Consider the following 144179-nt stretch of genomic DNA (forward strand, 5'->3'; position numbering starts at 1 on the left):
ATACTTGCTTTATTCACATAGTTGGGAGGTATTTCCATAGAACATATCTCAGGGTTTTAATGACTAGCTTTGATGATTACACAGTAACTGAATCATAAATACAGTCTAGATTTTCCAGATCTTGGTTTAGTGGCCTGGCTCTAGACCAAAGAAATATACTTTGTCTTTAAGAAATATACCTTTGCATTTAAGAGTTCTATCAATTATTTCATGGACCACCTTTAGCTAACAGCAGCTTAAATAGCATTTCCCACTGTACTCACATCGAACTAACATCTGTTCTAAACAATATATGCTTAATTGTTGTTGCTTATTTTGCATTTGACTCAAAGGAGATCATTTAATATTGAATTTTTTAAATAATTTTGTGCTCTAAGGATCCATGCCATGAATTCAAAAAGGATAAATCGGCATATTATTTTTCAAGGAAATAAAACAGAAGCTTATGTTTTAATATGTAAACTATAATAAAACCGTTCTCAGATCATAATATCAGTATTGATTTATGGATTAGTTGTTGTAGATAATCAGCCAAAGAGCTCAGAGACCCCCAAATCATTCTATAGAAGGCAAACTGTCGGTTTCTTTAGAATCCACTTATTCGTGCCCAGCGGGAGACCATGCCCTAAATAGGGACAGAAAGCTTGCCTTAATAAACTCAATATTTCATATAATCCAAAGATGGGATTATTTAATTTAACAGAAAGCAAATATTACAAAAAATATAAGAAAGTGGCACATGCTTCCATATTGAGGGTATTACTGCTCATATTACTAAACAGAATTCTAGTCCACAGCAAACACAGCCAGCCTGGAATAGCAATGGCATAAATTTCAAACTGACATACCATGGAAGATGCCACTGCATGGGAAGTCGTACCCAGGTTAATTTCATCTGTCCTTGTGGGTTTTTACTTTTCTCTCTTGTCTGTAAACACAACTATTAGGACTTATCATCAAGAAGTTGGTTTACTAGCATTTGTGAGAAATCCACACAATATCAATAAAGTATATAAGCCCATCAAAGTTCTTGATGTGGGTAATTTATGTGGAAAGGAAGGAGCTATAATACCAGAATATTACTAGCATAGATGCAAGTTAGTTCGATGCTATCCTATTTTGCCTTCAGAGTGAATAATTTACTTTTTATTATTAGTGATTTTCTGCTTTAAAAGTCCACATCTTGTAAAGTTGTAATATGAATCAAAAAATGTGGCTACATAGGAACTGCCAGACATAGAAACTGCTTTTTCACATCTGTAATTTCAGAAAAATGGTCATAATTCAGCTTTGTTAGTAAATTAGCACGAAGATTCTACAATGCAGAAAGGAGTAGTGGTAGAAAAATAACATTGCCAGGCGGGGGGTGGGGGGGGGGTGATAGTAACACATACATAATGCACAAGATACTTAAAATGTCCTCTTCAAAAAGTCTTTCCAAATTAACCCTAACTCAGGTAGATTCTTACAGAATCTCGTCTATATTTATATATTGGTCTAGAAAGCTGTAATCATGGCAAAATGTCTAAACGTATGTTTTGTTTCTTTCTAAGGAAAACGCAAGGTTTTCATACGAGAAAGAACTGTGTGAATCCTGATTTGACTTCTAGTAAACTGTGTGATCTTGAACAACACTTTTTTGACGTCCAGTTTTCCTGTCTGTAAACAAGGATAATAATACCTGCTTTAGGGGCTTGTTGTATGGCTTATTTGGGATAACATAAAAATAACCTAGTGCTTGGTGGAAAATAAATACTTGATAAATGGTGATTTCCTCTCTTTTCCCTTCAGGCTAGGAATCAAGATTTCTATAACTTTTATGATTCCTCCACAATGTAAAGAATTCTGTGTATAAAGGACACTCAATAATTCTCAGTGATCTCATCAAAATATCTTAGTAAGACTGTGAATATGCAGGTTTTAATCACAACTACCTCCAAGTAGCCTGGATTTCTACAACATAATTACAACTATAGATCCACAAAAAGGATTCATAATCAAGTTAAGGAGCAGTAGATATTTATGGCTTATACTGAAATAAATTTTAATGGCTGTAGAAAAAAAAATCTTTGAATTGGTTATATGAGATCAAGTGCTCTCCCTCCTTCCTTTATATCTAAGTTAAATAATACCCAAATATACAAGCATACAGTAGACTAACAACAGAATTCAATATTGATTTCTTTTTCCAAAATACATAAAAAGCAAATCTTATAGAGAGCTTTCGGATGGTAATAGTTTGCCTAATCACATCATTTGGAATATAATACTTTTCTCTATTTTAAAATGAGTGTAAAAAAATCAATAATCCCCCCCAGACTATCTGTACAGTACAACTACATGATGCATTCATAATATTCGGACCATAATTTCAAATCAAAATAGCATCAAAGTGGCACCTATATTGGCTTTATTCGGACCTGCCATGAGATTACTGTTACAATATGAACTACATTTGCATACATTAAAATACAGCAGAAAAAGTAGCCACTGTGCATGCTAAATAGTTGTCGTTTCTAAACTTAAATATCTCAGGTGGCTCCCTTTTATGCTCCCAAACCTCTAAGGACATTTTTCTACATTAAGAATTGCCTGCATCCAGGCAATTATTTGCAAAAACTCTAATCAACAATACCTTTGCTTATTTGTGATATTGTCTCTATTTTTCTACATCTGGTTTCAAGCTGCAAGGCTACCATGAAAGCTGAATCTTTACAAGTTCATATTCTCCTGCTGTTTCTCTCTCACCTCAAGTCAGCCTCCCCTATTCAAAGGGCATGTGCTAATGATCCAAGTCACAAGTGAGTACATAAAAGAAAAAATGAAAAGGCTATAATCACATTAATGAAATGAACAAGGGAAGTTTTAGGCAGAAAGTCCACAAGGCTTTGAGGAGCAGCCCTGTTACCATTAGCATTACCTCTTCTACCTCCTATGCCAGTCTCCTACCTGCAGCCTGGTTGATCCAGTATCACAAGCTTGTAAATGCTGCTTGCCTGAAATATCACTGAAGCTCACATACAGAAATTGTTATTCATTAAATACACAGTTCTATTTTAAACCACATCTCTGACTGCAGGCTAGTGTTTGCCTGAAGGTAGGTCATTGAGAGTCAATGCAAATTAGGATAGTTTCCCAGCAGTTAAAAAAAATTAACTTAGGGAACTTTGTGGCCATAGGTCTTTCTCAAAGCAGCACCACTGATGCTCTTTAGGATATAGCCCCGTCACCCAGGTACTGAACCAAGGCCTCCAAACTGATTACTGACAGTGGAGGCTCTCCCAGTAGACCTCTCACATTGTGACTTCCACTGATTCTGGGGTGCCATCACTTTAAATGAAAATAACAAGGGTTATAATGGGAAACACCTGATATACTGTATACCATAATATGGTAATTACCTCATGTCACTCTTCTACCTTGAGTAACATTCATTAGAAAGTGTTAAGCACAAATCACAGTAGAAGAGATACTACCCCTAACTTATCCTACCTTACAAGCTCTTTAAAATCATGGGAAATATAGAGTTAAATAGCTGAGTCTCTGGGAAACCTAAGCTGGCTTCCAGCCAGGTTAGAGAAATCGCTCTTGCTCACAAACTCACTTGAAATTGGAGGTTAAAAAAAAAAGGATTCCTCCTGGAAGATTTCTCAGCTGACTCTAGATCACTGGTTCTCAAACTTGGCTGCACATTTGGAGTTATTTGGAGGAATTTCAAAAATTTTTAGACCTTGGGCTCTACCTTCAGAGGTTCTGGTTTACTTTGTTATGGGGTGCAGCCTAGGCAAAGACTTATTAGACAATTCAACTGCACAGAAAAGTTTAAGAGCCACTGCACTAGACCAGTGTCTTTCAAAATGTAATGTGCATGTGAATCACCTTGGGGTCTTGTTAAAATTCAGATTTGATTTGCTAGGTTTTAATAGGGGTCTGAGATTCCACATTTCTGACAAGCTCCCAAGCCCATGCTGTTGATCTGCAGACCAAGTTTTAAGTAGCAAGGCTTTAGACAAAACTGGTGATGTAGGCAATGAGATTTTAATTCCCCTTTATTGATAACCTGAATCCCTGCTTTTAATCATAGCAGAACCCATTCTGGTGAAGTACATAGTATATGCAAATAATATGGGTTTACTTTTTGCATGAAGTTAGAAAAAGATACTAGATTATAATTGGTAGCCACTAAATCTGACACTGGGATATCAACTGACCCTAAATATTGATTCTGTTCTACATCCAATCTAACATATAAAAATATTTTATTTATATCAGATAAATGTTTTGCCTTATAGGTCTGCTACATCAAACATTTAGACTGAACCCCCCCCCAAAATGCTACTGAGAGTAGTCATAAATACAAAGGTATTAATTAGGTGTTATATATCTACTATAGTACTTTTTGAATTCTTATTACTGTATTTATAAAATGGCAAATTCAATGGAATCACCAAACCCAAAATATATAAACTATTTTGTAAAAAATAATTTATATATTTTACCCACAACTGAGATCTAAAAGTGATAGTCTATGTTGGTAATTGGGGAGATTTTTCTGCTAAGTAAAAGATTAAAGAAGTTGGATTAAGAACAATAAATAGGCCAGGGGCAGTGGCTTACACCTGTAATCCTAGCACTCTGAGAGGCCGAGGCAGGAGGATCACTTGAGCCCAAGAGTTTGAGACCAGCCTGAGCAACAGCAAGACTCCATCACTACAAAAATAGAAAAATTAACCAGGCATGGTGGTGTGCACTTGTAGTTCCAGCCACTCAGGAGGCTGAGGCAGGAAGATCACTTGAGCTCAGGAATTCGAGACTGCAGTGAGCTATGATAACTCCCCTGCACTCTAGTCCAGGCAATAGAGTGAGACCCTGTCTCAAAAAATAATAATATAATAAATACCATGCTTCACTTCAAAAAATTATAGCTTATAATGTGCCATCCACTTACTTTAAACACTATATATTATATAGATCACTGTGTACAATGTAACAATTAATAGTGTTTACATATTCATATGTAAATGTTTATTATTATAAATATGTATTTGTTTATTCCTCTAAAAAGTTTTATCAGATAGGTATCTTTATCATCCCCATTTTATATCTGAAAAAACTGAGAAACAGAAAGATTAAGTAACTTACACAAGATCAAAGAATTAAAAAATGTTGGAGCTAGGATTTAAACTCACACTTTCAGGATCCAGATTTTGCTTTTACTCACTTTGTCATAATGCTTTTCAAGAAAAAGAGCAAACTTCTTTCTCTGAAAGATAGTTGGAAGATACCCTGATCACTCCTCCACTCTTTACCCCTTACTCAGGAAAGGTTCTGTAAAATCCAGAATTCTGAGGAGTCTTCTCTCTAGGCACAAATGATCCTTTTTGAGATAGTTAAATGGCTTACCTGCTTTCCTCCCTCCAGTTTTTCTATGTCCTTCAGGAATCTTCAATTTCAAGTAGATAAGAATCAGACAGGATTTAGTTGGCCACAGGATTTCTAAAACAACTGGTATCAGCAGGTAGATTGGCAGTGCGCAAAGGAGTAGCATTTGTTCCGTGAAAAGCAAGAGACTGGAATGGTTGTTCTGAGGGATTCCTAATCCAAGGGGAAAGAGTAAAAACAGGAGTATCTTGTTCTCAAGAGTTCTGCTGCATGATGGCAATAGTAGAAGCCTCTGATAATTGGGAAACTTTCATTTTCTCTGGAGCTTCTGATGAATACAGAGCTTTCAGCAGCTAAAGTCTGGATTGATTTTTGTGGTTGGGATGCACTGCTGAAGAGTATAAAACACCAGAGGGAGACTTCAAGGTAGTGGCTGCTGCCACAAAGAATCCTAAGCATATTTACAAAATTCAACTAAATGGTTTGAGGTCCCATCCTGGTATCTAGGTGTGAAGATTTATCAGAGTCAAAAATTAGGGCTATTTCCCTCACAGAAATACAAAATATCATCTGTGAATACTACAAAAACCTATACACACACAAACGAGAAAATGAGGAGAGAATGGATAAATTCCTAGAAACACACAAGAAGAAATAAAAATCCTGAACAGATGAATAATGAGCAGTGAGATTGAAGCAGTAATAAAAAATCGACCACCACCACCACCGACAACAAAACAATCCCAGACCAGATGTATTCACAGCCAAATTCTACCAGACCTACAAAGAAGAACTGGTACCTATCCTACAGAAATTATTCCAGAATATCAAGAAGGAGATAATCCTCCCTTACTCATTCTATGAAAGCAATACCATCTTGATGCCAAAGCCAGGAAAGCACACAACAAAAAAAAGCAAACTACAGACCAATGTCCCTCATGAACAGATGCAAAAATTGTCAAAAAAAAAAAAAAAAAATACTAGCAAATGGAATTCAACAGCACATCAAAAAGATAATAAACTATGATGAAGTGGGTTTCATCCCAGGGATGCAAGGATGGTTCAACATATGCAAATCAATAAATGTGATTTACCACATAAACAGAAGCAAAAACAAAGACCATGTGATTGTCTCAATAGATGCAGAAAAAGCATTTAATAAAATCCAGCACCCTTTCGTAAGGTTTCATAAAAACCCTCAACAAACTAGGCATAGAAGGAACATATCTCAAAATTATAAAAGCCATATATGACAAACCCACAGGCAACTTCATACTGAATGGGGAAAAATTGAAAGCATTCCCCCTAAGAACTGGAACAAGACAAGGATGCCCATGGTCACCACTTCTATTCAACGTAGTACTGGAAGTCCTAGCCAGAGTGACCAGGCAAGAGAAAGAGATAAAGGGCATCCAAATTGGAGGAGGTCAAACTATCACTCTTTGCTCAAGATAAGATGTTGTATCTAGAAAATCCTAAAGAGTAGACCAAAGGACTCCTAGAGTTGATAAATAAATTCAGCAAAGTCTCTTCTTACAATATCAATGTACCCAAATCAGTAGCATTTCTGTATACTACTAACAGTCACAGTTCAGGTGAGAATCAAATCAAGGACTCAATACCATTTACAATAGCCACAAAGAAAATAAAATTCCTAAGAATATACTTAACTAAGAAGGTGAAAGATGGTTACAAGGAGAACCACAAAACACTGATGAAAGAAATTATAGATAACACAAACAAATGGAAAAACCCATGCTCACAGATTGATAGAATCAACATCATTAAAATGTCCATACTGCCCAAAGTGATTTACAGATTCAATGTAATCTCTATCAAAATACCAACATCATATTTCACAGATTTAGAACAAATAATTCTAACCTTCATTTGGAACTGAAAAAGAGCCCAAATAGCCAAAGCAAATCTTAAGCAAAAGGAATCAATCTGGAGGCATCACATTACCTGACTTTAAATTATACTATAAGTCTATAGTAATCAAAACAGCATGGTACTGGTACAAAAGTAGAGACATAGACCAATGGAACAGAATAGACAATCCAGAAATAAAACCATCTACCTTCCACCAACTAATCTTTAACAAAGCAGACAGCATACACTGGGGAAAAGAAGCCCTATTCAATAATTGGTGCTGGGAAAACTGGATAGCCATATGCAGAAGAATAATACAGGATGCCAGTCTCTTGCCATATATAAAAATTAATTCAAGATGGATTAAAAAAAAAAGTTAAATGTATGTCAGGAAACCATAAAAATTCTAAAAGATAATGTATGAGAAACTCTTCTAGACATCGGCCTAGGCAAAGTATTTATGACTAAGACCTCAAAGGCAAATATAGCAACAACAAAAATAAATAAATTGGACTTAATTAAATTTAAAAGCTTCTGCACAGCAAAGGAAATAATCAACAGAGTAAATAGCCTACAAAAATGGTAGAAAATATTGACAAACCATACATCCAATAAAGGGCTAATATCCAGAATCTACAAAGAACTCAAACAAATCAGCCAGAAAAAAAAACTAACAACCCCATTGAAAAATGGGAAAAAGACATGAATAGAAGTTTTTCAAAAGAAGATAGACAAAAAAAACCCATAAAAAATTGCCAAATATCACTAATTATAAAGGAACTGCAAATTAAAACCCTATCACCTTACCCTTGTCAGAATGGATATTATTAAAAAGTCAAAAACCAATATATGCTGTCATGGATGTAGTGAGAAAGGAATGCTCATAACACTGTTTGTGGGACTGAAAATTAGTACAACCTCTGTCGAAAACAGTATGGAGTTTCATCAAAGAAATAAATGTAGACTTACTCTTTGATCAAGCAATCCCACTGCTAGATATCTACCCAAAGGAAAAGAAACCATTTTATCAAAAAGACAACTGCACTTGAATGTTTACTGCAGCACAATTCACAACTGAAAAGATAGGGAATCAACCTAAGTGCCCATCAGTTCATGAATAGATACAAATATGTAGTGTGTACACACACACACACACACACACACCATGAAGTACTACTCAGCCATAAAAAGGAATGAAATAATGTCTTTTGCAGCAACTTAGATGAAACTGGAGACCATTATCCTAAGAGAAGTATCTCAGGAATGGAAAAACAAACACCACATGTATTTACTAATAATACATGTTGATCAATATATTAACAATATTATCACTGGGTAGTGAGATTTTGGGTGATTTTTTTTTTTTTTATATCTTTTCCATCTTCTGAATGTTCTGTAAGCACATATTGCATGTAGAATTTAAATACAAAATAAATATGTACTCACTATTAAATTGGAACTAACTGATGAGCACACATGTGCATAGAGGGAAGTAAATCTCAATGGAAATCAAGCAGGGGGAGGAAGGAGGAGGAGATGGGTGAAAACATACCTAATGAGTACAATGAACACTATCTGGGTGATGGGCACACTTTTAACCCTGACTCAAGCATTACAAAATGACCCATGTAACCAAAAACATTTGTACCCCTGTAATACTTTGAAATAAAAAAAAAATGCTGAGTAATATTAAAAAAAAATATTACTCAAGGCTAGATCAATATTTGAAAATCAATGTAATTATCATATTGTCTTTTTTAAAAAAACACATACTTATATCAATTCGTGCACAAAAAGTATTTAACAAAATTCAACATCTCTTCTACTCCTTCCAGCAAACAAGGAGTAAAAGGGAACTTCCTTAACCTAATAAAAGGCATTTACAAAAACACTACAACTAGTATTAAACTTCATGGTGAAAGACTGAATGCTTTCCCCCTAAGTTTAGGAAAAAGAAAACTTAAGACTTCTACCATATTTGTTAACAAGAGACAGTGACCTTGCTATTCAAATTGTGGTCCACAGCCCAATAGCATGAGCATGCCTGAGAGCATGCTAGACATGCAGAATTTCAGGCTTTATCCTAAACCTAGTGAACCGGATCCTGCAGTTTACCAAGGTCCCTAGCTGGTCCAAATGCACATTCCAATTGGAGAATCCCTTGTGTAGAAGACCAGAATAAGCTGCGAAACTAGACAGCCCTGGGTTTCAATCTCCCTACTGTGTGGCTTTGGGCAAGTCATCTAACAATTTTGAGTCTCAGATTCCTTATCTATAAAACAGAGAAAATATCTTCCTGGCTAGGTTGCCATAAAGATAAATGAAGATAAGATACCTGGTGAAATCATGCTCCAAAATTGCTAGTGTCATTAAGGGTATTCTTCCAAGAAGCCTGAGACATAATGTCAGCCCTCCACAGGATTCAATCAACCACAGATAGAAAATATTTGGGGGGGAAAAATTTAAATAACAATGCAACATTGAAGAATAATACTAGTTAAAAGCAGTATAGTGTAACTATTTACATAGCATCTATATTATATTATGTGTTTTATATATAAGTAATCTAGGGAGGATTTAAACTATACAGGAGGATGTGTATAGGTTACATGCAAATACATGCATTTTATGTCAGGGACTTGAGCACTCACAGGGGCCCTGAAACCAATCCCCCATGGATGTTAAGGGATAACTGTATCTTCTACCTCCTTCATGATAACCACAGCTTGCTAGTAGATAACAAGGAAAGTGCAAAAGTGTAACTGTACGGAGAGAAAACTAACATTCCCAAAGAGAGAGAAAAAGCAAAAACAAGATCTCAGGTCTCCTGAGTGCCAGACTATCACACACTGTGTTTGACTTTGCTGGGCCTTTATCTGAAAACTCATACTCACCTCCACCCTCAACCCATTTTCTGAATTGCTGAGTTATATATTTCTTGACATAATATTGCTGTCATAGGTAGATTAGTATTAGTCTATGTGTCTATAGATATAGTAGTGCAGTTATTTCTAAAGGCCAACTGGAGACCTAGGTAGGACATCTCCCTCTCCAATATGCAGTATTTGTCTTTTGAAACTTTAACAAAAAAAGTTCCTTATTTCAATTTTGTAGATAGTTTGGAGAAGGAAATATAAAAAATATTTTATCACAGGGAAAAATGCAAGGTGGCAAGTAGAAAAAAACCTGCCCTAGAACTCAACTTCAGCTCTAAATAGCAATGAGAGGATCAGAAAAATGAACTCCACCATTCATATTGGTCAACAGCAAAGAATTAGTGAGGCTAAGGAGTCAGAATGGGGCTTCTTACTCTTAATTCCAATATTTCAAAAACCTTATATTTAATAGTTATCATGTGCTCCTTGTGTCTGACTTATTACCTCCCTGCTGCTATTTTAGTCGATGTCCCCTTTTTGTCCTTAATGAGGATGTAGGACATTTGGTTACCAGTCATTTTTGCAAAATGTTCTCATGTCCTTATTCAATCATTCTTCACCTTTTTTCTCATCAGCTTTGCTAAATTTTATCTTATGAACAAACCATTTTTCTTGTTGCCTTTCACTCAAACAGGATCCCAAATTCATCCCTTTCTCTTCATATTTTCCTTAAATCCCTTTCATCCTTTGTTGAGATTTGTTCTAGGTGTCTGTAAATGGTGTTTCTAGAAAGAGCTGTCTAGTTTCCATCTGCCACTCTAACCTTGTGTCTGTCTTCACAACACTGGGGTATGGCCTCCTGGAGAGCCTGATATCACATCCCAGCCAGTGCCAGTAGGTCTCTGGGCCCTCATCTCCACTCAGGACTGTACCAATCTGGGACTCATGCCCATCAGAAGCCATGCCCACTAGAAGGAGAAAAATAAGGGCATTGTAGTGAGTTTTCATAAAACTGTATTTATTTCCATAGAAACAAGTTGTCTTGTATTCTGAGATTGTATTTTTCTTACTTTTTCTGTTTCTAAAATGTCCTTTGTTTTTTTTGGATAGTATATTAAAATCACCCCCTTTTAAAAATTATCTTTCTTTGCAAAACTAAAATGCTTTCAATTCTTAGTCTCTTTATCTTTGCTGTTATTTCTTTTTTACTGCTCTGTGAAATTTCAGAGTCTGGGTATAGAGGTTAAGAGCACATACCTTGGCCTCAGTGGTCAGGGCTGCATTCAAATCCCTGCTCTGCTATTTATTGGTGAAGTAACCATAGACAAGTTCCTAAACTTCACTAAGTTTTTGTTTATTCATATTACAATGAAGATAACAGTACCTACATTGTGGGGTGGTCAAATAATATATGCAAAGTACACAGCATAATACCTGGCACAGAATAATGAATCAGCAAATAATTGTGATTATTATTATATTCCCTGGAGTGTTATTTGGCAAACATTTAAAATAACCTCCCATCTGTTATCAAGGTCCCACTACCCCTTCTGAGTGAAAGATCGACATCCAGTCAACCTCAAGATCTCACCTTTGATTGAAGTTCAGCCCTATAGAACTGAGCTTCATGATTGAAGCAGAGCCAATGCATTAGTTATGTTTTTCATTTTTTATACTTCATGATGCTTTGGCATTTGGGGGGCCTTGGAGACCTGAAAATAGACTGCCTCTCCCAGGGTTAGCTAATTCCTAGAGAATGCAAACAACCTGTCTACTAGCACACCTTTCAAATGCAAACCAACTCATCTAAACCCATACCCCCAATCACCTCCTTTTGCTAAGGTGGCAAGTCAATATTTCTCCTGCCCCAGGGCCAGGTACTGAACAGCTAAAGACTAACCTATAGCCCCAAGCCCACCAAAATTATTCAAACTCAAGGATCCCAAGATGTTTATCCTGCCCTGCCTTGCCTTTCCCATAGAAACCACAATAAAATCTTGTAACCATGCTTTCCCCTCATGCTTTTGCCTCCTGCCTGACCCAGGTGCTTCCTCATGTGACCCTCTTTCTCTGCTGTGTCTCCTGTTTTAAGGGTAAAAACTTCTTTCATGGCAGTCATCTCTTGATCTATTGGCCTCACCATACCTGATTAAAACAAATTCTAGATGCATTTTTTTTATTTCAGGATATTATGGGGGAACAAATATTTTGGTTACATGTTATAACTTTGCCACACCCAAACCATGATTTGAGGCGTGCCTTTTCCCCGCTACAACGCTCACCGTGTCCATTAGTTGTGAGTTTACCCACCTCCAACCCCCTAACCCCCAAAGAATATTACTACTGTGTGGGCACCTTAGTGTTGATCAGTCAGTGCCAATTTGATGATGAGTACATGTGGTGCCTATTCTTCCATTCTTGTGACACCTCATTTCAGAGGATGGGCTCAAGCTCCATCCAGGAAAATATAAGAGGTGCTAGATCATCTCCTCCAGGTACATTTTAATACAACCAGTATATCAAATCTGTCCCAGATTTTATTTTTTTGCTAAATCCCCCTTAAATTTACACCAACCAAGGTATCCCTATCAGAGTCCAAATGTATTCATTAATGACAAATTCCTTCCCACCTCCACTCCAAATCCACTTGGTACTAGATATGAATATACAGAATGACTAGAGAATTAACTTGGCTTCCCAAGGGTAACTTCCAAGACTGAATATCATCCTCATGGATTTAGATGCCACCCAGCCCTGAATTGGAGTTACAGGTATCGATTTCAGAGAATTTTTTAAAACCAGGCATTAGTTATCTTACAACCATCCCTTTATTTTCTTGGAGGTGTCAATAGCAATGCAGAACAAGCAGCACACAAAGAATTAAGAAGCAACTTGGCCAGTGTTTCAAATACAAGCCACAGTAGAGCAAAAATCATGTTTTGCTTGTTTACTGGGAAGAAATTAATTTATTAATTTACTTTCTGTGTTTTGATGATGTTAAAAATTTCTTTTGTTTTGTACAATATATGATTTCATGACTATCACCATTATTTTATTTTCTTATCACTTTTGATATAATTTGCTGAGATGCCATTGGGAGGTATGAATTGGTATTGATAACAGATGAGAACTGATCAAAATATGGGGTTTTGTTCCATACAAAAAGTAACCTTGTGAAGTTCAAAAACTCAGAATTGTGTTTCTTCCTATCCTATCGACTCCCCCCGAAAAAGCATTCCTGGCCAAACGAAAAGTTCCTTGCAATCGCCTAAGAAATTGTTCACTTTCCAGAGAGGCTTATACCCCACCTTGCATCCTTGAGGATGGTAAAATGAAGCACAGAATTTTAGTGACTCTGAATTCCTCACTTTCTTGATTCATTCTGGACATTGAACAGAATAACCTGCTGGGAGACCCCAATAAAAAGACTGCCTTAACAAACACTTTGCCTTTCCCTTCATTTATAATTGAGGTTGGGCTTGTCAATAAAGCTTTCCAAAGGCCATTCACCACAATACTCTTAGACAAGTATTTACATTCTTTCCTCCTCCCCTATCAAAAGCAAGACTATTTTTGTTACCTTTTAAAAAAAAAGAATAGTAGTAGCAGGCTATTGGAAGCAGACCTTAGCTTTTCTATCCTGGTATGGTTTTAAAAGATACCCTCTCTAACAGAAGTACATCATGGACAATGAGAACTTGTCCCACTTTTTTCTCCTACTGTAGCTCTTGTGATGTGGTCTAAAGGAATTTCTTAAATAAGATCCTGAAATCCTTTTGCTCCTTGCTTCTCCTGCTGTGGCTATTCTCTTGGGCATTCCTGGCTTTTTTTTTTTTTAAGTATATTTTTTCTTTGTAACAAATGAAATGAGAAATTACTGGACTTGGGCCCAGTTTTGTCCCCCACTCATTGTTATTGGGTTTTTATGCTTGTGCTCACATTTATGAAAATGATCCTTTGTAGACTACTATTAAGAAATGTTAAGTAAAACAGCAACACTAATGAGCTTATTCCATGTCTTCCTCTTGTCAGTCATCACCCACTTCCTGCACAATCACCAAGTGCTGAAAATGGCTTTTTTCCCTATTTGTAATGTTTACTTTACCTCAAAATTTATGCAAATAAAGATTAACTGTACCCTGACTATGTAGATCATTTTTTAATTAACAAAGTTCACCACACTTAGAGAATATGATGATTAAGTAGGACAGCAAAATGGCTAATCCATCATAAAATTTATAAGTTCCTTACCCCCAAACTTTCAACTTAAGATGCTTTTATTCATTTGAACAATTCAGCCTTGCAGTAAAAGACAAGAAGGCAACTAATGTGAGTGAAAGTCCGTATTTGCGTTAGCATCAGTCATATAGAAGAAAACAACGTAACCTATTTTTCATTAATATTCAAGGTGTTCATCCTATTAATCTGAAAATTAACCATGCAAAAATGAATTCCACTGGTGAAATATTACTTTCTAGTGTATTAGAAAAATAAATAAAATCACCCTGGATATAAAGCAACGTGTGGTGAACCCTTCTTACAAACTCACAATTTCCCAGAAAACCAAAACTCTGCCGATGTACAAACTAAAATGCAGATGTGGGCATTTCAAAGAACTAAATCCAGATTTCATTCCTAATGAGGCCAATTCATTATCAGACTTTTATGCACAATAACATGTTCCTCTAAATTGAAATTATAATGTGATTTCCTAAGCATGAACACTGATGCTGTTTGAAGATTAACATTTATTCAATCAAATTTGATTTTTAAATTCATATAATATCTGATCTCCATAGACTGGCAACTAGTGAACTACCAGGTAACCTTGTTATTTGGTACCTCTCCAGGGGCCCTGCTGAATCATCGCCTTACAGGTTGTGTGCCAACTCTGGAGCAAACACAAACGTGTATTTCCTCTCCAAATGCCCCCCTTCTGCCAAGAAACTAACAGATGCACCAACAAATGTTGCAAGTCTGCCTTTTAAACATGGAGCTCATTGAATTTCTATTGCATTTCTCCAGCACAAGTGCATTTGGAGCAAAGAAAGAAATTAAAATGAAGTCAGGTGTCATTCAAGAAAATTACAGTCCCACAGAGGATAGTTTTGAGTTGCAGCTTTGAGTTGCCATGCTGTGCCTTTCACAGCTGCCTACAGTTCTCGTCATTAATAATCAGTAAATAAGATCTGCAGGTGGGCCTGGAAGGCACCCCGAGCCAAGAAGACGGGAGTTAGGGCTTCTGTCTCTAAGATGGGTGGCCAGGCTCATTTGCACAACCCAGCTTATGTTTCCACACAAAAGTGCAACCCTACTTAGCATAGCTTCAGGGAAGCTGCCACAATATAGGGAATGCTAATTACTGTAACCAACTGGCAAGGATGCATCCAAAATTAAATGGCCTGTGACTGAGCAGATGAACAATTTTTATGGCCCAAAGATCAGGGAACAGGGATAGTTTGTTAAATTAACTGACAGCCTCTTTGGTCTAAGTAGGTGAGTTGAAGTCATTTGAAAGCTGTGTTTGCGTGCAGTTACATACCAGAGTCTCTCCAGCGTAAGTACGGTTCCCCCTGCAGTTTTATGTGGGAGTATGGCTACATTTAGTACATAAAATTCACAAAGTTCCCCAGTTCAGTACATAAATGACCAGGAGAAGCTATTCTGAATCCCTCTGGGATTGATTTTTCACATACAAAAGATTTGATCTTTTTAAATTCACCTGAAACTAATTCATAGAGTTGTGAAGAGAGGTTTTTAGTAAACCTACAGAACCCTTCATGAACAAAAGCTTTTAACCTCTAATTTTCAACATTGATCACACTTAGAAACCAGGCCATTTTACTAGCATATCAGAATTTGCTGTTATTACACGTTCATTCCCAACTGTTAATGCATATCTAAAAGTTTTCCTGAAATATAAATAATATAGAGATGAGAACATGTCCTCTAAAATTTCCAAAGCACTGCTTCTAGCAAACAACACTCTTTCATATCACAATTTAAGCCAGAATTTCTCAGCTTTGGCACTACTACTATTTTGGATGTATAATTTACTTGTTCTGGAGGGGTGGGGGCTGTCCTGTGCATTGCGAAATATTTAGCAGCATCCCTGATCTCTCCCATCCATATACCAGTAGCAATTCCTTCCTCCTCCCAGTTGTGACAACCAAAAATATCTGCAGGCACTGCCAGATGAACCTTGGGGGAAAAAAAAATCACTCCCGGTTGAGAATCACATTTACTGAGTGCCTATGATATACCAGACTCAGTGCAAGATGGGGGAGGGGTAAGGGTTAGATTGAGAAATAACAATCCAACCATGACACAGTTCTGCCCTGGAGGAGTGGGTAGTTTAACAAGGGAGACAGATATATGAACAGAGCATTTTAACACTGTATGATAAAGGCTGAAATAGAGTGTGTACAGGGTGCTCTGGAAATATAGAGGAGTGGCAACAACTCCTAAGGGTTCTGATGAGATTTCCTAGAGGAGATGCCTCTGAGCTGGGGCTTGAAGAATGAGTTAAAGTTGGCCAAGTAAAGAAAGATGAAAAGAGCATTGAGTATTCCAGTCAGAGGGAACTGCATGAGCAAAGGCCTGTGAAGGTGTGAAACAGCAGGGTATAGACAAGGTACTATATCCAGTTTTAAGCAATTCTATACATTGATACTACAACTTTTAAAAACACATCAAAAAATGCTATGAGGTTGGAGTGTATCATAGTTTTTGATGTTACAAGGAAGTTCTTCCTAATTATTAACTCAACAAATATTAATTTACCATCAACTAGGAATACGAAAATGTATATGAGACTCCTTGCCATCTAGATGCTTCAGCAGCTGGTGCTATATCAGAAGTACAGATATGACACAGGTATTGATTCGTTGCACATTAGAACTCTGTGTGTATTACTCCAGCCTCTAGAATCTTCTCTTCATATATCGAATTTCACCAGGAAACATTAGAATTGCCAGAGTTCTATGACAGATTTATATAGCTTGCTTATTTATTTATTTATTTATTTATCTACAGATAGAGTTTCGCTCAGTCACCTGGGCTAGAGTACTGTGGCATCAGCCTAGCTCACAGCAACCTCAAACTCCTGGGTTCAAGCAATCCTCCTGCCTCAGCCTCCTGAGTAGCTGGGATGACTGGCATGTGATACTGTGCCCAACTAATTTATCCTATTTTTAGTAGAGATAGGATCTCACTTTTGCTCAGACTGGTCTCAAACTCCTGACACCTCAAGTGATCCTCCCACTTCAGCCTCCCAGAGTGCTAGCATTACAGGTGTGAGCCACCACACCCAACTTATATGGCTTTATTATACGAAGAAGTTGAAGACTGCAGCCTACAAGAAAATTATACTTTAGTTGGAAAGATAACATTCATGAAAAAGAAAACAATACAAATTATGAAAAATGCCAAAGAAGAGTTACAGACTCAGAGTAGCAGAAGAGATGGAAATAATGGTGGACTTTCACGGTCAGGCAAGAACTTGAATAGGACATGGGATTTGTTCTGATCTTAAAATATTGATCATGTTAAAATAGTAGGAAAGAAGAAAACATTTTAGGCAATGGAAAATATGATAATTACAATCAAAAAGATGTTGGACAGTGCCTAGCATTTTGGGGACAGTAAGGAGTCACATGTGGGCAAAGCAATGAGTTTTTGCAGGAAGGGAATAGGAAGGAAGAGTTGAAAGTAGACAGTAGCAAGATGTGTGGAACCTTCAAGCTGGAGGATGGGCATGATGGGTGGGGGTGCAGTTAGACACTGTTTGGTATTTACATCTATCTTTGAGAGGTGAATAGAATGTTGCTAAGAGTTAGGGGAAAATACATGAAAAATAATAAGGAGGAGAGAGAGGACTGTGTATATCCAATATGGCTACAAAGTTCTATTGGCTTTGGGTGGTCTTACATGGTGGATGAAGGGCATGTTTTACTTGCCTGCAGTTTTTTGTATTTCCTGATAAATACCATTTCTTTTTTAGCATTGTCCTAACATACTGGTTATCATAAACAATTACGGGAAGGTTTTTGTTTTGTTAGGAAAAAAAAATAAAAACCCATTCTCGAACAGGCATTATGCCTCTGCAACCAAATGCAAACCTCTAAGAAACGACTTTTGCCATTCTCCTCCACTCCTAACTTCAATAAAATGACATTCACTTTTCTCAGCCCCACAGAACAGACAGTAAATAATGCCTCCCAACCACAGATGCCTCTTCCCCAGGTCCCTTAGGGACTCTGTTGCCTGCAGCCAATAGACTTAGGTGCATTCCTGCCTAGAGCAGGTAATAATCCAGCCCAGCTAGTTAGCATCCTGCAAGTTAACTCCTTCTCTCCCACAGGCAGGTGTGGGAATCTCTTCTTTTTCTTACACTTTCTTTGGAAGCACATAATTTTGATTGTAAAAGGTATTAGATTGAATATAAATTTTGCCTTCCTATGACCCTTTGGCCCCAGCACAGAGGCCATGATCCATGTTATATAACTGAACATACATGCAAGGAAAGATAATTCTGCACGGGGTTCTCAAATATGAGTATGCATAAAAATCACATGAAGATCTGCAGACTAGAAACTCTGATTCTGTAAGTATGGGGTAGGAAACAAATGTCTGTTTTTATTAATACCTAGATGATTCTGAAATAGCAAAGCATTTTGAGAAATGTGTCCTTTTTAAAGGAACACAAAGTATTGTTTTTTAAAAAAGGATATTCCAGACATGTCTCTGGAAATTAAAGCTTACCTTGACTTTCTCTCTAAATAAATAAACAAATGAAATGAAATGAGATAAAATGATATTAAATGATCAGTCAAAAAGCAAACTAGTTATCTTTGAAGCTTTTGGGTGATGACACAAATAGATCAGGAATATTCAATACTTTAAAATCACTTGAGGAGTCCTTCAAGGAAATCTACTAGCACAAGTCACAGGGCTCAGGCTCAAATCTTCCACAACTTTCTCCATAACTCGCATTTTGCAAGGGGGGATGCAAGGGACTCTAAGAAGACACTTGTAAGGGAATCTCCACCCATTTAATAGAAGAGAAAGAAATTCCCTCAAAATTTTGAAGTGGGATGAGTGCCAGTCTGGGGTGAACATAAGATCTGATAATAGTGTCCCTGAAGCCTCCACCTTAACTGCTACTCCTTCACTCTATGCCTTAATTCCTTGCCACAGAAACCAGGGAATCACATACATGTAGAAAGAGGGATGCCTTAACTAAACTAGGAACAATTTGACATGGCTCTGTCCAAACATCAGCCAAGGTGGGGCAAAAGAATCTACCTCACTCCTAGACTTGCAGGAATCAAAGAAATAAGGGAAGTAAAAAGCAACCAACTTCATCAAAATTAAACACTTTTGCTCTTCAAGATAGGCTGTTAAGAAAATGAGAAGACAAGCTACAAATGGGGAGATAATATTTGCAAAATACAACTCTGACAAACGACATGTATCTAGAATATAGAAAGAACTCTTACACCTGAAACAGAAGACAAACGTCTAATTAAAAAAATGAGCAAAAGCATTTGAGCTGTTACTTCATGAAAGAAGATACATAGATGACCAATGAGTACATAAAAAGAGATCCTATGGGGAAATGCAAATTAATACCATTATACACTTATTAAAATGGCTAAACTTATAAAATCCTGACTGTACTGATTGTTGGTAAAAATGTGGAACAACTAGAATTCCCATATACTACACTGCTAGTGGGACTGTAAAATGATAAACCACTTTGGACAACATTTTGGCAGTTTTTTAAAACACAAACACACTAAAAAACTAAAGTCTGTCAGTTGTAGGAGGGTTGCTGTGTACATAGCAATGGCGTATAAGACCTAAGAAATTCAAAATGGAGCCTCCCAATCTCCTTGTGAAAGCAAGAAAGATAGTCTGCTGATATTTTCCCCTTGCTGGGCAAGTGAACTACAATAAATCAACTAGCAGGAAGAGGCCTGCCTTCTTATGACTATCTCAGGCCTGGTTTGTGAAGCCTGGTGTCCCAGTGCTTAGCCTTGCAGATTCCATGTCACTTCTCTGGGTATGGAGCACGCCTGTCGCTAACAGCAGCATGCCAGCGGGGGCTGTCAGTTGCAGCTGTTTCCCAACTGTTTACAGCAGAGCTACATTGCTTCAGGCTGAGCTTCTGTACTTTGTCCAGCCACCTGGTCTGATTTCTTCCATCTATTTTCTGTAAATCTAATAATGATTAAGTTTCAATGCTATTGCGAGCATGACAAAGTCTGGTGTTCTCCTTAGAGTTGAGTCACATTTTTGTGTACCCCAGAGTGGTCATAGGTATTTCCTTTGGCCTGAACTTGCCCTCAGCTTAGGTCACACAGCCCAGGAGGCATGTCTGGCCCCTATCTCTGTATCCTGGGTTGATTCCAGATCTTTCTGAACCCTTGGATTCATGGGGGGGGGGGGGACATTCTTGTTTATTCACTTTGCTGTTCAAAGGGCATATGTCATTTTATTCCTAAAATGACTGGAGCCCTGATGGGAGTGAGTGGTATAATCTCACTCATCTTCATCCTCATTCTCACATCCCAAAACCTCCCCCTCAGCAAATCCAACCATTCTTCTATGCCTAGACCAAGTTATTCCTGCTGCAGGAAACCTTCCAATAGAAATCTATCTCTCTTATTCACGACTTATCATCACACTTACTGCTTAGTACATTCAATAAAATTTACTACATGCATCACATAGAATAATTTGCCTTTTTATTCCACAATCCAGTCTATTTTATACACTGTCGATAGGTTAGTTTTTTAGATGCGTACACTTCCTTGCTCAGAAATTTCCATTGGCTCCCAAGAGCTTACAAAGCAAAGTCCTGGGGACATTTACCACTGGCCTCAGCCCATCCCACTGGCCTCTCTGCTGCTGTCCTTTCCCCAGTTCATGCTCCAACTAAACTAAACCATGGATTGTCTCTTAACGTTGCACTATTTCCATAACTTGGCCTATGCTATCACCTCCACCTAGAATACCCTTTCATGTCTATATATAACCAGCTAAAATGATGTTTTTTTGTGAAGGCTACTTTTTTATGTACACTTAAAATAATCTCTCCCAGTTCTCAATTTCTATTTGAGTATCTCTTCATATTTGAATATCTCTTAAGATTCTTGCTTTCTCATTCCTTTTTAGGAGATACTTGTGTATAAGTTTTCCCCTCCTGCTAGACTGCAGGTGCCGTAAGAGTAGGTAGTGTCCGTATTTAATTTATCTTTGCTCATAGTATCTTGAATATAGTAAGAGCTTAGTAAAGAATTCTTTTCTAAAACAAGCTCAATCTTGTCATCCAGAGGCAGGTGGGTCAGAATTTGTGAAACGAGAAGAATTTGAGTTTTTGCCCTAATGTTTGTTAGCTCTACAGGGCAAGCCCCTTAGGCTCAGTTTCTTCAAATATAAAACTGGAATAAGAGCATCTTTCCAATCTATTTGTTAGGTCATTATGATGAGCTAATTAGATAATGTGTTAAAAGTGCTTTGAAAATTACAAAGTCTTACACAAGACTTATATTCCCCAAAGTCAGCATCTAGCACATGCTTTTGGAATATGTACATTTTTATACATTGCAACTAAAAATATTAGATACATAGAACCCTCACAAAGTTAGAGTAGTTCAGTGACATCTCACCTAGTATCTTCCAGAGAAGCCTGGGAACTTGCCCCTAAACATTAGCATCAGAGCTATAATGCCTGACTCTCAGTCTTGTGCTATTTCCATTAAGCCTTTTATAGTAAACACTCAAATACTTGCTGAGCCAAATAGATTCTGTGACATTTTGACTTAAAATTCAAAAGGCACTATATACTGAGGCTCCCTTTAGAACTTACCTGACTGAAAAAAAATACTACTGAAGCATAGTAATTAGTAGCATAGGCTCTCTGCCCCATCACACAATATCTACTCCATCCTGGGCAACATCTCAAACCCTCTCTGAGCCTCCATCAGAATGTAAAGTCTAGGAAGGTAGGGACCTTGTGTCTATTTTGTTCATTGATGTGCACCCAAAGCTAGATCAGTGCTTGGCACATGGTACAAGTTTAATATGTATTTGTTAAATAAATGAGTCTCAGTTTTCTCAAAAGTAAAATAGTGACAATTCCATAGGGTTGTGCTGTGAATTAAATAAACAGAATCACTTATTTAATAGCTCTTTACCATGACTGTGATCCGGCAAGTGGAATCCAGTAAGCTGGCCATTATTACTCTCCTGAAAACAAATCCCTTACCATTCCTTCGAACTGGGACTGCGTAGAGAAAGAGCTCCAAAAGGATGGGTTCTCTAACCTGAACACCCAATTGTGATTACTATGGATTGCAACTTTAGAGAGAATTAGAAAGCGCATTCTGGTCAATGTTAGTTACCCAAAGATGCCTCCACCAAATCAAGCATTATTACTGAAGATCAGAACTTGGACCAACTAAACAGAAAGAGCTCACTGATGCCATATGCCAACATCATATGTAGATTTTTTTCTTAAACCAAAGAAATATCTTTTTCCTACCAACTGTCTCAAAAATTAATGTAGAAGCAAACATATAAACAAGGCAGTAGTTGGTCATCTAAATAACAGTCCTTTTACATTGAAGGGATGTTTTATCAAATACATTTACATCCACAGCTGAATAGCAGTTATGAAATCAAATGTGAATGTTAAATTCTTTTTTCACAAATATTCACATATAGAAAATTAAAACATAGTTAATTAAATATTTAAGTCAAATGAGAAAAACAATGTATAACCCAGAATGATAACCAATATTCAAAGAATATAATAAAATATAACTAACAGTAATATTGACCTTCATATAATTTTTTTTTTTTCAGAGATGGGGATCTCACTCTGTTGCCCAGGCAGGAGTACTGTGGCACAGTCATAGCTCACAGCAGCCCCGAACTCCTGGGCTCAAACAACCCTCCCATCTCAACCTCCTAAGTATCTGGGACTATAGACACACACCACCATGCCTGACTAATGTTTCCATTTTTGTTGACACAGGGTCTGCTATGTTGCCCAGGCTGGTCTTGAACTCCTGGCCTCAAGAACTCTTACTGCCTCAGCCTCCCAAAGTGCTGTAATTATAGGCATGAGCCACCACACCTGGCTGGCATAATTTAATATACCCTAGAGAATGTCAGAGCCATCTCAAGATCCTTCAGAGTCATGGAATTATTAAGAATTCCATTGTAATTGTGTAGTATTGATACTGGTTATCTGAATTATGGATAACAGGTGTTTGTCATTAGGTATATGAAGGCAGGTTTGGGAGGCAATGTGGGTGCACATATATACATACAGCATGAATACAGTATAAATACAGAGTGCATACATTTCTTTCCTGCCTTGCTTTCCTTTTCTAGAACATTGCTTCCATTTTTTCCTAAAATACACAACATAGGCTAAATAAAAGATTTTCAAAAAGGACTCTAGGCAGCTTAAAATTTAAAAATGTTCCATTCAGCACATGCATTGAATCCTAGAGACCTGTGCTTTTGTACTTTTAAAAGTTTAATTTAGGCCAGGCACAGTGGCTCACGCCTGTAATCCTAGCACTCTAGGAGGCTGAGGTGGGAGGATCGCTCAAGGTCAGGAATTCGAGACCAGCCTGAGCAAGAGCGAGACCCCATCTCCACTAAAAATAGAAAGAAATGATCTGGACAGCTAAAAATATATATTAAAAAAAATTAGCTGGGCATGGTGGCGCATGCCTGCAGTCCCAGCTACTCAGGAGGCCGAGGCAGTAGGATCGCTTGAGCCCAGGAGTTTGAGGTGGCTGTGAGCTAGGCTGACACCACAGCACTCTAGCCCGGGCAACAGAGCGAGACTCTGTCTCAAAAAAAAAAAAAAAAAAAAAAAGTTTATTCTAAAACAATGATGGTTTATCCTTTACAGATCCATTCAAATAATGATTGAAATAACCAAAAAAAAAAAAAAAAAAAAAAGACAGAGCTAATTCAAACATCAATGAATTCAAAATGTATTTTTAATTATATCCTGTTGTCATTCAACTAGACTGCTGTATCTTCTGGTGATTACCTATCTATTATCCTCCTACTACATCAGTTTCTCATATCCACGTAAACACTCTAAAACTGAGCTTTCCTATTTCATTAATCTTTTAGGTTTAGCTTTTAAATCAAAAGACAAGAGTTCCCTTCACCGAAAAATTTGTATATCAAAGCACACCGTGTTGTATTCTGTTTTTCCAAAATAAATTCTTACAATAAAAAAACTGACCTTAATTCCATCAGCTTTTTCTACAATTTATTCATGACAAATATGAACCTCACAGTATGGAAAGTGTTAATTCTTTCAGGCAATGGGTATCCATGTGAAGGCCACAATATTGTCTTTTTTATTATTTGTTATATTTTTATTTTTTAATTGACAAATAATTATATATGTTTATGGGGTACAATGTTATGTTTTGATATATGTATATATTATGGAATGATTAAATCAAGCTAATTAACATAGCCATCACCTCACATACTTTTATTTGTGGAGTAAACATTTAAAATATACTCTCCTAGTAACTTTGACATATACACTGCGTTATTATTAACTGTACTCACCAAGCTGTGCAATAGATGCCAAAAACTCATTTTTCCTGTGAAACTTTGCATCCTTTGACCAACATTTCCCCATTTCCTTTCACCCTCAACCCCTGGTAACCACGGTTCTACTTTCCACTTCTATGAGCTTGACTCCTTTAGATTCCACATGTGAGATCATGCACCACAATACTGAACCTTGAGTAAATGTCAAAAATTCAGTTATTACCTATGTTCCACCCCCAACCTTGTTGTCCAAGATAAAAATCCTGGAATATTCCCAAGTCCCCTTCCCTTTAAAAAAAATCAGTTATTGCCTATGTTCCATCCCCCAACCTTGCTGTCCAAGATAAAAATCCTGGAATATTCCCAAGTCCCCTTCCCTTTAAAAAAAATTCAGTTATTGCCTATGTTCCATCCCCCAACCTTGCTGTCCAAGATAAAAATCCTGGAATATTCCGAAGTCCCCTTCCCTTTACACGCACCCCTGAGACAGAAGGCACTCTCTCACCCAGTCGGTTTCTCTGCACTCACAGTCCCTTCTGTTCTGAGGGCCTTGCTATCTGTGGTTGCTGCTGGATATTCTAACCATTCTTTCCCAGAGATGGAAAAGCTTACCTGAGCCCTACCCTGCTCAGGGTCCCCACAGCACTGTGCAAACCTAATGCCTGACCCAAAGTAAGTGCTCCCTAAATGGTGGCTGTTGTATATATATTATCTTACTACATTTGATCAAGTTTAAAAGTATCTACAGCTGTAGAGTGACTCAAACTTTTCGAGGGTAGACACCACGTCTCACTCAGTTTAATATTCTCCAGGTTTCCTAATACATGGTTTCTAGAACATAACACATCGTTGACGAAGGATTGTTGAATGACCAGCCACTGGAACATGAGCCAGAAAATCCATTAATGGCATTTAATAGCTATGCAGTTTTGCTACCTCTCTGAACCCCAATTCTCTGAACTATAAAGCAGGGAGAAAGACAAGCTATCTATCAGGTTTGTTGTAAGGAATACATAGTATACACTACAGGAATGTCTGCTGGGCTGAACTACTATTCTCATTGGGTTACTTTTTGAAGCACGGCAAGAATTATGTGTCTGAGAAAGAAATTACAATAAAAGTCAAACTTTTCTTTTGCTTCCACTCAGATTTTGCAATATCAAACAATGAAGTTGAGACTAATTTTTGAAAATATACAATATTTAACTTTATGCTTTGATGGAGGGGTAGAGGAGGGAATGAGGACAGGGGAGAAAAGAAATTCATCAAGGCACCTCTGGATTAGTAAAATATCTTTTTGCTTAGGATGGGTAGGTGGGGGAATATTAGAGGATTCATTTGGCCCAAGTCTTATATTTACCAGATGAAACAAGTTTTGACTTTTAGCATCATCTCAAAAAGAATATAAATACTTCATTGTAGAGACACACTGACAATATGGAAAAGAGACATTCATCATTCAGCCTAAACATGCATACTAAGATACTAATTCTCAAACTGTTTAGTATAAACCACAGTAAGAAATCTATTGTACATCAAAATCAGCACAGAACAATACATACCCTTACCACAGACAATGCACTGTGCATTTGTGCTCCATTCTTGGCTATGGAAAGTTTCCTAAAGTGTTGGTTGTAATCAGGACAGATGGGGATGAAGGGGAGGGGATGGGAAAAGTGGAGAAAGTCAGTATGAATTACTGAGGCCCTAAAGGCTAGACAGGGGTGGGGGGTGTTGTGCAAACACAAATCAACATGAAAATTTTTAGCCCATCCACCCTGGCTGGGTAGAGAAAGAGTGAAGGAGTTTTTTACACCTGCTCTTGGTTGTTCTGCTCTTCACCCTCTAATTGATTTCATGACCCACTGATGGGGATGTGACCCATGGATTGAAAATAAACAAAATTAAAAAAAACACTTTTATAAGACAACACTGTTTGTAGTGCCCCAGGACTTAATATTTTATAATGAATCCTATAATTATTCTGGGCAATATGAAAATAATTTTATTGCATTATATTTTTGTATTGAAGAAATGCATCTATTAAATGTAAATCTTCAATACCACCACAATATTTGTAATTGTGTATCTTTCATTTAAAAAAATATATTGAGGAGCTTAAAAAATAAATTAAAAACAAACAAAGTGGCCCATCCTCTTGCTCTCTGAAAAGTGCTACTTATACCTATAGTAGATAAGGAATTTCTCCCCAATGGCTTTCAACAAAGAAAGGTCTTTTTCTGAAACTTGAACTTGCACATCTAACATATCTACTGGAAGAGGACAGATGGTCCCCAAAGCCCAGAGGAGCAGAGGTTAGCCACAGATAATCGATACTAATGGCATATGGAGACAAGAAACAGGTCTCCTTAGCAGGAAAGTGGGAAGACACCGAGACACAGAAGCCTATCGGCAGTAGACGTGTGTCCAACCTGCTCCAGAAGAGACAGCCACTGATGACAAAGATCTGAGAGAATTTTCCTCAATGATATCTCTTTAGGATTCTCCATAGCCCAGAAATAGTGTACCCTCCAGACTCTGCACTTTCCTCTGCTCCAAAGTCATGGTCACCAAATGAAAGATGCAAGTCACGGGCCAGGGGTTTCCCTCTTCGTCAATTCACAGATTTGCATTCGTCTTTATGTATCTGTGCTGGCGAGTTTGATTAAAGTGAATCTGATAAGTGTCACAATTTCTGGACTTTCAAGGCTGAAAGCAAAACCTGAAGCAAGCTAAGTTCACCAAAATAAGGCCACCTATGAAGCACCATCCAGTGTTCCCCAGCACATCTATCCATTTCACAGATCTCTTGGGTGTCCCACTGGTCCATTGGAATTCCTCAGCTACTTATAGCCTCCCTAGAATATAAGGATTTCTGTAGTTGTTTTTATGCTATAATTAGATTTAGCAATTAGATTCAACGTTTTAGACTTTTCAGAAGACCTGAAAGACACTTTATTTTGCCCAATCTCCCTGATATGCTGCTGAGAGAACCAAGGCCCAGAGGTGCAGTGACTTGCCCTATGTCACACAGGCAGGTGAGGTGCAGTGCTAGGGTCACCTTCCAACTTCTCGATCCCCAGGGCAGTTGACATTGACATTACTATGAATCAAATGTGTAAGCAACAACCTCATGTAAAATGTTTAGGCTGTCCTAACGTGGAGGTCAGTGAGAGAATGTATAAAGAGGGGTAGGATGTTTCAGTGAAAATAAAAAGTGGGAAATAAAACCCTGGTGTCAAATACATCCATGCAGAATCTGGGACATGGGCAGAGAAAAGAACTTCAGGCTCGAAATGTCTCTCAGTTCTCTCTCAATCACTCTCTCTTCATATTTGTCTTTCTTCCTCTCTCCCTCCTTTCTTCCCTCCCTTTCTTCCTTTCTGTTGTTCTTAAACCCAATTATTTCTTCACAGAATAATAGGGATGTCCATGAAGCCTGGAATATATACACAGACAATTAAACAGACATGTTCACTCATGCACACATGAGCATGTGCATGCACACACATATACAGTCCCCCATACCACACACCAAGATCAAGATGTATTGTTGTAGATTGGGCTCTCTTAGAAGCCAACTCTGAGACAGAATTGGACATGCAGGAGGTTTGTCAGGAAGCATCCTTGTGACCAACACCAGTGGAAAGGAAGGGAAAGGAAGTAAGACTGGGCAAAAGAAGAAGTCAAGCTGGGATGCAGGCCCATCAACACCTCCTCTAGAACTAAACAACACATCAAAGTTGTCCCAAAATAGCCAGGCCTTTATATCCCTCCCTCCACTAGTCACCAGATGTGTGCCATCCCAGGAAGGACACGACCTTGACTGAGACAGTTCTTTGCAGCCGAGGCTCGTGAAGTGTGAGCATGGAAGAGATGTATGCTACTTCTACTCATATTTCATTGGCCAAAGAAAGCCACATGATGGAGCCCAACTTCACTGGCACTGTAAATATAATTGTCTCCTAGAAAGGGGAGGAGAAGCAGATTTTGGTAACCAGTAATACAATTTCCAACAGCTACACCGATCTCAAGGAACATTCTAGGCAGACTAAAATCAATTCTGCAAGTCACCATTTAAGTTCATAAAGTACAGAAATGGTGTGTGTTGTAACTGCAGAAAGAGAGGTAGGAGATTTGTGTGAGGCCCTTAAGTACAGCACCTATTAGAACTTCAGCTGGACACAGTAGGTCCTCAATATATCTTTATAAAATTGAATTGAATTTAGGTTTTCATGTGGATTTCCCTTGAATTTAGTTCACCATAAAGCTAACCGAGGTAGCACATCCACTAAAATATATGATACAAGGATGATGCTTTTAAGGTTTTTTTTTTTTTTTTTTAGTGTTAAAACTTTTGTGGTTATAAAAGTAATTTTTAGAACTTTAAGAAAATCAGAAAGTCAGAAATGAAAAATCATAAATAGTAAAAAGCATAAATAAGAAAAACATATAAATAAGTATGAATAAGAAAAAAAAAGTACCTTAGCTCAGGCTGCCATAATGAAATGCCATAGGATGGATGGCTTAAACAACTGGAATTTATTTTCTCACAGTTCTAGAGGCTGAAAGTCTGAGGTCAAATTGCCAGTGTGGTCAGTTTCTGGTGAGGGCTCTCTTCTCAGCTTGCAGACAGCTGTGTTCACCCTGTGTCCTCACGTGAAAGGGGGCGAGAGAAAGAGCTGCAGCTCTTTTTTCTTTCTTAAAAGGCCACAGACCTATCAGATGAGGGCCCCACCCTTCTGACCTCATTTATCGATTACTTCCTAAAGACTCTATCTTCAGATACAGTCACATTAGGGGTTAGGGCTTCAACATATGAATTTGGGAGGGGGGAAACACAATTTGAGTCCCTACCAAAAAGTATACAGGAAATAAAAATAAATCATATCCCCAAAAGTTATATCAGGAGAGTCTAGGCTATGCTATGGTAACACATCTTTGTCACTTATCATAATAAAGTTTAATTCTCATTCAGGCTATTTGCCTGTCAAGAGTCAGCTGGGGCCTCTGCTCCATGTCACTCCACTCTAGAACCCACACTGATGGAGCAGGAGCCATCTCAGACAGTATCAGTCACCATGGCAGAGGAAAAGAGAGCTCTCAACAATCTCAAATAGGCAATGAACTGCTCCAGCCAAAAAGAATGATGGTTTCAATAAATTAATATACATTCTTAAATGGTGGGATGGAAATAGATACGGAAAGAAACAGAGACACAGCACTAAAGAGGGGGAAAATTGCCAGTCAGTGATTGTTTGCTGAGACCCACAGTGTGCTCATCACTGTGCCATGCATGAATAATACTGGATTCCCATGCTCAAGGACCTTCAGTTTAGTTTGGGAGAGATTTTTCAAAAGTACAGAGACCAATAGAGGTGTATACACTTCTGTGTGTGGCTAAATTAGTGTGTACGCTCTCTCTACTCCTACAGGAATTAACTCACTGTATAAATGAGTGGTTGACTAATATATTTGCCTTCCTGTATTTAGATTGTAACCTACACCAGGACAAGGCTGGACCTGTCTTTCAACTTTTTAGCTTTAGCATTTAGCATAGCGCTTTGCCCATTGCAAATGGTAAATAGTGTTTGTAGAATACATGAGGTACAAAATTGATAGACATAAATCTTAAGTGACAAAGGATTTGGAAAGCAAGGGGTTTGTGAGGAGGCCAGAGCAGGCAGGAAAAATATTATAAAGTAGATGAAACTTGAGACTTGGTCGTAATGAATGGTATGAGAAGGAAAAGAAAGAAAAACCACAGATCAAAGAGTTGAGGATGGTAATCTGGGGAAATAAAGCCATACCTTAAATAACACTTGTAGCAAATGATTCAGCTGCTAAAACAATGTCTGGGAGCATTGAGTGTGTAACAGAGGTGCTGAGCCCTATTTCCAGGAAAAGCAACTTGGCAAGGCTCCAGACAGCTGCTAAGGACCCCATGGCCAGGTGCAGGATGCCTTTAAGAGAGAGGTGCCTTCGGAAAGAATGCGATTATTTGTAGAGTTCCCATAAATAGGATGATGAAAACATTACCTTTTTTAAAAGGGACCTGGCTTTGGGTTCCAATGGAGGAGCATCACCTTCAAACTTCTGCTCACACCTAAAAATAAGTGCAGGAAGAAAGTGAATGTGCTCTGATTGGAAACTTAAAGCAAAATTAAGTCAGTATCTCAGAGCTTGGTTCCCTATTCCACTACTTTGGCAAGTCCCACAATCTCTCAGCCTTGGTAATTCCTGTTACAATATACCCGAAGGCGATATTACCTTCATTTATTCTCTAACATTCAACAAACATTTGTGAAGCACCACTTAGCCTTAGGTGGAACTAAAATATTCTTTTTTATATGACCTAATTTAAAACAATCACCCAATTTGCAACATTTTAAAATATTTAAAATTATAACTTGCTGTGTCACAGTAGCCAGGGGCTAACCAATAATAAGAGCGTCCAGAAGAGAAATTACTGTAGAAATACACATTTTGTGATGGAATAGAAGTGTTGGGCTCAGTTGTTCCATTTATAAAGTGGCTCATTAACAGCACAGTGGCTGGCACATCATTAGTAGTAAATAAAATATTTGTTGAATGAATAAATTAACTCAAGGATCTTGTTTGTCTGATTCACAGCTGTATACCCAGCCCTTAGACCAGTACTTGGCACATAAAAATATTTAAATACTGGTAGATTGAACAAATAAATAACTATTTACATTTATTTATTTATTTATTCTGCAATCACTATATTGGGATTACATACAAACTTGATGTGTGGGTTCAGCATTACAACCTCAAATGCTACTCAAGAGGACAAGTTTAGTTCCAACCCAGTGCAGCATAATTTTCCCACTAGAATGTAAGCTCCATGAGACAGAACTTTGTCTAAGTTAGTTCTTCCTTAATGTTTTTAATAAAAATACATTAAATGAATGAATGCTAACTTTCATCAGTTTTGCAATAAATGTGGATATATCAATCTATTTGATTAAATAAAAAATAAAAACAAAACCCACTGTGCATGAGAAACTCAAATTCCTCTGCAGTAACAAGCATCTTTATTTCATGCCACTATCTTGAGAAATTTTAGCTGAGAATTCCCAGCCTGTGAGAGGATGGTACCATGCCCGACGTCCACGCAACTGGGCCAGCACCTCTGATTACTTTTAATAAAATTTTATGAGTTTTATCAGCGTTAATCGCAATCCAGATGGGGGTGTATAAATTTAAAACAAACAAAAAATAGTCTTTCAGGAATGGAGAACAAATGTAATTTAAAATCAATATTTATGAAGTTGTGATTAATTGACTGATGACCAAATGATTGCAAAATGTCTGTCTGAAACATCCACTCAAATTTATTAGCTTTGACCAAAAAAATTAAAAAACAATCTGAACTGGGTCAATGAAAGAATAATGCATTCCTAATCAATTTTTAATAGCACTTAAGATTTTATATTTTTTTAAACTTGCTTTTAAATAATTTATCATCAGAATGAATCTGATTTAAACATGGGGTAAAAGGTGTTCCATAGCTATTTGATGGTTTTCTTAGCAAATAATTCAATTATGACTGACTTTTTATTACTGAACTACTGTATTAATAATAATACATCTTGCACTTACACGGAGGCATTAGGCCAACAATCTCAAAGAGTCCATCAAGTATGATCTAGGATTTAGCTCCAATTCTACTATTATCTGGTGATTTACTTCCTATAGGCCTCAATTTCCTCATCTTTGAAAAGAAAGTCCTGCATAACAACACCTAAGAGCCTTCCTAGTTCTAAAAGTTTGTAATTCTAAGGATTTGGGAGGCTTTCCAGGTGTCATATGTAATAGAAATCCTCCGATCACAGGGCTTCCCACACAGTTACCAAGAAGTTGAGACAGATATTAAGCAGAAAGCCAATGAGCTATGTATTCTTTGTTTTCCTATTAGAGCAATGGCAGCATCATTTAACTATTTGGACAAACAACATTTAGAACATGATTTGTGAAAAAACAGGAAGTGTCCTTCACAGAAAACAGAGAAAAGCTAGTTCTGACCTTAAACCACTTACATTATTAAAAGCAAGTCCTGGAATCAATCTGGACCTAGAGAGAGTCCTAATCAACCTGTACTGCTAATAATACTATTTGTGTGTGTGTACCTACAAAGCATTAAGTGAACAAAGCAGGTAAGCTATGCTTTGCTCTCATTGGTGCCTATGCATACAGTAATATATGAATTAAAATGTCTGTAAGGATGTAGTCTAGAATGTTGATGGTGATTACCACACAGGATAGAGAGGTGAGGCAAAAGTATAGAGGAACCTTTGCTTGTTATTATATGTACTTTTATTTTTTTATTTTATTTTTTTTTTTTGAGACAGAGTCTCACTCTGTTGCCCGGGCTAGAGTGAGTGCCGTGGCGTCAGTCTAGCTCACAGCAACCTCAAACTCCTGGGCTTAAGCGATCCTACTGCCTCAGCCTCCCGAGTAGCTGGGACTACAGGCATTCGCCACCATGCCCGGCTAATTTTTTGTATATATATATTTTAGTTGTCCATATAATTTCTTTCTATTTTTAGTAGAGACAGGGTCTCACTCTTGCTCAGGCTGGTCTCGAACTCCTGACCTCGAGCGATCCACCCGCCTCGGCCTCCCAGAGTGCTAGGATTACAGGCGTGAGCCACCGCGCCCGGCCTATTATATGTACTTTTAAATGGCTTCATTTTCTTAAAATGAGCCTGAATTATTTTTATAATTCTTAAAAAGCAATACAGTCTTCTATTTTGAGGTGACAAATGACTAAAAATATTATTTAACATAAAACAGCCTGGGTTCATAATAAAGGTATGCTGTAGCTAAGGGAAATAGTACTATTAATATTTGTGAATAGTCACTTAGTACCAGATACTAGATAAATTAGATGCAATCCCTGACCTCAAGAAACATAGCCTGTTGTGGGGCCAAACACATTAGCAACTCTAATACAACGTCATCAGTGCAGAATCAGCTATGTGGAGAGAGCACTAAAACAGCACTGAGAATCTGTGACAATGGCATTAAATGTAGGAAGTGATGTCAGAGCTAATCTAGATTTTAAAATTCTACTTAGAATGCAGGTTATGATTTTTAAAATTTATTTTTGTGACTAGGTATTGATACAAATCACCAGGATGGTTTACAAGGAATAAACTTGATCCAGTAAGCAATGGAAATGTCTTTTTAAAAAGAAGTGTCTGGCCAGGTGTGGTGGTTTACACCTGTAATCCCAGCACTCTGGGAGGCCAAGGCTGGAGGACTGCCTGAGGGTACAAGTTCAAGATCAGCCTGGGCAACATAGCAAGACCCCATCTCTAAAAAAAATTTAAAAATTAGCCAGGCATGGTGGTGCACACCTGTAGTCCCAGATACTCAGGAGGCTGAGGTGGGAGGATTGCTTGAGTCCAGGAGTTCAAGGTTATAGTGAACTATAATCACACCACTGCACTCTAGCCTGAGTGACAGTGAGACCCTACAGAAAAAAAAGTGTCTTCACAATAGAATACTATTTGGCCAGGAAAAAAGAATGAAATCCTGTCATTTGCTACAACATAGAAGAACCTGGAGAACGTTATGTTAAGTGAAATAAGCCAGACACAGAAAGACAAATACTACACAATCTCACTCATACGTACAATCTAAAAAAGTTGACTTCACAGAAGTAGAGAATAGAATAGTAGTTACTAGGGTCTGGGGGTAAGGAGGAAGTGGGGATTGGGAGCAGTTTGTCAATGGATACAAAGTTACAGTTAGATAAGAGGAATGAGTCCTGTTGTTCTATTGCACAGTAGGGTTATTACTATAGTTAAGGATAATGTATTGTATATTTAAAAATAGCTAGAAAAAAATTTTTAATGATATCACCACAAAGAAATAGTAAATGTTTGGGGTGATGGATTTGTTAATTAACCTTATTTGGTCATTACACAATGTATGTATGTATCAAAACATCACATTGTACCTCATAAATATCTACAATTATTATGTGCCAATTAAAAATAAAATTAAACTTACAAAAAAGAAATGTCTTCAATGTGTCTTCCTGATGCACTGTTTCCAGGGATGGATGTGAGAGGCAAAACATTTTCAGTCCTACACTTCACTCAGAGAGTGTAGAAAGAGGGCTAAAATACCATGTTAGGTATAAGCATGAGCAAGGTGAGGACAAGGAAGAAAACAGTTGGATGGGGAAAGGCAAAACTAGAATGACAAAGGGTAGTGGCCTAGAGCTTTCTTATTTTGAAGCCTGAGGTTTACAGCTGGGAATGTGAAAGATGCATCAGCAAAACATGAATTCTGGACCTTATATAAATATGGCTTTGCCTTCAAATAACCAGGCAATAGCCAAACTGAATGATTTTTATGCCAAGCATTTTGAAAAAGTAGCCATTAGACAGATAATCAATATAGCTACTTTGCCCAGTTCTCGAATTCCAAGCACATGATGGTCTCCAGTTGCTTGGAAGAATTCTCACTGTCCCTTGTGAGCCAATTTTGAACTGGACTTGGGGCTTCTTCATGTAAACTGCTAGCTGCTCCAATCCCATTGTTGCCTGACCCTTTTATAGACATGCTAGTGAACATGTATCGACTTCATTTGCTCCTCATATACACACTCAGAATTTCCCAGTGAAGAAGCTAAGATGCAGAGAGGTTAAATAATTTGCCTGAAGCCATAGAGCTAGGAAGTTGTTGGGGGTGGGGATTTTCCTCCAGCAGCCCAGGTCCAGAACCCCTTGCTCTTAACCATGAAGTTCTTTCTTGAGATCATGTTGCCTCTTTTCCAAAAAGATTAGTAAAAGTTGTCCCAGTGGTCTTGTTTCTAAATCTTCCAACTCACAGATTTTATCTATTTGTGTAGTTTATCACATCTGCTCTCTCTCACTTAAAGTTGCAGTTAGATTCCAAATCTGTTATAATGCATTTAAAATTCATTTAGGAACTTTTAGATTTTTTTCTTTTTCACTGGTAGGAAATAATTTATAACCTCACAAATTCTGTCTTGAAGTTCAGTAACACAGTGGTACATTTCATATCCAATCATGTAGCTGAAATGAAGGCGTTAAAGTGCCTTGCCCAAGTGAATGACTCCCACTGTTTGCAGTTGTCTCATGTCAGGTATTAATCAGAGGTCATGGCTCCAATCCTTAACTTAAATCTCCTTTAGGCGATAACCACAGAAAGGCCAACAGTGACAGCAAGTCTTCAAGGAAAGCTGAGATTAAATGTATCCAGACTGTCTCAGACACAGATAAGGAGACAATCACTGTGTGTTTTAAGTCAATTATTGTGCCCTCTGGAAGCACATTATATCACTTAAGAATGGAAAAGGAGCTGAGAAAGGTGGAAACTTTTGAAAAATTAAACTGTGTAGACAACATCTTTTTTCTTCGTGTTTTGACTGTGTCGTATGTTTACGGACTGTGTGGGGTTTAATCTTTAGGCGGAAAAACTCTCTCCTCCATCCAACCCCCAGAAAAAAGATTTGGGGCTTTAAAATCACCTTTTCGCATATTCCTCTCTTCTCTCCACTATAACGCTTAATTTTAAATTTTCAAGATCCTCAATGCCTGTAATAAACCACATTCCTTCCCATTCTCAGGAATCTTCAGCTCCCGAAACGGGGAAAGAGGTTTTTTTTTGTTGTTGTTGTTGTTGTTGTTGTTGTTTTCTTTTTGGTATGAAAGGAAAAAGCCTTGGGAGAGCTAGCATTTTGAAAGCGCGTTTTCGTTTCCGCTCCCGGGCGGGCTTTGGCCCTGCCGGGCCGCCGTAGCCGGCCTCGCGCGTCCCCAGTCGTCGCGAGGAGCCGCTGCCGGCGGGACTTCCGTGTTGGCGGGATTCTGAACGCTGCCATGGCTCAGACCGTGCAGAACGTTACATTGTCCCTCACGCTGCCCATCACGTGCCACATTTGCTTAGGGAAGGTAATGGGTGATTCCGGGCATAGCTACGAAACGGGGTTGGGGATGTAGTCGCCCGCCAGAGCTGAGGGCGGTCTCCGCGCGGGGCGGGGAAGGGGCGTGTGGAGCCGACATGGAGAAGACGCTGACCAGCTTTCTCCTCAGGCGATGGAAGGCCGCGTCCTGGGGGAGGGAGGGAGCGCGCCGTGATTAATGGGTTCATCAGGGCGCCTTTTTGAGGAGGATGACAGCGGCCAGGGGTTTGTAGGAAGGGCGGCGAGACGGTCTCATACGGGCCGACGCCGGCCTCGAAGGAGGCCCCATCAGAAACGCATCGCAGCAATATTTTACGCCTCCGTGCAATCCCGTGTGGCGTGTAGTGAAGCTCATTAAAACACATTTCCTAGGAGCTCGCCTAACGTTCCCTAGTCTCCTGTGTAATCTCAGAGTGTTATGTTCTCGGGCCTACAAAGCTAAGTTGAGTCTTTTAGATTTCCACAGCCCTTTCCTTTTCTTATCCTGGCCTGGTGGATGGCATTTGTTCTGGGTTCATAATTTGAAAGTAAATAGTACGTGCTCCTGAATGGTGTTTAGAATAAGGAGTCTGGTCTTTAACGCCTAGAACGGGATCTGGCACGAGATAGAATACTCTGTTTGTGATGCAAAAAGTGCCTAATGTGTTTGTGAAACAAGGTGGAGAAAGTAGTTCTGAATTAGAGATGGCGTTTTGAATATTCCAATGCATTTGTCTGCTCTTTCATTTCCGTTTGTGCCACCCATTGGATTTTTTAAAGAGCATTTCTTTACCGCGTAGATCAAGAAGGGGAAAGATAGTATGCACAACCAGATTTTTTTCCACCCTGAATTGTTTTTACGTCTGTGGTGTGTCTGGGTATGTGTTAACCCCCAAGTGCAGATTGCAACTACAGTGGTAGGCTCAGAATTGAAAAATGCAAATTTCATAAACTTTTGAGTGCCAGCCAATACGATCGTCTGCCTTAGATGTTTGAGGATAGAAGGAAGTCAAGATTGGAAGCAACTGATAACTCTTGATAGCAGTCAGTTCTGACAGGAGAGACCAAGGATAGCTTGTAGGGGGTGGTATTTTAGCTAGCGTTTTCTACAACTGCCTACATTCATGGCTAGAAGAAGAGGAAGTGATGTTTGTAATTGCTACACTCCTCTAAATTTAACTCCTGACATAAAGTTCCCAGAAGTATGTGTTAAATTTCTGTGTGAATTTCCTCCAACACTAACCTTAAAGGCTGATAAAAATATTCTTAGGAAGTAATTTTCCCTTGGTCTTAGTTGTACGTGTTATATCCAATTTCGATTAGTTAGTAGGCTGTCTTTTGCAATTGTGTGGACAGTGTGTTCTATCAGATTTACAAAACCTATGCTTCTTGTGTTTAAGGAAAGTGATACCTAATAGAATATAGTGATTTGTATATTACAGAATGCTCTTGTATGCATTTATTATTTTGTTTATTCTTCACACCAATGCTGTGAGAGAGGGCTGGTTTTTCCATCTTTAAAATAAGGTTACTAAGGTTTAGAGTCTTCGTTGTTGAACTTCTATCGTTATCATTTCTGTCTTAAGTAGATTACTTCATAAAGCACTCACCTGAGCTCATCCATGACAGCAGACACTTTTGGTGTGTGTTTTTTAAATTTTTCTGTATTGGTTAGTTTTATTCTAAAATAAAAATCAAACAGTAAAGATGAAAAGATTAACAGTTTGTAAACAGGCATTTTTTTTCTGTCTACTATAGAAGCAGATAGATATGGTGACTGAGGGCCTGAGTTCTACATTCAGACTACCTGTGTTCTAATCTAGGTTCGAACACTTACAAATCATATGACCTTGTAAAGTTACTCACCCTCTTTGATCCTCAGTTTCATTATCTGTAAAAATGGAAATGGTAATAGTTTCAACTCTCATTTTTGCAGTTTTTGGAGAATTCAATGAAGCATATCCGGCACTTAGCATAAACTCTGTCACATAATGAAATTCAATAACTGTTAGCCTTTATTGTGAGCACTGAGGCAGGCCCTGAAACTGAGGAAACCATCCTTTTTACAGTAACTGTTCTTCCTAGTTGCTTTGTGAGGCCACTGCACTTCTAATTGAAGATTTGCATTCCCAGTAGGTAGGACCTGTTTGTTCTAGAAATTGCCACAGTACATCCAGGGTTTTTACCTGGTTCCATATGACTGTTGCCTTTTGTATAGTTAAACCAAAGTTCAGCTGCTTGTGCTGCTCACCGTCTCACACATACTATATTTGTGGGGTACTAAACATATCATGTCCCCAGTGTCAACACCACCTCCCTGACAAACAGCATTTCCAGCCACCTCTGAGAATGGCCTTAAAGTCCTTTGTGCTTAGCCCTTAATCATTCTTGTGCCACTCTTACCACTTGTTCTCTGATCTCACAGTCAGCATTTGATTATTCAGTGGAATTAGGAGCCATTATTCCTGGAAAGTCACTGTAAAAAAAAAAAAAAAAAAAAAGTATGTATTACTGTGAGAGAGGTTGGGAGGGGCTTAAATCTGAAAAGATAGATGAGAGGCTGATGGGGGCGGGGAGGATGGAGATGAAAGGAGGGGAGAGAGCCTAAGTATGCACCTGTTGATGCTTTTTCTTTTGACTGTAAATGCACTTAAAATTGGAAATTTCAGACATTTCACATTTACTACCTCTTTCTCTACTTCATTCTTAAAAGGTGGATTCTCTCTGCCCAGTAAAGTTTTTAGCAACTTTGCCAATATTGTAAGTAAGAGCTCTATGTGGCTTGAGGAAGTTAGGTACTAATCCTGTGGAATCATTTATGTATAACATATTTTCTTGCCTATTCCTCCTTCATTTTTTTCTATGTCTTGGACTAGTGTGCCAGCAAGCAGAAATGTAGTAATGATCTAGCCCAGAATATTTGTTAAGTGACATTTTGATACTTCTACCATCCTGATACAGACCAGTGTATCTCTAGATAATTCCAGGGATTTATTTATTCAATTAGGACTCAAGCTGGGAAACAAAATTTTGTCATGAGTGAAAGCCAAATGTGGCCCACAATTTTATGAAAGGATGAAGGGGGTTCTCAAGAGCAGTGCCAAACAATGAACGCTGTTTAACATTAATATATCATATTCAGTTATTCCTCATTTGAGTATGAGCACAGTTTTGGGTACCATACTTTAAGGTAAACACAAATAAACCAAAGTATTTTGAAAGCATTTGGGAAGGAGTTGAAATTGGGGTTGAAATATAGATGGACTAGAACAGTGTTGGAATGAACAGACTTAATGGTGAAATCCTTAAATAATTAAAGCATTTTTCATTTGGAAGGGAATCAAGCTTTGTGTAGCTCCATAGTATTAAGATTTCTACTTAATATTAAGGACAAGCTTTTTGGCTGAAACAACCACAAATGAAATCAGTTTCCTTACAATGTAGGGTACTGGTCTCTTGAAGTGTCCAGTAATAGGACTGACTATTTCTTATAAGGAATACCATCAAAAGGATCTCTTCTTTCAGGGATGCCTGCTTTGCATTTTGCCCATATCATTGATTAAAAATGTTGAAAAGATAGAGACTGGTACAAAGCCTTGTGCAACTTAAAGAGTCGTCACTTTAGGTAGACGAAATTCATTAATCACCGTTCGTTGCATGATGTTGATTGGCCAGCAAGTCATCCACCTCAGCACATTGAGCCCATCTTTGAGTCTTGATTGCCTCTCAGTTCCCAAGAGTGGATTTAAGAACCAGCCTTGCACATTATTGTCACAATGGAATTGTGCATTATTGCACTTTGGAAAAAAGCCATGTGAAGTACAAGTTCTACATTTTTTTCTCTTTTCCAGATTAAAATACCTTGAAGAATGCAGTCACTTTCAGATAGAAAAGTATAGCAATATACTTTTTCTTACCTAGAGTATAATAAAAAATTAATTCAAAAAAGTGTCCATATATCCTAGAAATTATCAGGATTGGTATGTAATAGCTGACATATTTACTTCCCAAACAAGATTATAATTTATCGTAAAGCATTCCTGGTAGGGATGAAGGAAGGAGAAGGGAGATGCATTATCTTTCTTTTTACCTCAACAAGAATGGGAACCCAGTTCAATAGGCATTAAATGACTTAGTTCACAGTTTTGAAGTTCTAGTATTCAAATTCTGGCCCAGAGCCTGGTGTTTCTTAAAACACAGCAAGAGTAATCCAGGAATTTTATTTTGAAAAGTTTCTAAATTCCCAAGGTTGAAGTAGTAGGGCCTCTGCTTACAATCATTTTTACACTGAAGACTAATTCCTTTTCATAGACTAAGTCTTCATTAGAGAAACCCATAAAGTTTTGACAAGGTGCAAGAAAGAATAATAATCTTTCAAGAAGCAGGGTTAGCTCTTGTCTCTAGTGAGGGTGCCAAAAAGGCAGAGGCGTTGATTTTAAGTGTAATTGCCAAACCCTTAGTAAAGCTTATCAGCAGCCTCTTCCCTCCCATCACCTCCATCAGTGTCCGGGATCTCACTTCTTTCAAGCCTGTGTTTTCTATCTCCTACACCTAGATTATTGTTTTCTAACTCTGCTCTAAGGAAGAAAAAACTATTTCTTGGTTGAAAAAAAAAAATGTGATTTTGCAGTTGAATCACATTGAATAAAAATGCTGGCTTTGTCATTTATAACCTATATCATTATTTCCTTGAGTCTCAGTTTCCACTACTGAAAATGGATTTGAAACTACTAACCCACTAGCTTGTTAGGCAGATTCTTGTGAATATCCTAGACCAGTGGTTCTCAACCAGGTAGAGTTGGGTTTTGCCATCCAAGGACATTTGGCAATGTCTGGAGATATTTCTCATTGTCTCCAGGGGGTCACTACTGGCATCTCGTGGGTGGAGCCCAGGGATACTGCTAATTAAAGATCCTTTAATATACAGGCAGCCCCCTAAAACAAAAAATTCTTCAATCCAAAATGTGAGTAGTGCCAAAGTTGTACTTTTAAGCCAATGTATAACTCTTAGTAAGTGAGTCTTGGATATAGATATTAAAGGACTATCGTTTTAGGCATGATTCCTTCCAAGTATATTTGCTTTTTTAAGAAAGATGTTTTGGTGATAGAGTGAAGTCTCTTAAGACTGAAACATCTTTAAATAAAAGAAATGAAACAACATAGTAGAGTAACAGATTATAGGGTTAATCTTTCTGCACCAAAGACTGTCTGCTAGGGCCCATTCCAGTGAGAAGATCCCATTTTTAACACCTTGGGTTCTCTTCTCTTCCTTCTTCTCACCAGCCTCAAGGGACATTACCCCAGATGAGTGTGAATTGTACATGTCACTTACCATTGCCATTGTTGTCATGCATTTTTATTTCATAAGAGTACTGTTTTATTGCCACAGATCTCATTTGAGAGTAAATTGGATAGAAAGTCTAATAACATTGGCAAATTGATCATTTTTGTGTCTTGGGAAGATCTTATTAAAGAAAATTATGTGTGTGTTTGGTATTGTATGTAGCAGGATCTGAGCAGAAGAGGATGGGTGGACAGGAATTGAGGGAAGACTAGGTTCTTTGTACTTTGCTACTGCAGGTTACAGTCAAATACATAACAAATAACATGTTTTCGTAGTTCTTTCTTTATAAATTTCTGTTCTCCTAAGCTAAATTTATACCATTGTCTAGAAATTATTGTCTGATAAACACCTGGCTTAAAGAAATGGATTAGCCAACTCTTTCAAAAATTCAACACAACACCAGTGATAATACCAGCTGTCGAACAGTGAAAAAGATTCTCCTGTGGGTGACATTGCTAATGGCACTTAGCAGACAGAGCCAAGTAGTCTGCCTGTGGTTGTTCTTCTGTATCATTTTGGCACATTAAATGGAGAGGTTAAACTTTTGCTTTTTCACAGTTTGGCACTGGCCATTGACCTTTTGCTTCTTTAGAAACTTCTAGGTGTATTATCTGAGCCTTTCATTTTGGTACATCAAAATTCATTTTTATTAATTTTATAGTGTGCAAGGCATTGTACCAGGTGCTGCAGGTAGATGCAGAGATGAACAAGATACTGACCGTGCCCCAAGAAGCCTGATATCTAATAATGAAAACAAGATATAAACAGTTTTCTAAGTATAGTACAGTGCAAAAAGAGGTGAACATTAAAATAAATAAACAAGGGATACCCTATCAGAGAAAGACTTGGTTAATTTTTTAAAAGATGTATGAAGGCCTTGCAGGGGAGGTAGCATTTGATCTGCATTGTAAAAGGTGGGAGGGATTTTATTTTGATAGTGTGAGACAAGTGCAGAGATTATCAGGACATGTCAAGCTAAGAAATGGGAGCTCTGTACACAGGAAGTGCCCACTGTCTATATTCTTTTTGTTGAACATCAGATAGATCTGTGTGATTGAAGAGTGGATTTTGTCAATATTGAAGTGGCAGATGAAGGGAAATGGCTGTTTAAGAATTAGATTATGTTGCTCTTTGATTGCTATATTTAAGACTATGAGCAGGGAAAATCCATTGCTGTTTGGCAGGAGAGCAGTGAAAGCTGCTGATCCATATTTTAGGAAGGTAGCTCTGGCATTAGTGTGAAAGGTGGTGAACTGAAGTGAACATTTTTGGAGGCTTGACAGGAGGTCATTGAATAGATCAAAGGTATTAATAAAAGAATGAGAACCTAAACTCATTATTGGGATGAAGATGCCAAGGAAAGGATAGATAATGGGTAAAAGAACATTTCGAGATAGATTTGCCATGTTTTGGCTATTCTGAGATGTACATTTTTCTTCAAATTGTAACATCTCTGAAATCTGGTTGTATCTTACAAATGTAAATGACAGTGTTTTTCATCCTTTTTTCTTAATAATATGTAAAATATTGGTGAATCTTAAAATCTATAGCTTCTTAGACTTGGTATATAACACCATCATCTGGCGACAATTTGGATGGTGAGGATAAATGAAAAGGATGAGTCAGAGACAGCGCTAACTGTTGTGGCCCAAGTGAAAAGGTGGTGATTGGTGATCTCATTAACTTAGACAGGAGGAGGAAGTACAGGAGGAGAGCAGTGTGTGGAGGTGGCCAAGCTTGATTTGGGGCATGTTATGGTTGAGGCAGCTACAGGATCCTTATGGAGTTGGTTCCTGGGCACTTGGCCATAGTAATACTGTTACCTCTTTTTTTTGAAGGATTGCCATGGAAGTGTCTGTACTAACATCCATTATTTAATTTTAAACAACATCTGAATCAAAAGGATACTAGGTTAAGCCACAATTTTCAAAGGCAGAAACTGATGCCTACAGTAACAAAAGGACTTACCCAAGGACAAACTGCTCAATAAGTGGCAGAACTAGAATTAGCCACAGGTTTGTCTGTCACAGCCTAAGCTCTGCCACTTACTGAGGTCCAGTTACAGAGAGAACCTAGAAGTTGTCAGCATGGATACTAATGCCATGTGACACATGAGATTAAGAGAAAAAATAGAACATATCAGATAAGATGGCCTAGGACAAAACGTTGGAGGAAGCAGTTGTACCACCTCTAGTATCTTGACTGTCAGCTTCTCACTCTGTGATCCTGTTTCCATCATGCTTACTCTCCAGCATTACTACAGCCTTATTGAGACCCATCTGTTGACTCCATCATTTTTTCACTGTCATCATTTACACTTCATCACTATATTCCCGTATTATTCATGATCATTTTTTATCATCCTTTTCTCACCCTTTCATCTTGGCAAAACCCCAACTCTGGGTAAACCAAACTACTTATCTACTTCCTGCCTGAACCTGAGCAGCTAAATATTGTTAAGAAAAATACACACTTATGTTAATTGGTCTTACTTTGCATTTAAAACCACAGACTTCAAATATTAATAGGAACTCAACAATGTGTAGCATTGCTACGTGTCCCTAGTAAATTTGCTTTCTCACTTTTCAAAATAACTGCATTATTTTCCTATTTTCTCAAATCTGTAGCCTATTTCCGTTTGCATTTTTAGCTGATAACCTCACCTCATATTTAATGACAAAATATAAGCAGTTGAGATAGGACATGAATTCCCTCATCTTTCCACCAGCAGATCTTTCTACCCCTTTGTATTTGTCCTCACACCCCCTGCTTTCCCTTCTGTTACAAAGGAAGACAGATCCTCACTCCTGTATAAGCCAAAATCTCCCCTTGTGCTTTTCCCCTCTTGATTTCTTAGGGACTTTGCTTTCTATGGCTATAATACTCCTTCCCCTCTTCTTCTATCACTAATATCTCCTCTTTACTGTATCATTCCCGTTGGTATTCTTAACCATGGTATTATTTTTATGCTCTCTCCTTTACAGCAAAACATGAAGGAATTGCCTGTATTCTCTGTCTTCACTTCTTCATATTTCTTTGTCTTTCAAACTCCAGTCAGGTTTCCATCCCCACCATTCGCTGAAACAATGCTTGTCAGTAACAGATCACAGTGACTTCTGTGCAGTTAAATCCCATAGTCACATCTCAGTACACATCAAACTCAATCTTGCATCAATATTTTACGTACCTGGCCACTGTCTCCCTCTTGAGAAACTTTCTTCTCTTGAATTCTGTGATAACGTATTCTCCCTTCCTACATCACAGGCCGCCTCCTTTTCAGTTTCCTTTGCTGATTGGTCCTCCTCTTCCTTTGCTTGCTGGAACACCTTTTTCTCTAGCCGTTGTGTCCATGCAGGGGATTTCCTCCAGTCTTATGGCTTTAAATGCCATTATCTTTTATGCCAGTGACTCTCAAAACCTGCTTTGCTAAATTTGTTTACTTAAAGTGGGCTTGTCGTCACAAATTTAACATGGCCAAAACAGAATTATTGATTTCTACCACATGTGAAACTTACTTCTCCTGTCTTTGCCACTTTAGTAAATGATAGCACCAACCACTGAGTTACTCATAACTGTTTTTTAGATTAACTTTTATTGTGGGAGCAAATATAAAGAAATTGATTGCTTTTAAATGTGTATATAACAGGGAAAGTCTATGTAGGGATGGGAGAGAATCTTGAATCGTCTTTTATACTATGCATGGTTTTATGTCTTGAGCATTGGCTTTTATCCATTTTTAGGTGAGTTCATGACTTATAAAAATCGTCACCACTCTAAAAGTAGATACCAGTCTAAGGAGGTAACTCTTCTTTAACCGAGTTTCTTAATTTTGGGGTACTTCTAGGAATATTGCAGGGCTATGGTGTGGGTATGTGAGTGTGGTGTGTGTTTGGGAAAGCCACAGAGTAGACATGGCAGTATCTTCCTAGTACTTAGTTTGAGGATTTTGTGCTCTTGAAATATTTCATGACATAAAGATGAAATTAAAGCATACATGAATATATTATGGTGTGGACTTCCAAATCATATAAATTTTTAAGGAAAAAAACAGAACCTGCAAAGAAAGCTTTGGCCTTGTCTGCCACTTGAGACTGTGACCAGATATACTTCACAGATAAGCGTTCACTTCTGGTTGCTTGTAGGAGCACTTTGGAAGAAGAGTTTGAGACACTGTACTTCATGGCCCTTTAAAAAAAAAAAAAATCTTACCAAACCAGTTGTACTGAATGAAATAGAACTAGGTTTCTCCAAGAAGAAGTTTAAATCCATCCTCAGTTATCTTCTCTGTTTAGTTTTCTTAGGTTAGTGTCTATAACCAAAGGAGCACCAAAATGTTTAGAAAGCCAGACTGAGAACAGAGAGTTCTTTGCAGTGAGACTCAAATGATTGCCTGTCATGAGTAGCCATACATCTGTGATTTTTTTTTGAGGGTAGAAACCCCTTTCAAGTTAATGAATACTCATTGTATCTTTCTGAGGCAGACAGAGCAGCACAAGCATTTTCTCTGAGGAAAGTGGTTTGTAGTAGTTCTGTCTCTTCATTCTCCCTCTACTGCTTGATCTTCTAGTCTTCTAGTCCCTAATGTAGAAGGGCTCTACACTAATATTGTTATTATTAGAACAGGGAAATAGTGAAAAGAAATGAAAATGACTACAAAATGTTTTGAGTCCCACAGTGAAGGTACCATGTAAATCAAGTGAAAGCCTAAGCATTTCTGTGCTGTTTGTGTTTCTATTGTTAAATTTGTACTATTTGAAAAATACTGTCATTATTCCCTTCTGACAAGCTCCCTACCTAATTGAATATTAAGTACTATCTTAATAGCAATTAATTAATTCAGCAAACTTTTGCTGAGTACATGCTGATTACCAGGCTGTCTTCTAGGTAATAGGGATTTAGAAATGAATGAGACTAAAGAAGGTCTTGCTCTCATGGAGCTTCCATTCTAATAAGGTAGATAGATAGGCAATAAATATGTAAACAAACAGATAATATGAGGTGGTATAAATGCTGAGAAAAAAACCAAAGCAACTTCTCTTTTTTCTGTTTTCCTCCTGATAAAACAGCTATACACAATCAAAACACCCAATTGACCCCAAGCAAGCTACCTAATTTCTTCATGCCTAGGTTTCCTTATTTGTAAATTATATTTACCCTGTTTACCTCACAGGGTTGTGGTATTTAAAGGGGCGAGGGGAGACGGGGAGGATTCATGTGCAAGCCATTTGTAAAATATGACTGTAAATGTATGAAGGTATTTGTACTTGTTTAAGTAGAGTCAAGGATTTGTGTATTTGGTGTATATTGTATTGTTGGTATTTATGTCAGCATTGTTTTCTGTTTAGATCATAAACCACTTGAGAGTAAGGCTCATGCTTTTTGGGTTGTTTGTTGTAGTTTTCATGACTGATTTTTGGGAATGTCTACTAAGATGTCAATGCTTAATAGTTGGTTGCTGTTATTCTGTAACAGAGTGGAATGGATTGAGGAAAAGATTCAAGCATCAGATGTATGATTGTGCTAAATGATCTTTAAAAAGCCTTCTAATCTTGCCATTCCATAATTCTAAAATAGAGAAAAATTGTCCCAGCCTTAGTGGAACAAAAAGAATTTTCTTTTTGGCATGAGAGTGGTTAGGCACAAAATAAAGCATTTCATAATATGTCAGAAGTTTCAGTCTCCATGACCAACTATCTCAGATAATATCTTTGTTATACATATATAAGACACAATGTGGTCAACAGAAGTAGTATTTTTAGAAGTCTTAGATATTCGCTCTCAAACAACTGCTGTGCTGTACTCTAGTACTCTAGAAAAGCAATTTGTTTGTTCTAAACTAAGCCCTTTGGCGTTCTAGTTATGACTGTTGCCCTGTACTAAAAGTAATGTTTCTTTTTTCAAAGGTACGCCAGCCTGTCATATGCATCAACAACCATGTATTTTGTTCAATTTGTATTGATTTGTGGTTGAAGAATAATAGCCAGTGTCCAGCTTGCAGAGTCCCCATCACTCCTGAAAATCCCTGCAAAGAGATTATTGGTAAGGGCCTATTTTATATGCACATAGGAATAGATCTGAAACAATTTCCAAATAATGTATATTTTGGGGAAGACTGAAATAGACTATTTTCAATGATGTTCTTTAAAGGGCCAGCATCACAGTAGGTGGATGAGTAATTTGTATAATGTATATGTGGAACAACTGAGAGGCATGAGACACTCTGAGAGATGCTATGAGAAATAACCCTTAGCTCTTCATGGATTCTAGTAGGGACTGCATGTGGACCAGAAATAAAAGCAGCAGATGGTAAGCACCAAAAAAATGCCCTGAAAGTTGAGACAAGAAAGTTCAGCTAGGAATATTGAGAAGGGCTTCATGAAGTAGGTGGCCTTTAAGATGGACATTTAAGGTTCGGTAAAATTTCAACTTTTAAAGATCAGGGAGGACATTTCCTTCAGGGAAATAGCATGAACTGAGATTTAGACATAGGAAAACACAGAGCAGGTTTTTTATTAATAGAAATGATCAGTAGTTTAGTTTGGGTCTGATTACTATGCCAAGACTAAAAAGGTAAGTTGAGACTTTAGAGAACTGTAAATGACAACTAAATGAGGGATTTTCTCTATGGGTAAGAAGAAGGGTGAAGTGGGCACGATGGTTTTGCGCAAGGGGGTGCTATGATTCAAAATGTGCTTTAGGAATATTACTCGGGTGGTAGTATGTAGGTGGGACTGTGGGGGTAAGACAGGATATGAATAGGTCAAATAAGATGATCTTGCCCAAGTAAGGGAGCATGTGAGTCTGGATTAAGGGTAAGTAAAACATTCATTGTCACACTAATGTGGATAAGAGAGGGGATAAAACTTGAACTGGAGGATCTCTGATAAAGCCTTTAAAGAGCCTTTTTAGTGTTTGGCTTTTATTGTGCTTATATATTTCTTTTAGATTATAAAAATTAAAATGATTTTTATTTGTTTTTGCTTTAGGAAAAATTGAAAGTGAGTCCATAATTAGCCAAGCATAGAAAACATCTTTCAGGAAACTTAAGAAGTCATTGTCATAGTCCAAAATTAGGGAAAATGGACTTAAGATTTTTACAAAGGACGTGGAGAGGAAGTTATATGCTAGAGAGCAAAAGAACTAGTGGGACTTCAGAAATAAGAGATCAAAGAAGGAATCAAAGTTGGTTCCAAGATTTCTTTCTTGAGAACCTGGGTGAATTCTGGTAGAGTGCTAATTCTGTGCTGTGTTACATGCTATAGGGTTAACCTCTCTGTTTCTAGTTCTAGTTTTTTGAACTTCACCAAGGAGTGAGGTCTTTCTTGAAGGATATGGTAAAATAATTTGAATATTTTCCCCCAGAATTTCTTCACATCCCTTTTCCTGCTTTCACTCATATCGAAATGATGTCTCTTAACTTCTCTCAAATAAAGTAGTTCATCCTCCCTTGCATTTGGATAGAATGTCCTGAAAAAGAACATCTGTAAAATGCCTTTGCTATTACTTAACGATGTTGGGAAGTACAAAGAGGATAGCCACAGCATAAGTGAAGAGATCTCAGGAAGAATTAATTTTGAGTGTATTTATAGCAAGTCATGGCATACAATTAATGCTGTGACTCATTAGCCATTGTAACTGGGTTGTTAGATTCAGGAAAAAGAAACATTAATCTTTTCAATTGTGTTACCAGTAACCAGGCATGCTCAAATACCTTAGTTATAATTATTTATGCATGCATACATGCATACATACATGAAATATATATTTTATAATGTGTTGGTTAAATATAAATATAATTGATTTTATCATTGTTTAACAATTGTTTAGTTTTCAGACTTTGCAGTAGTTCAAATGTGATAATAATATATAGCCTTTTCCTCCATTAAGTTTGCTATATAATAAGATACATAAGTAAATAAAATACGATATTTTACTGAGGGTATTTCTTATGGTGTTATTTGATACTTATCTTTTCTCAGGATTAGGATAGAGAAAAGGCCTAGATTGCAGCCCCAGGTGTGTATATAAGGGCAAGGGTAAGCTGGGGAACTTTATAAAACAGTAAGAAAAAGGTTCATTTTCATTCTGCCCAAATCAGAATGAAAAATTAGGATTTTTTCTTTCCTGTAGGAGGAACAAGTGAAAGTGAACCTATGCTAAGCCATACAGTCAGGAAGCACCTTCGGAAAACTAGACTTGAGTTACTCCACAAAGAATATGAGGTAAACGATAATTGAAATATCAGCAGTGAATTCAAGGTAAAACTGAGCTACTTCAAGTACCAGCGAAGAAGGGAATAGGATTCTAGAGAAAAGGAACAGGTGGAAGCCTTTCCTTTTTTTTTTTTTTTTTTTTCCCCAATTTAAAATTTGTACCTCTACAGATATGTCATTTTATATATGCTCCCTCAAGAAGTTGGGAGATAAAGGAAACCCTTTTGTGAAAGTCATTCTGACCCCTGCATTCATAATTTGTTTTTGCCTGTAAATTCACTGGTGATTATAAGCCTGATCAATTCTGGCAAAGTAAATGCTATACCGTGTGTCAACTAACAGGACAGAGATTTTAGTGTAAAATATACTATTTCCTAATTATTGTCTAAAGGTGAATGAGCAGGCTGATTTGCCATGGTGATGGGATTTTTCAGAATAAATTTATGCTAATAGAATACATATACTTTTGAATAGTACACATTAAGCCCAGTTGTCATTTATGTTGACTAATTGGGAGATATTATTGATCTTCTCTTTTGACTCAGAATATCTTTAAGTTAAACTATATACGTGGAAACTACTTCAGCTGCCTCAAAAAATTTTCAAAATGCAGTGGAACATAAATGATTGAATAAATGTTCATTCCTATATGTGTTTTCCACATATATAAATATATAAACACTGTGTTTATAATTATTTATTAATATATTCAAGCTAATACAGTGATTTTTAAATGATACAATGCTGTTTAACTTGAAATGTATTATAACTTAAAATTATAAATAGTACTGTGTTATATTTAATTCTAAAATATACTCTTAAACATACTTAATGAATATTTGTCACACTTAGATACTAATCAGATTTATCCTTTGGAAGATCACTGGCATATTGAGCTACTTGGAGTTTATTTTCTAACAACAGAATTTTTAACAACCTCAGTTTAAGGTGACGTACCTATTATAAATGAATAGATGGCAACTGTGTACATTCAATTCTCCATATGCGCAAGTTCCTTATCCTTGGATTCACCAACCTCAGATTGAAAATTTTTGAGAAAAATAAAAATAATGCAAATAAAAAATGCGGTATAACAACTCTCTATGTAGAATTTACATCATATTAATATTAGGTATTATAAGTAATCTGGAGATGATTTAAAGTATGTGGGAAGATGTGTGTAGGTTATATGTAAATACAGTACTATACCATTTTATATCAGGGACTTGAGTATCCTTGGATTTTGGTATCCACTGGGGTCCTGAACCAAATCCCTGTCATATTGAGGGATTACTGTACTTTTTAATTCTACTCAGTAAAGCAATTAATGTACCTCAGATTTTGCTTCTGAAATAGAATCTGCTTCCCTGTTGGAATTCATGTGACTTTTCTTGTTTTCTGGATGACATCTTAAATAGAATCAAAGATTGGCATTTTTTTAAAACCACAACTATTCAAATGAAAGCAGTATAAATGCTAATTTTTATCTGACTACATTTGGAGAATTTAAACTGTATGTGACTTTCTCTCTACAAAATTGTTCTAATGCATAAAGAATCTCTGTATCTACAGAATTTTGAATGTAAAATTCAAAAACACATTGACTTCAGTTTAGCATGTGTATGTGTTTCATGTCTCTGTCTGCCTCATAACTGTGCAATGCTTTTTTAGGACGAAATAGATTGTTTGCAGAAAGAAGTAGAAGAGCTTAAGAGTAAAAACCTCAGCTTGGAGTCACAGATCAAGACTATTCTGGATCCTTTAACCTTGATGCAGGGCAACCAAAATGAAGACAAACATCCAGTTGCAGATAATTCAAGTAAAATTGACCCAGAAACTGTAGCAGAGTGGAAGAAAAAACTCAGAACAGCTAATGAAATCTATGAAAAAGTGAAAGATGATGTGGATAAGTTAAAGGAGGTAAGTTGTGGTTTTAAAAAAATCTATTAATGGTTATTTTAAAAATTCTATAATATTTTGAGCACCTTCAAAAATATAAATAGCCATAGTATCTTATCTCATCATCAGATGATTTGTGAGGGAAGGACAGACTCTCTGGATGAGCATTTATATGCAATAAGAAAACTTTTTCTCATTAAATATCATTAGCTGCCAAGAAATATCAGGTGGTTCCATTTGTGACTATAATTGGAGACTCTAGTGCTTGTATATGAGATTGCATCTTCTGGAAGAGTAACATCAATTTAAAGGATGTGTTTCTATTTCTCCCTCTTTGTGGTTTGCCTTAGTTTTTTAAACCTTATGTAAGTAACTGCCCTGTGTGCATAAAAACACACACATACCCATTTTCCTACTTATAAAAGGAAAAGTTTTGACCATATCTTTTCTAGCACTACCATTCTTTGATTTTTAAGATTGTAAATAGATAATTAAAGGGTTAATAACCAATTCCAAAAGAGCAATGAGCAGCTTTAGACTTCTCCATGCAAAAGAATATTGTGGCTTATGAGGCTAGTTCATTTTTTTTTTTTCAATTATTCTTCCATCTGTTTAACAAGATAGAGGGCATAGGTGAAAAAGGCAAAGTTTTAGGATTTTCCAATTTAGGAGGGGAGATAAGATCCATGTCATCAGCACTAGACGTTACAGTCAATTGCTATAGCACTCTCTTGACCCAAGTGACAAGCCTTTAGCTTGACTTCAAGTTTATCCACAGTGGCGTACTATGGAGATGGTTTTGTTCCATTCAACCTATCTGCGTTCCCTTAAAATAATATTCCTGTGCTGAATTACTAAATCCTGCCTCCTGAAATCATTAATGAGCTCCGTATGATATTTTTAAAAAGTACCCCTGCATATTGGTTCTCAGATCTTCAGTGAGGTTAGTCAAGTAACAAAATCATCTGCAACTTAGGTGTAAGCCATCATCCACATATAAAATAAATGCTGTTTGGGCACAGAAAAAGCGAAGATGAGAGGAAGAAGAGAACTTCCTGCCTTCAGAGAAAAAAGAAACTACAGACATAATTGCACTGAGTTTGTTACAAGATCAGGGGAAATGTGTAGTTTCTTTAGCTATTGATGTCCAACATTAGTCTATTGCTTTGTTAGAAGACAAGAGGACACTAAAAGGAATGCCAACTGGGAAGTTAGTTTTTATCAATCTGCCATGCCCTCTTTAACTTCCCTGCCTCTGCTTGAGCATCGGTAAGCTCTATATAATTTCCTTTATAGTTATTAAATTTCATTTAAATTTTTGGCAATAAATGCTTAGAGCCTGAGGCTCTGTGTAGAGACTATTCTGGGCTGATAAGGGTGGTTTAAGGAATGTTATGTAAAAGAAAAATACATAAAGCACAGTTAGTTTTTCTTTGCTCTTTTAATGGTGACATGTTAAATCCAATACCCAAAGGTACCCCTGAGACTTCAGAATTATTTAGGATATTTAATAAGCCAATTTTGGATGTCTAGTGATGGTATTAGGTAATAGGCTATAAACCAGGGCATAAATGAATGAAAACACATGGACTGCAGAGACAAAACTCAAATGTGAAGTGCAAGATAATAACATACTATAAATCAAATGTGGGAGTACAAAAGTTTAAAGGACCCCTTAGCATGAATGAAACGGACCTTTTTTTTTTTTTTTGATGTTTCCTGGACTAGATGAGTTTTGAACCATCATGAGACCAGTATCATTATCGAATCAGTATTGACAATGCAGAACAGAATAGTCAGCTGACGTCTTTATTACTCTTTTAGGTGCAACAAGTAGGCAGAACTCTGCCCTTTGTAATCTTTACTCATCTAACCTTCCTGAACTTGAAAATACCTCTGATAGCTGAGGAACTAGCAAACCCATAATGAGAGGTATTAGAGAGCTGCAGGACTGGTGAGAGAGCTTGAAACAGAGCAGTACAGTAGTGGAGGGCAGGGATGGGGAAGGGAAATCAAATGAGTTTCTAATTTAAGCTTGTCCTCATCATCAAAAAGCATTCACTAAGTGCCTCTTCTTATTGTGCTATGCTTGAGAGCTTAATTCATTGTCTGCATGTATGAGGAAGTAAATGGCTTTACTTATATCTTCAGAGAGGCAGTAATGGTGTTTATCAGTCACTTAGAGAATTAACCCTCCACAATCCTGGTTGGTGTGCAACCATGAAGATTAGCAAATGCTTGGAGCCCCAAAGGAACCTGAATGACTCTAAGTAAGGGAGTTAGGCTTTATGCCCAAAAGAATGTCCTTTACCCTACTTCTCTTATGCTTGTTATGGTGCTTTTGTATGTGACTGGGCAAGTAATATAGTCAGAAGTTCTAAAATTAATCAAAAGCATTAGTCAAATTTTTGAGCTATGTTTTTAAAGCTTCTTGGTTAAAACCTATTTTGTTGACAGTAGTTCTTCTGACGAATTCACATTGAATATAAATATTCTAGTCAAAGAATTTCCCTTGACACGTAAGTGAGGTTGGTTTCTAGTCTACAGTCTTATTTTTCTTTGGAATACATAAATGCAATGACCTGGCAATCTAAAGAAAGTAGCTTTTAAGAAGACTCTAAAATTTAAGCACACTACTTTTTAGGCTGTCCAAAATCAATATTGAGCCTCTAGATTTTCTAGCAACCAGTGTCTTGTTAGGTAATTTTTAGGTGTCATACAATTCAAGAAAGAAAATCATACTTAGCAGATTGGTTTTTAATCAAGGGAGGATCCATGAAATTTATTAGAAAATATTGACTCAATTTTGAGGACCCAGAGGTTGTAAGCCAGGGGATTGGGAGAGTCTTTTTGAAGAAAGAAATCAAGTAGTTTAATCATACTGGATTTGTTACCACTGGAAAAAAAATTTTTAAATAGCAACCAAGAAATCAATCTCGTAACTCAAGAATTAACTCTTCATCATTAGTTTGCAAATACTTGTATGTGATACAGTGTTACCTTGCTTAGAGTATTCAGTTATGTGAGAGGAAAAAAAAAAGAAAAGAAAAGCATATTTACCATTGGTGTGGTTCCTTAATGACTCTGAGCTAACATAGCTTCATTTATTTCCCTGGATAGGAGACTTGCAAAGTGCTTTGTGAAATATGGATTAAAAATGCTTAGTTGTTTTCATAGTTTCAGAAGTCATTCCTGGCGGTAATTTTAAGTTTCTGACGGCCATGTTCTAGTATTCAGTTTTCAGATATTATCACTCTAAAAAATATAGATGACTCATGTCCTGATTTTTACAAGGCACTTTTGTTTTGGCTTGTGCTTAATTATTTTCAACTCTTTTTTTTTTTTTTTAAGGCAAATAAAAAATTGAAATTGGAAAATGGTGGCCTGGTGAGGGAGAATTTACGACTGAAGGCTGAAGTTGATAACAGATCACCACAGAAGTATGTATTTTGCTCACAGAGCAATATTTGAGATTATGTCAATATGTAAGACTAGACTGCTGTGATAGTGTGTTTTCTATTTGATTATTTTCATGTAAGCATGTAGGTTTAAGTAGAATATCTTGCCTCTAAAAGTCAAGTGTTACTTTGTGTTATTGGTAAAATCTTAGCTTGGTTAAGGCTAATTTTGAAGAAAAGATTTCATTCTTATCCTTTTTCCTTATCTGATTAACAAGAAGATTGTTTATGTGACCTAAGACAGGCGAGCATTCACTTGGCTTTACATATAACTGTTTAACAGTACTAACGAATGGTGGTGAGATTAAGATAATGTCCTTTAGCTATTTTCTGAGATAATAATATTAGTAATAACTGACATTCATATAGTGCTTTCTCTTTGCCAGATACAACAACATGTAATAAAGAACTATTATTATTCTCTATTTACAGATGAGAAAATGGAAGCATAAAAGATTAAATTAATTTATCTAAACCTGCTCAGCTAGTAAGTGGTAGAAATAGCATTTGAAGTCAGGTAGTCCAGCCCCAATGTCTCTGTGCTCTTAACCAGTACACTGAAAAGCCAATCTGAAATAGAATTTAGGGCATTGTTCATTGAATTTTGGACTAATTTGAAACTATACAATTAAGTAAATTTATTCTTCCCTTACGGAATAGTTTCCATCCCATTCCAGAAGATACGAGCTTGCAAGTATTGGCCCACTTAACAGTTAATTTGTTTAAAATGATAAGAAAGAGTTGGGATTTAAGAGTTAGGATTTAAGAAAAGATGTCAGACAGCACATGAGGTTTTTTTTCTAGGAAAAGGAGAGACAAATGAGAAGACAATATGGCTCCCAAGGTCATGTAGCCTCTCTGAGGGATAGCACATCAGAACTCCAAGCTTTCTTTCCATCCAACCACTGGATTTTATTTCTTTTTTTTTTTTTTTTTTTTTTTTTGTTGAGACAGAGTCTCACTTTGTTGCCCAGGCTAGAGTGAGTGCCGTGGCGTCAGCTTAGCTCACAGCAACCTCAAACTCCTGGGCTTAAGCGATCCTACTGCCTCAGCCTCCCGAGTAGCTGGGACTACAGGCATGCGCCACTATGCCCGGCTAATTTTTTCTATATAGATTTTTAGGTGTCCATATATAATGTCTTTCTATTTTTAGTAGAGACGGGGTCTCGCTCAGGCTGGTCTCGAACTCCTGACCTTGAGCAATCCACCCGCCTCGGCCTCCCAGAGTGCTAGGATTACAGGCGTGAGCCACCGCGCCCGGCCTGGATTTTATTTCTTTCTAATGGAAAAAGACAATGCAGGAGTAAGAAAACAATGGAAATTTTATCTTACCAGAAATCGCTCTCTGCTTGTCATTTGAAAAGGAGGAATTATTGCCCTCGGTAAAACCAAGCGTGGTATCAGGAAATGGTAGAAGTAAACCATAATTACTCGAGGCAGAGATAACTAACCAATAGGAAAAGAACTATAGCTTTTACTTTTAAGTAGTTCCTTCCCTTGTACTCTCCAACCCTGTTTTTCTTTCACTTTAGATAATGTCCTACTTTGACAAATTAGTCAAATAAGCTTAGGAAGTGTTGCTGTCATGTGGTGGTTTGAATCTCTACTCCCATCATTTATTGGCAGCTCGCCTTGCCAGTCATGGTAATGCTTGTCCATTAGCCATTTCCCACAGCATGCTGAATGGAACTAGAGCTATTTTGTTTGTAGCTTTTATTTCTTGAAAAGTTGCCCACCAGATTTCAAATTTAAAGCCAGGCACAAGGATGTGTGTTTTTAAATATCCATGGCTCCAACCAGATACATTACTGAAGAATCTCACCTGAGGAAACCTGGCCTCTCTCTACTCTTAAACAAGCAGCCACACATCTGAATCCAGTATGACTTTAGGATTTGCCATCTTTAACTTCCATCGCTTCCCTTCAGGGGAAGGGAACAATTTCACTTGAAAAACGATTTGAGCTGACCCCTATTCTAGATCAATTTGCAATCCATTGAGGTATTAAATGCATTGCATTTGATTTATAGCCCTGTTTACTCTGCATCACCAAACCCTAGTGGGAGTCAGAGAGAAGCTGACCACAGCTGAAAATACCTAGATCTGGTTCACCCGAGGAGAGCTCCTATTTGTGTGGAAAAGAATAAGAAATTTCAAGCTTTTACAAATAAATGCAAGCAAATAAAAATCACCCATTCCATTTTATTCCCTCAGTTTAGGAAATACCTTGACTAATTATTTTTCTTTTGTCAACTTGGTTACCTATCAAGGTGTATACTTTTTTATACATTTGGCCTTAGTCTCTGATGTAGCCTGCAAATTGAGCAGAACTAGGGAGGGATAAAAATTAGGAAGATGTATTAGCTTAAACAAAATATCATAGACTGGGTAGCTTAAACAACAGATTTATTTTCCCACAGTTACAGAGCATAGAAGTCCATCAAGGTTCAGTAGCGTCAGGTTCTAATGTGGGTTCTCTTCCTGCTTTGCAGGCCATCACATTCTTGTTATGTCCTCACATGGTGGGGAGAGAGATTGTGCTCTGGTCTCTCTACCTCTTTTTATAAGGACACTAATCCTTTTGGATTGGGGCCCCATCTCATGACCTAATTTAACCTTAATTACCTCCTACAGACCTTATCTCCTAGTACAGTCACATTGGGGGTTAGGGCTTCAAAATATGAATTTGAGGAGGAGGAGGACAGTTCAATCCACAGCAGAATGGATGCCCAAACAAATATCATGCTATTCCCCCAAAACTAGACTAAAACCTGGTGCAAAGAAGGGGGACTCAAACATTTACATTGGTCTCACATAGCTAGTGTTATATAAAAAGTAGTATGTTTTACAATCTTTTAAAAATAGTGCAATAATCTTTTAAAATGAAGGTCTGGCTTATCATTGATTGCCTACAGTTTTTCTGTTCTTTTACCCTCCGTTATATCTGGACATCCTTTCTCAGCTTTAACTTAAAAGCCCTCTTGAGCAGTGTGGCAGATAACATACTAAGCATGTTCTTCTAGGCTTCAGTAATGTACATTCTGTTCCTCGTCAAAAATACATTATTTTAATATCTAAACTGGTGGTCCAGAAAATGCAGTCTTTCTTCTTTGGCCTTATCATGTAGCCATTTCCTGAATTATTCTTTCTCTTCTAAATTAATGTATTATATTTCACTGGAGGAAACTCACCTGTTTATTTGCCCCTGCAGTTTCCCCTAACTTGGACTCCTGAGACAATCAAATTTGATCTTCAGAGCCAAAGGGGTGGTGATATGTCGTTTGGTTTGCAAGTCTACTATCTGAAGAAAACTTACCCTACCTGCCAACCCAGAAATACTGAATTTTTTCTTACTTAACACTGTATTAGGTGCTTTGAACTATATAAAATAAATACTCCCTCTGACCCCTAAAGTAGGGTAGGTTCCCTTGCTATAATTTATTTTATTACTTGTACTTTCCCTTAGCACATCTCACAACTGTTAATAATTAATATTTTGTGTAATTTTGTTATAACTTTCTTCTGTTTAAGCCAGGGCTCTAGTTGTATTCACTTTTGTGGTCACTGTATATTATAGAATTCTGGCTCATATCCTGCTCCTAATACATGTTTGTTGACTAAATGAATAAAAAACATAGTTACCTAAGACTATAGGGAAGCATACAGACAAATCGAGACTGTAGTACACTCAATAGGAAAAATTACTGGGTTTCTCATAACATCATTGGCATAGAGTGGGGTGCTGCTTTACAATAAAAGAGTACTAAGAGACATAATAATCAAATGCAGTACGTGGATCTTGTTTACCATACTGATTAGTAACAAACTGTCAAAAGACATTTTTGAAGCAATTGGGTAAATTTGATTATGAAATATGTATTTAGATGATACCAAGGAATTATTGTTGATTTTGTTTAGATATCATTGTTACTTAGGAAAACACCCATTTATCTTAGTCCTTTTGGGCTACTATAAGAATACACCATAAACTGAGTAGCTTACAAGCAACAAAAATTTATTTCTCACAGTTCTGGAGGCTGGGAAGTTTAAGATCAATGTGCCAGCAGGTCTGATCAGGGCCCACTTCGTGGTTCATAGACCATCATCCCGTCATCTTTTTGCTTTGTCCTGCATGGCAGAAATGGCAAAAGAGCTCTCTTTTTAAGGGTACCAATCCTATTCATGAGGACTTCAACTTTATTACTTATAGGTCCCCAAAGGCTCTACCTCTAAATATCATCACCTCCAAAGGCCCTACCTCCTAATACTATCACATTGGGGAATGGGTTTCAGCATAAGAATTTTAGGGGGACACAAACATTCAAGCTATTGTACCATATTTTATTTTAGAAATGTATACTAAAATATAGACTACAGAATACTTTAGCAAAAGAATATACATACAAGGCCAATAAGGCAAAACTCTTGATAATTATTGAATTATCAATGGGTGGGTGGGTGGGTGGGTGATGAATAAATGGGGTTTATTATACTGTTCTCTATACTTCTGTGAATGCTGAAAATTTTTTAGAATAAAAAATTAAAAGCAGCAAAGCGTGGTCCCTGCCTCCAGGAAATTCATAGTTAATGAAGGCAAGAGGTGAAAATACATGAAACAATTAAATACTAAACAGACACTAAGCCAAATAACAGAGACTGCAGTATGGGTTCAGAGAATGGCAGGTGGGTTGAGGTGATTAAGGGAAGTCTTATCAAAAAGTCAGGACTTGAGTCCAGCTTTGAAGGATGGAGATTTCAGGGAGGAGAAAGGCATTTTGAGTGGGGGGAACTGCTTGCGCTGTTAGGAGTGGTCCCTTCGCCTCCAGTGACTTTTCTCCCGTAGTAGCCACCCATTATGTTACTGTTCAGTACACAGTAGCTTCCTTCTCAAATTCATCACAGCAAAAGTCCTCTGTAATTTTCACTGTCTCCATTGTGGCCAGTATCACCCTATATATAAACTGGTTAGCATGACTCCACTACATCTACCACCTTCTGGTCAAAGCAGAAAGGCCTATTTTCAATCTGAGTATTTAGTGGGGAATGTGAAGTGTGCCACACCTCCATGTGGTAAGCAACATCAAGAAAGGGAAGAAGCTGAAGGGAACACTTTAGTATTGGATTTCTTGTATTCCCACTTCAATAACTAATCCTAAACCGTGCCAGGAAATGTGAATGTATTTGTCCTTAATGGAGTTAGGAGTTCCTTAGTGATTTTTTAACTTGAAGAGGTGTGAAGAATTAACTTACAAAGCATTTGAAAATTCCCTGCCTTCTCTCCCACGTCTCTTTGTTCAGTTGTGCCATTTTTTCGCTCTACCCACTCTAGGCAGAGATTGTGCCATGTTGCCAGCTATTTTGCATTAGCAGAGCAGTTCTTGCCCTCAGCTACTAACTCACCTTAATAATATGGAATACAAAGCTTCATGTACAAAACTCATTTTTGTCAAACTTGGTTATGCTTGGATTATAACTTGGTTATTTTATCAAACTTGGTTATAACTGGATTAATGGCTTTTCTTTCTATAAATAAGTATGCAGGGATGTTATGTGTTCTGTCATTGTATCTTAGAGATCTATGGGTTTGATAATGTCTCCGTGCGTGCAGCTCATTTAACTGCACAGCAACCCCAAGGCTTGTCATTATGGACCAATCTTCACCCATGCCTTAGCTCCTTTTGGGGGTAGATAAAGGTTCTAGATACTCTGCGCAGAAAGCAGTATTTCCTGTTACTAGAATATGAAAAGAAGGGCTCTGAAAAGGAAAGAATAGACTTCACAGATTATGACCTGGGCTTTCTTCCTTTTTTGCCGTATTTGTGTTTTCTTGAGTCATCAGAAACCAAATTAAAAATCAGTTATTCCGTGGCTTTAATAATTGCTTAGCTATGTGTCAGAGATTATGAAATAAAATCTTAATCTTTGGTGTCACCTTCTCTCCTGACCTGCAGCTTCATGTTCCCGTCTGTCTATCTATTTTGTACCCTTACCAGAGATTCTGTACCTTAAATTTACCACAAAGCACAGTGATTAAGAACTTAGCGCTGGAGACAGACTTCTGGATTCAAATTTCCCTGCTTCTACTCTGTCCCTCCTTTTCCTACCCAATTCATTTTCACCATACCCAAAATTGTCTTTTTATAAAATATAAATCAGATTATTTAAATCTCTTGCCTAAAACTATCCAGTGTTTTCCTAAAATAAAATCCAGACTCTTCACTGGCTACTCCACAATTGCCTCTTCCACTTCATCTCATTCTCACTCCTCCAGTTTATCTTGCTCCAGCTCTACTGGCAGCCTTCTGTTTCTAAAACATGGTGGATTTGTTTCCTCCACTTGGAATATTCTGCTTGCAGATCTTTATGAGGCTGTCTCCTTCAGTTGTTAGGTGCAGAGAGGCCTTTCTTGATCATTCATTCTAAAGCAGCCTTCCCACTCAGCACCTTCTACTTCCTTACTCTGTATTATTATAAGACCATAATAATAAAAACATGGTGTGGTAAAACAGTAGAGCATGTTTAGAGATTATGAGCACAGGCCCTGGAGACAGACTTCCCTACGACTGAACACTGGCTTTGTCTACTTACTAGCTGTGTGATTTAGGCAAAGATATTTAACCTGTGTTTCAGTTTTTGTCTTTTATAAAATGAGACTAATAATACTACCTACCTTATAGGTTGTAGTGAGGATTAAATGAATTAAAACTTGAAATACTCTTACAACAGAGTCCATAGTTAACACTCAACCAGTGTTGTAGTATCATTGTCTTCACACCACTGTCTGAAATTATCTTGTTCCCTTAATTGCTTGACCTGTTTGTTGTCTGTCTCCTCCATTCTAAACTCTTAAGCTTCACAAGAGTAAGGACCCAGCTGCTAGTCCCTTTTACGTCCAAAAGCCGGTGCCCAAAGGCACCTGATAAATATTTGTTGAGTAATTAAATGAATAAATAGATAACATTGGATAAATTACTTAACCTCTTCAAGTCATCGTTTTCTTTATGTAAAATGTGAATAATGTGTTATTGTGAGGACTAAAGGAAATAATTTATATCCTTGACACAATATGTAGCATAAAGAAGGTGTGGAGGTGGGATGGGGCACTGTGTGTGTCTAAATAATTGTATCCATTATCCTTCCCTCGCATCTCACTCAAAATATAATTTATCCTCTTATTTTGTTCCTGTCCTTCTGAATGGCTTTATTACTCATCTAATTAATTGTGTAAGATAAAAACCCCAATCTTCCTATGTTTCTCCACCCCTTCCTCTCACCTCACACCTGGTTGTGCAGTATGTTCCCTCTAACCTACCTTTTTAAAATGCCACTGTAACCCATCTTCTCATTCCCACTAGTTTAAATCCACGTTATTTCTTGCTTAGCCTATTGTAACAACCTTCCTACTGCTTACTCTTCTTTTCTATGCAGAAATCTCAAGCATCTGCTGTATTGCTGCCTGAATTCTGGAATATAAATTTGATCATCTCACTTCCCTGCTTAGTAACCTTTGGTGATTGAGTCTTCACTGTCTGCATATTAAAGCCCAAATACTTAGTATAATATTTAGAATAGTATAAAAAGGTCTTTACTATGTGACTTCAACTTAATCTTCCTGCCTCTTCTCTAGGCTCCTCCTTTGTGTACTCTGCTCCAACTCTGCCGAATTTCTCATTGGGCCCACATTCACCATATTGTGTCTTCCCTGGTCTTCCCCACTAGCCACTATGTTTTTTGTTCTTCCTGGTTAATCCTTACCTATCCTTTGAGATCTAGCCCAGTTGCTGCTTTATCTGTGAGGCCCTCCGTAATTTCCCCAGATAGAAGGAGCACTTTCCTCTTGTTCTTTTGATTGTTTTTATACCATATTGTTTTAATGATCACTTTATCTGTTGACCAGTTCCATGATTGTTGTGCCCAGTTAACTGGACAGCTTCTTGGCACTAAGACATATTTTTTAAAATGAACATGTGTGTATATTTATACAAAGTATATATGGACATTGTGTGTGTATCTTCCTTCTCTGGGACCTGACAGAGTATATTTTAATACTCTATACTACCACTCATAGGTTACTGACCAGGGCAGTAAGATTTTGAGTCTCCTTGAAGCTTAAAGTACAAAGATTGTAAGAGGGCAGGAAATCAGAGATCCCTGGAAATTTCTGCAAATGAGGAAAGCAAAGGATTTCCTGAAGATTTCCTCTTTAAATTATGCCAGAGGTTAAGAATATACATAACCTAAACTTTTGTACTCCCATAATAAGCTGAAATTAAAAAAAAAAAAAAATGAGGAAAGCGGGAGGTGATACGAGGGCTTGGCCAGGTAGAGTACTGCGTTTCTTCTCTGAGTCTCTTCACTTTAACCAGAGTTTCCTGTCCTTACCTGTCTCCATGCTGACTCTAAGCTGTGGCCCAGTTCCAGTTCATAGGTCTGCTCTTCCCAAACTGTGCCTGATGATATGCCAGTACTGCCCTGACACTCTGCTTCCTTATCAGCACTGCTGGTCTGGCTGGCTCTGGCTGTTGTCTCTTGACCTATTCTGGCCCTTTTTGTTTCTCACGATTCTGCTGTGACAAATGCTGTGATTCCTGGTACTTGACCCTAGCACGATCTGATGACTGATTCTGCTATGCCCTTTGGTTTCCCCGGAAGGGGAACTTGTAGACTGTCAGGGGAGTCTGATGATACCCTGCGGCCAGACTGTGACAGCCACTTGTGCTGAGGCCCCTCAGCCGCCTGAGGGGCCCTTCTCTGGATATTCAGCTAATTGGGGATAGACAGTTACTACAGTTTTCTGTCAACTTGTCTTTATTGTATTGATAAGATATTTTGGGAGCCAGCAATGCATGCTAATGACTAAGCAATAAGATTGTCGGAGAGATTATGTACTGCTTGGGAAGAGGGATGACTTCTCCTTCCTTTGTTTTTCTTCTTCATAGCCCCTGAGCACACATTAGTCCTCAATAACTGTCATCTGAGTAATAATTACAGGGTATCTGGATCACAGTTTTTTGTTTTGCTTTATCTGGTTCAAATTATTTCTCATGCTGAGAGAGAAAAAGGGAGAGAATTTAGCTAAAGTGAAAAATGTATAGACAGACACAAGTCCAGAGATTTTTAAGTATGCTTTTATCACTCAATAATTATTGCACTCTTTTACACTATTGAGATTTTGTCGTTAAGATTGTTGTGTTTTGGGAAAAGATATAAGTCCTTTCCTTATTCCCCTTAGAAATGTAAAAAGATATGAAATATAGCATGCCTTAATTTTCTCTCCTTCCCATAAAAGATTAGGATTCCTATTGATATCATGCAAATTTCAAGACTGATCTTTTTGGGGATGGCAGAAAATTAAGGCATTTCTGCATAGAATCAAAATGAAATATATTTATCAAATAGAATGAAATTTATCCCCCATTAAAAAGAGTTATCTGTCTTCACAGGCAATGCAGAGAAAGTAGTACTTAGAGTTAGTCATCCTGTTTTGAGCAACGTTGCCCAGTGTGCTGCCCAGAGAGAAGGAAAGAAGCCTTGGAAATGGAGGCTCACTAGTTGTAATTTTCAAACAGAGGGTTGGAGACCGAGTCCCAGCCACCACAGAAACACGGAGAGAAAGTGATCAGCATGGAACATAATTTAGTTCTGTATTTCTCCTTATGAACCCTGCTAACCCTATACTATATGGGACAGCCCTTATTATAGAGAAACTCACTACAAAAGGGACTATCTGTTCCTCTTCAATAAACAAATACTGCCCAACACTCAGGTTATTTCTATTAAGAATTTCTAGGTCTCTCAGCTAGAATTTTCAACACCACAATTTTTAACTACAAATGCATGGTTGGTTTAATAAAATAAAGACACAAAAAATTCCCTTAAAATTGTGTTAGTAATATGAGCTATTAATTATAAATCCTGCTTTCCATTTGAAAACTTGCAAAGCAAACTCTACCTTGATTTTTAAATAGTACTTTTAGAAGATGAAAGGAGAAGAAATTACTACAAGGGCTAATTCTTTGTGTAGTTGCCCTGTTCATGTCAGCTTTGTCTGTAAGGGGGAGATTGTGGCAGTTTTTATTCTTAAAAATGTTGATGCACTTTGTGTTTTGTAATAAAACTTAGATGCAACATAAGATAGCTTGTATTTTTTTTATTCCTCAAAATTAGACCATGAGACAAGGAACCTATGTGATGTTTAAGCCCTAAAATTTTGTATTTGTAATTTTTCTCATTTCACATAAGAAATATCTTTTCCGTATAGTTGAAGATGCCTGCTGATTATGCATGAGGTAGACAAGTTGATCATGTATACCTTCTACATTACACACATTAAATATGGTATTTTAAGTTCGCGGTTCTGGTTCAGACTTAGTCTTCATATCTATGGTTAAAATATTTGGGTGGCTTCCACCAGGGTGATCTGTCTATGCTATACTTTCCTTCAAGGCCATTTTAATAAATGATCTTTGAAAGTTTCAAAATATTCTTGTACTTGCGCCTAGAACATAGTAGTTGTTTAATAAATATTTATTGACTTTGTACATACATATCTATATGTCTTACAATTTTCTTTTTTCCTGTTTTTATTAGCAAATGTACATATTAATAAGTAGTACAACAGTGCTAGCCAACTGACTAGTGTTCACAGACTTTGTGCTCAGTAAACCTAGCTTGCATTTTAATAATGAAGTGCAAGAAGGGATCTCATGTTCAGGTACTTGATATGGTTTCAAACATGGCATTTGGAGTCAGAAAGACTACTTGGATTCAAATCCCATTCCTGCTGCTTAATTCTTTTTAAGCTTCTTATTTCTCATCTTTAAAATAAGAATAATGGGTCTTGCTTCATAAAGTTGATATGATTAAATGGGATAATGTGTCTCAAGCATATAACAATTTGCTTAATACCTGGTATACACTCAATAAATTATGGCTGCTGTTCATATTGTCATCATCAGTCAATAATAGTCACTTAGACTACTGTTAAAATTTACATGTTACTGCCGGGCATGGTGGCTCATGCCTGTAATCCTAGCACTCTGGGATGCCAAGGTGAGAGGATCACTTGACGTTAGGAGTTCAAGACCAGCCTGAGCAAGAGCAAGACCCCGTCTTTAAAAAAAAAAAAAATTTACATATTACGCTTATTCTTGGTAAGTTTTATCCAAAGTTCACTGTCCTTTTTTTTTTTAAATGACAGATCAAGGAACAGATCTACATCAACACTGAAAACATATCAGATAGTCTAGACCACAAAAGCTGGTTCAGGTCTAAAGATTGTTTTCATTTTGTTTCATTATTACCTTAGCTAGCAAGTAAGGAAAAGATATCAAATCAAAGATTCATGAGGAATCGCTCAATCCCCAGTGTCTTCCTTGTTCTTCAAGGAGGTGTTTCTGAAGTTTGGTAGTCTGGGCCACCCACTGGGCTTGCTGCCTTTATCCCTTTTATTGGAGTTACCATTGAGAACCAGAGAAGCAAAGTGAATTGCTCAAGATTGCACAACTAGCTAACAGCAAGCAGCATAGCACTAAAGCTTACTTTTTTTTTGATACTCAGTTCTGGCATTTATTCTTTTACCACATTTGCTTTCTTCTGACCCCTTTCAAATACATCCTGTTCCTCCTTTGTGATGGCTCATGAGAAAATGTGATCTTAGGAATGTTTTTGTTGTTAGAGGTGTTCTTACTCTAGTTATAGTACCCCAAAGGTCAAACCAATAGCACTTTTATTTTTCTCTGCTAGTAGGGACAGGAACAATTTTATATCTCTTCAGCTGTTTAGACAAGGAGAACCCTCATCCTTTTCTCTCATCCAGAATGTATATCTCGGTTAATACTGCAAGCTAAAAAATCCTTTAAGCTTCTGATAGATTTTAGTGGACCACGCTTCCAATATCAGCTGCAGCTCCCAAACTGCTCTATAATGTATTCTCTGGCATAATGAAGCCTTTGGCCATCACTCCTACTTTGAAAATCAAAGCCTTTTGGTCTCTAATGGAATGTTTATAAAAATACTCCATTTTGAAATTTGCTCAGGAAAAGGAAGTATGGTAAATGATATTAGAAATCCCTCCGGCTTGCCTTGGCATTGCTTCATCTAATGTTTTGTGGAAATATCTGGAATTAGTGTGAATACAAGAGTATTAAAACCCAAAGATAAATAAGCTCTTATCCTCATTGGCTTCTTAGGAAGGATAGCATCAGATATATATCCCTAAGTGTTATTTCTGTATGATAAAGTAAATTGCCTTTTGCCAAATTTAATATAGTTATCTTTGATAAGCTAAAAATCTCTTAACACCTATGTCAAAAGTTTCATCTATTTGCGGTCTTTTAGTAAAGTGAAAGTGGAAGTTTTTTTGGAGGGAGCAGTATAAAATATCAAGCCCGTAGTTAAAAAGCTATACTACATATATGTCAGTCTCTGTTGCCTTCCTTGGTGTCAGTGAAAAAGGAGACAGTCAAATGTGTGAAACATATTTAAGTTTAATAATGTAGTGAAGGTCATAATATTTTACATGTAAAAGGGGACCAAGAACCTTTACCCTATTCTATGATATCGACTCTGTCTTAATGTAAGACAGCAGTAATGGATCTTAAAGTAAGAGAAGGACATTTATTGAAGAAGTATTTAGCAAGGAACTGTTATATACTAGGAATTGTTCTGGGGACCTAGCAGTGAATATAAGACAGTCAGACTCCCTGCTCTCCATGAGCTTCTATTCTGATGGGGAAGAGAAACAGAAAACAAATAAATTATATGGATTGATTAATTAATTGATCAGTTCCATGGCTTTTAGAGTACATTTCTGTCAGTTTTCCCACCAGGACAGGTCCTTTATTAGAATGGTAAAAAAGTCTGACCATTCAAAGTATTATAGACTTGTAAAGTATTGAAATATAACTTTGGGGAATTGGGGGCAGTGACCTTTTAGAAAACAGCCTCAGTCTATCGGTGACTTCTATTTACTTGTTCCTCTCATGTGTGCTCTGTTACTAGCCTTTATTCTTAGTTCTCATGCAGCTTTCTCTCTGAATTAACATAAAAAATATGGTTAGAGCTATCACTGACTTCAACTCGGAACTATTTGTTACTTCTTTTAAAAATAATTAATTGCTTCTCAGCCTTTTGGCTAAGATCAAATGTAGTATCTGTTCTTATCAGTTTAATATCTGATACATCCTCTGTCCAAGGACAATATATTAAATGGATTTCTGGAGCAGGGAGATGAAGTAGGAGCTTGTTCTGTCCATTTCATGTGTCGACTTGGTATTGAAGTACCTTCAGGAATGGTGTACCCTGTAAAAAATAAAAATAAAAAATAGGGGCAAATACAGTGTCTTAAAATCATACTGTATTTGAAATTCCAAGCTAAAATCTGGAACAGGAAGCTGCTAATGTTTTGGAAGCATTCCTTATTTGTCCCTAATTTTTTCTTATGTAGGCCTCTGAGTTCCCAAGGACATCCTTTGGTAGCAGCTGACTATCTAGTGGCATTATTTGATTTTAAGTCATTTGATTTTTCATCTGTGAGGATATCTTTATTATAAAAATTGTGCTGTAAAAAAAGAAAAAATTTACCTTGGTAAGCAAATGTAAGGCTGTCACTTTTGCTATTTGCATTAAACATGCTACACAGTTTTCCCATTTAAAAACATGGGGGTTATTTGATTATGCCAGAATAGTTACAATCAAGAACTCACAAACGTTTTTTGCTTAATGCACTTAAAAAGGTCTTTGTCCACTTTTTTAAAAAGTTCTCTTATAGAACTACAGTTCTGTCAAGTACTACATTACAAGCCAAAACATTTTTAACAAAGAGGAAAAATTTGTATCATTCATTTAAACAAATGCAGTAGTAAACTTCATCTTTAAACTGGGGAGGCTTTTTATTGTAGTTGCTTTTGTTTTTATAATACCTATGGTTTTTGCTTTGTTTTTTTAGAAGTTGAGGGGAGTGTACTCTCTCAGGGGGTTCAGTGAATTGAAGTGAGTAGATCAATATTCAACAATCATGTCTTTTAAAGCCCTTTCTAATCTTGAAATTTTATGATTCTATATTTACCTTTGCCTCTGCTTTTTTCCTTCAGTGATAATAGAGCAGGGATCATGTTGAGGCTGAACTGGAAAGTGAATTGGACTAGGGGTTTAAGAGGTGATGGGCATTAAGTGGGAGTCTAAAACATGTTTTGGTTGATTCTAAGAGGTGCAATTACTTTTGGCACCTTCTGCTCCCTAGTAATTTTTTAAAAATACTTAATAAATGTTATTAATTTTAATTATTTTTATAATGGGAGGGGAGGAAGAAAAAGACAAACCCAAAGATAAAAGCAGTTTTTAGAAGTAACCTTCTCAAGTACCTTACTACAAACAGTCCCTGAATTCTTTGAGATAGGTTAATATATAAGTCATCAAAGAGATGATTAAGAAAAGGCTTTTGAAAAGAACTTTGGGGGAAAGAAGGTATTTTTCATGGGGTTAGAATGTAAGGCTTATGTTTATTGGCTCATAAGAAGAAGTTTCCTGAAAGATAGAATTTTCCTTAGTGATAAGATAGAATTTAAGGTAGGTATTTTAAGTCTCTTGGAGCTGGGACAGTCTTTTTTACCTTTTGTTTCCAGCCCCAAATATACCACCTAACCTATATATTAGGTACTCAGAAATTTTCTGAGCTGAACCCAGTACCCATTCTTGACAAAATAATGAAAACAAGATAATCGCAGATAAAAGGAGTGAATTTTTTATGTATTCTTTCTAAGTCACTCTCCAAAATGTTCCCTTTCAGAAAATATAAAAATGTTTTTATGTGTCGTATATTGGAACCACAAGCACTGACTTTGTATTTCAAAGTTGGAAGACACGAGATTGATGTCCCATACAGCTGTAAAATGCCAAAAATAAGTAGAGCTGAAATGAATTAAAGCCCAGTGCTCAGAAAGGCCAACGAAAAGCTTCAGATCAAGGGTGGCTGTAATCGAAAGGGTCCAAATAAGTATTTAAAACCATCCTTCCTGGGACTGCTAAGATTTCTGAATTTCAAATTGGCATTTTATGTTTGACAAGGTGACATTGTATAAGAAATGTATTGTAAAACACTGCTGTACGATAGGAAAATGATTGAATGTAAATATTTCAAGATGTAGACCACTGTTCAAATGTTATCATAAATCTTTGCCATTGTTTTAGAGGATAACTCTCATGCATATATGAGCTGAATTGTTGAGCTAGCTCTTCGAAGAAAAATCATCTGCGTGTTTCTTCCTCTCTGCTACTGCTAGTCTGATTCCACCACAAAAATATCCTATTAGATTTTTGCTATTATTATCATATGCTTATTATTACATAAGGGAGGAAACCCTTTTTTGAAGATATTACATCTGGGATTTGCCCTATTCACTGAATGGTCTGAAATGTCATTGTTACGTGTAATTAGAATGGGCTGGGACAATTAGTACTCCTAAACTTTGAAAAGAAAAAAACTTGAGCTGTAAGATTAACTATCCTTTCATTCTTTGTAGGTTTGGAAGGTTTACAGTTGCAGCTCTTCAGTCCAAAGTAGAACAGTATGAACGTGAAACCAGTCGCCTCAAGAAAGCCCTGGAACGAAGTGATAAGTATATAGAGGAACTAGAATCTCAAGTTGCACAGCTGAAAAATTCAAGTGAAGAGAAGGAAGCTATGCATTCCATTTGCCAGCGATCACTTTCTGCAGATGGCAAGGGGAGCAAAGGCAGCGAGGAGGATGTGGAATCAAAGAATCAAGATGATAGTGTCAGTAAGCAGCCTTGCTCATCCACTTCAGGTTCTTCTCACCTGGCAAAGCCCTCCATCAGCAGAGTCTCTGACACTGGTTCTGCCAGGCAGGAAAGCACCAGCAGTACAGAGCTAAATTGTTCTAAGAAGAAAGACCTATTTCAGAAACGGGTAGAAATCATGTTAGATGTGACAGATACAAGTATGGATACTTACTTGGAAAGGGAGTGGGGTAATAAACCAAGTGATTGTGTTCCCTACAAAGATGAAGAACTTTATGATCTTCCAGCTCTTTGTACTCCTTTGTCCCTTAGTTGCCTTCAGCTCAATACTCCAGAAAATAGAGAGAGCTCTGTGGTCAAAGCTGGAGGTTCCAAAAAGCACTCAAACCATCTCAGAAAATTGGTGTTTGATGAGTTTTGTGATTCTTCAAATGTTTCTAATAAAGATTCTTCAGAAGATGATATAAGTAGAAATGAAAGTGAAAAGAAATCAGAATGTTTTACTTCCCCAAAGACAGGATTTTGGGACTGTTGTTCTACAAGCTATGCCCAAAGCTTGGATTTTGAAAGTTCAGAGGGGAACACGATAGCAAATTCTGTTGGAGAAATATCTTCAAAATTGGGTGAGAAACCAGGCTCATGTTTATCCAAGAGGTTGAATTCTCTTCGCTCTTTTGAAATGAATCGGACAAGAACATCTAGTGAAGCATCAATGGATGCTGCTTACCTTGACAAAATCTCTGAATTGGATTCAATGATGTCAGAGTCAGACAACAGCAAAAGCCCTTGCAATAACGGTTTTAAGTCAGTGGATTTGGATGGGTTGTCAAAGTCATCTCAGGGCAGTGAATTTCTTGAGGAATCTGGTAAGTTGGAAGAAAGAACTAAGCTAAACCTTTCCAAAGTTTCTCTAACTGCTAGTGATCAGTTAGAAAACGGAAATGAATGGAAACCCACTTCTTTTTTTCTCCTCTCTCCATCTGACCAAGAAATGAATGAAGATTTTTCACTCCATCCCAGTTCTAATCCAGGAACTACTGAAACCAAACCCCCAAGCTGTTTGTTTCAAACAGAGTTTTCCCAGAGTATTTTATTAAGCAGTTCACATCGACTATTTGAAGATCAAAGGTTTGGGTCATCTTTGTTTAAGATGTCCTCAGAGATGCACAGTCTTCAGAACCACCTTCAGTCTCCTTGGTCTACTTCCTTTGTGCCTGAAAAGAGAAGTAAAAATGTGAATCAGTCAACGAAAAGAAAAATCCAGAGCAGCCTTTCCAATGCCAGCCCATCAAAAGCAACTAAAAGTTGACTCATTAGAAAGGTGTCGTTTGTGTTTTTGACCTGGGAGAAATATAAAAGTTTTTTTCCTCATAAAAGTTCCATACAATTTTGAATTGATAATCTTTGGTCAAGAGTCAAGTCATAATGGTAGATTAACGTACACCCAGAATACTTTGGTTCATTTTGAAAAGACTTTAAGAGACTTTAAGAGAAAAAAAATAGAAGACTTGATTTTGAGGGGGGGGTTGGAGGAGGGATCTTTTAAACGAGAGAAGTTAGGGAGAGGGGTGGTTTTTTTTATTGTTGTTAGTTTTTTGTTTGTTTCTTTATTTTTTGTAATTATTTTTATATATATTTGGGTTTGGGTGTATTTTGTTTTTTTGGAATCTTATTTAACTGTTAAATACAGTGGCCTGTTACTAAGACTCAGTTGTCTTCAGAATTTGGATTTCTTAAATAAAACTTCTAATGTTGTTTACATACTGCTCACAAAACACTTGAGTTTCTTTAAAGCTTTTCCTAGGGTGGAAATTATTTTGCCTGCCCCTTTTTATTTATGTTTAGTGATGGCTTAACTTTTATTCAAGGCCATGATGGAGAAATAGCACTCTAACTTTAGTTCAGTATTGGTTTACCTTTTTTTTAGGTTCTATGTATATGTTTGCATTTTTTCTAACATTGTGCTTTGTCCAGTTTTTGTGAAAACATTCTGCTAGTGTGAAAGAATACATTTACTATACGAAAATATTCGTTTTACGTCGGGTAACATATTTGCTCATCTTTGTTTTTAAAATCAGAAATTGAGCATACTTTAGAAAGAAGGCATGAACAGTTGTATCTAAAGGAGCCTAAACATCCTAGCTTCATTATTCCAGATGTAGAGGTACAGAAGTACTCATTGCCAAGTTCTTAATCCACTTATATCCCAGGGGAGGTGAGGTTTTTTTTTTTTTTTTTTTTTTTTTTTTTTTTTTTTTTTTTTTTTTTGGAGTGATAAAGTTCTTGATTGCATGTTACTGTTCTTTGTGGAAACTGTATGCATGGTAGCATTTTTGCTTGCTGTGTTTTTCATACTTAAAGAAATTTCAGTTGGCTAATAGAATATCTTTTATGTAGAACAAAAAATTGGTTTTTTTCATGAAAAATATTGAGGGGGTGAGAGTAGGTAAGAGGTAAGCACAATTTTTAATTTAGGTTCTGGAAAAGTATATTATTCTAAACATGTTTGTTATGCCTATATAAGCCTTTAAAAATGGGTCTGTATGCTAATGACTTGTTTAATGTACACTGAACATTTTACATTAATACCATACTGTTTTACATTAATACTGCATGCTTTTCTATGTGAATTTGAATAAAAGATGTCATAAACACTGTATTCCTTGATGTTGATGATGATTCCTTGTCTCAGATAAAGACCAGAAAAACTTACCATTTTTAAATTCATTTTATAATACAGAAGTTAGCAAACTGTGGCCCATGGACCAAATCTGGCTTTCACTTGTTTTTGAAAGTCCTGTGAATGAAAAAAAATAGTTTTTACATTTTAAATGGTTTTTTAAAATCCAAAGAAGAATATTTGATGACACAGGGAAATGATATGAAATTTAGATTTCAGTGTTTCTAAATAAAGTCTTGTTGGAACACAGCTACACTCATTTGTTTCTGTATTATCTACAAAACCTAAAATATTTACCATCTGGCCTTTTACAGAAAAATTTGCTGACCCTTGTTAGACTCTGGAGGATTCAATGAAACCATAAAAGTATAATGAATTACTTTTATGATTTGGGGAATCATGCCCTCCACTTGCAGAAGTAATGGCCAGGAAAGGCTAATTTAAATTATAACTTTTATTTTGTCATATGTATTTTCCAATAATTGTTCATTATCTTTCTGATATGTTAAAACTAATGGATACTTTCAGAGCTATTAGCAGTTTAAATATTTTTGATAATATGGTTATACATTAGAAACAACAGAATGCAGAAAACAAATTTTTTTTCTGTCACAAGGTAAATTTGGGGGTGCTATGGTCTAAATGTATGTGTCCCCCAAATTCATACGCTGAAACCTAACCCCCAAGGTAATGATATTAAGAGATGGGGTCTTTGGGAGATGATTAGGTCATGAGGGCTCTTACCCCTTACTAGGATTAGTGCCCTTATAAAAGTCCTGAGAGAGCTTCCTTGCCCCTTCTGCTATGTGAGGACATAGCTAGAAGTCACCATCTTTGAGGCAGAGAGCAAGCCCTCACTGAATTTGCTGGCACCTTGATATTGGACTTCCCAGCCTCTAGAACTGTGAGAAATAAATTTCTCTTGTGTAAAAATTACCCAGTCTAAGGTATTTTATTATAAGAGCCCAGACAAAGAAAGGGTAAGCCTCATTCTAGTTTTGTCTGTAACCAAGGATGTGTCTTTTTAATCCAAATACATCCTGACATTGTGACATGGATATCTGGAGTGTGTAAGCTCATTTGCTAATGACAAACATGGGTGAGAGCATCAATATTGGACCAAAGTATTTCCCAGCTGCTGATCTTCAGAAACGTCCCCCCATCCTCCCTAGAACAGTATTTCATGCAGTCAGTCATTGAACCTTTGCCATTCCTCAGTCAAAGGTAATAATCTGTGCAGGATTTAATTTTATTCACACATTCTCTTTTGTGCTTTACCACATTACCATAATCTAATGTCAAGACAAATATCGTGGTCTTATAGGTTTTAAATTATACCTGTTATGTACACATACTCAAAACAAAACAAAACAAACTATCTTATTGAGAGCAGGTATTTTACTAATCTCTACCTCATCTAATCCCTTTGTAAAATGTTGTGAACCAAGTATAATTATCCTCAATTTACAAAAAATCAAATTGAGGATTAGTGATTACACAGCTGGAATTGCATGGAACCATATCTTGGAGGTGGGTCTGTGACTCCAGAGCTTGTGCTCTTCTCCCAAGTGTGAGAATTCACATTCATAGACCTAAGGATGAATGGATTTGAACTTTTCCTAGGATTCTTTTTGAAGTAGTATTTTGGAAGTATTAGCATGTTATTTTTCATGTAGCATTTAATTCCTACCTATGTTCCTGGGTCTGAATCTACTAAACAAGCTCAATGATGGGAGTTGTGTGTGTGCCACTTAAAGATTCACATTAACTCTAATATTTAGATTAATTTAACCTCTCATTGGTTAATTTCACTAAGGCTATGTTAGAAAAAGATGCACTCATGATAAGGAAGCAGACACTTCATATTTTTAGAAAAACAAATTTTGACCATTCATCTTTTTAAAATGGCTACAGAAATGTGACAGGCTGTTACTTTTTTTTTTTAATCATGACTTTTAGTACTTTTAAAAATCTTCCAGAATGACAAGTCTTTTTCCTATTGAGTCAGCTGACAAAAACTGAAAATGGTAGACTAAGATGTATAGTCCTTTAATTTCAAATCTGCTTTGTTTTCCTATCATTTTGTTGTCTACATTGGTTGAAACTACTGAACAAGAGCACTTAGTCTTGAACCATGATGTTTCAGGAACTTCTTGTTTCTATATACTTGAATGATTTTCAGTTATTCAAAGTGTAATACATACACTAGATTTTCTCCCCTTTTTTACCTGTGGATGATATTTGTAGAGCACATCAAACTGAGATTAACTGTTTGTTATGTGCTTTTCATTAGATTAGGGTTTTCCAAAGCTTCATAAGGTCTTTCATCCCTATTTGTGGGAGTCCTACAACACAGCCTCTGCCTATCACGATGTAACCTGACTCCTTTAATAATAGTTGGCAGAGAGAAAACCTTTTAAGCAATGATCTCAGAGTGCATAGTGAACATTTATTGCCTAATTCTCGGAACTCCACTCTGAGTGAGGAAGCATCTATTAAGATGGAGATTTCTTTTAAGAACCCATATGGAGCGCAAGCTAGGGCGATCTGCAGTTTTATATGACTGAGGCGGTCTAGAACGCCTCCAGTTAAGGTTCCACTTCTTGAAACGAGGTAGATTCCCAGGTCTGCTGGGTCTGAAACGCAGCAGATCCTCTCTAATAAATGTTAATTGCGGTAAACAAGTGTGTAGACGTGTGAGCCTTGTCTGACGTTTGTAATTTGGGGATGTAAAATTTCTTTTGCCAAGGGCAGGCATCATTACTGAGACTTACTTGTAAGGAGGGAGGAGGTAATTCTGGTCCATTTTGATTCCTACAACATTTTTAAGTAGAAAAGTGTCCCTGTTGGGGATAGCGTGGAGCAGTGAGGACGTCTGGTGGCCTCAGTCCTCACCGAGGTGTTATTCGTACTGGGTCTTGAAGGATGCGTAAGAGTTCTGCGCGGAAGAGAATGTCTTTTCTCTGAGCTGAAGGTATGCCGGTGGGCACGCCTATTTCGCTGCTATCTCAGAAGAGGTGCTGAAGAAACCATTCCCTAACATCAGGGCTCCTGATTGAAAAAAGGTTTCCCGGATTGCTCCAGCCTAAATTTGGCTTTGCTCCGCCTCCTCTCAGAATCCCCTGGGACTCTCGGGCAAGCCCTAGCCGCCTGGGCCGGCGGCCTGATGGCGAGACAGCGGCTCCCCGGGCGCTGGAAGGCTTAGGAGGTGGCGGGGGCTGGCCCATCATCTGTCCATTAAGATGAGGCTTGGCCCTCTGAGGACCCGCAGGGGCGACCTTGCCTCACCCACGGGGTCATATTTGTGTTCGGGGTGGGGAGGTGGGCTTTGGCCCGCCAGCCTTGCTCTGAGCCCCCTTCCCTTCCTCGGATTCCAGCGACTCTCGGCCTTCCGGGATTCCTTCCTCCATGCCCGCTCTCCCCAGCCCCTTCTACACGCACCATACCCGGACGCCCCAGTGTCTTGGGTGCACAGACCCGCCCGTGCCCTTCCAGCGGGAGTTTTCCGCGTACTTCTGGGCGCTCTCAGCGGGTCCCGCCCAGGCCCCACCCGAACAGCCGGCTCTGCGGTTTCCTTTCATTTTATTACCACTCGTGAAACCTGGCGATTAAGACGCGAAACCAACAAAGAGTTTTCTTTCCACCTTAACCTTGCACACAATCCTTTAACAAATTAATTAATCCTAATGAATTAACACTTCATTTATTTAAACGCGCTACAGTCCATGAATTAAATTTTCATGCAGTGATTAAAGGCTGTTAAAATATGCATGATTTCGTTAAAATTTTATAATAAATCAGGGCAATGTGTTACATGACAAGGCAACTATTTCCCAGTCCCTCGCAAGGGGCTTTGATTTGTGCGGGCGGCGGGGAGGAGGGGCGGCTGGCGGCGGCGCCGGCGAGCGTTGGAGCCGGGCGACGGGACCCAGCTCCGCACTCGGCTTCGGACTCGCGGCCTTGCGGTTTCCTCCACGGCCGCCAGACCCTTTGGGGGATCCTGCTCCTGGAGGCAGAGCGGAGCCGGAGGACGACTGGAGCCCGCCTCTCGGGCCTCGGAAGCCCACGCGTGGGGGGTCTGGGGTCCTCCGCTGCCCATTTAGGCCGGTAGCGCTCCCTCCAACCAGGGCGTGCGTGTGACCTGGTCCGAGCGGCCGGCAGACGGCTATCACCGGAGGGAGAAGGCGACCAACTTCCCATCTCGTCGCGTGGGGTCATGAGCAGGCGCGTCTGTTGTAGAGTTTCGTTTGTTTATTTATTTATTTTTGTTGTTGTTGTTGTTGTTTTAACCTGGAGCCTAGAAGCCCCTTCCTCTGACCAGAGCACTCTTCCTGCTTTGGAGGGGCCTGGCCTGGGCGGGGCGGGGGCTCCTCTGTTCCTCTTCTTGGGACCGAAATCATGGGGGCCTGTAGCCATGATAAGCCGTACTTGTCTATTTGGGCTACAAAACTGGTTCTGGCAACTAGCAGGCGGGGGAGGCCAAGCCTCTGTTAGGACAGAGACGCAGTGGTCATGCATCACCCCGAGGGCTTTCACAAGGTAGGTGGGTTTGATGTCCATAGAGAGATTAGGGTGGAGATACACACGTAGAGCTGTATTTATATATGTAACGCCAAGAGTGAGAATAACCAGCAGTAAACTTTGCTGGGACGCACCACCATCTGGGTCGCTAGGTCATCAGCGACACCGCAGGGTGGGACGGTTAACGTCCAGGAAAATGTATGTGCCCAAGGGAAGTTGCATTTAAATTAAACTACCGGAAGAAAGAAAACTGTATGTCACTGATTTACCTTAGAACCTCCTCTGCTGGTCCCAGCTGGAGCCCAGTCTGAATGCAGAACTGAGAACCTTAGAAGAGGAGATCATCGATCACGACGGGCCCCAATATCTCACCTACCCCGACCCTGGGTACCGAGGCAGACGAGCGGCTGCGGGAGCTAGGCAGTGCGCAGTAGAGAGAGGGAACCGAGGGCAGGAAATCTCTGAGCCTTAGGGAGTGACAGCACGGCCAGGGAATCGAGCCTCAGGGCTGGGCTGGGCCCGGGGCCACAGAGGACGCGACCATCGCCCAGGACTGGGAGGAGTCTGCTCTGCCGCTGACAGGGCTGCGGGAGGAGGTCCCAGGGTCCCCAGTGGGGCCGACGAGGAGCCCAGTAGCTCCTCCATCACCGAGGGAGACACGGGACCAAGATGCAACGAGTAGCAACAAGAGAGACTGAGATCAAAGCAGCCCTGGCATGCCCCTGGGAAGGTGGCCCAAAGGGAAAGCGAAAGTGACGTTTTCCCTTCTCCATTCCTTCCTCCATTCCACCCTTGGGACAGACAGTGTGGGACCCCGAGAACGTGGGACAGCCCAGGTATTGCCAGTGTTCCGAGACCGGAAACGCCTCCTCTGGGCCTGTTCCTCCCCTGCCTGCCCCTTCACACTGCGCTTAAAGCAACCTAAGTGGCCTCTAAAGCCCGCCTCTTCTGGGCCCCGGGGGCTTCTGCATGCCGGGCGCTGGCTGTACGGTGAAAAGTGCCTCGTTTCAAACTGGGCAACTGCCTGCGAGGAACGTGGCGCCCCGAGACTGCCAGGGGCTGAGCTCCGGCTTCGGCCGCCAGGACCCGAGGTGACAGAGCCTGTAGGTGAGGTCAGGACCCCTGGGTCTGGCAGGAGCGCGAGGCCCGACCCCTTCTCCCGCTCCGTGTACACACACAACCTCCACGAATTTACGTCAGCATTCCCCAGGGCCATCCCCGGTCCCCAGACCAGGACAAACAAGTCTGGTTCAACCCCAAGGTAGTGGCTGCTGAGTTGAATACTAACTTTCCCCGCACCCCGTTGGAAGGAGGAAGGCAGTGCCCAAGTGGGCAGCAGCTGTCCGGCGCGCTCTCCCGAGCTGGGGGTGGAGGGGTGGGAGGACAGGTCAAAGGCGAAGAGAGTTCACCCGCGAGAGCGTGGGCCCTTGCCCAGAGCCTCTCCCGCTAGTCCTCACTCCAACCAACTTATGTGTGTTCCTTAGCTCGGGAAAGGGGCGCTGCCAAAGGAAATGTGAAGTGAGGCCTGCCAAAGGAGGAGGAGAAAATTAATTAATGAGGGAAAGAAATGTGTCTCTGATCCAGATGATAGACTCCCTGTCCCTCGGGGCGGAAATTCCTTGGAAATCAATAGCTGTGCATTCATTATCCCTCTCTTGATAAAATGCAAAGCTATGAGATGGAGGGGGGGCAGGGGTGTAATCTGTGTTGGTCATTAAATAAGAAGGAGAAAAAAAATTGCCCAGGAATCTATGCCAAGGCTCAGACCCCATGTGGGCATCATTAGCACAGGCAGGGGCCAACTAGTTACAGCAGTTGCCAAACCAGGAAAACAAAGCAGTGACATATGGGTGAGCTGAGCCCAGGCCCACCATCCTTTCCTTTTGTCACCCTTTTCCTTCCTCATCAGGTAAGTAGGGAGAGGCTTGATATGGTCCAAGGAACTGCCTGCAGATCCGCTAGTGTGTCCCACTCTTTAGCCTCGGGCTGAGGCCCAACAGGGCTGTGGGCAGGATAAGTCTCCAAGCATCATCCCACCCCATATTGCTGTACAACTATCACCACACCTGTTATACCTGCACCATAAAAGCCTTTTACCTGTGGCTGCCCCGTACCTATAGATTGTTACCTCCTGGAGGGCAGGTACACTCCAGTGCCTAGTATTGGCCCAGAATAGTGCTCAGCAAGCACTTCAGGAAGGAAGATAAGGTAGCAAGTATATAAGGACGGGGTGAAGTAATTGGCTTCTGTAAAGGAACTGGCTGGAATTAAGATTTACAGCTCTGCTTGGAGAAAGCACACACACCCCTGCCCAAACTCCACCTCTTTTTAAGGAGAGAGGAGACCACTTCAGGGATCTTCCTCCAATCCCCAATAAGCCATGGCTTGTGGAACCCACTCCACTTTTTTCTCCCAATTGGCCTCTCTTCCTTTCTACACACATATATTGTTTGATGGGGACACTTTTACTATGTGACAGCATTGTGTAGGTGCTGTTGTGCAAGACAGATGTGCCCTAGATAGGCTTTCAATCCAAGGGGTGGAGGAAGGATTATACCCACAGCCCTCATATTTCTAGCCTCAGCAAAAAGCCAGATATTCTGGGCAAAGGTTTGCTGTCACCTGGAGGGGGGTTACTCCTGTGTCCAAACAGAAGTGAGCCGGGAAGGGAATCTTTGCCGGATAGTAAACTCCTGACTACAGGCTAGGCTGACCTCCTCACTGGGTTTACTGGAAGCTCTCCAGGGTCAGAGGGTAAACTGAGGTGCCCTTTGGGTATTCAGGGGATCCCCTCACCCTCTGCATCTCCACCTGGCATAAACCTGTACGATTTGACTTTCTGTCTGCCCAGCACCCATGGGGTCCTTAAAGGCCAGTTTCCTGAGGAGGAGAGGGCAGGCTCCAGGATCTAACCCTCTGTTGGGGCTCTTCCTCCTCCCTATCCCCAAGGGAGACTGCAGGGAACCGCTGCCATGGGTGTCAGGAAGAATTAGGCTAAGCTTGGACACCCGGTGAGACGACTACCATAGGATTCACTCTTTCCCTCCAGCGACGTCTTGCTCATCGTCCATTCCCCGTTGAGATAAAGTTGCATTTAGCACTCCCAGGGGACCGCATAATGGATGGAGACTCTGCTCCTTCTCTCACCAGCAAGAGAACATCCTTCTCACTTCCCTCTGGAGCTGGAAGGAAGGGAGGTGGTGGGAGACAGAAAAGAAAAGAAAGAAAAAGCCATGATGATGCCTGTGGGCTCTTCTTGGAATCTGAGTAGGTGAGTGGGTATGCTAAATACACATGCGTTTGTGCAGAGGAAAGATAAAATCCACGGGAACGCAAATTCAAGTTTATAGAAATGAGATCTGCTCTTTGGTGAAATACAGACCTCCTTGGTGTGGGAGAGACCAGAAAGATTATTTATCTGATCTCGGCTTCCCATAAGCAGTGCCTCGCCGCTCTCCAGCTCTCTTGCTGCAGATGTGATAACATCTGGGCTGTTATTATCACCCCAGGCAAGCGCTGCATCCCTAGGGACTCGGGCACCTGAACTGTGGCTCCCTGGGGAGGCCCTTGATCTGCCTGCCTCATATGGGCCTTATAACAGGTTGGCTAATTGATTTATTCTCCTTCTTATGTCTTGATTTCACAGTAAGTAAAAAAAATAAAAATAAAAACTTAAGGGCCAGACCTGAGCTTGTGCCTATTTTTCAAACTGGTTTGAATTAATATTTTGAATCAAGCTTTTCTACAAATTAACTTGATCCTGTCTCCTATGAAGAAAAAAAAATATCAGCAAAGCAGAGATAAGAGGCAAAAAGCCAAAACAATGAAAGGGAAAAGAAAGTTCGCTTTTCAACATCTGATTCCCTTTTCTCTGAAGCGGGTTTCTTTTTCTGGAGTTTCCAGCATAAAGAGAGAGAGTGCATATGTGTGTGTTTGGGGGGCGGGGGGGAGGTGTGCGCGCGCTGAGATGAGGAAAGGATCCCAACTACACCCTGTTAACTATTTTTTCCTTTTGATTGCTAGAAGCCTCAGATCACCCGGAGCTCGTTTGAAACGTGGGTTTGTACACGGTTAAAGGAGACAAACAATAAGAGAAATGCACAATTTCATTTCAACAGCCTTTCCCGAGTAGAAAGCACACGCTCCTTGTGGCTCCTAAGTGGCTGTCACTGGCGGTGCCTGACACAGTTATATTCACAACAACAAAAAAGTATGCGAAGGAAATTAAATTATATGGAAATCAATAGCGTCTGACTGCTTCAAACAAACGTCTGTCACCGCGATTATTCTCCAGGAACCTATTTATAAACCTTAAAAGAAACAGGTTCTTGCAGCAAAAGACAGCACCTTCTGCATTTCTGTGTTGTTATTTATACTGTATACAGAGGAATGCGCGGGAATAATTTAACATACAAATGCCCAGCTGTATACATTATATAACAGCTTGTTAGGCATCCCAGAGAGGAGGTGTGCCTAAGTAATGCGCATATATTCAGGGCTTGCGACGAGGGGGAGGAAAAACCTCACAGGGGCGTGCGGGCATCTTGCCTTTCTTCCTCTAAAAGGTGCCTACCCTTAGACAATAGCTGGCCCTTCTGATCTTGCCAGACCGCGGTGGGAAAGGTGAGGCGTGCAGTGCGCATGCCCGGGCAGCTACAGGTGCATCACCTGCGCTGTCCTTGCTGGTGGTCACTATAAGAGCGGCTCCCACGCGCCGGTCGCGGCCGGACTAGCGCGCGCGCGCGCAGACGCAGGGCGCCGCCGACAGGGAGAGCGCGCGCCAGACAGACGGAGACAGCTGATGCCTGTCAGCGCGGCAGGGCCGCGAGCTCTCGCGAGAGCTCCCCGGGCCGGCCGCGAGAATTGGGGCTCAGGTGTAAGAGGAGTACATCCCGTCGGCGCGCAGGGCTAGAGCTCTCGGAGAAGCGGGACTGCGAGGCCGGCGCGTGGCGCTCTGCGCGGTCAAAGGGAGCGCGGGGCGGCAGCTGGAGCAGCAGCAGTCCGCAGTGCGATCGCCGCCAGCCGCCGCTACCGCCGCGGCTGCAGCCTCCGAAGGAAGGCCGGGGAAGACGGCGTACGCACTTTCCCGCGGACTTTCGGAGTGTTTGTGGATATACATGCCAAGCCGTCAAGATGATGTCCATGAACAGCAAGCAGCCTCACTTTGCCATGCATCCCACCCTCCCTGAGCACAAGTACCCGTCGCTGCACTCCAGCTCCGAGGCCATCCGGCGGGCCTGCCTGCCCACGCCGCCGGTAAGCGCCCCGCTGCCCTGGCCCGCGCGCCCGCCCCCTCCCTGTCTCCGAGACGCTGCATGTCGGGTGCTGGTGTGTGCAGGTCCCGGTGCGGGGATTTGCGGGCAGGGTTTTTGGAGGAATCCCGCTGCGAGGCACGTTTTGTACAGCGGCGCTTAATGTGTTCCCGTCTGCCTCTGCCTCCGTGTCGGGCGCCTGCGATCAGAGTGGGGAGCGCTGGGGCCAGGACTCTCGACTTCCCTCCACTTTCTCTGTTAATTTCACGCCTCGGTCTCTGTGCGTGCTCGGGTGTGTGACACGGGTCCCCAGCTGCGAGTTACATTTCCATTTCTTCTTCTTCTTCTTCTTTCTCCCCTCCTTTTTCGTCTCCCACCCCCGTTCACGGAATGTGTCCCCTTCTCCCCCTACTTCTGCTCCTCTCCACGCTCCCGTCCCTTCTCATCTGTCCCCCTGCCTTGTCGCCAATGTGTTCCCCCATTCCGTCTTTCCCGCTCTCCACTGCCCCCACCCCTGTTGTTGTTATTTTGGTTGCTTTGTGTTTGCTCTTTGCATGTTATGCTTTCCGGCTTGTTTGTGCTTCTTTTGTTGTTGTTTTGTTTTTGCTCTTTTGGTTTTGTGGGTTTTTTGTTTGGTTTGTGTCGCCTGCAGCTGCAGAGCAACCTCTTCGCCAGCCTGGACGAGACGCTGCTGGCGCGGGCCGAGGCGCTGGCGGCCGTGGACATCGCCGTGTCCCAGGGCAAGAGCCATCCTTTCAAGCCGGACGCCACGTACCACACGATGAACAGCGTGCCGTGCACGTCCACGTCCACCGTGCCGCTGGCGCACCACCACCACCACCACCACCACCACCAAGCGCTCGAGCCCGGCGATCTGCTGGACCACATCTCGTCGCCGTCGCTCGCGCTCATGGCCGGCGCGGGCGGCGCGGGCGCGGCGGGCGGCGGCGGCGGCGCCCACGACGGCCCCGGGGGCGGTGGCGGCCCGGGGGGCGGCGGCGGCCCGGGCGGCGGCGGCCCCGGGGGCGGCGGTGGTGGTGGTGGCCCGGGGGGCGGCGGCGGCGGCCCAGGCAGCGGGCTGCTGGGGGGCTCGGCGCACCCGCACCCGCACATGCACGGCCTGGGCCACCTGTCGCACCCGGCGGCAGCGGCCGCCATGAACATGCCGTCCGGGCTGCCGCACCCCGGGCTGGTGGCGGCTGCAGCGCACCACGGCGCGGCGGCGGCGGCTGCGGCGGCGGCGGCCGGGCAGGTGGCGGCGGCGTCGGCGGCTGCGGCCGTGGTGGGCGCAGCGGGCCTGGCGTCCATCTGCGACTCGGACACGGACCCGCGCGAGCTCGAGGCGTTCGCCGAGCGCTTCAAGCAGCGGCGCATCAAGCTGGGTGTGACGCAGGCCGACGTGGGCTCGGCGCTGGCCAACCTCAAGATCCCGGGCGTGGGCTCGCTCAGCCAGAGCACCATCTGCAGGTTCGAGTCGCTCACGCTCTCGCACAACAACATGATCGCGCTCAAGCCCATCCTGCAGGCGTGGCTCGAGGAGGCCGAGGGCGCGCAGCGCGAGAAAATGAACAAGCCCGAGCTCTTCAACGGCGGCGAGAAGAAGCGCAAGCGGACTTCCATCGCCGCGCCCGAGAAGCGCTCCCTCGAGGCCTACTTCGCTGTACAACCACGGCCCTCGTCCGAGAAGATCGCCGCCATCGCCGAGAAACTGGACCTCAAAAAGAACGTGGTGCGGGTGTGGTTTTGCAACCAGAGACAGAAGCAGAAGCGGATGAAATTCTCCGCCACTTATTGAGGGGGTTGGGAGGTGCCGGGCGGGACAGAGCGGGGAGCAGAGGAGGCATTTGGGGGGCGCTTTCCTCTGCCTGCCTCCTCTTGGATTTGGAGTGTCCGTTACCTGCTAGCATTTGGGGAGTCCCTCCTCGAGCTCTTTCCTTCGCCCCCTCTCTGTTCTTCCTGCCCTTACTGTCCCCCAGCCTAGAGGACGGGGGTGCTGGGTATGGAGAAAGGAGAGGACGGCGGGGAGAGGGAGGAGCATTTGGGGGAGCGGGGAGTGGAGAGAAGGAAATTGGAGACTGGAGCAGGGGTTTCGAGGAGCAAGATGGTTCTGGGGGGTAGGGTGGGGGAGAAAACGGAAAGGGTAGGGAAATGGACTTTTTGACCAGAGACACTTATCAAAATCTCCTGGGGACCAAGGAACAATGTACAAAAACAAACCAACCACCAAAAACTACACAAATAAAGACAAACTAAAACAGAACAAAAGCAAAGAAAAATGCTTTAGAAAGTTAACTCTGGGGAGCCATAATCTGTAGCTTCATTTCCCCCCAAGGAAGTGAAAAAAGAGCACCACCATTATTATGAGCGTCCCAACCTGACACACACGAACTGAGTCAAAAACGAAAACCAAATGAACCGGAAGGTGAAATTCTAGGTAGCAAAGCTAGTTGTTCTGTGTATTTAATTTTTCCCTCTAAATCTCACCTCCACCCCATTCATATCCTCTTTGATTTATTTCCTCCGTTCCAGTGAGACTCCAATGGCTGCTCTCCAACGCCAGGAAGTGAGTGGGGCACAGCAGTAAAGCTGGGTGGGAGGTTGGCTGCTTGTTTAGGTGGAATCCAAGTTTTCCAGTGGCCTGGCCTACACGACTGTGACCTGGTCCCGTGGGGTGAGGGTCTTTAGAGGGAGAAAGGCACAGTCTCAATTTAGGGGCTTCGAAATAAATATTTTAGGAAAACAATCTTAAGGATTTCCTCTTTTTATTTTTGCCCTTATGTCTAAGATCTAAAAAATAGACTATTTCAAAGTGAGCCTTTTCCCCCACTTATAGAACTTTACCGTAGCTTGTCCTTTCATTTGTTTTTTAGAGTGGTTTATTTTAAACTACCTGTTTGTTCCCCCCACCATCAGCACCCCTTAATTCAAGTAAACTGATGGGTTGGAGGTTATAGGAGAGATAAGCCCTCCCATTTTCTCCACTGAACAAAACTTGTCTTGCTCTTCCAGGTCCCCTTTCCTCCTCTCTTGGAGAACATGAAATTATTGAAATGTTGAGAAGTTTCTGTTTTCTGTTGGGGCAGGACTTAGCTGTGAGAAAATCACCTAAATCCCAGAAGAGAAGAAGACAGATTTAAAGCAACCCCCCACCCCATTTGTTTCAGAGGTCTGGATGTTGGGGGAAAAAGCAGAACAAGTATTTCCGTTTTATTGTTATTATTATTCAATAGTCATTTATTACTGGGGATAAATGTTGGGTAGCAAGAACTTTAATTTGCACTATCAGTCTCCCAAATAGAAAATCATGTATACTATTTCATAGTAATAATCAAGGTAACTTATGAGCTGCTGATGGATTAAAATAAATGAGAAAGACAGTTGAAGGTGGTTAGGTAAAATGCCTGCTTTGTGTAAAAGATACTCTTTGGATCTCATGTGGAGATGGTTTGTTACCATCCTTTAATCATAGCTAAACATTGAAAACAGAACAAATGAGAAAAGAAAAAAAAACCTGTCGTTTAATAAGACTGAAATCATGCATGATCTGAAACTATGGAAAGAAACACAATTAGGTCTCACTCTGGTTAGGCATTATTTATTTAATTACGTTGTATATCATTGTTTGCAGGGCAAACATTCTATGCATTTGAAACTGAGCACTACTAAACTGGACTAGCTTTCTGGTAGACCGTTTTGTGGATAGTGTGATTTCACAGTCTACTGCCTGTTTCCACTGAAAACACATTTTTGTCATATTCTTGTATTTAGAGGAAAAGGAAAAAAGGAAGATTATTGTAAATATTTTATTTAATGCACACACTCACACAGTGGTTACAAACTGCCAGTGTTAATCCTAAAATGTCTCACGGATTGATCTACCTGTCCATGTATGTCTGCTGAGCTTTCTCCTTGGTTATGTCTTTTCTCTTTAACCTTCCCCCTCCCCCACTTCTATCAAAACCATTTCTGTGCGCCAAAATACAACAGGGGGATGTGTCCCAGTACACTTACAAATAAAACATAACTGAAAGAAGAGCAGTTTTATGATTTGGGTGCATTTTTGTGTTTATACTGGGCCAAGTCCTGGTAGAGCGGTTCAGCAAATGAGACTTAATTTAACAACAACAACAACAACAAAAAACTCCAAACAAACAAAAAAGAAAAAAAAATGGGCAAGGGGAGGATTTGAAAGGAGGATGAAATGAGGGAAAAGGATGAGATGATGTATTTTTTTTCTGAATCAGAATTTGCTTTCAGATAACTCATGTGAAAGTGGTGCTCTGAATAAAATGAATTCTACATTAGTTGCCTGTGTTTATAAAAGTTTTTTTTTTTTTTTTTTTTTTTAACTGCAGAAACTCTTAAACCACAGCACTCAGAGTGGTGAAAGGTAATACATAACCAGGCACCGAAAAACATTTAAACTGAGGTTCAGGGACAGAGGCATTTGGAGGTTTGTATGTGATGTTCTAGCCTAAAAACACTTCTAAAATACTGTAATTAAGTGACTTTTCTTTGGAGGTTAATAAATTTTTAAAAACATCCACTGATCTATCCAGATACCTTGTCAAATGCTTCTGTTCATTTGGAACATTTAGTGTGCCACCTACTGCTCCAGAGTGACCAGAGATTCTCTATTTCTTGGTGACTTGGGACTAGATCAGATGCCAAATGTACAAAGTTTCTTAATAGCTGTAATTATATCTTCTGAAGTCATCCTATTTTAGCCAAATCTTTTTAATTTCACCGGCAAATCTGTGAAACAAAACCCTTGATGTTCAAAAAGAATAGTACATCTTAAAAGCTGTGATTTTAAACAGTTGTTAATGTTTTGAAAAAGCACTAGAGGTATTTTTAAAAATAGATCTCTTCCATTAAAATTGATTTGTTTCTGTTGTTATTGACTTGCAATATCATCAAAGTTTTAAATAAAATGCATTTGTAAAAAAATCACGTTATTTTATAGAAAACTATGATCAGATTTCATTGTTGGAGAACCAGGAATGAACAAATGAAAAGATGTACAAAGGTTTTTGGTTTTTTTCCTAAAGTCTGCCCCAAAAGGAAATGTTGCAGGCAAATACATTTGTATTATATAATGATGATCAATGTATGTATTAATAACTTAAGCATTTGTTTTATATTAAGTGAAATCTTTACCAAATAAAAAGATAACTATTATGCTAATAAAACAGATCACGAAAATACATGGTTTGCAGAGTTTCCTATTTTATGTAGTAGGAAACTGTGCAAAACAAAAACATGCTTTGCTTTCTGGTGAATGAATCTGTATATGGCTGGATGGAATAATAAGATTTTTAAAGATGCCTTTAACTGTCAACCCATGAAAGAATAAACAATAACAACAAAATGTCCTCCTGAAGAGAGTGTAAAGTCTTGCCACTCAGCGATAGCGCCATAGTTCGGCCTTTCAAAGTTTTCTGGTTCTAAAGAGGGGAACTTCACTCTAAGCGGATTCCTGAACCAGTCAGTGGGTGGAAATGATAAAATGTGTGGCTTGGATTCTTATAAAGAATAACCTCAAAATAAGGTTGAGAGAGTGAGAGGATTGGGCTCCGTTTGCATTTCAGCTTCTCAGGAAATCCAGACGGCGGTGAAGTAGGAAAGGCAAAAGAAAAATAAGCATTAAATGCATCTGCCACATTTATGCCATCTGTTTAAATTTTCTCTTTCCTGGGTCCTAGCTCAGGGTCCTGCTCCTTCTGTAGGTCAGATGATGTCCTCAAGGCCCATCAACTAGCTTCTGAATAGATTTTTGTTTAATTCGCGTTCTGAAATTGCTCTCAACTTCGACTACACTCTCATAAATAAACTGTAGGCACCCACTGCAGTGATTGTATCGATTTTTACTTTCTTGTGACACCAGGACTACCTCGTCCGGTTCCTACACGTAGCCATGGAGTGCGGAGGACTCACTTGACTGGGCCGGCCCCGCTCCCCGCCCCCTCCTCCTGCCCCGTCGCCTCGGCCTCTCCCGATCGCACCCGCGTGAAGCCTCCCTGCTCATCTTTCACGTTGATAAGCTTTCATAGTTTTGTCCGTGAAGTTGGAAGGGAAGCTTCTGATCTTGGCTAACGCTAACATTCCCTGCCCGGTATCAACGTCCTTGGTGGCCAGCGGGATGGTAAAGGTGATGACCACAATTAGTATTGGCACCGTGTTGCCACTGGTGTTATTGCCGCTGCAATCTCAGCCCCGCGATGAGAGCCACGCGGTCCTCTCGGGTTGTTTCATAGAAGACCGCAAGCTTAATTGATTTTTTTAAAAATAGCAGCCGAATTCTAATTCTCACAGGGGCCTCTTTTCCACTTGCGAGATAAGCCTTGTCGCAATAATTACTTTATTTAATGTTTGATCAAACCTTCGCGCCACGGCGGCTTCCTGCGCCGGGCTGGCTCACAGGGCAGCGGGCAAACGGCGCGGCCAGGGCCGGGCAGGCCACGTGCGGCGAAGGCAAGCGGCCGCCCCACTCGGGGTGGTTTCCTTTTTCAATAATTCATGGCCTGAGAGTTCTGGAAATTAATAAAATAAATGATAACAAGAAGCTAATTAAAAAGTTTAGTTTGTTGTCAAGTCAGCTGGATGGTAGTCGGGCAGCCCTGCCTGACTCCTTCCCCAAATCAGGTGGCTCTGCAGGGCGCGGCGCGGGTCCGGAGGGGCCGCAAAACTTAAGCCGCCCAGCGTTCCTTGGACTCCGGGAGTTATTTCGGAGGTGGCCTCGTGGGGCTGCTCCCTCCTCTCCAACTGCCTTCTGCAGCTCGCATGTCTCCCCCGCGTAACTTTCGGACACGGGGCGGGTGGGCTGGCGTGTGCGCTTTCAAAGCGCGGGCGGAGCTGATTGGGTCGAATTTGCAGCCAGGAGGGGACCAGCCCTCCCCCACCCACGCAGGGCTCTGGCTCTCCCACCGCAACACCCACCCTCCCGGGCGGCCCAGCGCCTCCAAGTGCGCGAGCTGCGGCTCTGGGATCTGCGTTGAAGAGACCGCGGCGCATCCTGTCTGCACCCCTCCGCCGCCTGCCTGGAGACTCGCGACCCAGAGCTTTCTAGCTGCCCGAGGTCGCTACTCTGCTCGGACGCCTGGATTGACACCTGCCTGGGGGGTCCTTGCCGGGATGCAACCAGACCCCAGAGCACCCAAGCAGGTTAAGGGCCGAGGGCCCAGGCCCGAGCATCCGACGCGCGTGCGCAGGGACAGCCAGCGGTGCGGACCGCGGGGAGCGGGGGAGGACCCGGCGCGCACGGAGCGCGTGGGGAGCGCGCCCAGCCCGCACATGCGTGTTGCTCGCGCCGAGTCCCCTCCGAGAGGTGAGCTGCACGGAGTTTCACCGCTGGAGATTAGGTGCTGCTTGAGTTCCGTTAGGATTTCTAAGTGTCTATGAGGACGTTCTGAGAGAAAAGGGAATGGACCGACATCTCACAGAGGTTGAAAATAACTCCTTCCCACAGTTTGCCTAAGTCAACAGTCTTAAACCCCACAAAAGTTTCATAATTGGTTTACATGTTTTGAAAATAATTGGGAGAAATACCATCTTGGCTTTTGTTTTGCTGCCAAAGTGCACATTACCAAAGCCCTGCTACAGATTTGAATTTATCAGGCACGGATTTGTATTATAGCCGTAGAGAAAGGAAGCCTGGCTGCTAAGCTTTCCTCCCGGGGTATTCGGTGAAATCTTGAATCGCAAAGCTGAGGCTGAAAATCTCGGGTCTGAAAGAAGCCGGCGAAATACCCGTGTTGAAACCAGCGTCCTGCTCCCGCGAACCCGGGGTGGGGCGAAAAAGCGCGGGTGTCCCTACTTGTGCCCCAACCACGCATCCGCGGGAGGTCGCTCCTTTAAGATGTAGAAAGGGAAGAGCACAGGAACAGGTGGAGGGAAACGCAAGGGGCTAAGAGCCTGGATGGAGAGTTGGCAGAGGGAATGGAGGGGGAAGAGAGAGACTCCTTCCATTGATTAGGTAAAACGAATTACAAACTAAAGTTTGTTTGGTAATCTGACGCCTGGTCTCAGTGCAACATAATATATACAAACTTTTGTAGACACAGATTAGAATAAAATAAAGTGTTGACACTTTCCAGCCGTGGAAATTCACTTACGACAGTCTCATTCTTCCCCTCCCCGTCCCCGCCAAGTGTTGACAATAAACATTTAATGAAGGCAGAGACCTGACTGTCTCCAGACAGTGTCAGAATACTTTAAGCAGACCATTAGCACGGCTTCTTCCACTTCAAACATCGCAAGGTACACTCTAACATTATATATATATATATATGTATATAATACTGTGTGTGAGACAGATAATACGTTCGTACGGATATCTTAAGTGGTCTGCAGTAGTTCTGATACCCCCTGTACTTACTAACAGAAACTAACTCATTGTAGATTACTCGCGCTTAAAAAAAAATGTTAAATACAGTTAATGCAATATTAATCGCCCTTTGGTGATATAAAATGCAATATTTTCAGGCAGCTATTGAGCTTTTCTAGGGGAAGAGCTGATGAAAAGAGTCACAGCTGAATAGTGGAGAGAAAAAGCCCGGTATTTATTGCTTTTGTTTGGCTTTTGGCTACAGAGACAGGAACCTTCTAATGGGGTAAGGACATTTATTTTATCTGCAATCTATTGCTGCGAGAGCAGGGGCGGCAGATGGGGCTGGTGCGATATTCACAGTGTAATTTAGAGCAAATCCTAATAACTAATAATGATTTATGTTAATTTTGATCACTTATGCGACTTTACCAAAGCGTTCTGATGAAAGAAAGAGAAAGAAAAAGAAGGTGAATGTGACAAGGAGCTCTGAGGCTGACATTGGGACTCAACTGTCCTGCACTCTGCTCAATCTGTGTTGTATGAGTTAGCAGTGGAAATGCAGGCATTTAAAAAAGCAGGTAGGATCTTTTGACTCTGGGCAAGAGGTATTTCCCGGGGGTTTGCATTTCTTCTGAAAATGTACCTAAGTATGACGGACTGAGACGCCTTTGGCGAGGCTAATGTTTTCATACCAGTTTTAAATAAAACAGATATGTTTCAATTGTTTCATTTGCTTATATTAAACTAAGGAAGTGTGTGTGTGTGTGTGTGTGTGTGTGTGTTTGGGCGGGGAAGGGATCAAGTGTGTTCGAGGCAGGAGTGCACGCAGGGGTCTTCTCTCCAAAGTGTAATCTGAACCCGAGGCTTGAAATCAGCCTTCGCGCCTATGAACAGGCTCTTGCGCACCACCGCCACGCCTTATGCAAAAGTTTTGTTACAGGCTGCTTAAGCACATGGCCGTTTCCTAATCTTCAACTCCCACCTGATAAATGTTTGCCTAGAATCAACTTTTATAAAGCTTTTTGGTCTCTACCTCCCGTCTTTCCCCTCCCCCAAGGGATTCTAAGGCTTTTAAACTTAAAAGTGCCTCCTCTTTCTTCACCCTCCTGGTAATGTGGCACCGGTTCAGAACCCCAGGGGCTGCCAACGGGACGCAGTTCTGTGCAGGAACAGGGAGATTTTCGGATGCCACGCAGTGCACTGCAGAGAGTAGGAGCGGTTTTAAAAGGGAGGGCGCGCCTTGCTCGTGGCAATTTACTTTTCCAGTTACCTTTTGCGCCTTTTAATGCCTCAGGGCTATAGTTTGAAAGTAAAACGGCATCAAAGCACCTCCTTATTAGCTCTATATTTGAGAAATCCGAAGATGAAACTACCTAAAAGGTTTAATAGGGCGGAACAACATCTATTTGCCAAGCAAACAGCTAGAGTACAGTTCAAAAGGGGTACAGTGGTTTATCAGCAGGAGGCTGGAAGGAGAAGAACATGGGCAAAGCGAATTTCAAGCTTCAGTTACGAGGTTAAAGTGAATTAAACAAGCTTTAAGTGGAATATATGCTTCGCTTTTGAATATCATCTCCCTCGCCCAAAATTTATATATATAAATTTTTTATATCTAAAAATACACATACATCTTTGAGGCTTTCCCCACCTTTCACAGTTGTTCTCAAGACTTTTTGTTTATAAACTTTCAGATTTTGTAGAGTAAGATCGGTTACTTCTTCAGGTATTTGATCTGCAAATGTATTTAAAATACGATCTACATTTTTAAAGTTAAATTTTTATTATTTTCTTCCTGTTTTTCTTGTTTTAAGGCTATAGATGTAAAAAAATGTACTTAATTTCTTCTGCTAGGAAAAAAAATCAAACTAAATGATTCAGAATAGTGTCTTTCTTAAACATTCTGCTATGTTTTGTTTTGCTTTTGAGTCATCTCTATCAGTAACTGTGCTGTAACTGTACTGTTAGTATTCTGGGTATAAAGAAGACTTTAAGCAAAATAAATCTTTAAACAAAATAAATCCAGGCAGCTGACGTTGCCTGTTTACTGATAATACTCAGGAGCTGGTGCGTGTTTGTGAGCTTGAAACTGTGCCTCCATGTGCATATCCATATACAAACAGACGTAAGCACATTTTTTACTGTTGCTGTTGAATGTAACTGAATCTTATTTCTAAACTTTATTCCGGTTTTGTCCCAGTGTTTCAGCACCAGAAGCAACTCCCTTAAAATTGAAGAGTGGTGCATTATTGAAACTCTCTATCAAACAGCTCTGGGGTGCAGCCTTTCTGAAAACGCTGGCTCTCGATGAGGTCTGACTGTCTGACTGCACATAAGCCCCTAATATGTTAATGGCCGTAGGGGATGCCTAAGGTACTATCTCAAGCTGCTTCGCACACCATATGTCAGGCCGTTAGCCACATGGATCTATTAATCAAAAAGAGCTGGAGAGGGAGGAGAGAGTCTTCGAAAGGGGGAGAATGAGAGAGATGGGGGAGGAGGAGAAGGAAAGAAAAGCATTCACTATCCCCATATTCTCATTTATTTTATTAAAAAAGAATAAAAATATCTAAAAAAAAAAAAACCCCAGCCAATACAGATTTCCTTTCAAGTTAAAGACTGTTCATAAATGTCTACCAAAGAATTAGCATAGCGTCTAGTTCTACTGAACAGAAGGAAATTTTACTTGGAAGGTCCTGTTTAGGTTTCCTTTATTGCAAAACTTTTATAGGCAAGACTCTCTTGGTACAAAAAAGTTGTTTTGTTATGTATTTTTGTGTGTATGTGTATGAGCTTTATTAAAAGTAGTAGGGGGAGAATAGGAAAATTGTGTATTTAGGGGATGTAAGGAGGGCATAGAGGGAGGCGCCTGGGGGATTTGTAATGAATATATAATTTATTAATATATATCTACACAGACAGTAGAGTTTTCACCCCCTTTAGTTCTTCTGAGAGTAAATGTAATGTGTTTACATTTTCCCCTTCCTTTATACTGGTTTTATGATAAATGAAACTTCAGAATATACAGGATGGCAAATTAGTGTTTAATTCTTTTAGGAGGAGAGGAAATGAGAACATTTCCACCTTTTTCATTTCTTTGCTATTTAGAAGTATCCCTTGCCTTTGAATGTTTAAAATAATGTTCAGTTAAATAACTAGTTTAAAAAGTTTGCACAACCTTACAAGTAATTATGTACTCAGCACAGAGATGGTATAAATGAGTAAGTGTATTAAGTCTATCAGAAAAATATTTACTTTCTTTCTTGTAATGATAAATATATTTTTCATGTACCTTAAACTCATTTTAGAGAAATCAAATAGATTTTTGAATGTCAGAAACTATATCAGAAACAGTAATGAAAGGAAAGCATGTAGGTACTAGGAGTTACATTCTTTCCATGTGCAATGCTACCTGGAGATAGAGAAAATATAAAATCAAAAGTCAATTCAGGCATATTTACTTATTGTTTTAATTGGCAGTCAGTGATGATGGACCACATGAAGACTTAATTTCTGGATTAACAATTTTAAGTTTTAAAATGTATAATTAGTGATAGAATTTAAGAAAGAATTTTCTTGAAAATGTTTTATAAATTTTAAATTTATGATTAGTAGGCTTATACTACAGTAGTTAACTTAAAAGATAATAGAATGACTGAAAAGCTTTTTGATCTTAGGTTTAAAAAAATATATATGCAAATGATTGACTACTTATATATATTTGAAAACATAGATTATTCATCCACACCACAAGCCTCCTGTCATTAACATACACTCAAAGTCTCTATTTTATTGGACATGTAAAGGAAAGAGCCAGCAGAATGTTCTTATTCATGATCTAAAAATATATTAAAGAAGATAATTATGAAATTGTACTCAATGATAAGAAATAAAAACTTATATAGTGAGATCTGTTACAATATTTATAGTGCAAAAGTAGAGTACTTTGTACTGTATATTAGATTGGAGATATTAAACATTCTTTATTTTCACAAAGGCATCTATCTGTTTTTATATAGAAGTAAGTGCTCTGTTACATGGAAAGGTTAATATTGATAGGTGTCTTTAATTAAAAACACTACTACTTTAGATTATTTGGTTTGGCTGGAAAATCATCTGTGACTCTTTTAGTAAAAGAGGACATTTTAAAAATAGAAAATTGTATTGCATTGTAGAGAACTGCAGTCAATCTGTAAACATAAAGGATTCTAAAGCACTGTATTTCATCCAGGAGATGATGAATGCATACAGAAAGAATCATCCTGAATTTCAAGAATAGCTAGGTAGGGAGAAACACTTATTATCTTTAAATTTTGGTGCATGCCACTAGCCTTCATTTCTTTCCCTGTAGTTAAAAGGTAGCCCATATATCTGTCGCTTTGGGTTTCCAAAGACTCGTAACTTAATTCCTTCAGGCTATTCATCAGCACAGTAATTAAACTAGCAAATGGATGTAAATAAAGTGAAATTGGTTTCATGACAGATGAGGCGAAGAGGCCTCTGACATGAAACAAGGCAGGACAATAATGATTTCGGCAGCATCAGGCCATGGATGGAACCCCAGCTGGATTTATTAGGTGCTGCAAGTGATTTGCTGGAAGCGGGCAAGACATGAGCACTCTTTAATTTGACAGGAATTTTGCATCCTAAAGAGCATATTGAAATATAAATCCAGAAACAAGTTCAGGCAAACTGTAAACAGATGTATTGTTGGACTGAAGATACTATTCAGTATTTTAAAAGGAAGATGAAAAGAGAACTACACCCCCCTCACTAGTAGAAGAGCTTCATTTGCACAACTTATTTAATCCTGGGTAGTGGCAAAATAATTATGAAACATTCCTTTCTATTTAGTAAATTCTATTGCCATTTTAGGGTTAGCAATTTTGGATTTCCAGGTTTATTTACCAGGAAAACAACTAATACAATAGAGGATTTAAAACCCAGCATGATGAAAACATTTGTACAGATTAGGGGCACATGCATACATTGCAGGGGTATATGACAAACTGGTCCAGAAGCCTGGATGGGCAACTTATTTTACAGAGTGGAATTATTACTATATTTAAATAAAACCTGGGATAAAGATCTGGTACCAGTTTATAGCCTCTAGTGGTTTGTGCCTGGATGCCCAGAAAGCAAATTTCTAGCTACAAAGAGAAATTGTCTCAAGTCCTTAATCAGACAAATTCTTAAAATCAAATATAGATTTGTCCTTGCAAAATAAGCAGTTCCATAAACTAGAGGGCACCAAACTGTAGCTGAAATTTGCAGAATAAGAGAAGGAGAAAGTGTAAGGAATGGATTCTTAGCTGGCTCAACAAGACTCAAGTGGAAACGGAGGCACCATTCCACTACAATAAGGAAGTCATACATAGGATAAATAAAAGGCAGATTTTCACACTAGGAGCAGATTAGTCCCCTTTCTTCATGAAAAGATGAGAAATGAACTGCTTTATGTTTAAATGTAGTCTCAATTATTTAAGCCTCCTTTCATGAAAAGCAAAGATAAATAATTCCTCCAAAGCCTCCATAAATGGTGCTCTCCCTCCCCACAAAATTCACGAAAGATTTTCAGCACCGTGGTCAGCTCCAGGGAGGGTGGGCAGCAGGGCAGCCATTGTCCCAGGAGGGGTGAAATCTAAATATTACTAGAATTCTATGGGCTATTTAATTATTTAGCATTGGATTCGGATCTTCAGTAGGATACTAAGGCCCAAGTTCTAAAATCTGCTAGAAAGCGATGTTTTCTAGGAAACTGGGGGGAGGGGTGGGGACTTTGCTGGAGCGGGGGCAAGAAAAGAGTAAGTTATCAAAAGTCCGAATGAAAATAAGACAGAGAAGAGAGAGAGAGAGAAGAGAAAGAAAGAAAGAAAGAAAGAAAGAAAGAAAGAAAGAAAGAAAGACAGACAGACACCCACTTGCATGCTCCCTCCCTTCTAATGGTTGGTGACTTTCAGGCCAAGAAGGAATTTATTGTGAAACTCAATTGGCTTTCTCCCTGAGCCTGTTCTTTTTTTTTTTTTTTTTACAGGAAAATATGCCTAATTATTTTAAAGTTCTTTCTCCATCGCAAGTCATAGGCAAGTTCTTTAATTATAATACAGTATGAATAGGGGGAGCATATGGAGGAGAATGTCAAGAAGAGGGTGCCAGGGGCAGATCCTCAGAAATCTGTATTCATTTCTGGCTCTTATTTGTTCAGTAATCTCTACCATCATAACTAAATCTTGAAGCACTGATGTAGTTCGAGTTGTTGTTGACTTAACGTCAAAATTCAATCACTGGGGGTTTTGCATCAGCCAGGCTACTTATTTGTCTAATAAATCCGTCATTTTGTAAGAAAAATATTTGAGCAGCCGTACTTGACCTCTTGGTATCCACAAGTCACATTTATTCCTCCCAGTTTACAAATGCAAAATCGAGATGATCATCTAATGCCTGGAGGAACTGTGTTGATTTCTGATTGGATTTTAGATGGAAATGTCTATTTTAAATACCTTGTGATTAAATTGTACATATAATAGAATCCATGCATTTTAAGCTGATTCCTGCTTGGAAACTTAACAACCTAGACTGCTAGCCACACATACCGATGCCAAAAAGGAAAAAGAAAAAAGACAAAGAAAAAAGAAATTAAACCACAAAAAGCCAAACCCACTTTCTCCAAACAAATACTAAAATTTAGTTTCAATTGGAAGGCTTTATTAAAGCCAGATATTTTAAATCTTAAAATAGTTCTTTAATAATGGATTCCACACACACACACACACACACACACACACCCTTAAAATTTCTAATTCCTGGATGGTAGAGCCTCATCACTCCAATCCCAGAGACAGCGCACACAGAATCCATGCAGTGTTGAGGCTACTGCCGAACTGTAACTCAAGTCCAAGGAAATCCATATTACCATGTCTGAGTATTATTAGTTAAGGAAAATAATGTGTTATATTTGATTGAATTAACTGTATTCTTCAGGCCAGCAACGTGCTTGGACATTGCTTGAAAATGCTCAATTGTCCCTCTCCTCCCCTTCTTTGAAAACCTTTTGGGGCAAAGACCTCTTCCCAACTCAAGAATCTTTTTGAAATCTTTGGCTAAGGTAAAAATGGTCCATTCCAGGGGTTGTCTTGTAGTGTTGGGAAGAATGAGACACCACTCACATGTTGTGGCAAAAGTGCCTGAATAAAAAGAGTCGTCCTCAGAAATCAGACTAGAAAACTGATTTTGTCAGTTGGTGATGATACTGGGAGAACTTGGGTCTCAGAAATCCGCAACAACTGAACGCATGCTGCAGTATTCCCAGGCGTGTCTTGTGGATTCAGTCCCGCTCCTGTGGCTGGAGTAGGATGGGGTGGGGTGAGTGTAGACTGGGCACACTTTGGCAGAGCAGGGCCTGGCAACTCGCTTAAGTTTTGGACACCCCTTTGCTTTTTTGCTCGGGCCGCGCGCGCGCGCGTGCGCGTGTGTACTATCCAATGACGGGGGAGGGGGGGCTTGTGTAGAGGAAGTGTTGCTCTAACTTGTTTGTAACCGAAACACGATGATTCCACCCCATAAATGACAGCTTGCATGCCAGAGGTGGCCAATAAAGGGGGAGGGTGTCTGACCCGGGCTGCCTCCGCCCTGGCTCTGTGCGGGGTTTCCCACGCCCTCAAAGTCCCATGGCGGCTCCAGCCGAGTTTGGGGGTTGGTATGTTTTTCCTCGGACCTTTCTGTCCTCCTCAGTTGCCGCTTTGGATCCCTGAGGCGTCCGATTTTCGGTCTTGTGATGAGAGGGTGCTGTCCCTGCACTTCTCTGCCCTTCCCCGCCCTGGGCCACCCGGAGCTCGATCCCAGCTCCGGGCGCTGTTGCCGCGTTTACGCGGACTGGGCTGATTGGCGGCGGGGAAGCGTTTGCACCTGCGGTTCGAGAGGCACCCAGACGGAGCAGTCCACCTAGTGGGCTCCGCGCCCCGGGCTACAGCCCCAGGTGCTTTCCTGCCTCTGCTGGCTTCCCCCCAAGACCTAGAGGGGTCGCTAGTGAGCAGCAAACTTGGCTCCGCAGAGGCTGCTAGAGGCGTTCCGCGGACCTCTGCCTCAACTTACTTCCAGCCCGCAGGCCTGTAGCTTAGTAGGTGTTTGTTACTGACCAGTCCTGGGCAAGGCTGCTGGGATCCGGGAAACTGTACCTATACTAGTCATTCCTGAGCCTCTCTCATAAACATGTCACCGTCATTTCCAAGCCGGTCCTCCTAAGTCTGACTACTGCATTTTTATTTTCCCCTCGTAGGACCTTAAGGCACTTAATACATTCAGAGAAAGGCACTGAAGACTTAAAAAGAATCCTCAACTCTAGGCCCACCCTTCCGCGAGAGAGCAGCAACCCCCACGGCGCTCCTCCCAGTTCCGAGGCTTGTGGAGAGTGGAAGGACCAGATTATGTTTCTGTGGGGCATGTCATGAGTCTGGATATACAGGTCAAGCATGAGGAGGAGAAGGAATACTTCTTTAGTACATGACTGAACCGGCCAGACTGAATGGACAACTTTGTCCAGTGTTTGTTACAGACCACACTGATGGAGCTTTCGGAGTCATTCATCCCCCTGCTCTCTCGTCTAACTTCCCTCCTTCTCTCAACTTCTCCTTCAGTTCTAGAGAGAAACATGGGGGAGGAAATGTTCTTGGATTTTGTGGATTGTCGGTCCACTCGTTGTGGTGTCGACTTTGCCTTCTGATGTAAAGATTTCTGAAGGAATTTTCTTGCTTGAATATGGTTGAGGTGAAGAGAGAAAGAATGGATCTGGGCGGGCCCAACTCTCGGGCTTTGTTACCTGGGCAACGTTTGCTTGGGCCTCACTTCGGCTTCTAGATTCTTCTCCACCCCTCAGTAATGTTGAGGAAAGGACTTCTGCATTGACGTTGGTTTCCTTTGGTGTCTCCGAGGCAGTCACTCAGACTTCGTATTGAGGAACTGATGGAGGTGTTATATACAAGGACAGTACTAGCCAGCCGTGAAGGCACAGATGGAGCAGGGCAAAGTGTCTCGGAGATAGATATGCTTTTAAACTCAGATGACCCTGAATGTACTAATGTATTAGACATCGTTTCTTGAAGAAACCTTACATAAATGCTCAAAACTCCTACCTATAGGATTTTGAAGCTAGCCTTTACCCACATAAAGTAGTTACAAGTTTGTGAACTTTTTAATGAGAGCAAAATTAGAGGAAGAAGAAGGAAGTGCTTTGGCAGTTTGAAAATATTAAGGTTAGCTTGTGGAAATAGATGTACTGCACTGTAGTTATTAACAACTTATAAAATCTTAAATCAATATAAATTAATTTAATTATGATTTGTAATTGCATTATGCATGATCAATCTGAAGCACTACATTAAAGATAATTAGAGCTGGGACCCGTCACTCGTCACTCCCCTAATAGCTTAATGAAAAGGAATGTCATGTACCACCTTTGGGTTAAATCTGTAAATTAGGATAAATGCTTATTTTCCAATAAAAATGTGGTAAAATAATTGTACATTTAATAGGCATTTTTATGACTCAATTGTAAATGTGTAATGGATTTTGGGGGGAACTGTGTTATTATTATTTTTCATGGACCTAGTTAAGTATTTATTAGGGTTGATTGAGCTGTCAGTGTTTTTTCAGGATCAGACCTCGAGGATTTGAATGAAGACTAACTTTTATGTAAAAATATCATGCTGTCCTCGAAGCTTGTGCCAAGAGGTCACTGCAGATGGAGGTCCTAACTTAGCATAATGGGTTTAACATTTCCATGACATCATCAGGGAATCTGAAGGAGTCTAAGGATAATCAGAGTGGTCATTCAGAAGAACAGTAAATATTTTATGAGGATATATAGAAGACAGGAAAGATGGTGAGAAAGGTGATTCTCAGCTCCTTAGAGTTCTGCAAAGGAGGCTTCTCAGTTACTCGCAGAGTTAAAAGAGCCACTGAATATTCTTATATTAGCAAGACATATTTGAGAGGCTCAGAATAGGTCCTGGATTAGGTATTAGTTTGTATTAGGTCATTTTTGTTTCCCGAACTCTTCATATTTTGTCAAGATGCCTGTATTTATCCGTTATATGCTTGCAAACAGGAATCACATTCATTATTCCTTGGGACTATTTTAGTTTGTTGATTTCTCAATATTGTCTTATACCGCAAGAGAGGTTCTTTTAAGACGATAATTGAAATTACCAGAAGCATATCATGAGTGCTTATAAATTAGATTAATTCAGTAAGCTCTTATTTGTTTCATTTTCTTAATAATATTTAATTTCCTATTTACTACTAGTGTCTTGATGAGATTCACCTTAATCCATCTCCAAATTTCTACCTCCAACCCCAGAGAGATATTGAAAAAGAAAATATATATATAGAGAGAGAGAGAGAAAGAAACAATAAAAAGTCCACAAAACTGCATTATTCAGAGTGTTAAACATTTTCCCTAAATTATGATCATTTTTATTTTCAGCTAGATTTTACATGAATAGAAACAAATTTGTTTTGTTAATTGAAAAGGAAACATCTTTTTTTCAAAATATGATTAAGTACATTTGCTCAAGTTTATTACTATTATTTTTATCTCACTTTGAATCATTTGGATTCAGTGTCTGGCAAGAACGATTAAAATGAATATTTTAGGCTCACTTTCAAAAATGCCAACTGAAATGAGTATGGAGTCTTCTTGAATTTATTTGCTTATTTTAATAAAAAATTCTCTTGACCCTTCTGAAAACAAAAGGGCTTTTATTATCCCCTGTAGAAAACACAAGTGCATAAATATTGGGAGTGTTAGATAAAATATTTTAAACTATAAAATTTAATCTTCTTTCTCTCAATCTTGACCTTTCAACATATTGCCCATCCTTCAAAGCTCAGATGCTGTCATGCCATGAAGTCTTCCGTGCTGTTCCGGCCAGGAAGAATCTACTTGTGAACTCTTAGACATGTTGCTCCTCTCCTTTGTCACCTATTCACATTGCTTTCTATTGTAATGACATGTTTGTGCTCTTGCCTTTTCTACCATAGTAAAGGCTTCTCAAGAGAAGATGGTTTATCTTTTCTATCTTTATTTTTCCCAGAATAGCTAACATAGTATCAAATAAAGTAGATAATAGCACTTCATAAATACACAAATTAAGGAGCATACAAGATATTTTCCTGATTATCATATTGAACATATGTAAATAATGCAGTTTCTTTCTCCTCTTCCATATAATTCCATTTTATCCTGGTGATTTTGCATGTAGGTGGACAAATGGCAACACTGATCTTTTCAAGCTGGGGTTATTCTCACCTTTATATTTTATCTTAACATTATGTTGGGTCAATTGGAATTTGTTTTTTTGTCTTATTTTGAATTATGTGGATTCAGTGTCTGGCATTAGCCATTAAAAGCATATTTTAGGCTCACTTTCAAAAATGCCAACTGAAATGAGTACTGAGTTTTATATTTATATTTTATCTTAACATTATGTTGGGTCAATTAGAATTTGGTTTCACAAAAACCCATTATAGTTTTATTTTAAAGCAATTTGAAAGAGGTTAATATTATAAACATTGTAATTTTCTTTATAATTTGTGGACACAAAATTTGTGCAATTGCATCATATCATTGCAGTTGGTTATGAACTGTTTTCATGACCAAGAGCCCCGAACCCTTTACCTAAACCGCAAATGCACACTATTATTTACACCACCATGGGCAGATCTTGCCTTACAAATTTGGCATTATGTGGTTGCCAGATATTAACTTAAGAATGTCTCTGCGTGATTTATCCTTTCTTTACCCTTTTCACAGTCACTGAATATTGCAATGTAATGATTTCTGCAAGTGGACCAGTCAAAAGTCAAATAAATCATCCCTTTATAAGATTCAAAGTTTAAAGTGCCAGTTGGCAAGTTTTGCTTCTTGGTAATGGGGCTCAGCAAATTTTACTTTCTGACACATTTTATAACCCTTTCAGAGTAGGTATAGTAATTACAAATAACTCTACCACCACACCTCGCTGGTGTCAGGCTCTGCTCTAAGTCTTTTTGAGAATGTTTGTGATTGCAACTGAGTAATTTTTAATGATTGATACTATGGTTTGATCAGTGCACCAAAAATACTTTGTTATTTTATGGGATTTTGATCCCTATTGGTTTCCAATAAGGAAAGCGATCATTAATACTCTTAACAAAGGAGAGGGTGCTAAAAGTGGATCTTAGCAGAGAAACAAAAGTGAGGTTGATCATTTCTGTTTTTAAACATAAAATCCATCTGGTATTTTAAAACACAAAAGAAATTTTATTTACAATGACTATGGTAATTCTGGTTTCTGAACTGAGGGAATGTTTCTCACGTTCTAAGTTTTTCTTTGTCTACAAGAGACAGGAAAACACAATGTTTCTAGGTCCAATCCTTTTCACATTAAACAAACCCCAAAAGGGAAAATGAGCTGGTTATGGGCCTGTCCATTAAATTTCATGACTTGAAGCCATAGTGACCAAGTATTTTGTTCACCAAAATCCATGTTTTCTTCATGTTTTGAGCTGCTTTCCAAACAAAGAGAAGGTAAAAACTCCACACTTAAACACATTTCTACATTAAATGTAGAAACATTAAAAAAGTTAGATTAGGAAATAGATGAATATAATGACCGACCTTACTCTCAATCATATGCTGCCAGCTAAGTGTTTGAGACTGAAAAATTGCACTAATGAAGCTATTTGAAGGCTTTTGTGGACAACTGCTTCCTCTTTGAAGATTAAATGAATGATGTTGATGTGATTAATCTTAGTACAGGGAGTGATGCAGCGGCTAGAAAATACCTTGGTGATTTTCATAATTAAACTGAATCAACATTTCAAAGAAATGCCAGTGTTATCACTTGTATATTAGAATTACATTCATTAGACAGAAGAAACAAATAATTTGAGCAAACAAGATTTTCCTTTTGGTGTACTGAGACTTCTGTCATGTCTCAGAGTATCTTACTATAAATCATCATTACTGTTTAATTTTGTCCTTGCCTTTTTAGCTGTTTTTGTATCTCTATGTGCATGGGTAGTGCTGTTAATGATTCAAAGAATCTTGCTTCTCACTTTCAAACCTTTCTTAACCCTGCTTCCAAGGTGGCTATCTGCTCACTATGATCTTAAATAGATAATACTTAAGAAATTTGATTTCTAGTAAAATAAGACATCTTGGAATTGTCTTGGTTACCTTGCAGGGAATTGAGGAAATCATAGCTCTGGTATCTTCACATATCTTTGATGTATTTAGATCTCACAGTGCAACGTTATCTTGACCCATTTATTAGTTGTAAATAATTTCTTTTAAAAATTTTTCCATTCTTTTCCTTAGAAGGATAATTCCAGCAAAGAGCCACGTTTTTTAGTGCCTTGTGGATAATTTAAATGAGAAAATCATCAGCACTGTTCACAATCAAACTATGGGAAATTGCCTTGGTAGATCAACTAGAAACAGTTTTTCTGACTTCTTAGTGCAAGTACAAGTTAGGTTCAAGGGTTAAGGATTGCTGCATCAATAGAAGTGCAGTGTGTTACTTGTTCTATCACCACTTTAAATTATTTTAAAGGTTTCTAGGTGACTCTTGGTAACCCTGATATTTGCAGTGCTCTTCCAGCTGATGCACAATCTTTCCTTTCCTGGTTGTTTAATAGAAATAAGAAATGCTTTCTTTAACGTACTGGATAAAGGACTGGTCTTTCTCTTCAGGGACTCCAATTTGAGTTCAATCTACAATCTTAAGTGAAATGAGTTTGGTACCTGTCACCAAGTCACTGGTGATTGAAAATACTCAGTCCCCAACCTGTTTTTCCTTCAACTTTGTAGTGCAGAAAATGTTGGAATGATCAGGTGCCAAGCAGCTCAGGAACAAAATTTCTAATATAAACAGTACCAGAACTGATCTAAGATGCTGGTGCATATTCCCTGCTGGAAAGACTCAGCTAAAATACAGCTGAATGGTCTGTAATCTGTAGGCATTGAAATTGTCTTTATGTATGTACCTGAGAGGCCAGCCAGCCTTCCAACACCCTGTGCCTGGAAGTTGCCAGTTAACCATGACAGCAGATGAAGAATGAGGCTTACCCCATTTGAGACCGTAGGACATTCAGTTGAAACAGACTTTTGAGCATTTTCTGACTATTCAAATCAAATCAAATCTAAGTATTTACTGAACCAAAAGCACAACTTTCCCTCAGATCCTTCCTCCTGTGCTTGTCAGCGTAACCACAGCAATCACAAGAAGCAGGGAAAAACAAAAATAAGAGGACACTCATGATACTGGGGTGCAAAGAGACCTACTGGGGTTGGAGAACCCAGAAAATATCCCTTTTACAGGGCGTTTGCCAAGAGGCAGATGGGGAAACCAAGAGATCATGGCTGAAGGAGGAGGGAAGGAAGATAGAACCACACATGCAGGAATCTGATTTGTTTGGGGAGCAGACAGTCCAGTGTAGGACTACTAGGAAGGAGGGATGGGAGATGTGAAAAGGGAGCAAGGACTTTAGGGCCAGGGCGTAAGCACAATGATAATATTGTGTACGGGTGTGGGGTAAACAATCCTAAACGAGTCGGGCATATGGCAGGGCGGAGAAAGATACAGAGAAGGGAAAGTTGAAATTTGCAGAAACTCTGTGTAGAATGTAGACCTTATTAAATAAACAGGGAGCCCTGTTGTGCTTGTGCTGCTGCCTCGTGACTAACTGGAAGATTGTGCATCCTTGAGAGGAAGCTCTTCTGGAGAACTCTACAGTTATAATTCACCAGACTTGTCTGTTGTCCAGTTCCAGAGAGCTGAGGGCGGAAAGAGAGAATTGCTCAATAAATCATTCTTATCAAGGACACTTTTTTCTGTTCTGGAACACTGTAAGAAGCTGGAAACGATTGAGAGGTTATGAAATTGCTCCCTCTTCTCTTTCCAATATTCTGTCGATGTGCCTGAGCTAGCCTACTTTGCCCTCTTTCTTAAACTTTCTGTTGATGCATTTAGACACCCCTGCCACCTTCAGGAGCACTGTGGTTTTGGCCAGGTCATATTTAGCATCACCTTTTTCCCAGAGGTGATTTAAATGTCTCTCCATTTCCCCTCCCCCACTTCCCTTTCTGCTTTTTGCCAGAAGGACACAATTTCTCTTTATATCTCAGCAGGTTTTCCTTCAAGAATGATTTTCCAAAGAGAAGGTGGCATTGAGAAAATTTCCCTTACCCTGCTTTTCCTCCAGGCAGGCCTCATGGCTCTGGCCACATTTCAGTTTAAATACAAGTTTGGTATATCTCTAGTGGACAGAGGTCACAGAGACTGAGTACAAATAAAAATGAACTGTTATTTGGGAGTGAAACTCTGGCTCCTTTGCATGCCATTCTCCCAGGTTACCTGGGAGAATAAACATTTATCTTGACCCCAAAGTCAATATTTCTCCTTGTCCAATTTTGCCAAAAGTAAAATAATCATTTAGTAATCTCTACATGTCTCAAGAAGCTTTGTTTTTTTTGGAATGTAACCAAATACATTTTTGAGATATTGTCTTTTAACCCAGTTTTAACTTTACCCTCTTAGGAATTCAACTTTCACTATGAATTTTCTGGATTTCCACAGTTTTCTCCATTCTAGTTATCTCATTTAATTTTTCCTTGTTCCTGTCTACTCTAGTGAGATTGACTCCTTCACTCCCCTGTGGACACTCCGTTGTTCTTCTTGCCAGAATTCCTTGCCCTTTGCCTGGCCATGGTCTCTTCATTTGCCAAGTTCCAAGTCCATTTGACCTTCTTCATGGAGTCTATTGCAAACTCTCCCACCCTAATTTGTCTTCTTTTTCATTAAATTAATATAACACTCAACTATTTTGAACATCAGTATAACATGTTGGATATGGGCATATTCTGGGGAATCAGAATGCCTGGATTTGAATCCTGGCTCCACATTTATTAGCTATATAACCATGAGCAAATCATATAAATTATCCACGCTTTATTTTCCCCATTAGTAAAGTTGACATAATATATATTCTACCTCATTGGGTGGTAGAAGAATTTAATGGATTAATATCAAAACGTTCAGGGCATTGCCAAGCTGCAATGCTTGTCTAGAAGAAGCATTATGTGTTTGTCATAATGTGTCTTTTGTATTTTTGTTCGGTTTATATGTTAAACAATGGAAAGCAAGGGCCATGCCTTCTCAACAGTGCCAAGAGAGCTAAGCACAAAGAATTTAATCACTTGCTTATGGATTGATCGTATCAATTATAGTAAAATATCTCTTCTAATATGCTAAGTGGCAAGTGAAATTCACCATGAATGTCAGTTTAAGAATTATTTAGACCAAGAAGAATGTGAGTCCTTTTAGGTAGGTACCAATCTTACGAATATTTCCAAGCCTTAAACAGAAGTCAGTAGGAAAATGAGCAGCTGCGTAACTATTTTGGAAGCTTAGAGCTTTTGTCCATGGCCCACAAATACTGCCACCAGGTGGGTAATGCAGTGCCCAGTTATCTATGATTTTGTCTTTGGGCTTTCTTCTTACTATCAAAGAAAATAAAGTAATTTGAAAACTAGGTCAATAGAATGTGTAAATTAGGACCATAAAAGGGGATTAAAAGAAAAGTATAAAAAATAGCTTTGGTAATTTCTTTCTTTTCCTTTCATTTTTCCTTAAATGTTCGAGGGTTTTACAGTCCTTAGCTTAGACTCAATTGCAAAAATTTTATACTTTAAACCTGTTTGATATTATATGATGTATGCGTGGTTGCCACTCTTTTTTGACAAATTTCAAATGAAAATTAAGTTGTTATCTCCATTATATCAGAGGTATAAGTAGCCCTTCTTTATTATTATTTTCATATTATCATTTCTATATTTTAAAGTTATATTAAATGATTCCTTGTTTTTCTAAATTATATGGCTCCAAACATGAGAGTAGAAATATAGTTTGCATGTGTAGGCATCTTTTTATTATTCTCATAATAGATCACTTTAACTATGGTGGTAGTGTTTTGATATTCTGTTGCTACTCTTTGGTTTGCCTTTCAGAAACAGGAAGAAATAATCCAGGCTGAGACTAGTATGTGGGTTTCCTTTTATAGGAGGCCCAATCCTGTGGAGCTAATACCTAACAAACAGCAAACCACTCTTTGCTGGATCCACTGCTGTAAATGGAGGAGGGAATAAGTGCAAGTATAAGTTGGTCCTCCTTGTCTTTTATTAAGGAGCTGCATGGATCCTTTCCTGTGTGGGATGCCATTTTCTCATTCTCTTCCTGACAAGAGTAGAGAGAGTTAGGGGTAGGGGTCATCTAGATTTTAGAAATACTATCATTTTGTAGTCCTTGAAGGATTTTTAGAAGCCAAGCATAGTCTAGGACAGTGATCTGGTTTGGAACGAGTGGTTTGTATGTGTGTAAGGCAGGGACAGCCTGTAGTGGGGGCTGGGAGTGACAAATTGGAGTACGGGAAAAGGAGAGGGAAATTTGGCAACATATTTGCTAGCTAACATATTTGCTTAAATAATTCTATCTGAAGATGTCTGTAATACCGGATGGTTTCCTTCTGTGTAGGAGTAGCAAGATTACATCTAGGATACAGGCTGAGTTTACACAGCATTCTTCTTCTGTATTTCTTATTCTTACTGAAGAATCAAACTTAATTTTGAATATATGTAAGAAAATCCCAGAAATCCAATGAGACTTATGTTTTTATTGAATACTTAAATTTCTGTATCATCATATGGTTGTTAGTAAGAGGAAGATAATGTAGAAGAATTAAAATGACTTTTCTAAGAAAGGTTAATTTAACTGAACAATTGATGTAAAACAAGCCTCATTTAAGAAAATCATACTGCTCTTTGATGCATCGAATCCTGTTTTTAAAAACAGTCCATTTTCAATGGACCACATATAGAACCCTCGGGTACTGCAATATTTTTTTATGTAACTCCAGTTAGATCCAGATTTCTGATGTTACTTTAACTGTAGTTCAGAGCTAATTCCATTTCTTTTTTAGAAAGTATGTGTCAAGACAATTTTCTATTGAAACTGCTTCTAGGGGTCACACAACAAATTCTGTTTCTGCTCTTTCTTTCCTTGTTCAACCTTTTTCCTTGACCTAAATACACTCCTGTTGGACTCGAAGATTCAGAACATCTGTCTACAACCTTTTGCAGAATCCCTCTGGAGGCCCAGTTTTGCTCTTTATTGTGTATTACTAACCACAGTAGAAGCTATGAACACATTTAGTTTCCCTACAGGTCCCAGGCTGCCTAATTGTCAGTGACAGCAATTTATGCTCTTATGACCACTCACTGCTACATACATTTAGATTTAATGGTATCAACCCATAGATCCAGTGATGTTTATGTAATTCAATTGTGTAATTATCTTTGTTTTATAACTCTTTCTTCAGAAATGTTTTTCTCTTTAAAGTTTTTCGGAGTTCCAGATCCCTGAAAGTCGTATTGCTCATTTTGCCTGCTTAGTCATATGAATGCATATGCAATATCACAGGCTTAAGCAGATGTGGTATCAAATGCCATAGATGTATGCTGTATGGCATTTTATATTGCCATGGAAATGTTGAATCAATAGCAATAGGAATAGATTAGCACTCTTTAACTATTTGTTATAACCTTCACCTCATCATACTAAATATGAGAAACACAACTGAATTCACTTTTATGTAAATGGGCTATCAGCACATCCTATTATTATACAGTAATTCTCCTTAAATTACTTAAAACAAAGATCCAAGTCTAAATTAGGACTCAGGTATCTTTTCTTACTGACTCTTATTTTGTCTGCAGACTATCCCTTTATCTGATTTCAGAAAGGGAGTCAAATTCTGGAGATACTGGAAATTCTAATGTGAATCACTGGAATAGGCACGATTTGATTTGGTACGTGAAGATAAAGAAGATCAAAGTCCTTTCGAATGGAAGCATAGTCGTTTAGGCTGTCGTCAACTAAGAGAGACTTAATCAAAGCTGAGCTGATTACAAGTCCCCGAAAGAACAAGAATTCCAAAGAGCAAAAACACATCTGACCTGGCTTTTTGAAGGTGGGCTTAATGATGTATGATAAAGCATGTTGTGTTTGGAATAGAGAAGAGGAGGTGTGGAAAAGCCATGTGGTGCCATAGCTAAATGCTTTAAGGCAAGGACAACGGCAGGGAAAAGCTGAATGGGTTATTGCTAACAAACAGAGTTGCAGAGTGCAGGCACTTGTGTGATTACAGTAAATAAAGCGATAAAGAGGTTAAAGAGATAGAATGAATTACATATAAGTAGGTTTGTGAAATTAATGACTATTCCACATGGACTGGCTTATCGTGCTCAAAGCAATGCAGTAATACCTCATGAAGAGGAAACTGGGTAGACACTCAGGTGAGATGGATTCTTTTGTTCCATTATCTATTCTTGCCAGGCAATTCAATTCTTTTACATATTAGTCTGTATAATTGTAAACTCATTCTCCATCTATTTATTTAGGAAGTCTAAGTTTTAGCAACGTATTTAGAGTCGAAGGCTTTGAAACTCTTTGGAAGGTCACATTCAAGTCCACATTCATTTAGTACAGTAATTGTTCCTTGTTTCAGCAAAGCAAAACAAAGCCGAAGTAACTAAAAAATTTTAAAAATTTTGCACAGTTCAAAAGTAAAAGCCCCTCAAAGGCAGAGGTTGTCTCTCTTTCTGTTCTGTCAGCACCAAGCTCAGTTCCTGGCACATCTTCGGCACTCTCTGATGTTTAGAATTTTGATGAAAAACAATTTTGAAAATGATTAAATTAGATTATTTTGGGAAAAAATGGATTCATCAAAGGCCTTGTAGGAATGGAGTTATTCATGCTGATCATGTTAATTTTGTTTCATTCTCATCAAAAATAAATTTATCTGTCCTTGTTTTGCATTTTCTGTGTGATCCAAATCTGATATGCAATGCTAGGTATGGTAGTAGACAGGCTCTAGGAGGGTCCCTAATGATTTCTACCTCCAAGTATTCATGCCCTGTGTAATCTCCTCCCCTTGAGTGTGGGCTGGATCTAGTGAGTTGCTTCTAAGAAACAAAATATGGCAAGAGAAATATGGCAAGAAAATATGGCATGTCATTTCTGAGATTAGGTTATAAAAAGACTGTGACTTCCTGAGTGGTGCCCTCTTGCACCCTCTCTTGGATCACTTGTCCCAGGGGAGGCAAGCTGTCATGTTGTGAACAGTCCCATGGGGAGATCAATGTGGCATGGTGAGGAATTGTGGTCCTTAGTCCAACAGCCCAGGATCAACAACGCAAGTGAACTCAAAAACCTTCTCTTCAAGACCCAGTTGTCTTGAGATGACCATAACCTCAGCTGACAGCTTGAGTGCAACTTCATGAGAGACCTTGATTCAGAGGGATCCAGCTAAACCACACCTAGATTCCTAAACCATGGAAGCTATGAGATAATAAATGTTTGTTGTATTAAATAGCTAAGTTTTGGCTGAGTGTGGTGTCTCACACCTGTAATCCTAGCACTTTGGAAGGCTGAGGCAAGAGGATTGCTTGAGGCCAGGAGTTCGAGACCAGCCTGAGCAAGAGGAGATCTCATCTCTACAAAAGTGGAAAAATTAGCCATGCATGGTGGTGTGCAGCTGTACTCCTAGGTATTTGGGAGGCTGAGGCAGGAGGATCGCTTGAGCCCAGGAGTTTGAGGTTGCAGTGAACTATGATGACATCACTGTGCTCTAGCCCCAGCTACAGAGCAAGACCCTGACTCAACAACAACAACACCAACAAAAGCTAAGTTTTGGGGTGATTTGTAACAGATAACTAATACAATGTTAAATAAAAGGAAAAAACACTCAGGGAAAATGTTTAAGAAATAGAGTCGCTTTTTTACTAGCATTCTTTATTGTTGTTGCTGAGGGTCCTAAAGATAGACAGAGAGAAAAGAGCAGGAGTGGGGGAAAGAGAAGGGAGAGGAATATTGATTCTGACTTTCCTTCTACTCCATCAGTGACTCTAACTTTGTATCTTCCCTCTCTTATAAGATAGCAGTCTTGGGAAGCTGACTTGAGTGCATATTTGCTTCCAAACTTGTCTTCAGATATATGAAGGCTGGTTATATAGAATAACATAAAAAATTAATCTACATCTTCTCTGTGCACAGAATGAGAATATAGGCTTAGAAAATAAAAATTGTAGTATTCTTAACCAATAATAGATAGCACATGAACATTTTCAAAAGTATATAGAAAAATGTGAAAAAAATTTTAAAGAGAAAAAATAAAATACAGACTAAATTTACATTGTTATAAAATTTATCGTATATAATTCCATTTTAATACCTTCTACATTAATTTGTTTATATTAATAATTGCAAATATTTGCTCACAAAAATAAACTTGTTTCATGACTCTTGGAAATCTTGCATTTCACTTGCCTGTACATGCATTTATTACATTTTGTCATGCATCTAATCATAGTAAGTAGCAGTATTCTGGAGGCTTTGATGATACCAGGGAGTTAAATTATCTTCAAAATAATATTCTATTTGTGAGTATATACTGTCTGAGAGCATATTGAATTTTATTAACTATGACTGTAACTTCTGAAAATTCTTGGGACGGAGAGAAATGTTTTGTTTTTTTTCTTTATTCTTGCCACATATGGTAATTTTCTGAATCCATTATTTTTATAGCATGCCATTTAAATATGAATATTTTAGAAGTTAATTGCAAAGATCATAAATGTGATAGCTGTGAAAAGCATACTGAAGCCAGTTATATCTTTTTAATCAAAAACAGAATCCAAAGAAAATACTTTTTCATATCTTTCTTCTCATGATAATCAATGCATATTTATTACTACCCACAGGCGCTATACTAATATCTGTATACCTTTCTTATTCATTCAGTGAGGGGTTTCCAAATTTATCTATTCCATGAAGATTTAATAGAAGGAATAGTCATCATCATCCCTTAAACTTGGAGAGTGCTTTATTGTACACAAAATGTTTTCACATACATCATCCCATACCTCACAATGACCCTGGATGTAGAAAAGCATTTATTATTATTCTCACTTTATAGAGGAGGAAATTCGAGCTAAGAGAATTTAGGTGACTCCCAAAATCAGAGAGTTAGAAAGTGGTATGCTTGGGTTTTGAATTTATCTATTAACTCCTAGCTCAGTGCTCATTTCTTACGTTGCTTTTACATTGCAAATTCCTGACTGGTACGAAAATCACACCAAATTTATGACTAATAATAGGTGTTGAAATGTTGAATGGCTCAGATAAGTGTATTAGCTCTTGAATGGCTCAGATGAAGTGTGAAGCAAAATACAACCACTTTAAGAGTCTATATTTTACTCTACCTGAAACTATTAATTAAGCTTAGTAAAACTATGCAAGTCCCATTAATGGGATATTCTCTTGGCCCTTATTTCTACTTAAGTTTATGACCCAACTTACTCAACAAATGAAAAGGGAAGCCTTTCTGGTTTCAGCTCAAAGTGTTTTTAGTGTTACAGGAATTGGCACACTTACTATCCTAAACCAGGGAGCTTCTAGTTAAAATCTAATCCACGACCTGATTGATTGCTTTACCTGTGCTAAAGAGTCATTTTCACAAAAATATGTTTGACACTAACTGTCTTGAGGGATCTGAGTGCCAGACAAAGTCAGGCACCCAGTGAAGACTTATGTAGTTGTATGTTTGTGTGGCCCCCTCCTCCCTACCCCCTGGTCCTTGTTAGGCATTGGATATGTCTGTAACATGCCTGCCTGGCTTCGAGACTGCAGTTTAATCCTGTAGCAAGGGTCAATGGTCCACAGGACATTGGCCTTATTTCTACAGGGTTCCTACTGGCTGAGCTGTAAAGGTATTCATTCTCATGTGCACATTTTACCTGTTCAGCAAATATTTGTTAGAAAATTAATAAATACATACTTTTATAACTAAAAACCCAGAGAAAATGTGGTTCTTACATCACTGGGAGTCAGCCTGTTATTTTCTTTATCAGAATCTCCTTGGGTTGGTTGAGGTATCTGTTAAGCACGAGCTTGGATACCCTTCACATATAGGGTTCCTGTTTTTGCTCAGTGGTTGGAAAGCAGCTGCTGTGTGGTGACAGGGGCAAGTGACAGGAAAGGGATCCCTGGGGAGTGGGGGGTGTCTCTGGAGAAGCCATGTTTTGTGCAAGGGGTGAATTCTGGGCTCAGAACTCCTGGGTCAGACAGTGGTTTTGATGTTTACCCCGGAGGCAGTGATTGAGTGGGAAGCACCAAGGTTGATTAAAATTATAATTCAACATTTACATTTTCAAACTACTTTATAATTGCTAATGAGTTAGTCCTCAAAGTAGGCCTGAAAGGAAGGTCAGCATCATGGTCCCCATTGTACAAATGAGGAAACCGAGACATGGGGATGTTAAGTGACTCACTCAAGGTCGCACAGCAAGTTCATTGAGAAGGCGGCTTCAATTGAACTTTGGAATATGGCTTTCCAATGCTGGGCTCAGGGTCTTGGAGGGTCTTCCCTAAAGGGAGTTCACTCATCCTGGGCCTTAATGTGAGTCTGGGATCCTCTAATGAAATAAACTCAAACACCCCTGCTCCTGAACGATGCTAGGGAAATGTGGTACTTACTGACGGCTGAAAGAATAATTGTGGGAATGTACTACTATGGCCTGTGCTTGGGCCTGTGATTTGGACAATTCTGCTCAGGAAGATAATTATCAGGATCCCAGGGTCTTTGCTCTCACTCTCCATTAAACCTCCCAGGAAACCTTTTTTCCTACAGACCCACTTTTTGAGATCCATCAACATTTCTAATAACCTCCCCTTTGGATTCTTATTTAATTAAAATAAACAAACTGCCATAAACTTTTTTTTCTTGTTACAAGGAAATGAAGCAACTGTTCATCTCTCATCAGTGCGCGTGGGAGACACAGACCTTCAAAAGCCCTTTGAGTCGTGTTGCAGAGGATTTTTCTTCCTCATGTGCACCCCCCAACCAAGTCACTATGCATACCTTTATTTCTGCATTAGCAACATTATAACAAATAATTACTCTGCCACTTGCTAAGAAAATTTTCACTACTTTGTGTCTCTAAGATCTTGTATCATATCTGTCTAATCACAGGTACTTAGTATTAAATGTTTGTTAATAAAAAGATTTTTTTTTAATAAGTGGTCAAAGGTTTTCTCCTTTCCAGGAAGGAGTAATAGTAGAGTGAGAAAGAGGAAGAAGGAAAAAAGGAATTGAAGTAAACAGGAATAGAGCCAGCCTGCTATTTGGAAACTATCGCTAATATATTACTATCTTACATAACCTCCTATGCTCTTATTAATGACCTGTTTATAGGGAAAGAAATAAGAAGCAAAGAAAATGAGGGGAAGAAAATAGGTAGATGGAGACTGTACTGGTGACTCAGGTGGAAATGTGTCCAACATCTGTAGGTTTAATTATAATAGAACAAAGTTAGCTTCATGTTGGAAAAAAAAAAAATCATCTCTTCCTACCCAAACACTGAGAAGAAAATTAAGGAAATTCCCTGGAAATTGTGTAAATGCTGCTTTCAAGGGTTTGGTCCAAAAAGTGGGTGAGTTAATAATATCCCATTTCCCCCCCAACCCTGACTCCCGAAGAGCTTCCAAGATCTTCAATGTGACTTTTAGTTACTGAAGTGTGGCATGAGGAATGTCACCCTAATTCTTGGCTGGTACCTCTTGAGACTATTTTCTATTTTTCATTTGTGATAACCTAAACTCTACGGTCTACACTGGGCACATTTAGATATCTGTTCTTGAAATTTTCTAAGGGGATGCTTAGTCACAGTTCCACAGCTGAGCTACTTCAGGAGAAAATTTTTGGTATTGAGGGGTTAAGCATATGCCTCAGATAAACTGAGGTAAATGTGATATATTTGCCACTATCTAGGACTATGAGTCAGAGATCTGAGTTCTATGTCTGTTTCTGCCACTTACTTGCTATGCTGAACACGTTACTGAACTTCTTTGTGTCTCGGTTTCTTCATTTATAAAATAGAAATGATATTATTTTAATATTTACATTAGAAAAATTATGAGGAATAAAATGAAACATAAAAAATAATCATTGAATTATGGGGAAAGGGGGAAAACAAAGCAAAGTTATTCTTTAGAGAAAAATGTCAACTAATAAATGTAGAAGGAATGATAATATCAGAAAGTCACCATTTTATAGTCCTTAATGTAATAATTGATTCAGGTGAGTATGAGCAAACCACTGGGTGCAAGGGTGTTGAGGAATAGGATATTCACAGTCTAACTGACATGGGAAAAACGTTAGTTTACAATGGAGAGGTCATGTGGTCACCACCTTTACTAAGTGGTCAATTTTAGCGTCGCTCCCAGATGGACAGCCTGTCATTATTTACTACTATATAATAAAATTTGAAGTACCCAGTATCACCTGTGAACTATTCTGGCTAAAATAAAAAATTTAATCTAAATCTAATCAAGTCTGTAACCTAACTTCATTTTAAGGAAATCCAGGTGATGGAGGTATAAGATAAAGTGGGCCATAAGAAAACAAACAGAATGTGGAACATTCTATATAAGACAATTGGACTTGAATTCTTTAAAAAGTCCAATATCATGAAAAAAAAAAAAAGGGCAGGGAGAGGGACTGTTCTGGATTAAAAAATAAGGAGTTGTAACAACTCCATGAAATATGTAGAACAGCAACAATTATGTCAATGGCATATGAGTGATAAGAGGTTTTTTTTTTTTATCAAGAGCTACTAGGAAAATATGAATATCAAGTGGACATTAGGTGATATTTGTGAAATAATTTTTTTCCATAGAAATGATACAATAATTTTTAAATTTTGTAGGTATAATAATGATATTGGGGTATATTTGAGAATGTCTTTATACATATATGTACATGAAGAAAGATAAAGCAACTATGGAAAAATATTAACAATTGTTGAATCTAAATGAAAGGTATATAAATGTTCGTTATATTATTTTTTCTAAGTTACTGTGTTTGGAAGTTTATGAGTTAGAAAAAATTTATAAAGAAAATATATGTAACATACTCAGATAATAAATTTATGAAAAAAATAAGCTATTGTTAATGTATCAATAGTATCTATAATGTATCTATAACAGCATTAGGAAATTGTTGACTAATATGTTGATGTTGAGAAGGACAGGAACAAAGCTTAACCCAAAAGGAAATAAGAGTCACATAGAATAAAACAGTTCAGAGACTAATACCTAGAAAAATATGTAAGATATTTTTCTTTTCTTCACCTTAAAAAAGTGCAAGTTTTATTAGATTTACAAAATATTCTGTCATCCTCCTGGCCTGAAGACAAGTCTACATAATGATGCTCTGGGGCAAACTCAGGACCACTGCATTAAGAGTACACTGAATTTGTAAAGCATTCTTTATTTTCTTTTTTTTTTTTTTTTTTTTTGAGTTTGTAATATTGGATTACATTTTATTTTTTTTATTTTTTTTTTTTTTATTTTTTGTTTGTTTTTCAGCTCATCAAGGGGGTACAAAAGATCAGGCTATATACATTGCCCATGCCTCCCCATCCCCCCGAGTCTGAGCTTTAGTTGTGTCCATTTCCTAGACAGTGCACATCACTCTCATCATGTAGGTGTGCACTCCTCCCCTCCCCCCACCCCATCCCCCCCAGAGAGAACTTCAAACGTGTCCATTCCCCAGGCAGTGTGCATCGCACTTATCAAGTAGGTATACACCCATCCCTTCCACCCAGCCCAGCATTCTTTATTTTCTTAATCTGAATGCACCCACAGTTACATAGGTATCCCCATGAAATATATCCAGTCATTTGACTGCATTCACACATTAATTCTAGGAGGCAAAAAAGGCAAGAATTTATGCCTCCATTTATTAATGAAGAAGCTTAGTCTACCATGACACATGGGTTACAAATGTAGAACTAAAACCAATTATTACTTCCAGCTCAATTAAAGTGGATGGGAGAACATTTTGTTTCAGATTTGCTTGACAAAAATACCGTGGAAAAAGTAACCCAATTCTCTATGTTATTACTAAGATATTTTGAAATTGTTTATGCCTATAATTATGAAAAGGCAACTTGAATTTTGAAGTTATTAGTTATAGTTTTGTAATAGTCCATGTGATTATGATGTCACTCCATTAAATAATGTTGAGGTATTGCCTCTATAAGAACAAATGCAACAGACCATACATTTACAGCATGAAGCTAGGTATTTTTCCACTGTAAATATAGAAAAGAGAGAAAATGAGAAAATTTGTGTTGCAAATATCTAAGTAGAACTCCAAACATTTATTACATTTTTGCTACTATTTATTAAAAAGTTAAAGGGTTGCTAATATTTTAAAAAGTGAATTAGATTGTTTCACCTCAGGGTTTTCCTAAATATTAAGTTTATTTCTCTATATTTTGCTCTTTCTTTCCTCCACCCTCTTATTTCTTGTCTTTCTTGCCATTAGTTGTATGTAATTCAGGACAAAATGTGTTGTGGATATGTCTATGGAATAAAGTTTTATGTTTTTTGTATTAAATTTCTAGAATTGATATGTGAAATATAAACATAGCAGAAATAAACAACTAAGACAAATCAAAATACATTTCTTTTTGCACAGATTTTTTTTTTCCTGAATCACTATCACTCAGTAGAATCAATTTTATTTTTCACTGGAACGTGCTCATTGGTACTATTATCATACTTTTAAAAAATAGTGAATCTAAAAGTCAGACTTGCCCAAAGCAAAAAGCTTTCAAATAATTATCATCAGAAATACTATCTTAAAAAATGAAGTTACCACATTTATCCAGAATCATCAGGAATGAGCACTTCCACACAAGTGAATTTTCCAGAAAAACTTTAAAGTGGCCTGAACTTTTAAGGGAGATTACATATTTAAATGAAATGCTTTAAAAATCTATTATGTACCTTCTTTCATATTAAAACTTAATGTGCAGACTATAAGCTAATATGTCCTTAATGATTCAAGGTTACCATTATGAACTGGATGCCTGTAATTCACATCGTACTCTATAGATCATTTTCACACACATACCTTCTCATTTGATCATTGCCACAGCTTTATGCCATAGATGGGATAGGTATCAATATTACTGTTTTTACAATAGGGGCAACTGAGACTCAGTGTGGCTAAATGACTTTCCCAAGGACCTCTGGTAAGTGACAGAACAAGAAAACAAACAAAAATCATCTGGCTTTGAGCCTAGTGTTCCTTCTCATAAACAACACTGCCTCTCCGGAACAGCGATTACACAGTGTATTTGCAAAGATAACGAAAGAGTAACATAGGCCTTTTTTTCTTACTGAAAAAATTCTTGGACTCCTAAGGTTCTACATTTTTGCACTTGCTTTTTACAGTGTTTACTGCATGATGTCTGGCATATATTAAACCTTTGGCCATTGTTCCTGTGAATCTGTCAGCTGCCTGTTGTCACATACTCAGCACCAGAGGCTTAGCCTCTGATTAATATTTATTCATTCATTAATTTATTCGTGTATTCACTCGTTAATATCTTCAACAAATACATATTGAGAATGTACTATGTGCCTGTACACTCTACTGGATGTGGGGATAAATGTTGAATACATAAAAAAAAGCTTAAAGTCTAGGAAATTACATCAATCAAGTGGTCACTCAAATGCTTCCCCCTTCAAACAAAGCTAATTTGAGGAAGATGGCAATGACTATAAGTATTAGTTTGCTAGGGCTGCCATAACAAAACACCACCAATCTGGGTGGCTTACACAACAGAAATTTATTTTCTCACAGTTTGGGAGTCTAGAAGTTAAAGATCAAGGTGTCACAGATTTGGTTTCTACTGAGACGTCTCTCCTTGACTTGCAGATGGCTGCCCTCTTGTTGCTTCTTTACAGCGTTGTTCCACTGTGTATGTGTGCCCTGGTGTCCCTCCGTGTGTCCACATTTCCTCTTCTTAAAATGACATCAGTCATATTGGATTAGATTCCACCCATATGACTTGTATTATCTATCTTAATTACCTCTTTAAAGGACCTATCTCCAAATACAGCTACATTCTTGGGTACTGGGGCTTAGGGTTCAACACGAATTGTAAGAGAACGCAATTTAGCCCAGAACACTCTACTAATTACTTTCTGTGGAGGGCCTATTACGAGTCAGCACTTTCAAGGTACTGTCCGTTAAGACTAATTCAACCACAACTCTATAAATTAGTGTACAGTCGAAGACATGCTCCAGGTGGTAAAGTGACTTATGTGAAATACAGTTCATATGTGGCGGTGCCTGGATTTGAGCCCCGGTCAGTCTAACTTGACATTCTGTGATATTTATTTGATGGTGCAGAGGTCTTTTCTTGTCCTGGTTGTAGCCTTTCTGGATAGTTGGGCTAGTAGGATATACAACCGTTGAGCAAGTTTAGGCTGCAGGAGATTACTAGATACTTATTTAAATTGTCAATCTCACTTATTTTTTTATTTTGGGCAGTACATTTTTCTTGTTTCTTTTACATAACACTGGACCTCATCTTAGTTATTAGGTGCTACACAGACACAATCATTCACAAACTTCTCTCAACTTGATATTACTATCAGACATGTTCTCATTTTAAAAAACTATTTTGGACTCGACTATGAATAAATAAAGTATGTAAAACATGTAAATATTTGATGATTAATGTTGGTTGACTTGTATCACCTCAGTTCATTCTATAAATTCAGACAAGAAAGAAATATTTTGGACAAAATACTCAGTCTGAGATGTTAGCAAAAATAACTTAAAATGTTTATTTTATGCTACATAATGCAAAAGTAACCTAGTTAAATTATCTAAGATTTAAAAAATCAATAAACATCTTGAATTCAGGGAGAATATTAATACATCATTTTATATTGTTGCATAATGTTAAGTGTAATATACTTTGCCATTTCCAGTAACTCCTCCCTGGGCTCTGCAGAAGGAGCTCTGTTATTTTTGTCTGATGGGTGGACCCTTTTGGGAAGCAGTTTTGTAGTTGGCTAGTGGCCAATTGTATCTCCTCAAACATCCTCTGACCCTCAAAAGCATTTCTCCAATTAACTACAAACTAAGTAGGAACTAGTTGTTCATCATTCTAAGAAAATCTGTCTTCTCAAGGAACACTTTGGATCTTCCTCTCTCTTCTCTATTTTGATATTGATTTGTATATTAGTGGATTTTAATAGTTAGAGGCTTAGAAATAGTTGAGTTTCCTTGACTAGCTGGGCATTTTCTCAGTTGTTATTAGAAAATCATCTAAGTATACATAAAACACTACAGTGAAACCTCAAGAAGGTGTAATGGTCAGGAAGTGGTTAATTGATTTAAACTTGAAAAGCAAAAACTCTCACTCCTTAAAACTAGCCTTGTGTTTAAAATATTTTGTATAACTTTCCCATTTATAATAAACTTATAGTAGGCATATATAGCACACACACTGCATCTAATGTAACAAATATAATAGACTTGTCTATGCAGAGCTTTGTTCAAATGTTCTAAATTCTTAATAAATTCTGACGGAGAAACTAAATGAATGAAAAACTGAGGTCATAATACAGCTCATTTCGTACTGCTCTGAGAGCACAGTTTAGATGTGTTTTAATTTGTTTTTAAAGTTAAATCTCTGTTATCTTATTTTTTGGTTTGCTCTTTCCAATATAAGTGGAACTCAGAAAAAAAAAACAATAGGTTAATTATTTGGATTTAGATGTTGGTATCCAAGATTAGAGATTGGAATCATAGTGGCCTGCATTTGAATTACAGCTTTGCAACCTACTCTATAAGTTTGGGCAAGTTACTTAACCTGTCTTAGGCTTCTTTTTTTTTTTAATTTATTTTTTTACTGTGCATATTTAAGGACTACAACATGACTGAGCATTTTTTTCCTATTGTTAAAATGGGGATAAAAGTGGTACTTACCAATAGGGTTCTTGTAAAGACTAAACTGGAGGTAATGGAATTTGAGGACTCAGCTGGGTCTTGTTAATAAAATGGCATCCATTATTACCATCCTGCTCCATGATTACAGGAGAATTTGGTGGGTTTAGTTTGTCCCTGTTCTGTTTTCTTCTCTGTCAAACATTGACTTGGATCCTGCTAAAGGCTGCCTAATGCTCCCCTTGCCTGGATCAGACCCAGGTGAACTTCCCAGCACCCTCCACTGTATCGCACACCTCCTTTAGAAAATGAAAGTCAAGTGTAGAGACCTACTTGATTTAAATCATTGTAGTAGCTCAGGAACTTGACACACAAGTAGGAGCTTTCCAAGTGGCAAAGGAGGTAAAGATAGGAAGTTACTTACCAATATAGTTTAATCTCATGCTCTTATTCTAATCGAAAAAATGGAGAAAATGTTTGATAATATCTTATAATTAATTCTATAAGATCCATAGACCATTTTTTTGCATTCTCTGTTTTTTTTTTTCCTCCAGATTAAATTATCCAATTTCTTGGCAATCTTGTTTCTAATTCCCCACTTGGACTGCCCATCCTTCCCACAAGTTTCTTCTCCAGCTAAAGAGTAACATCTATGGTGAGGGAGGATATTGTGCTTTGAATGAGGTTAAGTCTATAATAGACTTCATCATTAGCAAGGAAAAATAATCAAAGATGTTGAACATATAACCCCCAACACAATCACCACATTTTCTTAACCTCTTCTTTGTTACATCATGTACATCAAAGCTAGAACACAGAGAGGAGAACTGGCCATGATGCTCAGCTCTCTCTGCTGCTGGGAGTACTGTGTGGCTCCTTGGTGATCAGAGAGGTAAAACCTTTTTCTGTCCTCCTATCTTCGCAACCTGTAATACTACCAGGATCATAGTCTGGCCCATCAGAGATTTACTTATTCCGATTTTCTGAGGTGATATATCCTGATGTGTGTGAGAAATGACTGCAGAGTAAGCATAACATCCACAAAAATGGATTTTGAAATAAAAAGGCTGGGGTGTGCATATTAACTCCTATGTATTAGTTTCCATTTCCTCACCTTTTTTCTTCCATCCTTCACCTCATGTGGGTGATGTTTTTGGGTGGAGGGAGGAAACATTGATACAACAGCACTTGCCTCGTAGGATTGACAATTAAGTAAAACAATGCAATGCCTGAGTCCATTGGTTCATCCATCCATCTGTCCATCCATCCATCCATCCATCCATCCAACCTCTATCTATTCAATCACTATTTATGTGAACCTATGATGTACCAGGCACTGCATAGAGTGCCCTGAAGTAGAGAATGACAGGTAGTCAGCACAGTTTCTTTTCACCTGGCCGTGTATTTCTGTGATTAAACTCCAAAGGTCTAGTCTGAGAAATGAAGCTTCTGATCCCAGAATAAGGAACAGAGTCTTGACCAGAATCTCTGCCCGTCTGCTCTGGTCATGTCTCTGACAGCCCTGGACAAGGTTGACATGCCTTCCTAGTTCTGCTCACAGGAATTGAAAGTTTCATGTGTTATTAAAACCCCCCCCCTCCCCGCCAAACCATCATTCACATGAGGCAAAGGATGGATGTGAAATGGAATGGTATATCAGCAGATCTTCTGACATTTACCCAGGGGGTGAGACTGGGGAAATAGGCATGTGACCCCTCGGTCAGTTGGTACCCCTGGGGGAGGAGCTGTGCAAAAGCGTGAAGCTTTTAGACACATCTGGCCCAGGGCAAAAATATGAAATTGACTGAGATTGGCTTCTACCTGCCTGCTTCTGGGCCTGCGATCCTTCCTCTTGCAGCAGTGTCCACTCTCCCCACAAGGTCTCGCAAAGTGCTGCCCGTTGTCCTTTGTGTTGCCCAGAAGACACTAAAAATGCTTTCCCTCTTAGGCACTAGGCACTTTTTCGAATAGGCTTTATTATTTATTATTAAAAAGTATGGATATATAATAGTTGTATATTTTTATGGGATACGTGTGATATTTTGATACAAGCATACAATGTGTAATGATCGAATCTGGGTAATTAAGATATCCATCACCTCAAGCATTTATCACTTCTTTGTGTTGGAACATTCAAACCTTCTGTTCTAGCTATTTTAGACTTTATTTTATTTAGAGCAATTTTGTGTTCACAGCAAAATTGAGAGGAAGGTGCAGAGATTTCCAGTATATTCCTCCCTCCACACATGCACAGCCTCTCCCGTTATCAACATCTCCCACCAGAGTGGTACAGTTGTTACAATGGATGACCCTACATTGACACATCATAATCCCCCAGAGTCTAGTTCGTATCAGAATTCACTCTCAGTGTTGTACATTTTGTGGGTTTGGATAAAGGTAATATGACATGGATCCACCAATATAATATCATACAGGGCAGTTTCACTGCCCTAAAAGTTTTCTGTGCTCCACCTGTTTATCTCTCCCTCCTCCTTAATCCATGGCAACCACTGATCTTTTTTACTGTCTTTATAGTTTTGCCTTTTCTAGAATGTCATATGGTTGGAATCATATAGCTTGTAGCCTTTTCAGCTTGGCTTCTTTCACTTAATAATATGCATTTGAAGTTCCTTTCTGTCTTTTCATGGCTTGATAGCTCATTTCTTTTTAGTGCTGAATAATATTCCATTGTCTAGATGTACCACAGTGTATTCATTCAGCTACTGAAGGACATCTTGGCTGCATACGTGCAACTATGAATAAAGCTGCTGCAAACCTCCGAGTGTAGGTTTTTGTGGCACTGAGTACTCAAATATTGTCATCGAAGTTTTAATTTAAAGGAAATTTCAGCTCAGAAATGGTCTGCAGGGCAGGACAGCCTCTGCTCTGGATTTACCTGGAGTCCAGCCTTTTAATACAAGGTGGAAGGATAAATAGTCAAAGAAGCTGGGACAAGTAGGAAAAGGAGGAAGTCATGCAGTTTCTCTTTCCTTTCCCTTCACTCTTTCACCTGTGTGGCATGGCACAGGTTAATTCTGAGCTAGGATTTAGGTGGCTGTTCCCGCCCTTTAATACTCATCCACCAATTTCCAAAGACAGGTGGCAGCAACCCCAGACCCTCCCCTGCACTTCCACCTTTTTGGGAGCACTGAATTAGAAGAGCAGAACTAATGCTGCTCATGCTACCTCTGTATGGCTTGCCTTGCAAAATGCCAATGGAACAATCTTTAGATAAATCACCCTGAAGAGCATTTCCCTTTGTTTCTACATCTGAAACAAACCACTTGGTGAAATTCTATCAAATGAACATTTAACAAGATATGCCAAATTACAATAGATCATTCAAGAAGTTCCACTTCTACTCTCAACCCACCTTTCCTCTGTGTTGTGAAGAAGGGCAAGATAGCATTTGACTCTTTGCTTCTGATAGAAAGGGCAAACCAAAAGGCCAATAACTGTGGGTTTTATATTCTCACTGTGCAGGGTAATGTCGATGTGCGATGTTGCCTTCCCCTTGAACAAATTTGATTTAAAAATATTATTAGTAAAAATAAAAAAGAGTCTGAGAAAAGGAAATCTTTTTATGACAACTCACTTGTGGTTTTGAAGTGTGCTTTAAATGGTAAGATCACAGTAAGTAATTTAGCTGAAGTGTAATAATTGGGTTCCAAGTGTTATGATTGATACATTTCATTGAAAATAGCACCCTGAGGTTTTTCCAAATTAAAGATGAAATCTAAATAAAACCTTAAATAACCCATGTGGAAATACTTTATTGTAGTTAATAACCAGGCAAAAATATGCTTATTTTATTTGTAGACTCATTCCAACACATTATACCTATTGTTGCTTCCATTTGAAAGGAATCACACTTGGCTTATGTAAAAATAATAGCATTCCTAACTATTAATAGCAAATAAGAGAGACATTTATGGACATTCATACATCATTTATAAATGACCCTTATGAATAAAGTGTTACAATGATTTCCATTAGCATAAGTTCTACAATTATGGCCTGCATAAGAGACACATTTTTCTTTCTTGAATGCACATATAAAAATCTGTCATTTATTTTGTTGAAATTTTATCCATAATGTTTCAGTATATTTCTGGGCTACTAAAGGACTACAAACTGAAATATCTAGTCATGGATGTGTCCTATTGGGCATGCGGAGATAAATCCCTGAGGCCCTTTAAGAAGGTGTTTCAGCTGGACCCAGGTGCTCCTTGGGTCCTAAAATGAACTTGAGCTTCCTGGACTGGCTTGGACAAACCTATAGGATTTAAAGCACCTGATGGGGACACTGATCTTGTTTCTCCCTTTTTCTGGCATTTCCGAATCCGGGATTCCTGGTACTAGCATTTCCCACTGTAAGGGATGTTCACCTGTGGAGTGAATTTCCAAGGTAGTACCTTCCTTTGACAATATGGTGAGAGAAGCAGCTCTCTGCAATGAGAATGCAAAGCAATGAGAACTGATAATTATTAAACTCCTGCTTTGCGGCAGGTATTGGATACCCATTATTTTGCTGATTTCTCATAACCACCCTATGTTCATGTACATGTTTATGATGTACCTATGAGCTGGATTTTGTTATGCTTTTTTTTCTATATGAGGAAACTGCAACTTGAAGAAGGTATATTAATTGCCCAAGACTATATATGACATGGCTGAAAGGGTTTGACCTAAACTTATGCCTGTTCTATCATACATATCCCCTGACCCTACAATTCTGCCTGAGATCAAGTTACCAGGTGTCATGGGCCGGGCATGGTGGCTCACACCTGTGACCCTAGCACTCTGGGAGGCCGAGGCAGGAGGATTGTTTGAGCTCAGGAGTTCAAGAACAGCCTAAGCAAGAGCGAGAACCTGTCTCTACTAAAAATAGAAAGAAATTAGCAGGACAACTAAAAATATATAGAAAAACTTAACCAGGCACCGTGGCGTGTGCCTGTAGTCCCAGCTACCCAGGAGGCTGAGGCAGAAGGATTTCTTGACCCCAGGAGCTGGAGGTTGCTGTGAGCTAGGCTGATGCCACGGCACTCTAGCTGGGGCAACAGAGTGAGACTCTGTCTCACAAAAAAAAAAAAAAAAAAAAGTTACCAGGTGTCTTGAGCTCTCCCTATTACCTCTGAAGATGTAGAGCCGCTTTGAACACAGGTGCACCTTACGCAGGACATTATCATTTATTTAGTCTCACAATGCTGGCAGACTTCTTGGGCTATTAGTTAGAAAGCTTGACCCAAGGACAATGCCAGAAAGGAAGCATGTCCTATAGCAAGTTAATTACCATTACACTGTTATCCCTGTCCTAGTCCTGTATCTCCTTAGCACGGTCACTCAAAGTGGGTAGGATGTTCTAGCTGTAGCAGGGCCGTTATTATCAGCTGCTACCATGGCCCCCTTTCTTGATTTTCCAAGATTCTTGAAGAGGGGAAGTGAGCTGGCTGTGGTGCCCTTTCCTCATTTCTTTCAGTGACTTTCTTACGAAGACTCTTCACTCCTTCCTACCCCATAGTTACTGGAAGCATTTGGGAAACAGAAAAAAGTTGCTTCTTCATTAAAAAAGAAGAAGAGGAGGAGGAATAGGAGGAGGAGGAGGAGGAGGAGGAGGAGGAGGAGGAGGAGGAGGAGGAGGAGGAGAAAAAGAAAAAAATTCAGAAAATTCTCCGTTTTGGAGTACATATAAAACTGAGGAATGACAGATTTTAGAAGCAGAGGGTGACCATTTGCTTTACCCTCAATATTTGCACAGATGACAAAGAGTCAGCCAGACCTAAGTTTTGATACCCTTGACTCTACCATTTACTAAATGTGTGACTTTGGGCAAATTATTACCCTCCCTTTTCCTAAGTTCTTCCTCTGCAACAGGAGACTAAGAATGGTGCCTACCTCATAGGGTTCTTGTTAAGATTAAATAAGATAATCTCCGGTTCAAAGAAAACTTTCAATAAATAGGCTTCACTATTACCGTTGCTATTATTTATTAGTTCAACTGAGATTGTACAGCTAGTTTGTAGAACTCCTAGCCTTGACCCTAGAACTCAGATCCTCTTACTCAGACCAATTCTTTCTCCTCTTTATTTTAATCCAAGACAGATTTATACTTTTGATATCAATATTGATATCAACTTTTCATATCAGCCTATAAAAAAGGTGTATACTGGCCAGAAAAAACAGGCAGAAAATGTTATGTTACTAATTTTGGCTTTGTGAAATATCTCTATTTGTTGCTTTAGAATAAGCTGCATTTGCCAGTTTACCCTCAATTACATGTTTTAGCTTTACATCAGCATTCATTCAACTCCAGCAAATGCCTGTTGCTACATATGTTACCAACTATTTATCAAAAACAGAATCAGGTTTTTTTTTTTCATTCTATTCTCTATTTTCATGCAACATGTCAGCTTGATTCACCACCTAACTGTCTAAGGGTTTGTTACCTCAAAATTATATTTTACCCTTTAAGAACAAATCAGATAATGACCTGTTCCAAAGAAAGCAATTGGAGCATATGAGTACTGATGTTGTAATTTTTAGAAGGAAAGCCCTGCTGATATCTATAAAATAAAGCTTAACTTTAAAAATAATGTATTCTTTACTTTTTTTGAGATATCAGCCTTAACCCTAAAATTAATTCCAAGGAAACCATAGTTTTTAATGATAGTGTTTTTTTCTCCATGAAATTTATTAATGCATAAAATAAAATCATGAAAAAAGAATCACTATTTTTTCCCCATAAACTATAATGGTAACATACTCTTTAAATGTCTTTAAAGATCTTTTACACTAATGATTTCTAAAGCCAAAATATCTTTTTTGTAAAGAAACAGGAATCAGAATAAAATTTTAAGGTTAACTGTGTTTATATGCATGAGCGATTATTGTATAAGGATATTAATAATAAATTACAGAGATTTATAAATAAGTTATCCATGGTAAACTAAACCAGGACTTCTAATTTCCTTTTACCTTGAATACATTGAACCATTATTTAACTATAAGCTTTTTAGCAATTAAATACAGATGATTTTGCAATTTTATGGATCTCCTTTGGAGATAAGAAAAACCAGATATCTGTTGTAGAAGGTATTAATTCTACAGCCTTTATTTTATTACCAATAATTCTTTAGAGATTTCTTGGTTGGTTGTTAAATATTACCTTAGGAATACCTGTTTATGGCAAACAGACATATCATAATTACATTCAAATACTTGAACTGAGTAGTGTGAAAGCCCTTATTTTAGCAGATCAAGGCAAACTGCATGTAAATCACACCAGACCTTCAAATAGTTTTCAAAAATCATCAGACCTGAAAAAGACCATTTATTCCACATAATTGGAATTGAACTGCTCGTTTTAACCTGAGCCTCTCTTTTCCTCGCTTGGTTCTGATCTCAACATCCCTAAGAGAATGCCAAAGCTCATCTGCCTCTAGCATATCCTGTTAAATCATGATTTTCTAAAAATGTCTTAAGAAAGAGATGGAAAATATAAAACACTGTAATTTTTGAAGCCCAACAATCTGGTACTTATTAGGTCTACTCTGACTTATATTAGTCATATTGTACATAGGGACCAATAATTATTGTTACACTTGGGTTCCTTTACGAGATAGAGGGTTGCCAATTTTGTAGTAAATTGAGTGTGTCAAAGACTTGGCTGAGGGCCAGTGTCAAAACAGGCACAGAAAATGTGTTCATACTGCAGGTGAGAGGAGACTAGACAAACTCGTATTGTTTCTGTCAGCTCTATGATAATTAATTTCAACCATATTATCTGAATTTAAAAGTGACAATTATTTATTCCCTGGATTGATTTTCTGGATGCTTTCCAATTTTCTACTCTATTTTGGAGAAAGCTTGGCTCAAATATGAACGAATCATTAAGAATTGATGCATAGGTGATGTACCTATTCACATAAAAGATGACAACCTTTAAAACATGGTTTTTAAACAACGTTAATAGAAAGGAAAATGTATATGAGAACGGACTGTAACTCTCCCCGGCACAGGTTGAGTGCCGTATGCTGAAAAGTCACAAGGGCAAACTGTTAGCAGGCCTTCCGGGCCTGTGGTAGGGGTCTCCACGCCTCCCATAAACCGGTGCTGGCTCCTTTGCTGATAGCTGTCATTGACTGTCGGGGGTCGTATTATCCCCTGCTGTTCCCCCTCCCTCAACTTCGGGGTTATCAACAGCAGGAATCGTCAGTCAGGGCTCAATTGATTATCCTCAAAATTTGCTCCTGCTATTGACTATAATGAGAAAAAAGAGTCTCGCCTCTGAATTATTCAGAATGAAAATATACACAGAAGAAATCGATACTGCACATCTGATATTAAAGACAAATTACAACAGGCATTAGAAGGGGGCTTGAGGCAGTTGCTACATACAAAGAAGAAGACATTTTGGAGATAAAGGCAAAGTGTTTTTGCTTTCTTAAAAAAGCTGTTATAGCTGTCAAAGCTTTTCAAAATGAATAGGTTTATTAATGGAGGCATTAGGGCTTCCTGGCCAGCCAGTTTCTTGTAAGTGTTGGAATCCTACTTGAGATCCCAGCTCTGTAATTTCTTTCTAAGAGTCCCATGGTCTTTTTAAGTTAATTGCAACATGCCATGCTGAAGGGATAAAATTAATGTAAAATCAGGTCAAAACTAGGACACTAACAAATATCTTGAGCTAGCCACTAGCCTTGACAGAATAAGAAAATTAAACAACCAAGGAAAAAAGTTCCCTTCTCATGACCACACAGAAACACACCTATGTTGCACTGTCGACAGAACTTAAACTCCGGAGGCTGTTATGTGCCAACGTGTGGGGAATCTCTGGTGTAGACACTTTACCCAATTTAATCTGGATTTCTGAAGAGAAAGGAGTATATTCAGAGTTACTTCAATGGCATTGAAGTGAACAGCTTGCAATTATCTGGAAATTTGATTCCCTTCGAGAGCTTTATAGAACTTCAACCCCCCCCCCCTTTCCTTTATTAACAGATAAGGTTAGTCCAGATTATCAAAAATAATTGTTTTAGCTTCTTCATTTCATCCTGGCTGTGAGGTTTTAGTCTTGGTTATTCACCTGTTCTCTTCCACAGGAGACAAATTTAGCCATTAGCCCGGGGAACCTGAGACAAACACTCGCCCCTTACTCCCCACCCACCCACAGCAGGAATCAGGAACCGGCTTGAAGAACAAGCAGCTTTATTAGGTAGGCGGTAACAATCTCCCCTGACTCCTGGTTAAAATGTCACTCAATTAGGAGCCTTCCCCTGGACTGCTGAGCGGAGAGAGACAATTCCCCTGGGATGCTTCTCTTTTCCATCCCTACTTCTGAGAAGAGGCCTGGTACCTGGGGAAATCCACTCTTCCTCTGAAATTAGCAGGGGCACTTTAATATCACAGGGCTGCACTTGGTCTGCTGAAGACAGAACTTTTAAAATTTCTTTTTGGGCTCTCTTAAATTTTCTATTCATGAGTAAAGTCACTGCTTTAAAAAATTATATATTTATAGGAGTATATAATCAAATGCATATATGTGTGAGTTGTAACTTGGTCATTTCAGGCAGAGGAATGTGCAACATCGTCTTATTTCTGCCTCGCAGCAGGTGATTTCAAGGTGGGCTTTGACATTGCTGCAGGAACTTCTCTTAGCGTGGCCTGTCTCTCAATTCAAGTTTCTGCTATTGACAATGATCAGAAGAGAGAGGAGTTCACCTCTGCACTCCCAGGCCCTGGTCTTTCTTTCTTATATGCATGTTAATCACTTTCTGGCTTCTCAAATCCTGTCACCAATTCTCCCTCCCACTCTCTTGAGGTGACCATGTCACTCCTTTTTCTCTCTCTTTAAAACTCCAACACCCTGCACTTCTGCCACCATCCTCACTCTCTTCTGTGAACTTGCTTCCCCCCTTCGGTGAGAAATATGATGCACTCAGACGGGATTTGCACATCTGCCTGCACACAGCATCCATACTCTTCCCCCCGCCCTTCGTGGCTATGGCCAGTGCTTCCACAGGGACACCAGCTTGCATGTTTCCTCTTCAAGGACACTGCTTCAGCAATACTCAACTCTTTCCTATCTCTTATCTTTCTACCAGATGATTCCCATGGGCATACAAACATGACATTGTTTCTCCTAACTTGAGACAAACAAAAAACCAAGCCAAACAAAATGAAACCTTTCTTGACCCCATTTCCTCAAGCTACCATCCGTCTTTTCCTACCTTTTCAAGAAAACTCTATAAAAAAGTTGCTTATACTGTCTCCAGGCACTCATTTCCCATGTACTTTTCCCAAATCTTTGTTCTGAAACAATTGTAGATTTGCAGAAAAATTGCAAAACTAGTACACAGAATTCCCATATGCCCTTCACTTAGCTTCTCCTAATGTTAGCATTTTACATAACGATAGTATGATCATCAAAACCAGGAACTTCCATTTACTCTTGAACTCACTGCAATTATGCTCTTTCTTGCCTCATAATGATCTCCATAACACTAATTCCAAAAGTCAGTTTGCAGACCTGATCTTGTTTGACCTACAAACAGCATTTCATGTGATTGATAATTCCCTCCTCCTCACCAATTTCTTCTTGTGGATTCAGGTCACTACCAACAAACTCTTCTTTTTTGGTTTCATTCTCAAGCCTTGCCTCTTTTCGGTGTTCTTTGCTGTTCTTCTTTATCTTTTGACCTCTTAACATTGGAATCCCTCAGAGCAGCTGAGTTCTTAGAGCACCTCTTTTTTCCTACTGTTCTGACCCACTTGGTGACCAATCAACTCTCATTGCTTTAAATACTATCTATCCACTGATAACTTACACATTTTCTATCTCCAGTTTGGACTTTTCCTCCAAACTCTGGACTCATATGTCCAGTTGTCTACTTTTACTCTTCATTTGAATATATAACAGGCACATGAAACATAGTATTTCCAAAACTGATCTTCTGACCTTCTCTGTCCCCCCAAATTATTTCTCACACTAACCTGTGTCAGTTAATGAATGGCAACTTTGTTCTTCTAATTGTTCAACAAAATTTTTGGAAAGAGATGCCTCTCTTTCTTTCCTATCTAACATCCAATTTCTCAGAAAATTTTATTGACTATTCCTTAACAATATATGTAGAATCTAGTCACTTTTCAACACTTTTTCTGCCAAGGCCCTGGCCCAAGTCACCATGATCTCTTCCTTAGATTACTCCAATTGCTACCTCACTGGTCTTCTTGCCCTTAGCCTTGCCTCTCATCTAGTCTCCATTTAGAGTAACCCTTTTAAAGCAAAAAATGGATCATGTTACTGTCCTGTTCAAAATGGCGTCCCATCTTTAATGGATCCCCATCTTGCCAGAGCAAAAACCAAAGTCCTGACAATAGCATGCAAGGCTCTACATGATCTGTCTTCCCCATTACCTATCTAACCTTGTATCTTACTACTCTTCACCCATCTTCCTCTGTTCCAGCTACACTAGCCTTCTTGCTGTTCTTTGAACATTTCAGCCTACTCCTCCCTCAGGGCCTTTACACTTGCTGTTTCCTTTTCTTGAAATGCTCTTTCTTCAGATACCCTCATGGCTGGCTCCCTCACTTCTTTCAGGTCTTCACTCAAATGTCACTTCTCAGTGAGGCCCATTTTGATCACCATATTTAAAATGACTCCTCCTCTTCCCCAAGAATCCCTATCCTTCTACCTAATTTTTAAAATTGTACTTATAACCATCAAAGTACTGTATATATTATTTTTTATTTTCTGTTTCTTTCTACTGGAATACAAGTTTCCCAAGATTAGCAATTTTTGTTTTTTATTCCCTTGGACTATTACATCCTCAGTGTCTTCCACATTGCCATGGTAGGTACACAAGAAGTATTTGTTAAATGAATCTATGATCTTCCTGTATGTTATGAGACAGTCCAGGTAAGTATTGTCATTCCCATTGTATGGAGGTAGAATAAAGCCTTCAGAGGTTAAGTAATTTGTTCAGAGCAAATGAGAAGTCTGCAATGAGAAACCCTAGTTCTCTCAACCCCAAGCACTTGGATATTTCACTATATGTGGCATTTAATTCAGGAGAGCCCATCTATCTATCTGAAGATCTTGCTGAACTTTGGTGGGCAAGGGTTATAAGAACTGACCCGAGGCAGAGGAGTGTGTTAAACTTGTTGGTGATCAGCTGACTACATTCTTTGGATCCAAACTGCTTTTCACAAGAGAGGAATTCCAAGTAAGCTTTCACTGCAGGGTGACAAAAAGGAACATTAATCTGCCAGAGCAGCTGTTTGCTCTTATAAAATACATCAGTCTTCATAATAATGGAAAATCCAAGACACAGCTCTGCTGATTGAATTGAAAGTCAACGGGAATCAAGGAATTGTCCATGTTGAATTATTAAGTAACTATTTCTAAATTAAACCTTTTGGATGAGAAGCACACTGGACTGCAGCTTGCACAAATGTATGTTTTCCTCACTTCCCTATTAAGAGAAGTTATATTAGATGCATGCCAATACATTGATCAAAGACCCAAAAACAGGTGTGTAAAATGACCATCCATCAAATGGGATCTTTGGCTACTTCACAGCAGAGCGATTTGGAACTCATCCAATGGATAATGCACAGGAAAAGGGAGAGGCTGTGCAGAGCCATAGGTACATTCAAAAGAGCATGGAAAATACAAATTGATGCTGGAATGAAACCAGAAGACATACTCAGCAGTTTGCTCATTCTAACTTAAAGTGGCAATTTGAGAGATGGGAGGAATAATTCAGGCATGTGTGGAAAAGGCCTATTTTTTTAAAAAATAAACTTTTTATTTCAGAACACTTTCAAATCTACAGAAAAATTGCAAAGATATTGTATAGAGTTTCCTTATACCCACACTGATCGCCCCCATTAGTGACATCCTACATTGTTATGGTACATTTGTCACAATCAATGAGTCAATATTAGTATTAATACATTATTATTAACTAAAGTCCATATTTTATTTAGATTACCTTAGTTTTTACCTAACGTCATTTTTCTGATCTAGGATCTCACCCAGGATATCACATTACATTTAGTTGTCATAGCTCCTTAGGCTCCTTTTGTGATGATTTCTCCGATTTTGCTTGTTTTTGATAACCTTGACAGAATAAAGGACCACTGGATAGATGTTTTATAGAATGTCCCTTTAACTGGGATTTTTCATTATTAGACTGGATTAATGTGTTTTTGGAATAAAGACCACAGAGGCAAAGTGCCAGGGAGAAATACTAGAGGGAAAGTTCTCTCATCATCTATCAAGGGTACATATTATCAATATGAATTATTGATATTGATGTTAACCTTGATCACCTGGCTGAGAGAATATTTGTCAGTTTCTTTACTGTGAAGTTACTCTTTTCTCCTCTTCGCATACCATATTCCTTGGAAGGAAATCCTTATGTGCAATTATTCTCCACATCCTTGAGGATAGAATAGTTACATACATTATTTGGGATTCTTCTGCATGGGAGATTTGTTTTTTTTCCTCCATTTATTTATTTAGGACTCATAGATCATTATTTTATCCTCTGGGTTATAATCCAATACTGCTTTATATTTTGCTCAAGTTGTCTCAGCTTTGGTCATTTAGAGCTCTTTCAATTGGCTCCTATGTCCCTTCGACATACTTCCATCATTGTGGTTTTGGTTTTACTAATATACAACACATATGTATGCATATTAATATATACTATTTTATATATTTTATATATTTAGATATGACACTATCTATATCTATATTTAAGCTAAACACATATTTATACTGATGTGTCTACTCTAATCTATTACCACATGGATCACTCTTAAGTTCCTGTCCTTGCTTATCTATAACTTTCCACACCAGCAGTGAAAATTTGGCTCCCATGGTCAAAAATTTACCCACTCACTTAATTCTGGTATACATGCATGGTGATTTCAGAATTGTTTACTCATACCATTGTGGGAAACAACTTTATCAACTAGAGTACAGCATTTATGTTTTTTGCCCTTAGTTTTATAGACTCTACTAATTTCCAAAGTTACTTAAGTTAGCATCTTTTTCCCACCATCCCCTTCAGTTAGATTGTTTTATACATTTTTAGTACATGTAGATTCTTTTGTTACATTCTGCCCTTCGCCCTGGTGTCCTCTAGCCACCTAAATGATTTTTTAAAAAGTTGCATAATTAAGGTTTATTCTTAATGCTGTAAAGTTCTATGGGTTTTGGCAAATGCATAGTGTCATGAATTTATCATTAGCATATTGTACAGAATAATTTGCTGTTTTAATAGCTGAATAGCTTCACTTATTCACTGCCCTCCAATCCCTGGCAACCACTGATCTCTTTACCATCTCCATAGTTTTGCCTTTTTCCAAATGTCATATATTTGGAATCATACAGTATATAGGCTTTCAGACTGGCTTGTTTCTGTTAGTAATATACATTTAACATTCATCCATGTCTTTATATGGTTTAATAGCTCATTGCTTTATTATTGATGAATAGTATTCCATTATGTGGGCATACCACACTTTATTCATCTATTGAAAGACATCTTGATTGCTTCCAGTTTTGGGGGATTATAAAAAAGCTGATATAAACATTTATGTGCAGATTTTTATGTGGACATAAGTTTTTAAATCAATTGGGTAAATACTTAGGAGCATTGTTGCTGGAACACATATTAAGACTATGCTTAATTTTGTAAGAAACTGCTAGACTGTCTTCCAAGGTGGCCGTACCATTTTGTTCCCCATAGACAATGAATGAGAATTCTTGTTGTATCATATCATAGCCAGCAATTGGTATTGTCAGTGTTTTCTTTTTAATTTTAGTCATTCTATAAGATGTGTAGTGGTATCTCATTGCCATCTTAATTCACATTTCTCTAATAACAAGTGATGTTGCACATCATTTCATATGCTCATTTGGAGAGGGTTTATTTTTAAGAATATAAAAATCCCTTTCTTGATATAAACTGGTTTTCCTGTGCAGTCAGTTTATTACTATTTAGGCTAAACTTTTAGAAATTGAGACAAGGGAAATTTTTAAAGGACTTTTTTCTCCCTTACAATTTTAAAATGGCTGAAAATAGTTCTGACATTACAAAATGAGTAACTAGGAGATGGCAATGTCCTTAGTGACAATAAACCTATTCTTTGTATAATTATTTATGATGAAGTTGCATTTGTATTCCAGATAATATTAATTTAAAAATTTTAGGTAAAATGTATGACTTTTCAATGACTTCCCCCAAATGATTTATAGAACTCTGCCTCACCTCTGACTCCCATTTTTGCACCAATTAAAGGGCACTGGACAATTTCAAGGGCCACCACATAGACTTCCGATGCTTCTGGCTTTAATATTCTGTGCTAGATTCACAGAACTCTTTTACAGATGCTAAGCATTCAATCCTGAAGGCTCCACTTCATCATCAGGTAATTAGTATTTTCATTAACTTGCTTATTGTCAAGGAAAATGAGCCTTGATCATCTAATTTTTCCTCAATGAGTTGAATATTGTAATATATCTATAATTAATGTGCTTTATGCCACAAACGTGTAATGGAGTGGAAATCTGAGGCTGCTCCCAGCAGTCACTGTCAGTAAATGTTTGATGAATAAACAGAGACTTTCTAATGGGAAATGGTGGCGACTTTTATAAGCAGACACAATAAAGACTTTATTAACATACTTAAGAAGCATTCTGGGAAATAGAATTGAATGCATTATTACTGTAGGCTCCTTTTGTGAAAAGTAAATTTTACTGTCCCCATAACAAATGTTTACTTGTTTGATGAAAGTTGTAGCATCAGTATTTTATGGTGTATTCTACAATTTAATACAATGAAGCTTAAATTAGCTACATATTCCTTATGGATTTGAGATCATGAAAAATAAAAGCTACCAACAATTCTGTTAATCATTTGCATACCTGGTTTACGCGGAAAGGAAACAATGTGCCTTTCTCAAGATTTTTAAGAGCCCAAAGACCAATTTCAAAGTATTTATGCTAGCTAATAAATACAAGAAGTAAATATGGATGTGTGTTTAGTTCCACATATAAAGAGTCTGATTTTAAATGGTAGGTTAAAAATAAAAGGCAAAATGGATTAAATTTATAGTGTATGTCTGCATGCTCTAATGTAGACTCTAGAGACGTGAATTTCATTGTATCAACATGTTTTTCTTTGCCTATGGAAACATATGGTGGCTGAAGAATCACCCTTTCTTCATTATTTCGTAAATAAAATTGGAAGGGCAGAAAGGGAGCCTGTCCATTTTTCTGCCTTCATTCTAAGGATGAGACACTTGCAGTGGGAAAGTTTTAAATGATTTCCCCATGGTTTTATAGCTCAAAAGTGACAGCAAGAACCCAAAAACTTTACTTTTCTCATTGCACATTCTCCGCTAGGCATGGATTTCTAAGTGGTCAACACTTCCACTATTGTCACTTGAACAACTCTCATAAAGCTGTCCCCAGTACCAGGGGGCTGGCACCCTGAATCTCTTATGGACATACAAGAGTCATTTTCAAGTCTTCCCTACCTTGGTCCAACCGTGGTTCTAAGCATTCTGCAAAGATGAAGAGAAGAGAAATAAATTCGGGTAAAGAGCAGCATAGGGTAACATTCTAACCATGGCAAGCAGGGAGCCAATCTGTCCTTTGCATTGTAGACAAAATGATTTCCTAAACTGAAAATCAGATTATATTATTTCACTGCTCAAACCCTCCAGTGACTTCCCATTGCTCTTGGTTTAAAGAACAAACTTTGCATAAGGGCTACAACCTCTGCCCACATCTGTAGCATTACCTTATGGCATCTACCCACCCCACTCGCTGTGCACAGCCACGTGAGTCTTATACCAATTCCTCAAGTACATCAAATGCTCCCTCACCACAGGGCCTTTTGCTGTTGTTGACAACCATCCCCTATTCATCTTCCAGAATTTGGTCCAAACATCATTTTCCTGAGGAAACCTTCTCTAGGACAGTCCCCTGTAACACAATTATTCTCTACTCCTTTTGCCTTTTCAGCTCCCAAATCAAACCATATTTTAAAAATTCTTCTCCTCAATATCGCTCCAAACTTTTCTCTCCTTTCCACTCTGCACAGTGGCCTAGATTTTCACCTCTAGCTTGGACGATTGCCTCGGCCTCCCAAGGGGTCTTTCTGCTGCCAATGACTGTCCTCACCAATCTGTCCTCTCCTACCCCCAAAGTTGTCCCTTCAAAGATTCAATGTGACCATGCCACTCCCCTATTTAAAAACTTTTTAATTTTTATTTTTGGCTAGCTATGGCCTCCTGGATGAAGTTCAAACTGTTAGGACTACAAATAAAGCCTTTCACAATATCATCGTGACTTATACTTCTAGCTTCAATATTAGTTATCCTGCATGCACATCCTAAACTGCAGTCATTTTGTTCTTTGTTGTTGTTGTTATTTTTGCTTTTTATTTATTTTTTGACTCATAGAAATGTTTATATTTAAAGTGCACAACAATATGCTTTGATATACATATACACTGTGAAGTGAGTACCACAATTAACACATCTATTACCTGATAGAGTTTGGGGGGTGTGTGTGGTAAGATCACTTGAGATCACCCTCATAGCAATTTCAAGTATATGTTATTATTAACCATAACTACCATGTTATACATTAAATCTTTAGAACTTATTCATCTTATAAATGAAATTTTGTATACTTTGACCAAAATCCCCCCATTTTCCACCCCTACCACAGCCCCTGGCAAACACTTTCCTACTGTCTAGATTCCATGTCTAAGTGAGATCATGCAGTGTTTGCCTTTCTGTGTCTGGCTCGTTTCACTTAGCATAATGTCCTCTAGGTCCGTCCACATTGTTGCAAATGCATTTCCTTCTTTGTAAGAGCTGAATTATATTCAACCAGTATAAAAATAAATAAGCCAGTATATAAATAAAACAAATTTTATTTATCCATTTATCCACCAGCAGACAATTGATGGATAAGTAAACAACACTTAGGTTGTTTTTATATCTTGGTTGTTGTGAATAATGCTGCAATGAACATGAGAGTGCAGATGTCTCTTCAAGATACTGATTTTAATTCCTTTAAGTATATACCCAAAAGTGGGATTGCTGGATCATATAGGAGTTCTATTTTTAATTTTTTGAGGAACCTCCATTCTATTTTCCATAATGACTGTACCAATTTGTATTCCCACCAACAGTGTACAAGGATTTCCTTTTCACCACATCCTTGTCAATATTTGTTATCTTGTATCTTTTTGATAATAGCTATCTTAACAGGTATGAGGTGATATCACACTGTGGTTTGCATTTCCCAGATAATTAGTGATACTGAACACCTTTTCATATATCTGTTGACCATTTGCAAGTGTTCTTTGGAAAAATGTCTATTCAGGTACTTTGCCCATTTTTAATGTTTTTTTTTTTTTGCTATTAAGTTGTATGAATTTCTTATATGTTTTGGATATTAGCTGCCTATCAGTTATATAGTTTTCAGATCATTTTCTCCCATTCCATATGTTGCTTTTTTCATTTTGTTGATTGTTTCCTATGTTGTGCAGAAACACTTTTTAAGGGCCTGACATTATGTATATGTGATTTTGAGACAGAGTCTAAATTATATTAATATGTGTTCTCTCACCCCATCCTTTATTTATGACTCTGGGCAAGTTGCTCTTTTCTTAATGTTAGTTTTCTAGTTGTGTAATGTAGATAGCAGTGAGTATCAAGGGTGTGGTTTTCAGGGCCAAACTGAGGTATAAAATGTCCTGTAAGTGAACTCAATCATATTAGGTTCTTGAAGTACCCTTTTTGATATTTCTCATTTTTTCTAAATTCCAGAAAAAATTCATCTGATTTTTTAGAAGCTGCAGTCTGGTTTTTAGTAGATGTGATATGGATAAAATGGATCAAATCACAAGAATTTCTGAGTTACATTGAAGAGACATTTATAAATATTTCAGTCAAACTATTGGAAACTAGAACTTCCTTATTTTGAACTTTTAATCTTGGTCTAAGTTTTATTGTCATATTTATTCCTTATTGTCACCCTTTCGGTCAACATAATCTAAATATTACTTGCATTCTTACTCCATTTCCAACGTGTCTTACACATCTTTACATATTCTATGCAACTTTTAACATACAGCTTAACCTGTTGGGACATATGGAAAACACTGTTTGAACGGAATTGAACTCTTTTAATAATATCCATTCTTGGGGTTAGAGGTAGGGTTTTCTGGGTTAGGAGTATGACATTTATGTTTTTATTATGCTTTTTCCATATTTAATAAATATAAGTTTATGCATATGTTCACAAGCAGAATTTGAGAGGAAATACAAAAAATGAAGAGTTTAAGGAGCCCATTAACTTGGGTGGTGTTTGACCTATGGTAGTTTATTTTTAAACCTTTTACTATTTTCTCCAAATGATCCATGAAAATCATTAGCAAGAGCTGTGTAAGAATTCATTTTCATTATTATTCTGAATAATGTCTGCCCTTCTTTCACCAAAGGAATGTTGGTTCACACCACCAGCATATTACGGTGGTGGAAGGCTCAACCGTGCCTGGTTGGAGGGCTGTGAGAAAGAAATAAGAATGTATGTCCTCACCTGGTATATTATAGGCCTTCAGCAGAAGTCTCCACTCTTTGCCCTGTTCTCAGGACATTTGAACTATGATTTCTATCAAAGCTTTCAGCCAGAGTAATTAAGCTCTAATATTAACTTCTTAGAGAGTGGATGGCTGGTGCCTTTTGTTGAGCACAGGATTGGGCAGCTACTCTGAAGTTCTGAGTGACCTTCTCACAGGTGCCGTAACAGGAGCTGCTAATATCCTCCAGATGGGATTGAACCAGAACATGGAGAGAGGTCATTTCAACTCTGCCACTTGGCAGTTCTGTGGCTTCTGACACATTGGTTAATTTCCCTGAGTCACTATTTCCTTAAATGCAAAATGAGACAAGTGATGGGGTTGATGGGAGCATGAGAGATAATTTAAGGCAAGCACCTAGCACAGTGCCCAGCATAATCACTTCTCGATAAATGACAATGCCTTGCTCCTCTTCCTCCTTTTCCTCTCTCTTCATCAAAAGAATCAAGAGCCAGTAGGAGCCACAACTAATCTCTTAACTCAAAAACTTACTTTTTAAAAATTAAAAAATGGGCATTTTAAATACTTTTAAAAGAAATTAGAGATATTGACCAAAATAAAGAGAGATGGTACAAATGTCTGTCGTCTTTATATCTTGTACACAGTTATGGCTGGAAAATCAAATTATTGAGAGTCACACTGTAAGAGAATTTCAAGGAGCAAGATACAAGTTTTAAAAATGGAAGGTATTTTTGTATATTTACTTGCTGGCAAGAGATGCAGTTTTTGCCTTCCAAAACAAGAAATAGATTAGAAAACACAGTGAGTTTGTTTATGAACTCAATTATAAAACTGTTAATACTACCCTACTTAAATTGCTTGCCTCTTTATAAATATACTACCAAAAATACAGTAAAAATTTTACTTTCACATAATAATATGTGAAGAGATCACTGATTGTCCTTTTCCCCTGAGATTCAACTCAACAATACATTTCTGAAGTGTAATTAAAGCATTGGAAGCAAATAGACAAAAGTTCTAAGAGAATATAGTTTAATGACCTGTGGGTATACGTAAAGCAGATTATGCAGTCCACATAAATAGAAATATATAGATAGAAATATGTAAAAATAGAAATATATAAATAGAAGAGCAATAATGATCCTCCAATGACAAAAAAAAAACTATGTGTTACTTAGTTCCTTTTGAAATTATTTCTAAATGATTGTGCCGGATTTTAATGATTACATTTTTTTAAATTTTTTATTTCAGCATATTACGGGGGTACAAAAGTTTAGGTTACGTATATTGCCCTTGGCCCTCCATCCCGCCCCCATCAGAGCTTCAAGCGTGTCCATCCCCTAGACAGTGATTACATTTTTGTTTTAACTTTTTATATTTAAACAAGTTCAATGATACTAACATAGAATTCTTCAAGAGACTAGTACTGAATAGATTCACAATTTAAAATGTAAAACTCATAAAAACGTTTAAAAATATCTAAAATAAAAGCACAGAAGATAT

The 144179-nt window shown here is 38.7% G+C and overlaps 2 protein-coding genes and 1 non-coding gene across 3 annotated transcripts; all 3 read left to right on the plus strand.

Moving 5' to 3' along the window:
- Window positions 1-36619: 36619 nt before the first annotated feature.
- On the plus strand, window positions 36620-72911 carry OBI1 (ORC ubiquitin ligase 1). The gene is made up of 6 exons (XM_069467124.1): window positions 36620-36691; window positions 47929-48064; window positions 50156-50247; window positions 51910-52158; window positions 55489-55577; window positions 71115-72911. The coding sequence occupies exons 1-6, from the start codon at window positions 36620-36622 to the stop codon at window positions 72658-72660; spliced, it is 2184 nt and encodes a 727-aa protein (XP_069323225.1). The 3' UTR covers window positions 72661-72911.
- LOC138383132 (U2 spliceosomal RNA) lies at window positions 68709-68899 on the plus strand. The gene has a single exon (XR_011233571.1). It is a non-coding gene; the product is annotated as a U2 spliceosomal RNA (small nuclear RNA).
- Window positions 72912-83685: 10774 nt separating the features above from the next.
- Window positions 83686-85599, plus strand: POU4F1 (POU class 4 homeobox 1). Its single transcript, XM_069467125.1, has 2 exons — window positions 83686-83808; window positions 84457-85599. Exons 1-2 carry the CDS (start codon window positions 83686-83688, stop codon window positions 85597-85599), a joined length of 1266 nt encoding a protein of 421 aa, XP_069323226.1.
- The last annotated feature ends 58580 nt before the right edge of the window (window positions 85600-144179 follow it).

This window comes from Eulemur rufifrons, chromosome 4 (assembly GCF_041146395.1).
Source record: "Eulemur rufifrons isolate Redbay chromosome 4, OSU_ERuf_1, whole genome shotgun sequence".
Classification (NCBI taxonomy): Eukaryota; Metazoa; Chordata; class Mammalia; order Primates; family Lemuridae; genus Eulemur; species Eulemur rufifrons.

Bases quoted from the DNA above. Each gene is read 5' to 3' on its own strand.
- OBI1 (XM_069467124.1), top strand. From the start codon at position 36,620: ATGGCTCAGACCGTGCAGAACGTTACATTGTCCCTCACGCTGCCCATC. The intron at 36,692-47,928 runs GTAATGGGTGAT...CTTTTTTCAAAG, and splicing joins GCCACATTTGCTTAGGGAAG to GTACGCCAGCCTGTCATATG. The intron at 48,065-50,155 runs GTAAGGGCCTAT...TCTTTCCTGTAG, and splicing joins TCCCTGCAAAGAGATTATTG to GAGGAACAAGTGAAAGTGAA.
- POU4F1 (XM_069467125.1), top strand. From the start codon at position 83,686: ATGATGTCCATGAACAGCAAGCAGCCTCACTTTGCCATGCATCCCACC. The intron at 83,809-84,456 runs GTAAGCGCCCCG...TGTCGCCTGCAG, and splicing joins CCTGCCTGCCCACGCCGCCG to CTGCAGAGCAACCTCTTCGC.